This window comes from Barbus barbus, assembly GCF_936440315.1.
Source record: "Barbus barbus genome assembly, chromosome: 38".
NCBI classification, from domain to species: Eukaryota; Metazoa; Chordata; class Actinopteri; order Cypriniformes; family Cyprinidae; genus Barbus; species Barbus barbus.
In genome coordinates, this window is record NC_136716.1 from 15,416,980 (window position 1) to 15,538,875 (window position 121,896).

At 37.4% G+C, this 121,896-nt stretch overlaps 3 protein-coding genes across 4 annotated transcripts; 2 read left to right on the forward strand and 1 right to left on the reverse strand.

Moving 5' to 3' along the window:
- Positions 1 to 2,089: 2,089 nt before the first annotated feature.
- LOC306857893 (homeobox protein SIX2-like) lies at positions 2,090 to 3,666 on the reverse strand. Its single transcript, XM_079398161.1, has 2 exons — positions 3,097 to 3,666; positions 2,090 to 2,652 (listed from the first exon to the last, which is right to left on the reverse strand). Exons 1-2 carry the CDS (start codon positions 3,654 to 3,656, stop codon positions 2,340 to 2,342), a joined length of 873 nt encoding a protein of 290 aa, XP_079254287.1. The 5' UTR covers positions 3,657 to 3,666; the 3' UTR covers positions 2,090 to 2,339.
- A 16,817-nt stretch (positions 3,667 to 20,483) lies between these two features.
- LOC306857453 (protein kinase C epsilon type-like) lies at positions 20,484 to 90,484 on the forward strand. Its single transcript, XM_079397405.1, has 15 exons — positions 20,484 to 21,466; positions 32,976 to 33,039; positions 57,445 to 57,610; positions 58,089 to 58,123; positions 58,285 to 58,373; positions 59,322 to 59,451; positions 59,534 to 59,676; positions 59,980 to 60,079; positions 60,565 to 60,770; positions 65,224 to 65,397; positions 74,884 to 75,038; positions 85,988 to 86,126; positions 86,211 to 86,399; positions 87,486 to 87,632; positions 90,138 to 90,484. The coding sequence occupies exons 1-15, from the start codon at positions 21,119 to 21,121 to the stop codon at positions 90,282 to 90,284; spliced, it is 2,232 nt and encodes a 743-aa protein (XP_079253531.1). The 5' UTR covers positions 20,484 to 21,118; the 3' UTR covers positions 90,285 to 90,484.
- Positions 90,485 to 93,392: 2,908 nt separating this feature from the next.
- Positions 93,393 to 119,100, forward strand: LOC306857881 (endothelial PAS domain-containing protein 1-like). 2 transcript variants are annotated; one of them, XM_079398143.1, is made up of 16 exons: positions 93,393 to 93,658; positions 98,851 to 99,041; positions 104,524 to 104,675; positions 104,800 to 104,884; positions 106,206 to 106,324; positions 106,414 to 106,616; positions 109,095 to 109,201; positions 112,145 to 112,292; positions 112,378 to 112,595; positions 113,418 to 113,632; positions 114,541 to 114,651; positions 115,004 to 115,416; positions 116,409 to 116,535; positions 116,628 to 116,742; positions 116,825 to 116,980; positions 117,731 to 119,100. In XM_079398143.1, the coding sequence occupies exons 1-16, from the start codon at positions 93,633 to 93,635 to the stop codon at positions 117,880 to 117,882; spliced, it is 2,538 nt and encodes an 845-aa protein (XP_079254269.1). In that variant the 5' UTR covers positions 93,393 to 93,632; the 3' UTR covers positions 117,883 to 119,100. The 2 variants fall into 2 exon arrangements, with proteins under 2 accessions (XP_079254269.1, XP_079254270.1); XM_079398144.1 differs by having other exon boundaries at positions 116,631 to 116,742; positions 117,731 to 119,058.
- Positions 119,101 to 121,896: the final 2,796 nt, after the last annotated feature.

Below are 121,896 nucleotides of genomic sequence, written 5' to 3' on the forward strand. Positions count from 1 at the left end.
CATTATATTACTTGACTATGTCAAGTTGATGTCCATATGGCAGAAATGTATAGTAAAATCATACACTTAGTTAATGACATGTAATCAAACAGACGGTGAACACTATTAACAGCATTGATTATATGTTGCGATCAAACTTTGGCCAAAATTTGGTAGTTTTGTATGTTGCTTCAGGGTTCCCATACGGAACTTAATAGTCAGTGTTGGGGGTAACGCATTACAAGTAACGCGAGTTACGTAATAACATTACTTTTTTCAAGTAACTAGTAAAGTAACGCATTACTTTTTAATTCACAAGAAAATATATTTTTCAAAAAAGTAACACCAGTAACTTTTTTTCCCATTTAATGACTGACAGTGCGCTGTGTGAACATGCTGTTACTGTAGTTCTAGGCTAAACGTGAATGTGCATTAATTCATCTCACTCACAAAAAACAGATTTAGTATTCATCAAAATGAATTAAAACAGTGAAATGCAAACTCAGAATATGATGCAAACCTGCAATAATTAAATATGTTAAACAACACAAATGTGTCTAATCCCATTTTATTAACCAATGTCTTTGCTGCTGACCTTTGATGATCCAGTTCAATCATACTAATAAGCAAAAATGACTTTAGATAAACTAACAATTGTGCTTCATTGTTTTTAATTGCTGAAGAGTGTTGAACCTTCTTCTCCTGTGTTCTACTTTACAGACGTGAATTTACTTTTCCTTCAGCCTGAGGTTTATTCATTACACTTTTTGGTGTGAAAGGGCTTTTACATTTGCTATGATTAGAACTTCTTGTATTAAAAACAATCAAGCCCTGCTCATATTTAAAAAGTAACGCAACGCATTACTTTCCATAAAAAGTAGCTAAGTAACGTAATTAGTTACTTTTTTATGGAGTAACGCAATATTGTAATGCATTACTTTTAAAAGTAACTTTCCCCAACACTGTTAATAGGTAGCCAGTGCAGAGATTGTAAAATTGGGGTAATATGATAATATGTTCTTGACCTGCTAAGGATCCTAGTAGCTGCATTACCTGTAGCTTGTTTATTGCAGATGCAGGACAACCAGTGCATTACAATAGTCCACTCTGGAGGTCATGAATGCATGAACTAGCTTTTCTGCATCAGAAACAGGAAGCATGTTCCGTAGCTTGCCAATGTGTCTAAGATGGAGGAATGCTGTTTTTGTAACATGGGAAATATGATTTTCAAAAGACAATTTGCTGTCTAATTTAACACCCAGATTTTTGACTGTAGAACAGTAGGCTACATCCGTCTAGATGCAAATTGTAATCTAAGAGATTTGGTGTACTGTTTTTAGTCCAATAAGTACTATCTCTGGAAATAGTTAAAATGATCTCAGTAGTGATTTTCAGCTTTATCAAGGAAAGCGAGTAGGTTTAGGCCACTGCTTATAATTACATACTGATACCAGTAGGAGGCAGTATAAGGTCATAATTTCGCTTAAAAAAAGGAACAAAATACAAGTTAAAAACGAAAGTTGCCAAATGTTATGCAAAAAAATGAAATTCTGTTTTATATTATATAGAGAATTACTATTCTTTTTATAGCTCTTTTCGTTTTAAGTAAAATCAAAGTTGTGCTAAAATTACAACTTGCAACGATAGCCTAGCCTACTTATTACCGAGGAAAAAATTATGAAGAGCTTATAAAATTATGAAAAATGACAAATTGTTGAAACAATTTGTGCAAATTCTTTTTATATATTGTTATAAATAAAGAAGAAACGATTTTTGGAGTGCTATGTTTTGGCATACTGCACTTTACCAGATAATAGATTTATAAAACATGGACATTCATACTTTTTAATTAAAGAAGAAATAAAATAAAGGGTTTATGTATCCAAACATGGCAAAGCGCCATGCGTTATGAAAGAAAATCCATATAATTGAAGGGCCTGGTAATTACTTTTTTTTTACATGCTACCATTTTTCTGATATAATTCTATTGGCATTTTTTGCAATAATAATTCAGCAGAAGAGATTCTGTCGATTCTGAGATTCGCTTTCGATGAAGCTATTAAAATTGCATACGCAGTGACCTGTAAATGTTCAAGGAGACACACATTTTGACGTTATTAAATATATATTTTATTAGTTCATTTTATAGCTAGACATATCAAAAATGATCCCTTGATTACACTGAATTGCTACAGAAATTTTATGGAAACAGTTTTCACGTAGGCCCGTCATCTGGTAGTTCTTGGAATTTTAGGTTGGTAGGTCTAATGTCCTCTAAGCTTGAGTAATAAAATGTTTGGTAGCCTATGATAACGAAGCTAGTAACTGGGGGGAAAGTCAAAGATGATGTGTTTTATTTCTTATGATCCAAGTTCCAGTAGGCTGGCCGTCATGGGGTTGAGAAGGCCGTCGTGCATGGAGAAGTGGTGGTGGCTCTGAGCGTCTGAGGCGCTGACGGGGATGATGGAGGCGCTGGGGCCGGGCGGAGGCGCGAAGCTGTGCAGGGGTGGCAGACCTGAGCTGGAGGGCATAAGGATGGTTGGGCTCATGGAGCTGTGATCCGGGGTCGCCGCGGGAGATTTGTCGTCCTCTGAACTTTCGCAGAGAGATTTGTTTTCGTTCACGTGAGAGGTCAGTGGGTTGTGGCCGTTTGGATTCGCACCATCGTTTTCCCTGTTGGAGCAGATCATTCACATTCATTAGCGGGCCAGCAAAAACAACAACCACCGCTTATGATGGACTTAAAAACACCTGACTAAATGAGGCAAATAAAATATGATACTTTTATTTTTCTCCATTAGGAGGACATTTTAGGCCTTTTTTAAGTTTCAAGCAAAAGCTATAGGCCTATTTATATAAATGTTTATATATATATATGTATATATATATATATATATATATATATATATATATATATATATATATATATAATATATATATTCTTCAACTTTATTTTATACAGTTACAACAATCATACGTTAATCATATCTTAGGTAAATCCCTTCTTAAGCCCCTATTTATTTATTTAGAATTTCTTTAGATGCTACAGTCATTTTAGTGAACATTCCTCCGCTGTTCGTTTGTTTAGCGTCTTGAGAGTAATGCTGTTCTTCCTACCTTTCCTTTGCTTCTGCTGCACGGTCCCTCTGCCTCCTGTTCTTGAACCAGTTGCTGACCTGCGTCGTGGTGAGGCCCGTGGCCTCGGCCAGTTCTCTCTTCTCTCTCGGAGAAGGGTACGGGTTGTGAGTGTACCACTCTTTAAGCACACACCGGCTCTTCTCCTTAAAACAGTAGCTGGTCTCCTCTCCATCCCAGATGGTGCGAGGCAGCGGAAACTTTCTGCGCACGCGGTATTTTCCCACTGCGCCCAGAGGACGACCGCGTAATTTCTCCGCTTCGATATAGTGAGCTTTCAGCCAGAGCTGCTGTAGTTTAGGGTGGTTGTGCGGAGAAAACTGGTGGCTCTCTAATATTTTGTAGAGCTCCCTGAAGTTGCCCCGGTGGAAAGCTACCACGGCTTTCGCTTTCAATACGCTCTCGTTTTTTTGGAGGTGCTCACAAGCAGGTAAGGACCACAGAAAGCGCCCAAGACGTTCGATACTCCCACCTTGCTGAAGGACCTCGCAGACGCAGGCAACCTGCTCTTGGGTAAATCCAAAAGTTGGTGGCATAGACATAGTTCAAGGCAATCGAATACCTGGTGTCCCGCACGTATCTTAACGTTGTTTTTTAAAGCAATATCAACTCAAGCAACGAGGCTCCAACAACTGAAGAATTTCAGCTCTTGATGTACATTTTCCATGAAAAGATGGTTTAAAATCAGTCCACAGCGAAAAACCAAAAGCAAACCTAACAGTTTGTGTCAGTGTCTTGCATTGCTCAATCACTTAGTTGCAGTATCATGACGCGCTAATCATTTAATTTTTACGCGTTCTCGTTGCGCGCAATAGATTCTTTCCTAGACTGTCCTTAGCTATCAACCCGCCCTCTGGTTATCATATCTCTTACAGAGTGCCTAGTGTGTAAGGACGGCTGGCGCATCCTCCTGGGGAGTCATACAGGCAAGTGTGGAGAGAAGCTGTGTCGCAGAAACTGACCCTGCCTCTTGGAGATAGAGTGGCACTTGGATGTCATGCACCTCGGGGGAAGGAGTGCGCGCAACACACTCCAAAAACAGACACTGCTGTATTATAATCTCAAATAAAGGGGGAAACCAATAGCTACACGGTGAAATGTTTTTGTTATTATTAACAAAAAAGTTTTGTGGGGGAAGCTACTGCCTGAAAATATTCTTTTACACTACTGTAGTTTCATTTCCATGTTTTGTTTGCATATAGGCGACACGTGAGTTTAGCCTACGTCCTTTTTTAGACTAATTCAAAATCATTGTGCAAGATGCAAATCTAAATAAAGTTAAATATGAGAAACAAAGTAAATGTGGAGAAATAAATGAAATATCGCTTCAAATGAATCGTTTTATTAGAGATGGATGGCGGGCACCAGAGGTTTGCTGGATTTATGTTTGTGACGAGAAGTCTCTGGTGTCGTGTATCTGACGAGTTATTTTGGAATGTAACGTGACTCCAGCGTACTTTTTCATATGGACATTGTAATTCTAGCATTTGGTTCCAGAGGGACACAGATATTTAGTAAATTCGTTTTATGGTGAGCTAATATATACAGTATACGCCAGCTCTCACCGAGTCATGAAAATATTTTGATGTTAGTTTGCATATGAAAGCAAAACATATTAGGCCCTTTTAGACCGGATATGCTGCACACTGATTTTAATATATTTTATTACATTACCAAATATGGTAGTTATAAAAAGATGACCGTAATATAAAGCGCAATTAACATTCTTAAAAATATGTATAGGTTGCTTATTGTTTTTTGTTATTTAGGTAACAAAAATTACTTATTTAGGTTTTACTTATTTAGGTTCAGCAAAGAATTGAAGAATAAAATAAATTTTAAGTTGTATAGAAGTTTTTGACGTTACATTATAGATTCTTCAGATTAGTGTTAGAATAAAGGGTTCCTTGTAGAACCTAAAAAATGGTACCCTTTATTCAAAGAGTAACCATACATCATCTCACATATGTATTTATGCATTGTGTTATTGTCATATTCAGACATCTTAGCACAAATATGCTCAAGTTAATATATATTAAAAACAGAAATATTATGATGCACAATATTCAGAAACAGTGGTCACGTATTTCCCCCAAGAACCTTTACATTTGCATGGCATGTTTCACGTTTGCATTGTGGGATATTGTGCTACATATTTTACTTGTCTTTTTGTAAAAAAGTCCACACCCATCTCAATAGCCTACCGACACACATGCTCATTCTCACACATGCGCATGCAGACGTAAAGAGTTGAGTTTTCAGTAAAAGGACCTGATTGATTATACATGGCTGGGATCATTTTCCAGTGAAGGGGAGGAGGTGTCTGAGCAGCCGTTAGCCAGTCTGAGACCTCCTGAGGGCAGCCGCAGCAGCAGAGATGGCCGATGGTGGATGTTCAGAGAGTAGCTTCAGCTCGCAGAAGGACAGAGGGAGTCAGTTTGAGTCCATTTTGAAAACCATTCTTTATTCAGGGGAGCTGCTCCACGCTAGCTTTGCTGTGTCATTCTAAACTATGCGTCAGAGACAGTGAGCCGAGCTTAGCTGCTGTCTGGGGCTCCAGCCTCTGACCTTGATGATGGAGAAGTGAGGAGATGATGGAGAGAATGTTTGCCTGCTCTTAAAGGACTAGCTTACTCTTTGATTAATTAATTATTGTGCAATGATTGCTGGTTTCTCCTAAATGATAGTTCACCCAAAAATGAAACTTGGGTCTCACCATCACATCGTTCCATACCTGTATGATTTCTGCAGAACACAAAAAAAAGATATTCTGAAGAATGTGTAGAACAAAGAAGTAATGTTTTTGTCCACACAATGAAAGTAAATGGGGTCCAAAACAATATTGGATGCCATTGACTTTCACTTCATGGACAAAATTAGATTTTTCTAAATCTTTTTGTGTGTGTGTGTGTTTGATCTTTTTTTGTGTGTTCTTTTTTATGTTTATGAAGGTGAGTAAATAATGACAAATGCTTCCATTTTTGGTGGACTACACCTTTAAAAGTTAATCATATTACTTAAAGCAATAGTTCAGCCTAAAATGAAAATTATGTAATTATTATTAGTAATTATTTAGCAACTGGGGAGGGAAATGGAACAGAGTGCATAGGGCCCAGAGTCTAAGAGTTGATGGCCCCCCACACTGAATGGGATTTTGAGGGGGCCCCATAGCAAATTCTGTGCAATGGACCCAGAATCCCTAGCAACATTTTGAAAGAAGTTGGTAACCAAAACAGTTTGGTTGACTTTGAATGTATGGAAAAAAGAGTTAAGACATTTCTTTTATGTTCCATAGAAATAAGTCATTCATGTTTAGAATGCCATGAAGATGAGTAAATTATGACAAATTTTTCATTATGGGTGGACTAAGTAATATGGAATCATAAAACCCAAAAATGATAATTCTGTCATAATTTATCTTCATGCCATTCCAAACCTATATGACTTTTTTTCTTCTTCTGCAGAATACAAAAGAAGATATTTTGAAGTATGTTGGTAAGCCAACCATTTGGTTATCATTGACTTCCACTGTATGAACAAAAACAACAATTTCGAATTGTTATATTTTATGCTCCACAGAAGAAAGGAAGCCATACAGGTTTGGAATGACATGAGGGTAAGTAATGATACCAGTTTTTAATTTATGGTTAAACTATTTTAATTTTTACTTTTCCATATGTTTACAGTTAAAACAACTGGCATTCACTGATACATTCACAATTTTTATTAACTTTTAAATACACTTTTCTTCTTTGAATAAACTCTTGTGAGAGTTACAGCACGCTAAAAGCATTTTACACCCTGTGATCTGGCATCCTAGGAAATGCACATCACCACCTGCACGGACAGAGAAAGAACAGGCAATCCAAGCAGCTCTCTGCACACACCTGCACCTGTCTAATGTTTCATGGGCCATGAGCGAGAAAGAGGTCTGCTAATCTGCCCACACGGCTGGGCAGCATTGCTTCTTCCTGGAGGCCCATTGCTGACTATGCAGTGGCCTAAGCCTTTTTCTTTATTGAAATCAAGGCAGTTGTGTAGGGGTCCATGAGCAGAGACACCCAACACCCGGCAATCACACTGTCCTCCACTCACAGCGCACACTCTAAATGATTAATGAAGCTGGCTCACCTTCCCTCTGAGGAGGGACGCGAAACCCGATAGCGCCGGGAGAGACTGCGCTTAGCCGCGCCTGTGTGTGTGTGTGTGTGTGTTTGCATGAGCACAAGCACTAGGAGAAGACGTGTAGGGCTACAAGTTTCATCAGTGTCGTCTGGTCGTTGACGCAGAGAGAGTTCACAGTAGTGTGTCGGTAACATTTTTGTAGAAGATGACGACTGGCTAGAATTTGACTCCTTTCACATGATAGTTCATACCGATGTTCCACCACGTGCATCATTTCAAGCTTTAACACAGTTAATCAGAGTATTGCGCCATTATCTAAGATGCTAAATCATGTCAGTGCTTGTTCTCTTTCTCTCTCTCTCACTCTCCTTCGCTTGTTCCCTTGTGTGTTGGCCCCCTGGGTGATCAAGTTTCAGCCCTCTGTCCTCCTGGCAGGCAGAGGGATTAAATGTTCATGCATAGGGAAGTGACACCACCAGTGTCTGGGCAGGAACATGCTTCTCAGACTGTAATCAAAGCACTATCTTTCATTCTCTCTCCCACGTCTCGCTCTCATTTACTCACATTAATGTTTTCTTGCTTATTTTCATATGCTCGTTTGGGATGACTTTCTACACTGTTTAAGATTTTTTGAGATTTTTATCCAATAAATATCATGAAAATTTGTTTCGGTCAAGTGATATAATCTCTGGTGTAAGTATATTTGCTAATCCGTACCAATTACAATAATGTCGTTATGGTGTGTAATGTGTTGAAACACCTGTGACATAAATCTAACTGTGTCACAGATCTTATTTACAGCTGATCCTTCGCATTCCCAAGTGTTTTATTGGGAATGCTGTCTTATAGCAGATGAGCGGCCCGGTCAGGAAGTGGCTGCCCTAATGTTTCATATACATTTGAGGAATGCATCCATATGTGCGGTGTAGAGTACTGTACATGGCACTGTCCTGTACAAGCCTTGCTGTAAAATGTTCTGTAAATGGGCTGCTGATGTAACACTCCATTTGATCCTTTAATGTATTAAAAATACATACAGTTGAATACAGTCTTGAATAGATTTCTTCTATGAGGAGCATTTTCATTCTGATTCAAAGTTCCTTTTTATTATGTGGGGGTCAAAAATTTAACAACAACAAAAATGTTTGGGTGATAAAACTGTCCTGAAATTATAATGAAGGAAAAGCCTCATAAAAATAAATTATTGAAAGAAAACCTTATTAAGAATTTGGCATAATATTTTTTAATTTTGAGACATAAGTCACAAGAACCAGAAATTGCAATAGTCTTTTCTTCCCTATTGTGACATATCAGAGTAAAGTGGCTTCTTGAGTGAGTTAAAAAAGTAGGATAGGACTTGATTTTCTCCATTGGGAATTGATTGGATTGTTGGATTGCTATAATGTGCTATGTGTTATAATTGTTTCATATAAGTGGCATGTTGCTAGAAGTGAGGAATTGAAACTTGTATTGGACAACATTGCTACAAGCCTTCACGCCAATGTACATGTCATCAGAGAAGATGAATATACAGTATCTCACAGAAGTGAGTACACCCCTCACATTTTTGTAAATATTTTATTATACCTTTTCATGTGACAACACTGAAGAAATGACACTTTGCTACAATGTAAAGTAGTGAGTGTACAGCTTGTATAACAGTGTAAATTTGCTGTCCCCTCAAAATAACACACAGCCATTAATGTCTAAACCGCTGGCCACAAAAGTGAGTACACCCCTAAGTGAAAATGTCCAAATTGGGCCGAAAGCGTCAATATTTTGTGTGGCCACCACTGTTTTCCAGCACTGCCTTAACCCTCTTGGGCATGGACTTCAGATAGAGGATGCCCCACAGATGCTCAATAGGGTTTAGGTCTGGAGACATGCTTGGCCAGTCCATCACCTTTACCCTCAGCTTCTTTAGCAAGGCAGTGGTTATCTTGGTGGTGTGTATGGGGTCGTTATCATGTTAGAATACTGCCCTGCAGCCCAGTCTATGCTTCAGTATGTCACAGTACATGTTGGCATTCATGGTTCCCTCAATGAACTGTAGCTCCCCAGTGCCGGCAGCACTCATGCAGCCCCAGACCATGACACTCCCACCACCATGCTTGACTGTAGGCAAGACACAATTGTCTTTGTACTCCTCACCTGGTTGCCGCCACAAACGCTTGACACCATCTGAACCAAATAAGTTTATCTTGGTCTCATCAGACCACAGGACATGTTCCAGTAATCCATGTCCTTAGTCTGCTTGTCTTCAGCAAACTGTTTGCGGGCTTTCTTGTGCATCATCTTTAGAAGAGGCTTCCTTCTGGAATGACAGCCATGCAGACCAATTTGATGCAGTGTCCACCCACCCGTTCAACCTCTGCAGCAATGCTGGCAGCACTCATACGTCTATTTCCCAAACACAACCTCTGGATATGACGCTGAGCACGTGTACTCAACTTCTTTGGTCGACCATAGCGAGGCCTGTTCTAAGTGGAACCTGTCCTGTTAAACCGTGTTAAACACGGTCTTGGCCACCGTGCTGCAGCTCAGTTTCAGGGTCTTGGCAATCTTCTTATAGCCTACGCCATTTTTATGTAGCAACAATTCTTTTTTTCAGATCCTCAGAGTTCTTTACCATGAGGTGCCATGTTGAACTTCCAGTGACCAGTATGAGAGAGTGAGAGCGATAACCACATTTAACACACCTGCTCCCCATTCACACCTGAGACCTTGTAACACTAACGAGTCACATGACACCGGGGAGAGAAAATGGCTAATTGGGCCCAAATTGGACATTTTCACTTAGGGGTGTACTCACTTTTGTGGCCAGCGGTTTAGACATTAATGGCTGTGTGTTGAGTTATTTTGAGGGGACAGCAAATTTACACTGTTATACAAGCTGTACACTCACTACTTTACATTGTAGCAAAGTGTCATTTCTTCAGTGTTGTCACATGAAAAGATATAATAAAATATTTACAAAAATGCAAGGGGTGTACTCACTTCTGTGAGATACTGTATATAATAATAATGCAATTTGACATTGAGGAATGTTGTTTTTAAAGTATTCCACAATCTTTTTACGCACTCTTCACAGATTGGAGAGCCTCTGCCCATCTTTACTTCTGAGAGACTCTGCCTCTCTAAGAGATCCCTTTTATAGCTAATCATGTTACAGATTAAAATAATTTAAAATAAGTACTGCAATATTCTGTAATGAAAATCTAACAAAATATCTTAACAAAAACTTCACTGCTTATTAATATGACTTTTAAATGACAAATGAAATGGGTACGACCAACAAAGTCATGTTAAAAATGATATTTACTGTATACAAGAAGAAACGAAACAAATTATAACATTTTTTAAAAATGAAATTAAGTCATTTATTAAAATATTTAATGATAGGGTACAACGGGGCTAAAGGCGCCCCGGGGTTAAGGGACCTTTTGATATTATTTTCATCTAAACCACTAGATGGCACAAAAACATGGCTTAGCACTCTCCAAAACATCCGCTTTTCAAGATGCACATGTATATTTATCTTTGACGCGATCGCGCGCAGCAGCACAGTTTATTATGTGATTACTTGATCTAATATTTTATGTTTTTTTTTAAATGTTGTAGATTTAAGTAGCAAATGAGAATCGCTAAAATTAATGCATAGATATTTTGAGACAAAGGTCTTCTTCATGATTTTAAGTTTTATTTGATATAATTAAAGCAATAGTTTTTAAATAACGAAAGAATATGTAAAAGTACGGTATTTGGGGTAAAAAGCGCTGTTGGGGCTAAAGGCGCACAGTAATTAACATGATAATTAATAGATCGCTGACTTTTCCATTTGTTGACATGACATGGTTAGATTCAGATGGTAAATATCATATATTATGTTGGCAGTCCATATTAGAAATAATCACCATGTTTAGAATGAAACCATCATATTTAAAAACATGATATTAATCATATCATATAATAAAATATAATTTATTGTTACTACTGTAAATATATAATCAATTATAATTTGGTCTCCTTCAACACTTTCAGAATCTTTACTTATTAAAATGATTTTGTTTCTGTATTTTAAAATATATTTTTATATATTAACATTTTAATGACAGTATACTTATTGAACAAAAAAAATATTTTTTCAAAATAAGCAGACAATAGTACAAACTTTGCTAAAGTGATTGTTTTGAACAAGTATTAACTTAGACATTATTTTAAAAAACATTATTTTAGCTGAAGTATTTGTATCAATACCATGTGCCTTTTACCCCATGCTGGTGGGCCTTTTCCCCCGTGTGTGGGGTAAAAGACCCCTCTTGCCACCTCATACATTTATAAGATTTTTAAACAAAATAAACAACTTGAATGATTTATTTTCACACAAAATCTGTTGCTCCATTAATGTTCAATACGACGTATATATTTTTTCTGCAATTATACATTTTAGGCACAGTGAATAGCACATTTCTTCTTAAAGGTGGGCCTTTAGCCCCGTTGTACCCTACTTCTAGGGTCATAACATTAAACCTTTCATGAAGGTGGAATAAAAGATTTTTAAAACAATATGAAAAAACAATGAACACAAAGAGTATACTTTTCTATAACTTGACAAGATATTTTAATTTTCTTTATCTGGAACACAAATACTAATTATTAGCTTATTTGCCTGAATAATTAATTTTCCATACCATAAATGGTATTGTACCGTTGTACATTCCACCATAATTCCATCAAATTATGCAAGTAATAGATCTTTTGCATACAGTGATTACGGGAAACATATTTCGTAACCACAAATACAAAGTTAGTTTATGAACAGTTTAATATTTCAAAAGAGCAGTCAGTGCCCAAAATCAACAAATTATTACCATACGCTCTGTCTTTCAATACAGCTGTCAAGAAAACATACACACTAACTAGAATACAATGGAATGGAACGAGTGCTTGAAGTCAATCTTAGTTTTGTACTCTTTGGACCATTAAGGACTAGTTAAGTTCACAGATAACCTGTTTAAAGTGGCCACAGCCTCCCTCTGTGATACTTGTTGTTGTTTGTGACTGTACTCTCAAAGAGCTTCTGCTTGTTCTGGTGTTATAAAGAGTGTTCTGTAAATATTTTGTAACCGTCTACCGTGCCAGTGAAACCATACACTCTCTACAATGTGGAAAACATTCTGACTACATACTCGTCTTCTGCTTGCCAGAGACTGAAAGCAGATCTTGGGACTCAGGAACAGGAATCAGTTCAGTTGACTGGGTCATCTGACCTGTTCTAAGACAGCTGTCCTGCTCTCAAGCCCCGTTCCCCGTGCTAAACGGGGGTCAACACATTTAACCACGAAGTTATGGAAGCAATTTGAGGAATAAGCAGAGAGAGGCTTTTGGGGAAGCCTGTACATGACTCTTTTCGTGCTATCTGACCTTTCCATCATGAAACTCTAACTGCTAATTCAAATACCAGCAGCATTCGTAAAACCGCACAAATCGGCTTCATCAAACTCATGAAGGGTTATAAATCAACAGCGGGGGCCTGTTTTTGGAGTCTGTCAGTGTAAAGAGCTTTGTGTGTAAGATTAGGTCTGCATGCGATGCATGTCAGTGTGCATGTATGTTTGAAGTTTCTGAGTCTGAACAAGGTTGTTAGGCCTGTGCTGATAGGTCTAAATGTGTGCTAATGACAAAGTGTTAATGGAGGGTTGGGTTGATATTGACACTCTAAACCTGTGCTATTCCCAGTGGACCAACGGCAGGATTTGACATTGTGTTTGGGGCGGTGCGTGTGTGTATGTGAGTCTGTATACGTTTGCTGGTTTGTAAGTGTGTGTGTGTTCATTGTCAATGGCGCTGAGTTTCCTCAAGGCCCTCGAGGCTAAGCAGAATGCGGTTGTCACTATTTTATTTGAGTAAATAGGCTTCAAAAAACCCGACTTTTACGCATTTAAGAATAGAAATAGGTCACTATAGGTCACTGGATAGATGGATGGTTGTAAATTACTGTAAAGCTTTAAAGGCATAGTTCACCCAAAAATGAAAAGTTTGTCATCATTTACTTACCCTCAAGCTGTATGATTTTCTTATATTTTAAAGAATGCTGACAGTAGCCATTGATTTCCATAGTATGGAAAAAAAAAAACAGAAAGAAATTCATAAAGGTTTGGAACAGTTTGAGGGTAAGATGATGAAAGAATTTTAATTTGTGAGTAAACTATCCCTTTTGAATCCATCCTTTGATTTACAATGTATGTATGCTATTTTCATATATATATATATATATATATATATATATTGTGGTGGGAGGAGCAAACGACAGACACAGTGGGCGTGGCGTCAGGCCTCGGAGAGGTTTTTATTAAACAAAAATATCAAAATAAGTGTCCAAGGGGAAAAAGTGTCCAAAATAAACGGGGAATCTGGTGTCCTCGTCTAGCTGCGGGGGGATCGTGAAGGAGGGGCAGTGTTCGAGAAGGAAGGGTCCAGGAAAGGGGCGGAGTCCGGTGGCCGCACGCGCTCCCGTCTGGAGGTCCGGGGCGCGGGGGACGGCGGCTTCTGTAGCGGCTTCGTCTACCTCCTAATCCATTTTCCTCATTAAAGCTGTTAAATACACAGTCTCAGTCTTTTTGTCAGATTTGGAAATACTTTTTGCTTCAAATCATAGTTTGTAATGTTGTGAATCACCTTGCTTTATAACTTTATAACTTTTAAACAAGGACTTACTAAAAAATACTCTATAGGAAGAATGAATTGGAGAAATACTCCCAGGAACATCTCTACTAGCATGAGAATATAAAAGGGGATTGGCATCAACTGCTCATTCATACAGTAGCATGTAAGCCGTTGTGTCCCACTCAGCCTTCCCTTTTCATACAACTGTAACATCTGTCCATGTAAACTTTAAAGCAAAAGCGAGACTTCCATTAGGCCTATGTTTTTTTTCAATTAATTTTAGCACAATTATAAAAATAAGTAATTATGAATTTTAAATGCACTCTATGGATCCTTTTACCTCTCATTTTCCTTCTTTTTTTTTTTTGCCTAACAGGGGATTTTTAATGCAAATACATTTGCATGGCTGGACTCATGGTTCATAGTTGTGTTAGTTTGCGACAAAAGTTCTGCAGCTTTACTTAGTGGCCTAATTACACGCAAGCATTGCTGAGACAAGGTATTCATAATATAAATATAATATAGCCAATAATATAACCATATTCACATTATATTAAATTACTCACTAATTGTATACATACATACATACATACGGTATGTATATATATATATATACAGTATCTCACAGAAGTGAGTATACCCCTCACATTTTTGTAAATATTTTATTATATCTTTTTATGTGACAACAAAATTTGCTGTCCCCTCAAAAAAAAATAACTCAACACACAGCCATTAATGTCTAAACCGCTGACTACAAAAGTGAGTACACCCCTAAGTGAAAATGTCCAAATTGGGCCCAATTAGCCATTTTCTCTCCCCGGTGCCATGTGACTCGTTAGTGTTACCAAGGTCTCAGGTGTAAATGGGGAGCAGGTGTGTTAAATTTGGTGTTATCGCTCTCACTCTCTCATACTGGTCACTGGAAGTTCAACATGGCACCTCATAGCAAAGAACTCTCTGAGGATCTGAAAAAAACAATCGTTGCTCTACATAAAGATGGCGTAGGCTATAAGAAGATAGCTGCAGCACGGTGGCCAAGACCATACAGCGGTTTAACAGGACAGGTCCCACTCAGAACAGCCCTCGCCATGGTCGACCAAAGAAGTTGAGTGCACGTGCTCAGTGTCATATCCAGAGGTTGTGTTTGGGAAATAGATGTATGAGTGGTGCCAACATTGCTGCAGAGGTTGAAGGGGTGGGGGGTCAGCTTGTCAGTGCTCAGATCATATGTCGCACACTGCATCAAATTGGTCTGCATGGCTGTCGTCCCAGAAGGAAGCCTCTTCTAAAGATAATACACAAGAAAGCCTGCAAACAGTTTGCTGAAGACAAGCAGACTAAGAACATGGATTACTGGAACCATGTCCTGTGGTCTGATGAGACCAAGATAAACTTATTTGATTCAGATGGTGTCAATCGTGTGTGGCGGCAACCAGGTGAGGAGTACAAAGACAAGTGTGTCTTGCCTACAGTCAAGCATGGTGGTGGGAGTGTCATGGTCTGGGGCTGCATGAATGCTGCCGGCACTGGGGAGCTACAGTTCATTGACGGAACCATGAATGCCAACATGTACTGTGACATACTGAAGCAGAGACAGGGCTTCAGTGGCAACCTGTGAAGCTCTGGTGAACTCCATACCCAAGAGGGTTAAGGCAGTGCTGGAAAATAATGGTGGCCACACAAAATATTGACACTTTGGGCCCAATTTGGGCATTTTCACTTAGGGGTGTACTCACATTTGTGGCCAGCGGTTTAGACATTAATGGCTGTGTGTTGAGTTATTTTGAGGGGACAGCAAATGTACACTGTTATACAAGCTGTACACTCACTACTTTACATTGTAGCAAAGTGTCATTTCTTCAGTGTTGTCACATGAAAAGATATAATAAAATATTTACAAAAATGTGAGGGGTGTATTCACTTCTGTGAGATACTGTATGTATGTATGTCTATATATATATATATATACACACACACACACACAGACACACATACATGCATACAGTATATACAGAATATTCATATATGCATTCTAGTGTATGTATATACCATACTAGATAGAAGAGATGACTTGAACAGTATATGCAAAACTAGTCAAGAGATTTGTTATCAATATCACTCATAATACCACAGCTGAAACGTTCATTTAAATCCCAGGATTTTGTATAGTGGTACACACGCCCAAAGCAATATACACCCAACACATAAAGAAGGTATTTTTGGCTTAGTTGGTTGAACTGAAATGAGTCCTCAGTAATTCACTGGAAGAGTTTGGGGTGTATAGGTTTACAGTGTATGCCGCAGGCACATCCTCTCACTAATGTTACAATGCAATGTTATACCACCATTGTTCAGATCCAGAAAATGACACTTCCCTTAAGGGCATGCACATCAACATACATGCTCCACACGACCCCACACCCCTCTTAAACCAACTTGATTTGGCTAAAACATAATCCATCAACAGGCAAAAGTTGCTAAGGTACAACAGATCTCTAGCGTGTGCACTGAGAAACACTGTGGTGTCAAACAGTAAGCAAAACAATGCAATAACTGACTTGCAGTTAATATGTATATCTTGGAGTATTTTAATTTAAATGTTCACATTGTTTCTATAGTGACAATTTTATATTTTAAATATTATTTTATTGTTTCTGCAAAGTACTTGTAATTTAATATTTTTAATCTGGCTTTTTGTTTATATATGGAGATTCAGAAACAGTTTATATGCTGTTTGTGGTGCAATCTGATAATAACCATCTAACTAAACAGGTGAGCACCTGCTTTACATGGTTTACATCCAACAAGATAAGTACATGCTAAAATTGATTTTGGTTTGCATTCAATTGCTTGGACTCATGGAGTAACCCAAGTACGTAATCTTTTTCTTGGCCTTGGATTCCCCTGACCTTTCCACAGTGGACACCTGTGTGATAGCAGGTTTGCTCACCAGAGAAGAGGAGAAAGGAGTGTGCTGTGAAAGGACCACACACTCCTGTGCAGCTGAATCTAAGAGCGAGACCACCTTTCCCTCACAATGGTTGGAATTAACCAAATCAATACACCTTTGTGCTCCTTAAGCAGAGAGGAACTAATGCCAACCGAGGTCTCAGACTTTATTTGAGAGCTTTAAAGAGCAAGATCTTGTACCTTGTAATAAGTCTGTGGCTGGAATTATAAGAACCTGTTGTTTGCCAATCAACTTTCAGAGCTAATGCTCCTAAACATGATCGGTGTAATATAACATGTCAGACTGAAATGTTAATCAAGCTTTCAAAGACAATTATTCCTTTTGATCAAACTAATTCCTTGTGTTTTCGTTTACATTATGACAATCAATACTCATCGCGATCCCACAGCAACACAGGATAAAATTAGCAAAATTTTTGCTTGAATACAAAGTAGTGAGTATGTTACAAACCCAAAACAGAACAACAGAGGAAATCAGCAGTGAAGTTCCATATTGTGCACTAACATGCGCTAATCTGTGTGACAGTATGGGTATGATTATGGCAGAATATAATTAAAGCAAGGTTCTCTCTCTTCTGGAACATTTGAGTATTAGAAAACTTGCAGAATGCTTCTTTGTTATCTGAACGAAGAAACGGAGACTTCAGCTTCATCCTGCTTTTGTACTGGAACAGAACTCTCTTTTTTAATTAATTAATTATTATTATTATTTTAAATATTCAATGGTTCAATAATTAGACTGATTTTATATTCTGTTTTCATGAAGTTGTATTGATGCATAATTCAGAAACATTAGAATTGTTTAAAAAATGTAATCATATCTATAGCTTTGTCAGTCTTTTGATTCACTGGACATCTAAAAATTGAGACATAAAATACCACAAATACCTCAAATGAAGCAATCAAAAGTGCTGTTCAAAAGCATAAAAAAAAAACTGTTGTAACATGCAGATCTAACGCTGTGCTGCTTGATTTTTTTTTTTAAGGAAATGATTGCATGTTCCAATGTTCATGGCAGTCATAAACAAACACAAAAGAGTATTATCCATTTCTCTGTGCATTTGGGTCCAATGATGAATAAGAGCTCAATTGGCATTTCTAATCTTCCTTCTGGAGTCTGAACCCAGTCAGCCTAAATAAAGACAACCCTACCCCCTGCATTGGCTGGAATGGTAATGCAGCCCTGTAGGGTAAAGCAGATGTGTCCAAACTCGGCCCTGGAGGGTTGGTGTCCTAGAGTTTAGCTCCAACCAACACACCTGAACTAGCTAATTAAGGTCTAATTACTAGAAACCTCCAGGCGGGTGTGTTGAGGCAAGTTGGAGCTAAACTCTGCAGGACACTTGCTCTCCAGAACCGAGTTTGGACACCCCTGGGGCAGAGTGTGCAACCCAATGGAGTTTGGCTAGTATGACATGACTGTCTTACACATGAAGAAACTGTCTTAGTGGGCAGATTTTCTGTGAAAAACGGATTAACATGTAAAGCAAGCAACCACAGTTTGTTTATACGTGCCATATAGACTACCAAAATAAAAGAGTGGCACGGAAAACAATTATTCAAATAGACGAGGCATTGTCCACAAAGAGTTGTACAGTAACGCTGAAAAGTAGGGTAAAAGTGCACAGTATACGCTTTATGTGCAGAATTGAAATGTTTTTCTCTATTGACAGTCATTCAAAAACAGCCTGATATGCTGACTAAATTTTTGGCAAGCAAAAGCATAAAACGAAAAACTACTGAAGGGATCAGTTGAGGTGTTGATAAGATCATATGACCATGCATGTATGTACTTAAAATCCTGAAACAGATAGTTATACTCTGGAAGGAGTGGGTAAATGCTGACAATCCTTCTAAAATTCGGGCTGCGAAAATTTACGTCACGCACACTGAATAAAAGGTACAAAGCTGTTACTGGAACAGTAGGCTACCTTTTCCAAAATATTAATATTTACAATTAAGGTATGTACATATTATATAATAATACCTTTACTGTAGGCTGTGCACCCTTTATGGGCAAGGAACAAAGGTGTACCTTGTGAAAGGGTGCAGCTTTTGTACCTTTTTTTCGGTGCACGTGAAGTAAATTTTCTCAGCCCGTGTACGCGTAAAAATACGCCTATAATTTGGCTTTTAGATTTTTAACTTGGTTAACTGTAACCTGAACCTACAGTGCCATCTACTGGAATAATGTTCTCATTGCATGCATGATGACTAAGTCAAATATTGTCCCATCTCTTTGCTATAACTCAACATTCCTTTAATTCCTTTTATAATGCTTTAGTTTCATGCTATCTGTCAACTTGAACATCCTGTTGCACTTTCTCTTTGCTTGCATGAATAATTCCTGTAATGCTACCTGTGTAGCACCGTTTTTCGCCACTAGAGTTCAGTAAATTCAGTAGAACACTTTCCATTTTCAAACATCTCTTGTAGCCTATATCAATACATTCTGGCCACATGAGTAACTGTATTTTCAAATAAGTGATGCTTTGTGATACAATTCCTCCCTATAATTTTATTGTGCAGGATAGATATGCAACCGAAATATTTTGATTAGGAACAAGTCCCAGATGTAGTTATTATCTAAATCAAGAAGCGTGTGACAATTTGCAAATCCAAGTGACTGATTTACATGGTTCTTAATCTTCCTATTGTCATATGAAATTGCACACACGTGATCCACAGGTCAAATGTGATTCACCCCTTTATTTATTAAAGACTATTAAACGATTACTATTGTGGGAAGTCGTGGCCTAATGGTTAGAGAGTCGGACGTGTAATCCGAAGGTTGCGGGTTCGAGTCTCCGGCCGGCAGGAATTGTAGGTGGGGGGAGTGAATGTCCAGCGCTCTCTCCACCCTCAATACCATGACTGAGGTGCCCTTGAGCAAGGCACCGAACCCCCAACTGCTCCCCGGGCGCTGCAGCATAAAATGGCTGCCCACTGCTCCAGGTGTATGTTCGCGGTGTGTGTGTTCACTGCTGTGTGTGTGCACGTTGGATGGGTTAAATGCAGAGCACGAAATTCCGAGTATGGGTCATACTTGGCTGAATGTCACTTCACTATTATATTTAAATATTGATTAAATAAAATGACTCATTAACATTTATTTTTACACAATTGGCAAAAGATCCTTTCCTGTAACCTCAGCCGCTTTTGAAATGTTATATCTCATATTTTACAATAACTCTAGTAGCCTAATAATCTGCTTGCAGCAATTGAAAAACTCCCATGTTGCACTTACATTTTAGTTCATTTAACAAATGAAACTCTATTGTGACTGAAAGAGTATGAAAATATTTTGTAGCATGTCCAAAATTAGAATTATTAACCCTTCCTTGTACAGACACCTTGTAGACATTATTTGGTCCATTAATGAACCCAATAGACTCTTGTAATCCGGCCCTCGGGTGCCTCCCTCTGTTTCCCCACGCTGCTGCTCCTCTGTCTGCACACACATGCTCCCCCATCCGGTGCAGAGTGGACGCGGCGCGGTTTAAATCATCTGGCTTGTTTTGCGCATTTCCTGAACTGGCTCTCGAGCGCAGGGAGTGAGAGAGCGAGAGAGAGAGGGAGTGAGTGAGTGGGTGGTAGAGAAAGAGAGAGAGAGAGGGAGGACGAACAGGGAGGAAGGCTGCATCGTAAAGGACTAACATGAGCGTGTAGCTCAAATGCTTTCGCCTTCTCAAATCAACAAAGAAGCGAAGCAGTTGAATATCTCGGCGAGTGGATGGCAATAGTCTCCGAGCGGTTCGTCAGCAAACTGGGAGAAGGAGGAATCCCAAACGCCTCTCCCAATCAACGCCTATTGGAAAACGAATAGTACAAGACAAGCCCCGCTGAAGACCATCACATTTGGGATATTTTACTTAGTGTTATTGCCGATATTTAGCCTATTGGACTCGCACCTCTTCTCAGCGCTATTCCAGACGTAAGGAATTCGCTTGTTTACGCATGCTTCACATAACGAGGAAAAACGGATCTTAAACAAAAACAGGAGCCTCTGGTTTTGCATATCGCGTTTTTTTGCATCCTATTTGATTTTTCCGCTCAAATGAGAGAATCGGGTTCATCCGACGAGTGGTTTGGGGGATTAAATCATTACAGCATCCATCTATAAGTGCATGTACACTGATGACGTGATGACATCCACGGTTATAGCGACCCCCTGAATCAAAACCTGCTTTTGAAACCGTCTGTTCTTGCAAAGAAGCCAGCTGCATCTCACTTGAGCATCATCATGGTGGTTTTTAATGGAGTGTTGAAGATCAAGGTTTGCGAAGCTTTGGATCTGAAACCTACCGCATGGTCGCTCCGGCATGCTGTGGGACCAAAGACCCAGACATTCCTCTTGGACACGTATATCGCCCTCAACGTGGACGATTCCCGTGTGGGCCAAACTTCTACCAAGCAGAAGACGAATAGTCCAAGTTGGAACGATGAGTTCGTAACAGAGGTTTATGATGGGAAGAAAATCGAACTGTCTGTCTTTCACGACGCGCCGATTGGCTATGATGACTTTGTGGCCAACTGCACTATACAGTTTGAAGACCTGCTGCAGAATGGCAGTAGGCACTTTGAAGATTGGGTATGTTCATTTCACAGTTTATTGGCATTGTGTAATCACTGTAATCTGGCCCCTGGAGGCCCTTCAACAGTGGGAGCCTTACTATTTTCTCACATCCAAGGTTATGGAGCACTTCTACAGAGACAGAATTGAGAAACACTGGTGTATTCTACTGCAGTGGTTCTCAGTCCTGGTCCTGAAGTAGCCCAGCACTAGGGATGCCTGCCTTTATCTCTCTTGATTTATATAATCTGCTCATATAGCTGCTGCAAGATCTAAAGTTGGTGTGGAGACACCCAAAATGTAGTCTTGCAAAATTGAAAACCACTGATCTGTTGTCTAGGCCATTTTTTACACGGGGGTTGGTCAGTTTCGGCTTCTCCCCAGCAAAGCCTCTTGTTTCCCAGCCTTCCTCATGGGTTCTCACACTCTGGGGGTTTTCCCATTTCTCAACAAAACATGTTCTGCTGCTGTTGAATCCAGACCTACATTTACCATTTCCGTCAAGTCAAGCTATTTTGCAAATTGCCTTCGTGAGATGTAGTGCACTGCTCCCATGACAGAGAAGGAAATAATCAATGCTTAATTGTGCAAGCTGTAAAATGAGTTTGACAAATAGTTTGCTAGATGTCTTAAGTTACAACCTGTCATACATCTAGCCATCTTTTTCTAATCATTATAGTGTAGAGCAGCACAGCTATATGAAACTGAGTGTTTCACCTTACCATTCACCTTATTTTGGATTTTGTCCACGCAATAGAAATAGGCCCTTTTACTGCAAAAAGGACAAGTGATGCTCAATTCGCTGGCTTCCATTAGAGTTTTAATAGTGCTGGCCCTTTTGTTCTCTTTTGAGAATGTTGCTTATTGTATCTTTTTAAATGAAAAGAAACTATAGATTGTAATATTGTTAGCAATTGCATGCTATTGTGTGCTTTATAGGGCATGTAACACACATACAAACTTGTGATTATTCTTACAATAGTCTAAAAATGGACTGTTTTGACCCTGCTGTGTTATGTGTTTCAATGTCATGGAATTAGCATTCTAATCATGCCTGGAATTATGAGTTGGTCTGTTATATAATCTTCACCCAGCTGAGGGAGTGCAGTTGGGAGTGCTTTGTATGTTTGGTCGTTAGACACCCAGGGAAAGGTCAGCATATATCGATTATGTCGCTGCATTGGTCAATCTTCACCTTCTGTCACTGGCAACTCGCGCTGTAAATGTGTCAGGCGAGAGAGTGAGAAGGAAATCAATTTAATCTCTGCATTCCCTCATAACGGCTTTGATGACCTGCCTAATCATAACACAGCCTAAACCCTTTGTCTCTCTGCCAGCTCTTTTATTCCACCTGTTTGCGAAAGCATTTGCCAAGTTGAAATTTGTTAAATCATCCCAGGTGTATGCTAAACTTATTTTACTGCTAAAGCAAATATTTACTAATATTGCTAACTTTATCATTCAAATGCACAAGTGCTTGTACGGCTCAACAAAAACTGCAGTTTCTGCCATGTTAATCATGGCCAGTGCATTTGACTTAATTGGAGCTGAACGTTTTGTCAGACTTCACAGACACGCTTGATAACAATGATTCGGACATGGAAGCTCTGGTATGTCTAATTTCCCAGAGAGGCACAGAAGTACAATCTTCATCTGTCATGTCTCGTTACACAAATTAATAAAAGCAAGAGTTTGCTTTTCAGAGTTGATGACCGTAGATGAGGGCGAAGGTGTCTGGTAATGAGGGTTGTGTGCATTGAGAATGAGAATGTTTAAAACTCCAAATCAATTCCTGAATTTGAATTGAGATAGAAAATAGGATACAGAATTTGAATTGGAGTATAAAGTAAAAAGCAAAGAAGTTCCTGTAGTTGTTTTTAAACCAGCTCTTGGTAATAGTTTTTGAAATGTAAAAAATAAAATAGCTTGAATGACAATAAATAGATAATACAGTTATATACTATATTTCATCATACATAATAAATTAACTTCTGTGGACCAGGGTGTAAGAAAACCTTTCTTTGAATTGTAATTCAGTAAATTCCTCTTCCTGTAATTCCAGTTTGACTTCCTGTAGGATAAGATCAATTCAGTTCTAATTCCAACTTTTGAATTAAAGGGATGCCAATTATTTAATTCTGAATTTTGCACAAACCAGCTTGTAATGTGATATTTCATTTGTTGGAGTATTATTGTTTCTATTAGAATACATGGTGCAATCAGAAAAGACAACTGCTATAATGAGCCTTAGGATGTCAAAATTTTAGTAAAACATTTTTAGTGTCACCTCAAATAAATGAAAAGAGGTACAGTGTACCTTAAAAAGAAACCAAATTAGACTAATTTTGAGGAAGACAGTTGTTTCTTGGCATGTCATTTGAGCACCAAAAGCCGGAGCCAGACGTCTCCCGAGAAACCCACGCCCTTCACGGAGTGGATACACATCCAATGAGCTTCATGCGTACATTCACTCCCACTGTTACCCACACAGGTGGAGCTTTTTTCTGCTTGGAACAAGGAGAGCATGCTTACTAATTTATAAAGCCTCCTCTACTTCAACAAACACAAACAGAACCGTAGAGAAACAGTAGCAGCAGTGTTACAAAACTGTTGAGTGGAAAAAGTAACCAAACAGGACCTCAGACCCTAAAGAAGACGCTGTTGTGTCATGTTTGTGGCTTTACCACTTCTCTGTTGGGTTTCTGGCCTGTAATTGTTCCCCAACCGCATGTTGTGGTCCAATGCAACAAAGTTTTCAGAAATTGCACCACTTTTGGGCCCTCACATCTTCTCCTTATGCTAACCAATGGTTAGGTTTGAATGTCATTTTAGTTGTCTGTGTAGCGTTTAGCGGAAGAGGTAATTGGAGCCTGGTCTTTTGGCTGGTTCTCAGACACTACTGAGACACAGCCACCCGTCTTTGTTGTGTGAGGCAGGAAGAGACTGAATAATTGACAAGCCTTCCGTCAGGCTCTTTTTGGAATGTCTGGCCCGGCACAGATCATCCACGACACCCTTATTGCTCAAGTTATCAACAATCACATTATCACCAGCGAAAGTGGTCCTTATATATAGGGATCTCTCTGCCTTCAATTAACAGCCTTTTACTGAGGGGGTCATCTGTAAAGAGTCAGAGAAAGAGGGGGCCACAATGGCAGGGAGAACTTCTGCTGATCTTGTGGCCACTCGCTCTTGTCTTTTTCGTGTTCATTCATTCTCCTTCCTCGTATTGTCCTCCTCCTGCTGTTCCTCTGCTGTTCCTCTGCTTCCTTCACCTTCTCTCTACTGAGTTTCCTTCTCTTCCATTTTGTTGTACGAGCTCTCCTTGTTAAATTCACAGATATTTATGGTCCTGACATTACATCCAGTCCATTATAAACCAGCTCCAAATGCTTAAAACACATTTCACTAGGAGTGTTGCTTTAGCTGCAGGTAATGAGCTTTAAAGGCCTGCGCTTTCCTTAATGTCTTTCCACTGCATTACAGCTTACATTACAGTTATCGATTGCACTCAGTATTTTACAGGTTTATGCCCAGCAGCTCTCTTTTCCATGGTCTCCTCTTAAACGTTGGTGTTAGCTATACAGTACTTCCTGGTTACTGGACACTGACATCATCTGCCCTCACTTTTCCCTGACCATTTGCGCAAATAGGTCAGGCTGCGGCTGAAACACCAGCTCCTCCCCCTCTTTGGCATACCGTTGCCACAGGAACCCATATCACCCTCTTACCAAGCCAAAGCACATCAGAGCTGGGTGTTGATTGAGTTCCTTCACCCATCAGGGATTTCTTAGGAATCCCATATCTGTGCTTCTAGACGTAGGTGGCGACATGTCGACTTGTACAGACAGAAACCTTCTCATGCCTTTGGGCTGGTGTTTTTGTCGCGCATCAATTCACAGTGTTTTTCATCATTTCTCAAATCTCGGAATTTGAGAGGGAAGGGTGAATTGTGGGTAAGCAGGATCAGTTCATCCAGCAGCACTAATTAATTTCATGAAATGACTCAATGAGAGACTGGTGAAATTTGTATTTAATTGTGTCTGTCCTCATTTGTTCATCTTGTGTAGTTTGGTTTGTGTATGTGCTTTACAGATTTGTGTATGTGACCACCGGTTGTCTAGCTTTCAGTGCTGCGTCGAGCTCTTGTCTGGGGCACATTGAGCATGCTTACAGTGAAAGGGAGCAATACAGGTGACATATGAGATACTCTGGCAAATATGCCTGATCTGCACCGCTATCTACATGACCCAGTTACACACACACACTTGTACTCTCACCTACACAGCATAATACACTACATATGTGAATATTTGTGCTGATGGGTTTAAACTGACTTGTTGTTGTAGATTAAAGGGCATGTTCATCTAGTATGAAAATAAGTGATGGAAAATGTGAATGTGATTGATTTCATATTTGAAAAATTTGAAGCCTGGGTTCCAATGCTGGCATAGATTGTGTGTTTTGACATTTTGGTCATCATCATTTAAGGTCCTTTAATGCAGTTCAAAAGTCAACAGTATTAATTTATTTCTTTGAAAGAAATTAATACTTTTATTCAGCAAGGATGCATAAAATTGACCAAAAGGTACTGCAAATACATTTAATATTGTTAAAAGATTGTTATTTCAAATAAATGCTTTTAAACCTTATATGCATTGAAGGACATGGTTAAATTTTAAAAATATATTAAAATAGAAAAGTAATATTTCATAATATTACTGTTTTACTGTACTTTTGATCAAATAAATTCATCCTTGCTGAGCATAAGAAACGTCTTTCAAATAATATTAAAAAAAAAATCATACTGACCCCAAACTTAAATATTCTTTAATATTTATTTAAAAATGTTTTTCTAATAAATTTTAGGCATTTTAACAGCAAATTATGCTTGTTAATGTTATAAATGAAACTCACTTTTTAGTATCTCTGGGTTGACTTAGAGTCTGGAAAGTGTGTAAAGCTCCATCTAGTGAAGGTAGGGAAGGCCAGCAAGGGTTGGGGGTTTGAATGCGAGCAGATTCATGTATTCTTCTCCTAAATAAATGCTTATTTGGCCCAGAGTGGGGCCAGAATTTCCCATCATCACCATCATCATATCTGCAGTCATCTTCTCCGCAGGAGCCGGCAACAGACTCGAATCCTCTCAGCACCCTTTTCACACTCTGTGTGTTCACACTCACACACACACACACCATTGCACCGCAACTACCTTACGTGTGTGTGTGTGTGCACTCATTTTATGCCGAGATTAATTCAAAGTAATTCACACCTCATGATGTTTGAGACACAAAGACTTGTAGTCTGTTCCTGTGCCCACAGTTACATGAGCGTTTTATCTCCAGATGACTGTTTTAGTTTTGTCTGGTCTCTTTTTTGCGCTATTTACTAAATTAAAGCCGCGAAGCCCTCTAAGGACCTAGTGTTTATTCAAACTGAATTCCAATCAGACCTTCAAAGGCTCCCATTATTAGTCTATATCATGAATTATGCACAGTTGGTGTCTTATTAGTAATTCATGGAGCTCTGAAGGTTTCACTCAGAGCCGGTGCGATTGCGGAGCTGAATGTGCTCGTATGGCCACGTTTGCGTGTGATTTTGAGTGTGAATGGGAGCCGTGCGTGCCGCCCCGCCCCGCCACCATGCTGAGGCTCTGCTGTTGACAGATGGACGTAGGAGGACCATTGCTGAGCTCAAACTGTCTTCGAGAGAGAGTAAGAAACCGATGAGGAGAGTATAAAGGAGGAGAGGGTGAAATTCAGGAGGAGGAGGGAAGAGAAAGTGTTCCTCAATGTTTAATCATAGCTTTAGATTCATTTAGAAATCAGTGTCACATGTGTTTAAAACTTCCTGGACCAACTTTTGATTTCCCAAGTGCAGGGACTGTCTTCATTTGCAGTATTTCTTTCTCTTCACGCATCCCTACAGAGAAGTCTCAGTTCCCTATCCTCTAGTCAAATAAACAGTCCTAAAAGGACTAACGGCTTAATGTAATGAACTACATGAATACAGCTTCACTCCTTTCATTTGTCATTATTAAAGAAACGGGCCGCCTTTTTCGTACAGTCTGGGATTGACGCATCACTTTTTATATTTAGTCCTGAGACACGGATCCATAAATCGCAACCACCTCCATGTATAACGTTAGTGCTGAATGTACAAGGTGGAAATCTAGCATGAGCTGTCTTCCCAGAGCAGCATATAACAAATTCAACTTCATGTCATATTAAAGGGATAGTTTACCAAGAAATGAAAATTCTGTCATCGTTTACTCACCCTCATATAATTCCAAACCTGTATGACTGTTTTCTGTGAAACACAACAGAATAAACAGTTTATTTTCCCATATAAAATTTAATGACTTTCCAGTGACTTACATTTGAAAATGAGGGTTAGTAAAGGCCTGTTTACACTGAAGGATAGTATCTACAATGATAATGCTAACTGTAAAGTTTTAATAATCATTCTTCTAATACTATGAGAATAGGTCCACACCACAACTGTAACGATAATGGCACAAAAGAATGATATTGTTGGAATCGTGTTCAGAATTATTTTTTCCAGCTGATGAATGTTCAAAACATTGACAGCCAATAGGAATCCATCATGCATTAAAGAGCTCAAGAATTTAAAGCCACAGATGACATAATGGCAACATGCACTTATAATAAACAGAACGTTATGGTGCATTGGTAAGGATGCTAATGTAGTTATCATTACAGTTATCGTTATAGTTGTTGCTTTTGGCATGAAAGGAATAGTTCACCCAAAAATGAAAATTTTGTCATCATTTACTCACCCTCATGTCGTTCCAAACCTTTACGAGTTTCTTTCTTATGTTGAACACACTATGGAAGTCAATGACGACCAAAAACTGTTTGGTTCTTCAAAATTATTCAAAATATCTTCTTTTGTGTTCAGCATAAGCATAACAACAAGTTTTGAACGACATTTTCTCATTTTTGAATGAACTATTTCTTTAAATGATTTACAAAATTTGTACACTTTTTTTTTTTTTTTTTCTGAATCCTGTTGTTTCAAAAACCTCTTGTTTTTAGACCATTGAGCAGCACTAAGCATTTTTCCATGGAGACACGTGTTCGGGAGAGCGTGAGCGGCATGTGTTTTCTGTGGCTTGCGGGTATCTGTTTGCACAGCAGTGATTAGAACAGAGAGAGGGCGAGCAAGAGACTTGGGGCCAATGGCGGGTGCACGTTCAGGCACTGGAGGACAGTAACCAGAGCAAGAGTTTGTTTTTCTCGTGTTGTACTCGATAGCCTTACCGCATACACACCACAGTGGCATATGCGCATGCGTGAAACTGGTCCTGAGGTGATTTTTAGTGGATGTGTGAAGTCAGTTCTCCTCAAGTTCTCACAGAGTTACCACAGGTGTAGTTCATCACATTAACTATTCAACATGTTCCACTTACGTCCCAGATAAGTTGTAGAAACTGTCCAAATACTTTTGTTGTAACTTTGAACAGTATATTTGTAGTTTTGGAACTTCCAACTCTAAAAACATCTTGTTGTGCATGGGAAAGTATGCTTGTGCTTTCTGATACTCTCTGATGATTCTCCTAAAATTCCTAAATTGAGAATTGTTAACATTCAGTAAGAGAACTGATCTATATCTAGAACTTGAGAAATGTTTGAGTTCATATTTAAGTCTATTGAAGACTTGGGAAAATCTGAGCACATTTTGTGAGATACTGAGATCTGAAACTCTAGAGGTGACACATGCAAGATTAAAGATTACATTTACATTTATGCATTTAGCAGACGCTTTTATCCAAAGCGACTTACATTGCATTCAAGTTACAGTTTTTACATTTGATCAGCTCTTGCTTTCCCTGGGAATCGAACCCATGATCTTGGCGTTGCTAGCGCCATGCTCTGCTATTTGAGCTACAGGAAAGCATAAGGGAAAGATTAAGGGAAAAACTATGAGGCAGAAGTTTCTGTTTGTTCTCCATGTCATGTCATTTCTGACTTGGAGAAACAATAGAGATATTAAAGAGATCTCATATGTGATATGTCTTTTCTAAGCGGAGGGACAGTGAGGCAGTGAGCATCATGAGCTGTGGGTGTGGAAGAGGTTGAGCTGCAGGGTGTTGCATAAGAGGAGCTGATTATGTCCCACGGCTTATCTCTAGGTTTTATCCTCCCTTTCTCCCCTTTCTTTCTCTGTTTTTCTCTTTTGCTCTCCCGTTATGTCCTCATGATATCCGTATGATGCCTTTAATTTGACCTCAGTAGTATACACTGTTATAATTGATTTTGTGCATGGAGTGCTACAGTGACCGCTCAGGATTTTCAGGAGCTTGGTATTTTCCCATTTAATTCTTTAAAAGTATTCAATTAATAATTTTAGGCCGTGAACCAAACCAAGCAGGTCTAAAATCCTTACTTTGACTTGAGCAAAAGTTTGAGACTTTTGAAATATAAGGCAATGAACCTACACATGAAGCATTGCAAATGATGTACTCAAAAAAAAAAAAAAAAAAAGTACAAAATTATATAAATATCTTAATTTTATTGCAAAATATTAATGTTTATGCAAATATATAAGCAGTTATATAAGTAGATATACAAATATATGTATATTGCATTATTAAGAATATATAGTATAGTGTATTAATGTAAATACTATATATTATAATATGTAGTAATTATTAATTCTGAGTATATTTATGATTAGTATTACTAATTTAAAATACAATTTAATTCAAATTTTATAAATTGTGTTTAATATATATTTGTGTGTGTTTACACCTTTCTTTAAATATTTTGAATAAAAATATTTTTTTTATTTTTAAATTAATATTGCCGTGTTCTTATAATACATTTATATTATTATGTAATTATGAATTATTATTATTCAATACTTATTATATTTTAAATTTAAATAAAAATTTTAGAATTTATAAGTTAGTATAAGCAAAGTCGTGTGAATCTTTATTCTGTGGAGGTATGAGGAAGAGAGAAACGGCACAGAAAAAGTTAAATGCAGGAAGAAATGTGATCTGACGCTCTGCAGAAGTGTTGCTGTACTTTATTCAAAAGGGACAGATCAGCATTGATTGACAGGCTGCTGTACATCTGTCTGTAGTCTATATATGCTCATGGTGCTCTCTGGTGTATAAATCTTAGACCTCAAATCTGGGATTTATTTAATTTATATGTACAAATAAACATTTTTAAAGATTTTTTTTCAGAAGTAAAACAAAGAAATTATTTAAAATGAAAATAATTTTTAATAATATTTTTTTAAGGTTCTGCTCTATTTCAAACTTTTATTTGTACTTATGCTGATAATTTACAGTGATAGAATTGTATTTTATTCTATTTATTTTCATTAATGATCAGAGGTCTCAGACCCCACTGTATTTTTACAATTCAGGCTGCCATAAAATTGCATTTCTAGACTTATTTGCCCCAGTTTTACTGAGATACTTAGACATAATAGCAGCATCATTTGAGCCATATCTGATGGCTCAATAGAAATATATAAGACTAGTATCATGCCACAAGCTCTCTTTCTTTTAATAATGGAGGGCCAAAATTCACATGAATTACTCTCTTGCTGTATTTGTATGAGCATGTGAATAAAGATGACAAAATCTAAAGCATTATTGCCATTTTAGGATTCAGCTGATGCTCATTATACACCCCTTTATTTCTGCAGATACAGCAACAAAATCATTTTCTTGTCTTGTTCTCCTGTAAATATTATATTTATATTAAATTTTTAATAATCTAATTTTTTATCTTTTGTCTCATCACAATGGCAAATAGTTTTTTTTTTCTGACTTTATTCATAAACTTCAATCAATTTTATTATCCTAATCATTTAAATATGTCATCTTACACAAGTTTGCATCAAGTAGTTCTTAAAATCTTTCGTTTTTTTTGTTGGTATTTTTTAGAAAAAGAAAAATATAGTTAGTTAAATGTAGTTAATTAATATAACTTAGTAATTAAATATGTAATGCCACTGTAACAAGGACACCTTAAAATAAAGTGTAACCAAACTCATTTTAAAGAAAATTATTTTTACATTGTAGTGTGTGTGTGTGTGTGTGTGTGTGTGCGCTGGTGCGTGTGCTAATGACTATAACTAGACTGCCGTCTGCAGGCTTTCCTTGAGCCCGTATTGTGACAGCAGCTTTGAAAAAGAGCTGTCGAGTCGGTGACCGCCGGACAGGCTCACAAACTCACATACACGAGCAGCAACATAGTCTTGCCAACATTGTTTAGCAAAGCATGATACTGGTTTCCTGGAGAGTGTCATCAGGAAGACTAGAGCACACCGCTCCATCCTTGCACGTTCACACACACACACACACACGCACTCGCAGTGGCCTTTCCTTCCTCTGCTAAATTTAGTGGCCGTTGCACCTCTGAGACAAACACACTCAAGGAGGCGGCTGTTGAATGGAATCTCATGACATCACAGGAAGAGAGGGGGTGGGGGAGGGGCTTCAAGGCTGGATAACAGACATGTCATCACCCTGTTAGCATTTCAGATGACATCATCAGCAGCTCTGCAGTCACAACTTTCATCTCAAAGCCACTTCTGGTTATAATTTCATCAAATGACCGCAGGACTGATATGTTCCATGCGGTTTTGAGAGTGTGACAGGCTCGATTTACAAAAGTGCAGCAAAACTTGATGATTTCATCAGGAGTGGAAGGAATAAATCAGTTTTTTCCCCTTCCAGCTGAGAGAGCAGGTTAAACTCAGGGCAAAGCGACAGAAACGCAACTCCCACAGCACAAACTGTGACTGAAATCCAGGCAAACAAAGTAGTTTCTACTGCAGAGCGCATCAGATGAGCTTGTGCTGTTCCTCGTGTCCTAATTCCTGTATTCAGGAAGAGGCTAAGACCGGGAGTGCTGATCTGGCACCGGGTCCGCCGCGTCCCTGATGATCTAGATCGCTGTGAAGAGAAAAATAAAACAGGCCTCCTATTTTGAGATGCTCTATGAATGCAGCTCGATATCTCTCTCTTCGACACCTCCATCCACCTCCACATATGCACCGCGGGGCCTGTGTTCTCGCTCTCTCTCTCTGCATAATAAGATTAAGCAGTGGTTTCCTGACATTGTGGATCTGATGGCGAGTGGGCGTTGAATCTCGGCTAGGCGTCGGGCCTGCGTGGGGTCTACGTGGGTCGCTCGGGGATGTGCTGCACTGGCAGGAAATTGTTTAAAAAGAGATTATAAAACCCAAGCAGTTCCCCTGCCAACTCTCTGCCACCCTCCATCCTTAGAGGCAACAAAAAGAGGCAGAGAGCAGGAAGTTAGTTAGGGGCCTTCCTGTAGAGGGAGATTCACAGAGGGAATCTATTACTGGGATCATGAACTTTGACAACGGTTGATATAAGTGAAGGTGATATTGAATGTGATGTTTACGGAGCGCCTTCACAAAGTCAGTGAATAATGTGCTGGATGATTTTGTCTCTTTTTTTTGTGCTGTGATGCTCTGCTCTGATTGGTTTCTTCTCTCTGTTTCCTCTCTGCAGATCGACTTGGAGCCCGAGGGCAAAGTGTACGTCATCATTGATCTGACGGGATCCCCCAGTGAAGGTGAGACTCTTGAGTCCACTGCAAATTAACACAAGAAACAAACTGTTACGAAGACAGCAAAGACAGTTATAGGGTGTGACGTCAGCTGTTATATATTTTATACATTCAAAATCTTTGGGTTAGTAAGATATTTTTTTTTAAGGGAAATAATTCTTTTTTTATTCAGCAATGACGCATTGAATTGATCAAAAACGGGGGGGAAAAGATATTTATAATGTCACAAAAGAATTATTTCAAATTAAACTTTCTATTCATCAAAACTCATAAAAATATATTGCATTTTACACAAAAATGCAAAGTAGCTTATATGTTTTCAAATGGATGATAATAAAACATTTTTCTTGAAAATTATATAACTTCTTGAGCTGCTGAAAATTACATTTTAAAATATATTAAAATAGAAAACATTTTAAATTGCATTAATTTTCACAATATTACTGTTTTTACTGTATCAAATAAATGCAGCCTTATGAGCATAAGAGACTCAAAAAAGTAACTCTTTAGTATAGGGACTAAAGATAATTCTCACTATTATTTAGTAGCTTATTAGCATGCCTATTATTAAAATATTGTCTGTTTATTAGTACTTATAAAGTACATATTCTGCATGACCATCATGCATTAAAGATATCCCTAATCCTACCCAATACCTAAACTGAAGAACTACCTTACTAACTATGAACCAAAATGTTATTTTTACTATCTATAAATACTAACTATAAACCAAATGTTATTTTTCATTTGTCATTTTAATCAGTCTAAATCTCTGAAGAATTATGAATAGAAAAACTGTCAGTAAATAAATAAATTTAACACTGGTTTTGTGCAATCACTGACAACTGAATAGTAATGATCAGAGGACTGGTTTGTCTGTCCTGATGGTGGGCGTTTGATAGATTCATGAAATCCTCTTGGTTTTGTGATGCATCATTAGTGCATTAGAAAGGCCTGCGCCAAGATACTTGTGAGTGAGAGGAAGTGTGTGTGTGGAAAGCAGCAGCGTCCATTAGGGAAATCCCACTCTTTAACGCTTCTGTGTGTGTGTGCGGGGGCTGAAGCTGTTCTTTCCTGGGTGTGTGTCGAGCATATGTTCTGAGAGCCTACTCACAGAACTGAGGCTGGTGCTGGGAGATACCTGTCTTCAGTTGAGATAAACTAATGATGCAGACTCAAAGCAGCAATGCTGGAATTTGATTTGTTTGATTCCCCACTCAGGTTATAACTGACTGGATGCATTAGCGGAGATGATCATGACAGATAATCATCATTGAATAACAATTCAATCAAAATTCAGACAACCGTCTCTCTGTTTTAAAGGGACAGGTCTCCCAAAAATGAAAATTCTGTTATCATTTACTCATGCCATCCCAAAACCATATGTCTTTTTATTTTATTGAGCAATTGCAGCTATCGAATTCCATCAGTGCATGTGGCAAGGTTTGTCATCAGTGACATCAAAAGCGAATGAGATGCTTACATTTAGTTAGAATTTTGTCGCTTTAAGAAAAGTCATATTCAGAATGCCTCTGGGCTTCTATTTCTCGTCAGAAATAAAATTGTATCGATTTTTATGCTTCTTATAGCTGCAAGATGAATGTACATTCCTGCAGCTAGCATATTGAATACTGCATTGCCTGTATCAGAAACTTTTAATGTTAAAAATCAGGCTTACAGTCACCATATGGAACATTTTCCCATTTATACACTTTTAAAAATAAAGGCTCTTTATCTGTGGTTCATCTATGGTTCCATGAAGAACCTTTAACACCATGGACTCTTTAGAGTGGAAAAAGGTTCTTCAGATTATTAAAAGATTGTTCAGACTGATTATCAACTGTTCATTGAATGGTTCTTTGGGGAATCCACAATAGTTCTTTTATGGAATTGCTGCAAAACACCTCTTTTGAAACATTTTTTTAAGAGTGTATCTGTATATGTAAGAGTGGACTGTTCTGCTTATGCATTCTTTTTTAAACACAAAGTTATTGTATGGTTTCAAAAAACTTTGAACAAAACAAATGAATCATGGACTATTGTTTTGATGCTTTTTGTCATATTTGGAGCTTTACTTTTATGAAGAAAAGTATTAACAAAAAGTAAATCCTGCCAATTTGGATTGACCTAAGGGTGAGTAAATGATGACCCAACATTATTTTTAGGTTTTACTAACCCTGTTAAAGCATGTCTCCATTTCATTTTACATATTGGTGTTTTGACACACTAGGCTAATTCATCAATGAACTGTGATAATAGGCCTGAAAATGTGCACGTTAACACAAATGTAAGGGGCAACAAACAACTACACTGGGCCCACACAAAGGCACAGCCACAGCAGACAATAAAACACACACATACAAGCTCTGTCTAAATAATAGTTGTGTTGTCTGGATGTTGCGTTAATCACAGGCCTCTTTTCAGAGGTGTCAGTAAACTGAGGATGAGCTTGGCTGGAGATTACTTAATTCTAGCGTCTCCGTGCAAACAGTCAGTTAGTGCTAATGTGCGACTTTGCTCTGGGCATAAATGAGAGCTCAGCATCCCTCCAGTTTATATCCAGTGGCCTAAGCAAAGCCTTGTTGTGCATGATTGTATGTACACACAACTATTGATCTCTGGTTGATCTTTCATATTGATCCAAAGCAGTCTGCTTGTTCTGACCTGCCTGGGTTGGGTGATTTGACACGGGCGTGAGAATCCCAACAACAAAAAAACAGATCAGCTCAGTGCAGTATATTAGTAGAGACTGATAAATTATCAATAGATGTGCACATTCTCAAGAACTCCCAGCAAGCACACTTTTAGGTCATGACTAGGGTTGGGAACTGAGAACTGGTTCTGTTTTTTAAAAAAAATATACACCAGAAGCAAATGATTTTTATGATGTTTGCTTTTGAAAATGGTTCTCGCACTGCATATTAAAATACTGTGCTACTATTCATCATAGAACGTACAGCATGACCAATTACGTTTAATTCCCTGACTGAATGACTCTTGGACAGCATGACCAGTGAAATACGATCATCAAGCTAATGACTCTTATACGCCAGTTTTTATACGAGCCACTTATAAACAAACAGCTCGACCGGTGAAGTTTTACTCTACAGCAAATGACTCTTGTGAACTGATACATTTAGTGAAGCAAAAACAAACGACCAGTAAAATCCAATCACCAAGCAAATGACTCTTGTGAGCAGGTTCTTTTAGTATCAAAAATAAACCACCAGTAAAGTTTGATTCTCAAGTGTATTTTTGATTATTTTTACTGAATCACAAATATTATGAATCAGTTAATTTCTCAACCAGTCACATAGTTTTTATGTCTGACTCCATGATCCAGGAATTGTTGCTATTATGTTGTTGAGGTGCTTGAGACCTAAATCAGTGTATTTTGATGTGTAGTTAAAGATGCACTTTAAGAGTAACACTTCATTTAGAAGGATCATTAATGTAACAGAACATTAAGGTACAGGAATAGTTAAGAGAAATCAGATTAAAAACCCCTTTTATACCAAGAATGGTAACTATATTAGCGTCCAAACCAACGTACAATAACCTTCTGTTTATTATCAGCATGCACTGCGGTTACATCGACTGCCACTTTAAATGCTTGAGCTCTTTAAAGCAGGATTGATTGGCTAATTCTCAAATCATTGGCTGTCAATGTTTTATCAATCCTCAGCTGGAATTTTTTTTTTTTTAAATGATTCCGACAATAACGTTTCTCTGTGCTGGTATAGTTGTGGTGTGGATAGTTCATGTAATTAGTTGGGATGCACCAAAATAAAAATTCTTGTCTGAAGCCAAAGCCAAACAAAATGAAACACTGGGCCGAAGGCCGAATATAGAACATAGTTTTTTTTCCTCCATGTATTTAGCCTTTTTTTCACCATTGCATACGTTAAATAGCCAAAATGTGCTGTTTACTGTTTTGTCTTGCTTTTTAAAGAAACAATTACAAAACAACAATTTAAAAATATTTACTTAACACTGAACATTTTTTTAAATTTCAGCAGACATTATACAAATAAAGCACAATTTACTAATAAGTTAGTAAAATTTTGGGCCATTTTCGAGACCCCCTTCTTGAATCAGGCATGTATTTTGTACTGTACAAATAAATGCAGCCTTGCTGAGCAGAAGAGACTTCTTTTAAGACATTAGAGATCCCAATTTGAACACTATGTGTGAATGTTATAATAAATGTATTAATAGAGCTGTTGTAATTATTATTATCATTATTATCGTCTGTTTTATTTTATTTTACAGACCAACAGTAAAATTACAATTATAACATTTATGAATGTTGGAGTTGCTTTTTCCCAGCTTTTATTTTGGTAGAAACCCACAGGAAGACCTCGGTGCTTTTTGTTGACAACAGCAGATATATAAATGATTTTCATTACAATTTTGGGAAGATGTTTGTCGCAGGCATCGCATTGCCACCTTCCTTGTAAAAATTCATAAAAATGTTACGGAGCATTTGACGAGTAACACTGTTTCAGCACAGTTTTTCCTCGCGCTTTGGACTTTGAACCCAGGCTAACTAGCAGATAGCTCCTCGAGCTCATGCAGCACTGTTCGAATGCATGCATTCATGCGTGTATTAGAAAACACAACGTTCTGCAGTTTATTTAAATGTTTAAGGCCATTTCGCAATTTCAATCATCATAACCAGCAACAACCACCCTTCCTCTTCTCATCGAAGACATACGATACTAAACAGTCTGTGTCGCTGTCAGTGCTTTTGCATCTTTCTCTGACAGTTTTAGATGCTTCCACACTGCCGACATGTTTGCTGCATTAGTGCGCGCCTCTAATCGATGGCGTCACATCATTATTCGGTACAATTTATTTGGCCTTTTCGTTTATTTGGCTGGAAAGAGCTTTTTTTGCTATTTTCTCCTGAATAATTTTGGTTGCCAAATATTCAGTGCATCCCTAGTAATTAGTATGAATGGGCCTTAACACAAATTGTTACATTTCTAATAATTCCCATCCCGAGTCATGACCTTTGATCTTTGCCGCAATGATAAAATCACCAATAGCAGGTGAGCAGTTTTTGGTACCTAGAGGTGGGAGAGTGTTGTCATGTTTCCACAAACAGATCCAATCAATGAGTCTTACACACACAGGGAAGAGACTCCTCTTAGATATGAAGGGCAGTTGAGTTATTTTCAGTGGCACCTCAAGCTACGCAGACCAGAATAGCTCAGGCACTGCGGTGTCCTTGCTTTCTGTAAAATTACCCACGTTCCTACCTTCCTAACCCAACGTCCCACTTGGCTGTTTTGTGAGTTAAGCCCAATTCAGAGCGCAAATGTTCATTGCTGTTTAAAGACTGATGATATCAGATGCTTTTGAACCGAGCTGCGCTGGTCACAGATGTTTCATTCGGATAAATGAAATATATTTCTGTCTGTTCCACTGCCTGAGTGTGTTTATATACACATAAATATTGAGATATTGAAAAGAAAATGGGAGCAATAAAGAATCCTGGCTCCCACCTGCTTTGAGTAAGTTTGTCCCTTTTGCCGTTATCAGCTCACCGTTCTGATGAGAGGTGACAGACGCTGTGCTTCTATCTTTACCCTTCTCTATTTATAGTGATCCTCTCATCAGCCAAATGTATTCCTCCTTCCTCAGGCTTCTGACTCATCCCACTATTCAATATATTTAAACATATTAAAGGATAACCAACACGGGTTGAAAAAAAGGAATAAGCAGAAAGTGTGTGTGTGTGTGCCTACAGAGTGAAAATGTTGTTTGTCAGTTGCAGCATGTCAGTTGTCCAGGACTTACTGTCTCAAAATAGCAGGTGGGACTGAGCCATGGATTAACAGACAGACACACATACACACTCAAAACACTGGCGGCATGTGATGGTTTAGATACTGTGTATATACATATATATATATATATATATATATATATATACAGTATCTCACAGAAGTGAGTACACCCCTATCATTTTTGTAAATATTTTGTTATATGTTTTCATGTGACAACACTGAAGAAATTACACTTTGCTACAATGTAAAGTAGTGAGTGTACAGCTTGTATAACAGTGTAAATTTGCTGTCCCCTCAAAATAACTCAACAAACAGCCATTAATGTCTACACCGCTGGCCACAAAAGTGAGTACACCCCTAAGTGAAAATGTCCAAATTGGGCCCAAAGTGTCAATATTTTGTGTGGCCACCATTATTTTCCAGCACTGCCTTAACCCTCTTGGGCATGGACTTCACCAGAGCTTCACAGGTTGCCACTGGAGTCCTCTTTCATTCCTCCATGATGACATCACGGAGCTGGTGGATGTTAGAGACCTTGCGCTTCTCCACCTTCCGTTTGAGGATGCCCCACAGATGCTCAATAGGGTTTAGGTCTGGAGACATGCTTGGCCAGTCCATCACCTTTACCCTCAGCTTCTTTAGCAAGGCAGTGGTCATCTTGGAGGTGTGTTTGGGGTCGTTATCATGTTGGAATACTGCCCTGCGGCCCAGTCTCCGAAGGGAGGGGATCATGCTCTGCTTCAGTATGTCACAGTACATGTTGGCATTCATGGTTCCCTCAATGAAATGTAGCTCCCCAGTACCGGCAGCACTCATGCAGCCCCAGACCATGACACTCCCACCACCATGTTTGACTGTAGGCAAGACACACTTGCCTTTGTACTCCTCACCTAGTTGCCGCCATACACGCTTGACACCATCTGAACCAAATAAGTTTATCTTGGTCTCATCAGACCACAGGACATGGTTCCAGTAATCCATGTCCTTAGTCTGCTTGTCTTCAGCAAACTGTTAATGGGCTTACTTGTGCATCATCTTTAGAAGAGGCTTCCTTCTGGGACGACAGCCATGCAGACCAATTTGATGCAGTGCGCCGCGTGTGGTCTGAGCACTGACAGGCTGACCCCCCACCCCTTCAACCTCTGCATCAATGCCGGCAGCATTCATACGTCTATTTCCCAAACACAACCTCTGGATATGACGCTGAACACGTGCACTCAACTTCTTTGGTCGACCATGGCAAGGCCTGTTCTGAGTGGAACCTGTCCTGTTAAACCGCTGTATGGTCTTGGCCACCGTGCTGCAGCTCAGTTTCAGGGTCTTGGCAATCTTCTTATAGCCTATGCCAACTTTATGTAGAGCAACAATTCTTTTTTTCAGATCCTCAGAGAGTTCTTTGCCACGAGGTGCCATGTTGAACTTCCAGTGACCAGTATGAGAGAGTGAGAGCGATAACACCAAATTTAACACACCTGCTCACCATTCACACCTGAGACCTTGTAACACTAACGAGTCACGTGACACCAGGGAGAGAAAATGGCTAGTTGGGCCCAATGTGGAAATTTTCACTTAGGGGTGTACTCACTTTTGTGGCCAGCGGCTTAGACATGAATGGCTGTGTGTTGAGTTATTTTGAGGGGACAGCAAATATACACGGTTATACAAGCTGTACACTCACTACTTTACATTGTAGCACAGTGTCAGTTCTTCAGTGTTGTCACATGAAAAGATATAATAAAATATTTACAAAAATGTGAGGGGTGTACTCACTTCTGTGAGATACTATGTATACACTGAACAAAATTATAAACGCCACACTTTTGTTTTTGCCCCCATTTTTCATGAGCTGAACTCAGAGATGTAATACTTTTTCTATGTACACGCAAGGCCTATTTCTCTCAAATATTGTTCACAAATCTGTCTAAATCTGTGTTAGTTAGCACTTCTCCTTAGCACTTCTCCTTTGCCGAGATAATCCATCCACCTCACAGGTGTGTCATATCAAGATGCTGATTAGACAGCATGATTACTGCACAGGTGTGCCTTAGGCTGGCCACAATAAAAGGCCACTCTAAAATGTGCAATTTTATCACACAGCACAATGCCACAGATGTCGCAAGTTTTGAGGGAGTGTGCAATTGGCATGCTGACTGCAGGAATGTCCACCAGAGCTGTTGCCCATGAATTGAATGTTCATTTCTCTACCATAAGCCATCTCCAAAGGCGTTTCAGAGAATTTGGCAGTACATCCAACTGGCCTCACAACTGCAGACCACGTGTAACCACACCAGCCCAGGACCTCCACATCCAGCATCTTCACCTCCAAGATCGTCTGAGACCAGCCCACCCGGACAGCTGCTGCAACAATCGGTTTGCATAACCAAAGGAATTTCTGCACAAACTGTCAGAAACCATCTCAGGGAAGCTTATCTGCATGCTCGTCGTCCTCATCGGGTTCTCGACCTGACTGCAGTTCGCCATCGTAACCGACTTGAGTGGCAAATGCTCACATTCAATGGCGTCTGGCACTTTGGAGAGGTGTTCTCTTCATGGATGAATCCCCGTTTTCACTGTACAGGGCAGATGGCAGACAGCGTGTATGGCATCGTGGGTGAGCGGTTTGCTGATGTCAACGTTGTGGATCAAGTGGCCTATGGTGGTGGTGGGGTTATGGTATGGGCAGGCGTATGTTATGGACAACGAACATAGGTGCATTTTATTGATGGCATTTTGAATGCACAGAGATACCGTGACGAGATCCTCAGGCCCATTGTTTTGCCATTCATCCAGGACCATCACCTCATGTTGCAGCATGATAATGCACGGCCCCATGTTGCAAGGATCTGTACACAATTCCTGGAAGCTGAAAACATCCCAGTTTTCGCATGGCCAGCATACTCACCGGACATGAGCATGTTTGGGATGCTCTGGATCGGTGTATACGACAGTGTGTTCCAGTTCCTGCCAATATCCAGCAACTTCGTACAGCCATTGAAGAGGAGTGGACCAACATTCCACAGGCCACAATCAACAACCTGATCAACTCTATGCGAAGGAGATGTGTTGCACTGCGTGAGGCAAATGGTGGTCACACCAGATACTGACTGGTTTTCGGACCCCCCGAAACCAGCAGGAACCCCCCCCCCCAATATAGTAAAACTGCACATTTTAGAGTGGCCTTTTATTGTGGCCAGCCTAAGGCACACCTGTGCAATAATCATGCTGTCTAATCAGCATCTTGATATGCCACACCTGTGAGGTGGATGGATTATCTCGGCAAAGGAGAAGTGCTCACTAACACAGATTTAGACAGATTTGTGAACAATATTTGAGAGAAATAGGCCTTTTGTGTACATAGAAAGTATTAGATCTTTGCGTTCAGCTCGTGTTGTTTATAATTTTGTTCAGTGTGTGTATGTATGTATGTGTGTGTGTATATATATATATATATATATATATATATATATATATATATATATATATATATATATATATATATATATATATATATATATATATATACACACATACATACATACAGTGGTGGAAATGGCCAAATTTCACTGAGGGACCTCCGGCTAACAATGGTAATTATATATTACCTTTTGGATGTATTTAATCAATAAAATCATTTATAATCTATGATAATATTTTTTAACAACTTATGTCATATTTTTTCTAAACCTTCTTGTACATTAGGACAGGCATCTGCAATTCTACCCAAATTAAAGATACGTTGTGTTTGAATTTGTACATCTTATAATTTGATTATTATTAATGACCTCTTGTGTTTAAAAAAAACAAAAAAAAAAACATTGATGGTTGACCAAATGAACGAATGATTTCATAAAATATTAGAATGATTGTCTCTCATTAGCCTGATTAGCTAAGCCCTCAAAACACGTCTTGTTTAGCGGTACAGTATTGCATGATTTGTAGATTATATTTAATAGTTTACACTTTGCAAAAACTTTTTCAATTAGTTTTAAAAGGTAACATGACATTCTTAAGGACTCTACACTTATGTTTCTTTTCTTTCTTTTCAGGAACACTAGTGCTTATACTTTTAGGTCCAAAAAAAAAAAGAAGTAAATTAGGAACACCTTCTGATCAATGACAGAAATTAACCTTATTATTATAAGGTAATTTTTGACTCCTTAAAGTATTTTTTTTTACCTTTGTAATGCCATTTTTAACTTTATTAAATGTATGTCATATGTTGTGCCAAAAATAGATTTATTAACTTTTTGTTAAAAAAAAATATTAAACAATAAATTAATTTAAAATAATAAGATACAGCATCAACAATTAATCTTTGCACGGAACAGAAGAGCACAAATGTGGAATATTTACAAACTTTTTAACAAGACTCAGAGGTGGCATTAATACATTTAATAAAAACAATGTTATGAGATTAATGTTTTAAATATAAAGTTTTGAATATAGAAACTTTAAACAATTAAAATGTATACTTTAAAAATGAAACCGCCAGTAGGTGACAGCAAGTCACTGTCTGTCACTGAATCATTCATCTAATTGATTCGTTCAAACGGCTGATTCATTAATGAATGAAACAAGTGACTCTTTATGAATGGGTCACTGAAAAACAAAGATTCATTTATAATCGAAACAGCGCTGTGTTTGCTTGGAGATACGCAGCGCCTCAGCTTTGACTTTATTTCATCATCAAAATAGTTCTGAACAGATCAGACAAGTGTTCCTAAAATGTAAGTTGCTTTATATTAACTTTTGAATAAAATCAATAATGTATATATCTGTTGTACAAATTCAATTTCACATTTGCAAACTCTTTATAATCAAGTTCATCGCAATCTCACAAACTTCTAACACTTTGTTTGTTACAATGAATGACAAACTGCAGTCTGCTTTCACGATCTGTGCTGTGAGGAGCAGCATGCGCAGCAATAGAGAAGCATTTCCATTGGCTGCAGTCTGCTCTTGATGGCCAATCAAAGACGACATTGCCTAGCAAACCATAGACACAAATATTCCGCTACATTTTGTTTAGTCTGCATTGCGCTACGGTTTACATGCAGAACTGGGTTCGCTTTTGTAGTCTTTTGAATGGATAAAATATAGAAATCACTTTAATTTTCAAATAAATCTAACCAGTTGGAAATTAATATCATTATGAAATAAAATTTTTCTCAAGTACACATTGGACACAATTACTGGCACCCCTAGAAATTCTTATGAGTAAAATATCTCTGAAGTATATTCCCATTCATATTCACAATTTTGAGCACTCCAGGGTGATTATGAACATGAAATTATCCAGCCATGGCTTCCTGCTTCACAGAAATATAAATAGGAGGGAAAACAATGCCCAAATTCCCTTAATCATCCATCACAATGAGAAAAAACAAAGAATATATTTCTGATGTGCAGCAAAAGATAATTGAGCTTCACAAATTAGTGAAGAGGCTTTAAGAAAAGAGCTAGAGCAGTGAAAATTCCCATTTCCACCATCAGGGCAATAATTAAGAATTTCCAATCAACATAAAATGTTACAAAACTGCCTGGAAGAGGACGTGTGTCTATATCGTCCTAATGCACGGTGAGAAGGAGAGTTTGAGTGGCTAAAGACTCTCCAAGGACCACTCCGCTGGAGAATTGCAGAAAATAGTTATGCCATAATCAACGGCACCCTTTTATTCAATACTTTTTGAAACCTCCATTTGCCAGTTTAACAGCTGTAGATATGTATACATACATACATACATGCATACATACGTGTGTGTGTATACATACATGCGTGCGTGTGTGTATATATATATATATATATATATATATATATATATATGTATGTATATGTGTGTATATATGTATTTTGTAACTGGTAGTGAGCTGATACTCTGTGTAAAATCCAGCGACAGTCATTAACAAAAAGCCACATTTGTGTGGCGGTGTCCAATCAGAGTATGTGAGCAGAGTGGAGCGTCAACAATTTCCCCTCCACGCTCCGAGCATTTAATAATCACTCCGCTCCCGCTCCACTCTGCACTCGCTGATATCAGAAACACCGCTCCGCGTCTAAACTATTTCACTATGTTTGAAATATCACAGTTTTATGGAAGCCCGTTTCCGCCACTGAATAATAAAAAAAAAAGTCATTGCGACTTTTTTTTTCTCGCAATTCAGACTTTTTTCCCACAGAATTGTGAGATATAAACTCGCAATTGCGAGTTATAAAGTCAGAATTGCAAGTTAAAGGGGGGTTTGAGGGGAAAAGTTTGAGGGGGGGGGGGAAGACTTCTCAGAATTGCGAGTTTATATCACGAAATTCTGAGAAAAAAAAGTCAGCTGTCAGCTGAAAATATTCAGAAGGAACATATAAATTCCTTGAGAAATATAACTTACCGCTCATGTCCACTGCAGTCGTCATAGCCTTCACATTTTTTCTGATTTAAGTGATCTTTTTCTATCTAGTTAGCTAAATATGTTTAACGTGAATTCTTGCTAAATAAGCAGGTATATTACGGGTCGTTGGCATGAATTGTACTTGTGATGGAGCGCTCTTGGAGCGAATGAAAAGCACGACGCTCCGACTTTTAAAAAATCCGTTCCTCGCTCAAAATTCAAAATCACACCACTCCGCTCACATACTCTGATTGTGAGTGACTGTTGCTGTCATGCCAGATCTATTTCAGAACCAGCCGCTATCAAAATAGTCTGGCTACGGGTGTGGGCCAGATATTATTGCTGGCGGGCCACTTTTGGCCCACGGGCCGCCTGTTGCCGACCACTGCTCTACATAAAGATGGCGTAGGCTATAAGAAGATTGCCAAGACCCTGAAACTGAGCTGCAGCACGGTGGCAAAAACCATACAGCGGTTTAACAGGACAGGTTACACTTAGAACAGGCCTCGCCAAGTTGAGTGCACGTGTTCAGCGTCATATCCAGAGGTTGTGTTTGGGAAATAGACATATTAGTGCTACCAGCATTGCTGCAGAGGTTGAAGGGGTGGGGTGTCAGCTTGTCAGTGCTCAGATCATACGCCGTACACTGCATCAAATTGGTCTGCATGGCTGTCATCCCAGAAGGAAGCCTCTTCTAAAGATGATGCACAAGAAAGCCCGCAAACAGTTTGCTGAAGACAAGCAGACTAAGGACATGGATTACTGGAACCATGTCCTGTGGTCTGATGAGACCAAGATAAACTTATTTGGTTCAGATAGTGTCAAGCGTGTGTGGCGGCAACCAGGTGAGGAGTACAAAGACAAGTGTGTCTTGCCTACAGTCAAGCATGGTGGTGGGAGTGTGATGGTCTGGGGCTGCATGAGTGCTGCCGGCACTGGGGAGCTACAGTTCATTGAGGGAACCATGAATGCCAACATGTACTGTGACATACTGAAGCAGAGACTGAGCCGCAGTGCAGTATTCCAACATGATAACGACCCCAAACACACCTCCACTGCCTTGCTAAAGAAGCTGAGGTTAAAGGTGATGGACTGCCCAAGCATGTCTCCAGACCTAAACCTTATCGAGCATCTGTGGGGCATCCTCAAACAGAAGGTGGAAGAGCGCAAGATCTCTAACATCCACCAGATCTGTGATGTCGTCATGGAGGAGTGGAAGGAGGACTCCAGTGGCAACCTGTGAAGCTCTGGTGAACTCCATGCCCAAGAGGGTTAAGGCAGTGCTGGAAAATAATGGTGGTCACACAAAATATTGACGCTTTCGGCCCAATTTGGACATTTTCACTTAGGGGTGTACTCACTTTTGTGGCCAGCAGTTTAGACATTAATGACTGTGTGTTGAGTTATTTTGAGGGGACAGCAAATGTACACTGTTATACAAGCTGTACACTCACTACTTTACATTGTAGCAAAGTGTCATTTCTTCAGTGTTGTCACTAGGGCTGCAACTAACGATTATTTTGATAATCGATTAGTTGGCCGATTATTCTTTCGATTAATCGATTAATCGGATTAAAAAAATATTGACCAAAAAAAACACTATTCCACATTCTGCCCAATGTCCTTCAAACAAACGTGACAACTGAATGCTATGAAAACATACAGTGCTTAATTTATTAGACCACTTATCATAATAAAGAGAAAACATATTTTAGAAATTTGTAAAAAATTTGTTTAAATTTAAAAATGTTATTGTCATTTATTGGACATAATAATAAAAAATGTCCTCATAACAGCTTGCATTCTTGCTGGTATTGTTTATGTACTTTTTGACTGCAATTGGGTATCGCGAAAACAAAATACTCAAATAGAAAATACAAAAAAAAATAAGTCCTCTGGTTTTCTTTCATAGATAACAGCAATAATGATATTATAGCATTAAAAATAGCCTACTACTGTTACTAAAGAGCTTACACATATTGGAGTACTAACCAGTACAGAAAGCCGAAAAATTATTTTGGTTATCACCAATACTGTTACTTTAGAGCAGCAGTGGCACAAACCTTACATAAACATTGTTAAAAAACTTACATAAATTTGTTAAACATTGTAAAAATTGAATATAGTTTAAACCTCTATTAAAAATTAAAATAATAAAGATAATAATAATAAAGACGAATAAAAACACAAACTCAGTGTTAACCAACAGGTAAGAGTAATGTTCTGCAGGAACTACTTTGATCACAGTCACCTCATCATTTCTTTATCCTGTTAAAGGCCGTTATGGAGCGTCTCATGTTTATATTCAGACAAACAATTACACGCTGTTATCCCTTTAAAGTTCCTACTCTCATAAAATATTCGCACTGCATGTTGACTTTTAAACCTTAAATTAACTTTCAACATAAGTTAATTCAGCACAATGGATATGTTTGCGCTGAAAAGCCTATTAATTGTCTCCCTCTCTACTGTGTTCTGTCCGTTTGACGCGCGTGCGCGCGCCCGCCGCGCCGGCGCTCATTCGGTATTTTAAACTTAACACAGACTGTCAGGACGGACCTTTATGCAAAAATGGAAATGCTCGCGTGAATTTGTGGCATTTATAGATAAGGATATGAGCGTAAACTGAACGTTTTTGCGCTGAGGACGCACACGCATCTGTCAAAGCGCCTGACAGGGCAAGCCATTACTCTTATGCATTAACTTAAAGCTTAAAATAAAGAATTATCATGTTTTGGGCAGCTTGGATCACGTGCTTCTCCGGCAGAATCTCATTCTGTTTCCTCCACTATTTTTAGATTATTCAGTGCCGTAATTTGACTAACCAGCTGAAGTTGGACGTGCACTGTGGGCAGACCCGATTAATCGATAATGAGAATCGTTGTCGATGATTTTCATAATCGATAATAATCGATTTTATCGATTAGTTGTTGCAGCCCTAGTTGTCACATGAAAAGATATAATAAGATATTTACAAAAATGTGAGGGATGTACTCACTTCTGTATATATATATATATGTATATATATGTGTGTGTGTGTGTGTGTATATATGTGTATATTTAAGTGTATGTATGTATGTATGTATGTACACACAAAATACTGTTCAAAAGTTGAACTCATTAAGTTTTTTTTTTTAAAGAAATTAGTCAGCAGATCTGCATAAATGAATCAACAGTTCTGGTGTTGCAAAAGATTTCTATTTCAAATAAATGCTGTTTTTTTTAACCTTTTATTTAGCAAATAGTCCTGTAAAAAGTTTCACAGTTTCCACAAAAATGTACAATTAAATTGATAATAATAAGAAAATGTCTTGAGCACCAAACCGGCATAAACCAGGATCGTCATGACACTGAGGGCTGCTGAAATGTCAGCTTTCCGGAATAAATTACATGATAACATATATTAAAAGAGAAAATAGTAAACTGTGATAACATTTCACAATATTACTGTTTTTACTGTATTTTATAGTCAAATAAATGCATCTTTCATGAGTGTAAGAGATTAAAAAAAAAATAACATTAAAAATTGTATTCAGATCTGCTTGTGTTAGTGAGTGATTGATGGCAGTGGTATAGGAGAAATTACCCAAATAAGTATCCAGTACTGATGAGTATATCCAATATTAACTGATACCAATAAAAAAAGTCTTCAATAACCGTTATGCTGCCATATATTCTGTATTATATTCATATATTATTATGCTATATATTCCAACTCTATCTAGTCTGAGGTATTTAAGAAACCTCAAGGCTGGAAATGCTTTAAAACACATCAGGAATACACATCCTGAACACACAAATTACAGTAAAACACAGTCACAGCAAAGACCAAATATTGCTACAGCTGTCCCAAACAAACCCCTTTAACCCCATTTCTGTCCCTCTTCTTTCTGATTGGCCATCCCCATACGCTTCCTGTTCATCCTACACTTAAACTTTCTCCCAGGGTTCATGTTTTCACTGCTCAGCGAGTGTCAGCCTTTTGCTGCTTATCATGCAAATGTATGCAGGGCTGCTAGGAGAGGTGGTATTGGCTATTTTTAGATTTTATATTTTTTCTCTCTCTCTCTTTTCCTTAATGAGTTTCTGTATTTGAAGCCACAGTGCGCTAAATGCTCTCTGTCTATTCCATTTCCTCCAGATTTTCTCTTTCTCTTATCAGCTTCCCTACTCCTCCCTCTTTCCTAAAATCCAAATCTGTATGTTGAGCAGGGAATCTTCTGCGGTCGTTGTGTGTTTGTTCAGCGGGGCGGCCCAGGCACTGAGATGGTTTAGATTGCAGGGGTTGCCATGGAAACGATCCTGTGTGCTCACACTTATAGATGGATAGAGTGGGTGAGAGGTCTGAGAGCAGGAGAGAAAGAAAGAGAAATGGAGAAAAGGGTGAAAGAGGGGACAAGGTCAAAATCTGAACAATGGCGTTGCTGTCGTAAAGAGTATTCAGATTAGTTAGCGATAGCCTCGTGCAGATCTTTAGCATTTAAATCTGGCTCGGTTTGCGTGACATTATGAAAACACACCGATTCTTAAGTCTATGCATTTTTGTGAAGTATTATGTTATCATACAGATTAGTATAATATCTGTACTCTCAATATTGGTGTTGGAGCTCTTAAAGATTTATTTTACCTTTTTAGATTGATCTTAACTTATTTCCCTTCATGCGATTAAGGACCCTCAAAGAAATAATCTGCACTCGTTTTGTAATTTAGAAAGCAAGAGAGAGAGAGTCATGTGACAGATGGCTAGTTAGATAACATCTCAGATCACTACGCTACTGTGGCTCCATAATACGACTGTGATATCACCTGCCAAGCTTGGCAGAGACATGAGTGCTTGAAAACATTCTTGTGACTTAACTACATGACTGAAGGAATCTTTCTTTGAAAATAACTGTCCAAAAGGTTGGGGTTGGTAAGATTTTCTTACAATTGAATTAATGAATATTTTACAAAAATATTTTACAAGTTATTACAATTTAAAATCTTTTTTCTTTTTTAATATACTTTAAAATGTAATTTATTCCTGTGAAGGCAAATCTGAATTTTCAGCAGTCATTACTCCAGTCTTCAGAAAATCATTCCAATATGCTGATTTGGGATTCAAGATTTTTATTTATTTATTATCAGTATCAATATTTAAAACAGTTGTGCTGCTTTTTTGTGGAATATATATTATTAATATATTTAATTATATATTAATATATTTTTAAATATAGTTCTTTGTTTAGTAGAAAGTTTAAAAGGACATTTTTTATGTGAAATATAAATGTTTATAACATTATATATGTCTGTACTTCCACTTCAGATCAATTTAATGCATCTTTACTGAATAAAAGTATTAATCCCCCCCCCCCAAAAAAGGGCTGACCTAAAACTTTTGATCTGTAGTATGTACTGTACCGCTTATTTAATTTGAGAATGTGCTGTTTGTGTGTGTTGCAGTTATTTGTCATGAGAATTACACATGACTTAAGTTCTAAGCATTTCCATGTGTACAGTTGGGCAAAAAAGTATTTAGTCAGCCACCAATTGTGCAAGTTCTCCTACTTAAAAAGATGAGAGAGGCCTGTAATTTTCATCATAGGTAAACTTAAACTATGACAGACAGAATGGGGGGAAAGAATCCAGGAAATCAAATTGTAGGATTTTTAATGAATTAATTGGTAAATTCCGCGGTAAAATAAGTATTTGGTCACCTACAAACAAGCAAGATTTCTGGATCTCACAGACCTGTAACTTCTTCTTTAAGAGGCTCATCTGTCCTCCACTCGTTACCTGTATTAATGGCACCTGTTTGAACTCGTTATCAGTATAAAAGACACCTGTCCACAACCTCCACCAAACTCCACTATGGCCAAGACCAAAGAGCTGTCGAAGGACACCAGAAACAAAATTGTAGACCTGCACCAGGCTGGGAAGACTGAATCTGCAATAGGCAAGCAGCTTGGTGTGAAGAAATCAACTGTGGGAGCAATTATTAGAAAATGGAAGACATAAAAGACCACTGATAATCTCCCTCGATCTGGGGACCGAGATCCCCAGAAAATCCCATAGAAAATCTTTGGAGGGAGTCTGTGTTGCCCAGCGACAGCCCCAAAACATCACTGCTCTAGAGGAGATCTGCATGGAGGAATGGGCCAAAATACCAGCAACAGTGTGTGAAAACCTTGTGAAGACTTACAGAAAACGTTTGACCTCTGTCATTGCCTACAAAGGGTATATAACAAAGTATTGAGATTAACTTTTGTTATTGACCAAATACTTATTTTCCACCATAATTTGCCAATTAATTCATTAAAAATCAGACAATGTGATTTCCTGGATTCTTTCCCCCCATTCTGTCTCTCATAGTTGAAGTGTACCTATGATGAAAATTACAGGCCTCTCTCATCTTTTTAAGTGGGAGAACTTGCACAATTGGTGGCTGACTAAATACTTTTTTGCCCAACTGAACTATACAGAAATAATTGAAAATACACTTAACCTGTTTATGAACACAATTTCTTTTTACTATATATATAGTTTATGTAGCGACATAAAGTACTGGAGCAAACTGCTCACATTTTATGGAAGGTTACATGCACAAGCACAAACAGTGCTTTCTATTCACTTAATCTGAGTCCAGATGATTTCATAACAAATTATAGCTTTTGCAATTTGTGCCGATTAATTACGTATATACGTAAATGTGTTTAATGTAAATTAGACTTCACAACGATTCATTTGTAATAACTCTGAATGGCCAAGATCTCACTGAATTTTCACTCAGAAATTGATATTTGCAAATGAAAAGGAACACATTGAATTAAGCAAGAAATTTTGAAGTACAAATTAAATATTATATTCTTGTTAAAAAAATACTCCAGTAATCAGTTTTATTATACATTTTATTTATTTATTTATTTATTATTATTATTATTATTTTACAGTGTTTGATTTAAGGCAGTTTTTAAGTGTATGTTACCTAATAGCCTAAATAGTCTCTAACAGTCCTGTTGAAAAGACCAGCATACATTGCATTTTGGATGCTGGTATTAACCTGCAAATTTATCAGATTGTACCAGCATGTACCTGCAGGGAGCTATCAATCTGCACTAATTCTCTAAATCTCTGAACTCTTTAAAATTTACCTGATATGATGAAGTTGAAGGTTGTGTGGCTCATCTGTCACTCACTGATCAATCTGAAGTTATGAAACTGACTGTCATTGAGTTATAAGCAGATTTGCAATCTCTCTCTCTCGATCCCTCTTTTTTTCTGATTGATGCCATTTTAATTGGTCCCATGCTGTGCTCTGGCTGGATTGGAGAGTGCTTGTGGGTGGCGTGTCTGGGGCTGAAGTGGCATTGGCGTGGGTGGAGGCTGCCCCGAGCTCCTCTTGGCTGTCTGACCGTGGGCGAACACAGCCGTTCGGCTCAAACTCTCATCAGCTCAGCCTTCTATAAGCCTATCAGGAGAACAGTGGACGAAATATACACTAACAAAAAGAGCAACCGTGAGGGGCGCGTATAGAAGGGAGTGACCGTGGTTTGGTGAAGCGCACATGCAGTCGTCCCTGATCACCATGGACACAGTCACTAGGGAACGTGTTCATGCATTCTCACCTGCTGCATGTCATCAGACTTGAATGAGAAAGATAAAGATTGTAAAGGTGTGACTGTGTACTGTACTCCTGTCACACCGATTTATTTTTCTTTCTTTCCTTCTTTCCTTCTTTCTTGACCATATTTTTCTTAAACGTATACATGCATGTGTGTATTTATACATACAAAATAAAAATACACAGTACGTGCACATATATTATGGAAACAAAAACTTTTATTTTGGAAGCAATTAATCACGATTAATCGTTTGACAGCACTAATTTTAATTTATATTTTCAGTTTTAATTTTAATCCTAGTAAATTTTTGTAATTGTGCTTTCATCATTTTTCATCATTTATCATATTAGTTTTTATTACTTCAACTGTTTTTTATTTCTGCTTCATATTTAGTAATTTTAGTCATTCCACTTAAAGGGATAGTTCACCCAAAAATGAAAATTCTGTCATTTAATAACTCAACCTCATGTCGTTCCAAACCCTTTAGACCTTCGTTTCATTTTTAATGAAATCTGAGAGATTTCTTACCCCCCATAGACAGCAACGCAAATCCCATGTTCCGAAAGGTAGTAAGAACATCATTAAAATAGTCCAATAGAGACATCAGTGATTCAACTCTAATGTAAATATTGATACTGTAATGAAGATACGAGAATACTTTTTGTGCGCAAAGAAAACAAAAATAATTTATTCAACAAATTCTTCTCTTCTGTGTCGCCCCAAAATGTCCGATAGAACCTTAGAATTCTATTAATATTTGTAAGCAATAAATAGCATGTCAGTATTGTATTAGCTACCTGCACCTTATCTTTAGATATCAGTCTCGACCATTGAAACCATCCTTATCTGCCAACCATTGTACAGATAACAATGTGTGTGTTTGTGCCTGGTTCAATACAAACCGAAATACAAACTAGATCCAGGAATCTCCATACAGAGCTTAGTCAGAGTGGACAGCATATTTACTTTGACACAAGCAACAATGAGGCTTCAATGTGTCATACTGCCTTAAAGCTCTGTTATGTCAATATTTTTCCCATTTTCCATACTGGAAATTCCTGAAAATAACATGTATGTTCCACAAAGACACATAGGCAGAAACATTGTACTGAAGAAATAGAGTTTGAGTTAGCATATTGCTAAGCTAACAGCATGATGCTTTAATAAGGGGAAAGGGAAGTGGTGTGTGGCCAAGTATGGTGACCCATACTCGGAATGTGTGCTCTGCATTTAACCCATCCAAGTGTACACACAGTAGTGAACATACACCTGGACAGTGGGCAGCCATTCCTGCGGTGCCCGGGGAGCAGTTGGGGGTTCGGTGCCTTGCTCAAGGGTCTCACCTCAGTCGTGGTATTGAGGGTGGAGAGAGTGTTGGTTATTCACTCCATTAGGCCACGACTGCCTAATAAGTAAAGGGAAACTGTAATAAAGAATAAATAGTTCATGGTAAGTACGTAACTAGGTTTGCGTTCATATATGATGATGCCTTACCTCACTTTACTGCCTTCATGTTGGGCCTATGATGCCTTAAAATGCTGTCTAGTTTGTCAGCACACTAGATTTTGAAACAAAGCTATTGATTTCATTCCTGCCTCATGTTCATGTCAAATTGGAGACTACTCTGACTAGATCTATAAAGTGAATACAGACAGTATGAACTCCACTGGTATGATGCCTTCCCTGTCAGTGTATTTAATGCGTGGTACTCTAAGGTGAACTGTGTTGTGCTGGGAGGTATAGGTGTGTTCTGGTTAAGCCCTGCTTTTTGAGCAGATGGATAATGTATTATGTAAGCACATCTATCCCACTAATGGCCCTTTTAGCTGCCATGCTGTTCTCCTGAGCAGCTGCCCGCTCCAGAAGACAGGACGCTCTGATATCAGACAACACACACACATACAACTTACCCCATGAACACCCTGACATGAGACAGAATGCAGATATACACACACACGCTCACCGAACGTCCCCCAGGAACCTCGCAATGGTAATTGCACCGAGCCTAGTCACTCTATGGGGGCTGCGTGCCGCCCTACGGGGATTCTTAGCTGTAATCACACCTCTGCAGCAGCTCCCCTTACAGACAGCATTAAAATAATGCAGCCCACACATACGCTGCTGTACTGAAAGACAAGAAGTGTGGGAGGAGTTGGATGGCGAGTTTATTGGAACAAAACAAGAGGGAGAAAGTTGTTAGACTCTCTACTCTCCTCCAAGGAAACATCTCTCTCTCATTAACGGACATTATGGGCAATGCCACAACACATAGTGATGTGAATGCAATTTCACAGTTGTTTGTGTGATGAAGGAACGCTGTCCCCCCTAAAGGCATCACTTGACTGCTGGAATGCATGGAGCCATGGCGGTGGGTCACATGGTTGGTCAGGTGGTCCTCGGCCGCCAGTTTTTCTCATGATCAACGCACACATACATAATTACTGCAGCCCTTAAAGGGGAAAGTGAGGGGAAGAGTTGCTTGAGAATCAATGATGTGTTTGTTCACTTTCTCTGCTGCCTGGGTTGATGTTAGATCATGAGGCTTCTTGAGGACCGACCAGATGTTTGGAGTTTGGTGACTGACCAAAGTTCTACTGTACCAGAGTGTGTGGATGTGTGTTCACTTTAGAAAGTGTTTATATTGGCTTTTATTTTTAGTTAATACTGTAAAAAAGGAGAAGAGTATAAAGAATGGATGTTTTCAAACAGGTTTCCTCAAACATGCCACCTGTCTGCTATTGGTTGGATTAACAGGTAGCCTCGCCCCAAACTCACATCACTGGTTAAACCAATGTTACTATATCAAGCTGGGGCACGTTCAAGCCACTTTTTACAGTCTATGGTTCAAGCTCAGACGTTTTGCTATGGTTTCCAGGTTGAACGACATGTTTCCTGGAAACGGTGTGCAACGGGGTTTGAGATATGTTTTTCTTGTTTGGTGGGTGTGCCAAAAATGTCAGCCCAATCAGCAGCAACATGTATATAAACCACGCGGTTTTAAAGAGACAGCCCGCACAATGGGTCCAAGTGAAGTCATTTACAAATGTGTCCGCTGCAGCTCTGTATATGCAACAATTGAAGATATTAGAAGACATGTTTGGCGTAAGAGTTTTATAGTAACATAGCATATCAACATGACGATGATGAATTTGTAAGTAAATGTAATTAACATCAAAATACATTCACAAGAGCAAGTATATTGTTTGCACGTTTATTTACATTAAAGGAAGAATAACTGAAATAATATGAGCAGAAGTATAGATCTCGAGCTTCTTTAAGTCGGTCTAAATATCATGCAGTAATTGCAATGTCTTTTTTCCTTGGGAAGGTGTGCTAGACACTGATTAATGTAACATAAAATACTATACATATTTATATATTTTGCTGTTGTATTGTGTAGTAACACTTTCATAAACTTTTCTATGTTCCTCTGATTATATAATGGTAAATATTACAATATCATGGCACAACAACAGTGATTAGTAATAAGGATAAGCCTATACTCACAATAAAAATAGGTCATATAGATCATAACACAGTCTCGGAGGTAAGAAGTGGATTATCCTTCACTTGAAATGTTTGTCTTTTCATCCTGAAATGTGAGGCAAATGTTGGATCATAATAATTAGAAACCATAGTTTCCTCAAATCCCTTTACTCGATTGAGATGTTCTCTTTTATTCTGGACGGCAAGGACAGTGACTGTAACATCGAGCATATTTTGCAGTATTAAACATGTATTTATACCGATTTCATCAGGCTCAGAAAATTCTTCAATAGGAACACAAAGAATGGCCTTCTCAGCTGCCGTAGTTGCAACACTTGCGCCATCAGAACAGGGTGTTCAAGGCACCACCGTTTCCGTTTAATAAACGTTTTGCACCGTTAATGAAAGCATTATAATTGAATTGTAACTAAAAATCAATTAATGCAAAATGTACACTACTGGTCAGTGTGATTAAAAAAAACAAATGATGTAGCCTATTTCAAGGCTGCATTTATTTGATCAAAAATATAATATAAAGAGCAATATTGTGAAATATTATTGTAGTTTTAAATAACTGATTTCTTTTTGAATTTTTAACATTGAATTTATTCCTGTGATGCCTTTTTCAGTAAATCATTACTCCAGTCTTCAGTGTCACATAATCCTTAAAAAATCGTTCTAATACTCTGATTTGGTGTTCAAGTAGCATTTTATTATGATCAGTGTTTAAAACAGTTGTGCTGCTTAATATTTTTGCTGAAAACTGATGCACTATGATTTTTTTACTGCATATTTTTCAGGGTTCTTTGATTTAAAGAAAGTTCAAAAGAACATTACTTGTTAATTGCATTAATTTTGAACATTTTAATGTTTTTGCTGAAAAATCTTTTTTTTCTTCCGAACTTTTGAATGGTAGTGTAGACATTTTTTTTCCTTTAACCCTATAGGGGACATACAAACTGACTAATATTCTGATAAAAAAAAAAAATACAAAGAAATAAATAGGCTACATATGTGGACACACATAATACACACATACATACATGCATTACATACATTCATAAATAAGCTGTTTTATTTAAAATATATACACATTCAACATATTATCATTCAGCTGTCTTATTTTTCAATGTCATTTTACTCTGCAGCTGCATCATCCAATGATAATGAGGAGAGAGTGTTCCGTGAGCGGATGCGTCCACGCAAACGTCAAGGAGCGGTCCGGAGGCGCGTCCATCAGGTCAACGGTCACAAGTTCATGGCCACCTACCTGAGACAGCCCACCTACTGCTCCCACTGCAGAGATTTCATCTGGTAGGACCCTCAGCGGCCCTCACCTGTCGCCCTTTATCTCATTCACAACAGCTACGTCTATACAGAACTCCCTTTATTATAAGATCCCTTTCAGACATATAAAAGCTTTTGTTTATGTCATTTTCCAAGTCGATGCATGATGACACCTGATGCTAATCACAGGCACTCCTCTTGGTTCCAACAAAAGAGTTTTTGTAATGAATATTAATATTGAAAGCAAATTAGATCAATTGTTCTTTGTGCTTATGTGGAGGGCCTTAAGGGATGCATTAAGATTAGACACAGATGTTTATTTTTATCTCTGCAAACAGTTCCTCCCGGTAGAGTAATAACTGATAGGTCTAACTATTTGCATACCTGGTGAATAGTGCATCTGTGTGGCTCCACACAATGCTGCTTGTTGCCGCTGATACAATCAGCTATAGATGTAGTATTTATTTCACTCATTTATTACATTTATTTCACTCTGGTTCTGCAGGGGTGTATTGGGGAAACAGGGGTATCAGTGTCAGGGTGAGTAAGACTCTTCGCTTATGTACAATAACAATACAATCAATTATAATCTTTCCTCATTTGATAATCCAATCTTTATCTTTTTATAAATCTGTGTTTTTTTTTGTTTTTTTTTAATACCATGCAATGTTAACTTTTTGCCTATTCCCCAAATCTCTCAGTGTGTACCTGTGTGGTCCATAAGAGATGCCATGAGCTCATTATAACAAAATGTGCTGGCTTGAAGAAACAGGAAGACACTCCTGAAGAGGTCAGTTCTACATTCTTGCTCTCTCAAGCTATGTTTGAGTTTGCATACTTGTATTAGTTTCTAAAGTATGTATGCTACACATTATGACCTAATACATTTGCCAATATGTTTATAATTATCACAACAGAAAATAACGCGAGGAATACTGTTTCCCAGAATACAATGCACTTATCTTGACCTTCTTTTTACAGTGTGACAAATGATATCAGCAGCATTCTTCAACATTCTTCTTTCTTTCTTGTCGTTTTTACTTAAAAAAAAATGTAAAATGTAGTTGTTGTATTTCTGAGATAGTAGCGTGACATCACACAATATAACATATAATGAGATAATGTGACAACGTTTTATAAATGTACTGTATGAAGATCATGAGGACTTTTTTAAAATGTTGAATATTGATGTGTAATGTGTAATGAGACAGTATTTTTTTATTTAATTTGTTTTAGAAATTGTAGGTAGTGTACTGTACAGTGTATACTGTGTTGTGTTTAAATATGCTAGTATTCTAACAATAGCCCATGCAGTGCTATTTTAATATTATTTTGATGTTAATTAAAAGTATTATTATTGTATTGTTTTTTATTTATTTTTTTCTTTTATAATTATATTTACCTTTTCTTTTTTAAATTCCAGTTTTAGTCATTGTAGTACTTTGGCTTATTTTATTTCTGTTATTTGCCAAGGCAACATTTTTAAAATTTATCTTGAATTTTTCAGTTTTGGTTTTTCCCATCTAATATTTATTTTCAGCTTTATTTAAATGAACTAATAAACAAATATTTTAATTAACCAATAATAAATCCAGATTTTTCATAGTTTTAGTTGTAGTTTTAGTTAACAACACTGAGCCTCGTGTGCCGAAAACTACTAAAACCTCTGCAGTATTTCCTCATCAGAGATCAGTTGAATTGTGGGTATTGTGGTATGAATGATTTTTTGTTTTTACAGGTTGGCTCCCAGCGCTTCAGTGTAAACATTCCACACATGTTCAGCATTCATAATTACAAAGTCCCCACCTTCTGCGACCACTGCGGCTCCTTACTTTGGGGACTAATGCGGCAAGGCCTGCAGTGCAAAGGTAAGTGTTGTGAAGAATTATGTTGTTCAAGAATCTGATGTTATTGCCATTTATTCATCTCTGTCTTCTCGCCTGTTTCCAGCCTGTAAAATGAATGTCCATCGGCGCTGTGAAAGTAATGTAGCTCCTAGCTGTGGTGTCGATGCCAGAAAAATTGCTAAAGTGCTCTCTGATCTCGGGGTGACGCCAGATAAGATCTCCAACAGTACCCAGCGCAGGAAAAAGGTGAGCGGTCTAAATATCTGAGGAATGTGGGGAGGCCAGATTGGACCATGGGTTGATGCAATAATCTACAGCACACAAGAAAATGAGTTACGAAATACTGTTGCTCATATCACATGAGAAAAGCACATTATAATGGGGCACGTTATAAGCAGGGGGGAAAAAACTGAAAGTATGACCACTTTAAATAATGATGCAGTGAAATGAGGCCAGTGACAATTGTGACAATGATGTAAAGGATTAGGTGAGAAAGGCATTAAAATATTAAAAACATTAGAAATGATATTAAAAATGTTCTCTCTTTAGTTGACTCCAGGGCAGGACCCTCAGCAACCCACAACAGAAGCCCCCACATCAGAGGAATCTGACCGATGCAAATCAGCTCCAACTTCACCTTGCGACCCGGGTACAAAATTACACACACACTCACACTCTCTGCAATCTTAGTCTTTCATTACTACATATTCATAATATAGTTGCACACTTAATGGGATAGTTAATCCAAAAAGGAATATTCTATCATTTATTGTTCTAAACCTGTACGTTTTTTCTGACGTGGAACACAAAAGGAGAAATTTTGAAGAATGTGCTGGATGCTCTTTCAACTCCAATTTCAATTATATTCCTGTTACAATGAATGGAGACTGGAGCTTCCAAGATTGCAAAGTGACTTAAAAGCGCAATAAAAAATAACTCTTTTGTGTGAGAAACACCATGGAACATCTTTATAATTTTATCCAATATCATTATTTTATTTTATTTCTCATTTTATGTTTTATGGAAGAAAGAAAGAACTCATACAGGTTTAGAGTGTGAGCAAATAATGGCAGAATTATCAGTTTTGAAAGAATTATTCGTTTAAGTCTAATGTTTATGTTTGTCCATTTGTAGCGGAGCTTGCAGAACTGGAGAGTATTCGCAAGGCCCTTTCATTCGGCCAGGAGCACAAGTCTTCCTCCTCTTCCACAAGCAGCGGTGTTCAGAGCACAGCAACCGAGGGCCGGGAGAATGGAGATGTGAAGACTGTCCAGACGAAGAGGATGAGTCTCACCGACTTCTCATTTATCAAAGTGCTGGGCAAAGGCAGCTTTGGCAAAGTGAGTGTTTTGCACAGATCAGTACTTTTCAGATTTGGTATATGAATCAACTTCTTCACCTTGCATCTTCACCTTGCAACATCTTCAGCTATGCTGATGATACCCAGATTTACCTAGCCTTATCTCCAAATGACTACAGCCCCATTGACTCCCTCTGCCAATGCATTGATGAAATTAACATTTGGATGTGCCAGAACTTCCTTCAGTTAAACAAGGAGAAAACTGAAGTCATTGCATTTGGAAACAAAGATGAAGTTCTCAAGGTGAATGCATACCTTGACTCTAGGGGTCAAACAACTAAAAATCAAGTCAAAAATCTTGGGGTGATTCTAGAGACAGACCTTAGTTTCAGTAGTCATGTCAAAGCAGTAACTAAATCAGCATACTATCATCTCAAAAACATTGCAAGAATTAGATGTTTTGTTTCCAGTCAAGACTTGGAGAAACTTGTTCATTCCTTTATCACCAGCAGGGTGGATTACTGTAATGGTCTCCTCACCGGCCTTCCCAAGAAGACCATTAGACAGCTGCGGCTCATCCAGAATGCTGCTGCCAGGATTCTGACTAGAACCAGAAAATCTGAGCTTATCACACCAGTCCTCAGGTCCTTACACTGGCTTCCAGTTACATTTAGGATTGATTTTAAAGTACTTTTACTTCTTTATAAGTCACTCAATGGCCCAGGACCTAAATATATTGCTGATATGCTCACTGAATATAAACCAAACAGACCACTCAGATCATTAGGATCGAGTCAGTTAGAAATACCAAGGGTTCACACAAAACAAGGGGAATCTGCTTTTAGCTATTATGCGGCCCGCAGTTGGAACCAGCTTCCAGAAGAGATCAGATGTGCTAAAACATTAGCCACATTTAAATCAAGACTCAAAACTCATCTGTTTAACAGTGCATTTGTTGAATGAGCGCTGTGCTATATGTCCGAACTGACTGCAATTAATTTTATATATAATCATTTTCTTTAAATTTATTTTAAATCAATTTCTATATAATTTTAAAATTCCTTGTTTTTATTATTCTTATTTCCATGTTTTTATTGATTTTTAATGTCTATTTCACTTTCTTTTATGTAAAGCACTTTGAATTACACGTTGACTTCTACAAAATGGCGCCGCTGATGGCAGCTATTGTGCGTTGCTCCTCCGTGTTTGTATTGTTTTTGTTTGTTTTTCCTGTTTTTTGTTTTTCAAATAAGATCAGCTTTACCAGGGATGATCTGCTGAACATTCGGCAGAACACACCACAAAATCTTCTACCGGTTTTTGATTTTTCGGACGTTTTGCTGGACATTGTAGTTGGCGGAGCCATAGCTCTGGTCAAACGCTACAGGAGGCGCAGACGTGGAAAGCGAGCCGGCGCGCTCGTGAAACTTCGTCAGCGCGGATTTAGAACGGCGTTACCTAGCATCCATCTGGCGAATCTCCGCTCTCTACCCAACAAAACGGACGAACTCCTTCTACTCTCCCGGACAAACAAGGACTTTTCTAACTCTGCTGCTCTATGTTTCACGGAAACCTGGTTGAATGGCGACATACCGGACAGCGCGATCCATCTGCCTAATTACCAGCTGATAAGAGCAGATCGGGACACAGAATCAACGGGGAAATCGCGCGGCGGCGGGACATGCTTTTACATCAATGAGAGGTGGTGTACAGATGTAACTTTGTTAAAGAAGATGTGCTGTTCAGATCTAGAAACGCTCTTCATTAACTGCAAGCCGTTCTATTCGCCGCGGGAGTTCTGTTCGTTCATTCTCGTGAGTGTTTACATTCCACCGCAAGCGCACGTGAGCACAGCTCTACAGAAACTCGCTGATCTGATCACAGAGAGTGAACAACAACACCCGGACTCTGTTTTAATCATTCTCGGGGACTTTAATAAAGCAAATCTCTCCCGTGAACTGCCAAAATACAGACAGCATGTTACATGTCCCACCAGAGACAGTAATATATTGGATCACTGTTACACAACAATAAAGGACGCATATCACTCGGTTCCACGAGCAGCTTTAGGACTCTCTGATCACTGTTTGGTTCATCTTATTCCATCCTACAGGCAGAAACTTAAGTCTGCGAAGCCTGTATTAAGATCTGTTAAAAGATGGACTAACGAAACAGAGCGGGATTTACAAGCCTGTTTCGACCTGACTGATTGGACTGTTTTTGAAGCTGCGGCAAATGACCTGGACGAGCTCACAGAGACTGTAACATCTTATATCAGTTTCTGTGAGGACATGTGCATTCCTACCAGGACTCATCTATTCTACAACAATGACAAACCATGGTTCACTGCCAAACTCAGACAGCTCCGTCAGGCCAAAGAAGATGCTCACAGAAAGGGGGATAAAGTCTTGTACAAACAGGCCAAATACACACTGGAAAAGGAGATCAGAGTGGCAAAGAGGAATTATTCTGACAAGCTCAGGAACAAATTCTCTTCCAGCGATCCGGCTTCAGTGTGGCTAGGATTAAAGGACATCACCAGCTACAAAACACCACCCCCCAGCACTCTGGAGAATCAACACCTGGCAGACGACTTAAACGAGTTCTTTTGTCGTTTTGAACGATCACCCCACACCCGCCCAGAACACCTCTTCACACAACCATTCACACCTCCAGCAACCCCTCTCTCCCCCACACCTACAATTCAAATCAGCGAAGACGATGTGTGCCAGGTCTTCAGGAAAAACAAAAGAAGGAAAGCACCTGGTCCAGATGGTGTGTCACCAGCCTGCCTAAAAATCTGTGCTGAGCAGCTGGCCCCCATCTTCACACAGATCTTCAATAGATCACTGGAGCTGTGTGAAGTCCCCTCATGCTTCAAACGCTCCACCATCATCCCCGTCCCAAAGAAACACAAAATTACTGGACTTAATGACTACAGACCTGTGGCACTAACGTCTGTAGCCATGAAATCATTCGAAAGACTGGTGCTGGCTCATCTGAAGGACATCACTGGACCCTTACTGGACCCCCTGCAGTTTGCCTACAGAGCAAACAGGTCTGTGGATGATGCAGTCAACATGGGACTACACTTCACCCTGCAGCATCTGGACAGACCAGGGACTTATGTGAGGATCCTGTTTGTGGACTTCAGCTCTGCTTTTAACACCATTATCCCGGAAACCCTTCAAAATAAACTAACTCAGCTCTCCGTCCCCACCTCCGTCTGCCAGTGGATCAACAGCTTCCTGACAGACAGACAGCAGTTAGTAAAGCTTGGCAAATTCACATCCAGCACTCGAACCATCAGCACTGGAGCTCCTCAGGGCTGCGTACTCTCCCCACTGCTCTTCTCCCTCTACACCAACGACTGCACATCTAAAGACCCCTCTGTCAAGCTCCTGAAGTTCGCAGACGACACCACACTGATCGGCCTCATCCAGGACGGTGACGAGTCTGCTTACAGACAGGAGGTTAAGGAGCTGGCTGTCTGGTGCAGTCTCAACAACCTGGAGCTTAACACACTCAAAACGGTGGAGATGATCGTGGACTTCAGGAGAAACCCCCCTGCTCTCCCCCCTCTCACCATCATGAACAGCACCGTGACTGCAGTGGAGTCATTCAGATTCCTGGGCACCACCATCTCTCAGGACCTGAAGTGGGATATTCACATTGACTCCATTGTCAGGAAGGCCCAGCAGAGGTTGTACTTTCTTCGCCAGCTGAGGAAGTTCAACCTGCCACAGGACTTACTGAAACAGTTCTACTCTGCCATCATTGAATCCATCCTCTGCACCTCAATAACTGTCTGGTTCAGCTCAGCTACCAAATCTGACCTCAGAAGACTACGGAGGGTAGTCCGGACTGCTGAGCGAATCATTGGTACAACCCTCCCCACTCTCCAAGAACTGTACTTATCCAGAGTGAGCAAAAAGGCTGGTAAAATCACTCTGGACCCCTCACATCCAGCACACAACCTCTTTGAACTTTTACCATCTGGTCGACGCTACAGAGCTCTGAGCACCAGAACGACCAGACACAGGAACAGTTTCTTCCCTCAGTCAATACATCTCATGAACACTCAATAAATAAACGTAAAACACACAACTAATACATTATCCATTCACCACACTCACTGATTTTATTTTCTCATTTCTAATTTGCACATACTTGACCTGTACATACATAGTCGCCTATATTATATATTATATATTATATATTGTGTATTTCTTTTTTTTTTTTTGCTGCTTGTACATTGGTCATTGGCTATTTCCTGTTATTTTGTTTCATTACCTGTGTCCTGTCCTGTTACTGTCCTTCTGTTGCACTGTGGAGCTTCTGTCACTACAACAAATTCCTTGTATGTGTAAACATACTTGGCCAATAAAGCTCATTCTGATTCTGATTCTGATTCTGATTGAATTACCACTGTGTATGAAATGTGCTATATAAATAAACTTGCCTTGCCTTGCCTTGCCCTTTCCATGCTGTAGGTGATGCTGGCAGAGCTGAAAGGCACAGATGAAGTTTACGCTGTGAAAGTTTTGAAGAAAGACGTCATCCTTCAAGATGATGATGTGGACTGCACTTTGACAGAGAAACGCATTCTAGCCCTGGCTAGAAAACATCCCTATCTAACCCAGCTATTCTGCTGCTTCCAGACAAAGGTAAAACAGTCACTAAACCAAGACCCAATTTCTCGCTTATCCAGGCTCAAGATTAAACACTTTAGATCTACTGTCTTTTTCATGTCACCTTCATGTCGTTCCAAATGCAGTATTACTTTCTTTCTACCCATGAAAAAAGTGAGATTTTAGACATATTGTCCACACTTCTGATGGCCATACCATAAAAGTGGATGAATTTATACTGTTAAGTTCCAAAATAGAACTTCATGCATTGACTCATTGTAGATCAATGCAATAATTCATAGTCCACACAACTTGAATAACTCATTCCAAGTCTTCTGAAGCCATACAATAACTGTATGTGAGTAAACAAACCAAAAATTAATTTGAACTATTATTAAAAAAATATTGCTAAGTCTACAATAAATTTTAGTTAATGCATTTGGTATCATGAGCTAACAATAAATGGATTTATTGGACAATGTTACTGTTAATTTCTACAGACCCTACCATTCAAAAGGTAAGGCTCTATAATATGTTTAAAATGTTTTTGAAAGAAATCTCTCACTAAGACTGCATTTATTTTATCACAAATACAATAAAAACAAAAATATTTCAAAATATGTTTAGAATTTTAAATAATTGTTTAAATATACTACAAATGGTTAATTTTCAGGAGCCAATAATCCAGTCTTCAGTGTCCTTCAGAAATCATTGTGATGTGCTGAGTTGGTGCTTATTTTATATTTCTTAATTATCTTAAATATTTATTATTATTATCAATGTTGAAAACAGTTTTTCTGCTTAATATTATGTTTAAACCATGATACATTTTTGTCAGGATTCTTTGATAACAAGAAAGTTCAAAAGAACAACGTTTACTTAAAATAGAAATATTTTGTAACGATGTAAATGTTTGTTAACTTAATATATCCTTGCTAAATAAAAGAAGAAAAAAGACTGAACCTGATCCCAAAAATTTTGAACTGTAGTGTATGCTAATGAAGTTTTAACATTTGAGTTCATGGCACCTAATGCATTAAATAATGTAAAAAAAATTGAAACAATCATGTATATCATGTAAAAATCTCAATGTTTTCTCATAATCCAGCAGATGGCAGAGCCACACATTATGACTTTATCAGGATTTCGCTGCTAATAACAGACGTTGTCCAGGAGGTGGTAGTGTGGCCTCTTTCTGATGGCTAATTAGTTCATGTGTCGCAGTGGTTTTAGGTGACAGTCTGTTGAGTTGTTTGAAACTGTATAAAAATAGAGAGAGGTCAGTTGAGGTTATGAAACCTTTAGCAGTTTAAAGTGGTTTGGGATCCTAAAAAGTGCCTGTTTTTATTTTCTAAGTAAAAAAAAAAAATGACACCAGCGTGTGAATTAAAAATCGCTGAAATATGACCAGTAAGTTAACTTCTTTGAATTTCGTTTAATCACCAGGTATGCCCAAACTTCTGCACACACACAACTGCATTTACGGATAGGGAAGGCAAGTTAAAGTGGTACTAGTTCTGTCAATGAATTGAGCTCATTAAAGACCCTGACATCCTTTTCACCCACGCTTTTATCACTCTCATCTTCTGTCTCTTTTCCCCATCCTTCTCTATTTTGCACTTTCACTTCTTTCTGTCTCTTGTTCAGCTTCCCCTCCCATGCCCCAGTTACACTCACATTGATATCTAGTGTCCTCATTTCTCTTTTTACCGCCCCCGTCTCTATCTCCCCTCTCATTCTCATTTACCCACATCTGAGAACACACACACACACACACAAAAGAGTACAATCCAAGAGATGCTAAACGAAGGGTTGCAGGCAGTAGTAGTGCGGGAAAGGGGCAGAAAGAAGAAGGAAGACGTGATTTAGGGGGAAAGAGGAGTTGTGTACTCTTTTTGAACTGCTGCCTCTGGTTTTAATCAGCTTTGGGATCGCAGCCATATTCTTATCAACTGTAATTACGCTGCAGAAATGTAAATAACATTACACAACTGTTTCTGATGAGGCCTGTTGGGACCGCGGGCAGACATGCTCCTGCAGACAGAAAATAGCCAAAAGAAGGGGCCATATAGAAGGACCATGAGGAGAATTATGGAACATGTGAAGTCTGAATGATTGCCTGGGAAAAAGAGAGAGGCAGAAAGAAGGAGGCGCAGAGGGTTAGCTCATGCTAGAGCAATTCACTGGGACTTTAAAACTACAGATAAACAACAGTTAAAGTACTCGTTCATCCAAAAATTAAAGCTCTGTCATCATCTACTCGCCCTTATGTCACTTATGTTATGATAGCACTTTATTTGATATATTATTATTATTATTATATTACTAATAATATATTATATTATATAAAAATTTTACCTAACTTTCAATGAAAGAAAATAGCCTAGTGGTTATTAACAAAAATTTTAAAAATTACTATTAAATTGAAATGTTTTATATATTAATGAATAATTTATTATATGAAAACCGTATCTCAAATTTCAATAACAAATAAAATAAAAATGAAATAAAGAATTCTAGCCTATTGGTCATTAATAAATTATATAATAACTCATATTATCATAATGTGTTATTAAAAACAAATAAATATATATGATTTATATAATTATATTATTATTAATAAATAATACATATTATTGTATTATATTATATACAAAAATAAATATCTAATAAAAAATAATTAATTTTAACATATGGATTATTAACAAAAATGAATGATGACTTATTAAAAACTTAAGTTTCAATAATAAAACATTTATTTATCATTCTAGCCTATTGCTTGATAAAACATTGAGTAATGACTATTATTATATTATATTAAAAACTAAAAATAAGTTAAATACATATATTATATTAGCTATGTTATTATTTAAAAATTACTATTTGGCTGGCTTAAAATTAACCAAAAATAGGTTGTTAACTAAAAGTCAGACACATCATTACCAATACCAAGGCATCAGCAATAATAAAAATGTATTTAATTATCATTTATTCAACTTATTAATAAATGTTCATTTATTTAACATATTAATAAATGTTACTTTCCAACCTATTTTGGGTTCATTTTAAGAAAGAAATAAAGTATTTTTTAAGCAATAGTTGAGTTAAATAAAACTACCCAGAAGTTTGGGTTAAACATTTAATTTTGACCCAACCACTGGGTCACAACCACTGTCCATGTTTCACCCAATGCTTATCTTTTTTTTTTTTTTTGAAAGTGTAGGGGGACTGGGAAATGGCATGATATAGCTGAAAATGGTGTGTCTGTGAAGTCAAGTCAACCTTTATTTTTATAGTGCTTTACAGAGATAAACTGGAGTAGCAGATTCATTTATGGGAACTCAACTATGGAAACAGTTCAGATTCTGCTTTAAAGCAGCCCTACAAGACAATCATGTCAACCAGTGTGCGTATTCTAATATTGTTAGGTTAATTTTTATAAATCATTTTGCATAACTTCCCAAACTCAGAGGGAATGTACAACTACAGGTGAGTAAGAAGAATTATTTGTGTGGTTAGAGAAATGGCTCTGTCCTGACTTGTGGTTTGTCACAGTTATAGACAGTGTGCTAGTGTGACAAGAGTGTGTTCTTCACTCCCAGCTGAGGACAGACACAGATGAGGTCATTATCACAGCTCACTGCTCACATTTCTAGCACTGTAGCAACCCAGAAGCCCTTACGTGCTTCCCTTCACTACTGTGAAGCGATCTACACTCACGTGAGTTCAGTGAACCTGTGCCCTGATGTTTTACTTTTCAATGCATTTGCAAATAATGACTGAGATGAACGAAGGCCCAAGATCTAGACTGCATCACATTCATTATCTTTGAGACCTCTTGCATTCATTCTTTCTTTCTTAAATATCGAATTTGTCTTTATTAGAGTGAAATGAGAAGACATGCGCTTTCAGATCACTCTCTTGTTTTGTGTTATTCTCTTATATTTGAAGTTTTTGCCCTCTGCCTTTGTACAATTTATGTGGAGCACTCACTCGTCTTCTATCCAAAGGAAGAAAAAGTTGAATTGAGCCTCAATTTCTTTCTTCCACCCCCCTCGCTCCGTGTCTTGCTTGTCTCTCGTTCTCTTTCTCTCTCTTTTTCCAGAGTAGATTGATGAGTTGAATTCACTCTCAAAACTCTGAACAATGTTGCAGTGCAGCCAAACCTAAGCTCAAATTTCTTCTAAGCACGACAACATCTCTCCTTCTTTCATCATCCATCTTTTGCTCTTTCAATCCAATATGTTTTATCTGTATTGCTCTCCATTCTCACTTGTTTTTACATCAGTCTTTTAGACTGCTGGCTCTGAATAATATACTTGTGTGTGTGTGTGTGTGTGTGTGTGTGCGTGTGTGTGTGTGTGTGTGTGTGTGTGTGTGTGCGTGCGTGCATGTTTATGTGGTTTATGAGGACACAAATTTGTATAATGACATGGGTATGACAGAGTTATTACAATATGAAGGTGGTTTATGAGGACACTGCCTATGTCCCCGTAATTCAAAAGGCTTAAAAAACATACTAAATTGTGTTTTTTTGAAAATCTAAAAATGCACAAAGTCTCCTGTGAGGACTTTTAAGAGGAAGTTTAGGTGTAGGGTTGGTGTAGGGCAATAGCACACACAGTTTGTTCAGTATAAAAACCATTACGCCTATGGAGAGTCCCCATAAACCACAAAAACCAACGTGTGTCAAGTCAAGTCACCTTTATTTATATAGTGCTTTTTACAATGCAAATTGTGTCAAAGCACTGTACAATATCAAAAAAGGAAAATAATGTGTCAATAAGTTTAAATAGTATGTGTGTGTGTTGTGTGTGTAAAACGTGCACCTTATTCAAAGTCTATAAAATGTTTTAGACATAGAAAGCTGCAGGACACTCCCTTGTTTTGAAGGTCTAGATTTCCCTATAGTTGTCTTGGCTTACCTCTGAGAGTAAAGTACCAGCAAACGTTTCTCTGAATGGGCAGGATAAAGATGATTCAGAAATAGTTAATTTTTCATTAGCTTTTTCTATTTGATTGATTTAAGTTATTAAGCTTTTACTCTAAAGCTCTTATTAATTTGGAGTAAAATATAGCTTATTGTGTGTTTAGTCTTTTAATAATTTAGTAAGGTAATTAAAATCAATTTTCTATTTTAATATGTTTTAAAATGTAATTTATTCCTGTAATGGCAAAGCTGAATTTTTAGCAGGTATTACTCAATAAGAAATAATTTAGAAATCATTCTAATATGCTGCCCTCAAGAAACATTTCATAATATTGAAACGTATTAATATAGGTGAAAATATGTACAGTTTATTTATTTAGTTTATTTTTTCAGGATTCTTTAAATACAACAGCGTTTAACAGTGCCATGTTAAAAATTACAAAAAAACTAAGAGTATTACTAGATTAAAGTCGTAATATTTGAGAAAAAAGTCAAAATTATGAGAAAAAAAGTATTCGCAATTCGAGAATAAAGTCAAAATATTTTGAGAATAGTCAAAATTAGCAGAATTAAATCATAGCAATTACGAGATTAAAGTTATAATATTTTGAGTGTATAGCTACACTGTAAAAAAAAACAAAAACTTAATTTTAAGGCAACCAGTTTCAGCAGATTTTTTATTTTTCTCAACTTGTTGTTTTAAGTTTATACAACAAAAAGTTGAGAATCTCCTACAAAAATAAATTGAGAGGACTCAAAAATCTGCTGAAGCTGATTGCCTTTAAAATTAAGTTGGCTCAACTTCTTTTCTTTTTTCTTTTTTATAGTGTATATTGCATATGCAAATGCCAAGCCTTTATTTATATAGCGCTTTTAACAATACAACTTGTCAAAGCAACTGCACAATGTCAAAATAGGAAAATAGTGTGTCAATAATGTAAAATGACAAGATTAAAAACTCAACTTTCAGTTAAAGGCATTTCATTATTGAATTCAGTGATGTCATCGTCCAGCTCAGTTCAGTTTAAATAGTGTCGACGATATCACTGGAAATGAAGTGTCCTCAACTAAGCAAGCCAGAGGCGACAGCGGCAAGGAACCAAAACTCCATCGGTGACAGAATGGAGAAAAAAAAAACCTTGGGAGAAACCAGGCTCAGTCGGGGGCCCAGTTCTCCTCTGGCCAAACGAGCCAGTGGTTTGTTCCAACTGCATCAAAGTCAGATTGGCCCGGATTGGGAGTACCAGGGGAAATTCCAAAGTCTCAGCTTTCAAGTTCTGTCAGTTTTATAATGAAATACAAACAATATGTCTTACAATAATGTGTTTTTCACACTCTTTAATGTGGCGTGATAGATCGCTGTATTCGCCTCAGTTTAAGCGGCATGTGAATCAATCATCTTTCAGATTACAATATTCGTTTCATTAAATTAGGCTATACTGCTTTTTTCATGCCTTCTGATGTTCCTTCAAGTTTATATCGTGCTATAACTTGAAATAAAGAGGAAAAACACATTTATGATTTGTATTTTGTGATTAAAAAACTGATAGAATTTTAAAGCCGAGCTGTTATATTAAAAGCAGCGATTACTGTCATATCAAAATATTTCGACTTTATTCTCAAAATATTACAACTTTAATCTTGAATTATTTTGACTTTATTCTCGTATTGCTGATTTTATTCTCGTAATTTTGACTTTTCTCCAAATATTACAACTTTAATCTCGTAATTTTTTACTCTTTAACACTGCAATAAAACAGCGTCTTAAATAAGAACAGTATTTATTTGAAATAGAGTTTTTTGTAAAATATTAAAGGTCTTTATAGTCACAATTTAATGCATGCTTGCTGAATAAAATGGTAGTGTCGTAATGCTTTAGCATACTTATTTATATAAGCACTATTTCCAGAGTAAGCACAGTAAGTAGTACTGCAGTATGTAGAGTACAGCTTTAATTCCACACGGATTTGGTGAAGTTGAGTTGTGTATGTCTACATATATAGGCTTCCGCTAATGCAGATTACAGGTCTTATCATGCTTGTGTGCTGTATATCTGTTTTGTGTTTTCAGCACCGGTTTGTCAGAGGCATCCTGCACCTGCAGTCTTTAGAAAATAAGCCATTGAAAATGTCTTTCATAACATGTTATATAAGGATGGATGAGACTAAACAGACGTTTCCTTACACCTCCCATCTGTTATAGCATGACAGAAAACACACACACACATACACTATAATTCCAGATGTAATGATACAATGTACTTTTCTGAATTCATGACACAGATATCAAAAAGTCGTCTTGTAAGCTAACAAAAGCAGAGGTAGTTTTGATTAACCCAAATGGGGCAGTGCTGTGTCCGCTATCTTCCAATCAGAGCTGCTGTCTTGTGGTCCAACCCAAACGGAAGAAACTATTTGTTCATTTCTAATTAGGGGCAGGAAATGTTTGTTCATATTGGATTGGGTGGGCCTCCTTCAGATTTCTTGGCACATTTACACAAACTATTTAAGCATCCTGTTTAAATTCCTCCTCTCTGAATAAAGAACAAAGTTCTTAGAAGTGGGCTTTTGTACACTTACATAAGAGAACTTTGTTCATAAGAAGTCATGGCTTAAAACACTTTTTGTCAGTTAAGGAGTATGCCAGTGTGATATTTCTTGCAGCTCTTCATTATGCATGCTGCATTAAAGAACAACAACCGCTTCACAATTAAGATTTATTTAATATACTATTCATGTGATTATTTCTCTGCATAATGCTTAAGTACCGTAATATTGGCACAAAATAAAATGATCCTTTCATGTAAAAGTACTTAGGGTTTTGTTCAAATTCTAATAAACTTAAGCTTGTGGCATGCTGTGATATGTGCTTTTACATTTAAAAGACTTATAAAAGGTTAATGAGATCTCATTAACAAACAAAGAATAATGGATTTTGTTCAGATCTTGGAAAAGACACTTGGAGATGGACACTTTGAACTTAAGCTAACAAGAAACCACCTAGAAACCCTCAACAACGCATTAGCAACCACATACCAACATCCTGCCAATCACTCACTACAAACTAGCATCATGCTGTTGACTTTTGCTCTTCCAAATATTACTTCTGTCCAGTGTGGTTAAGGAAACATTAAATATAGTGACCTGGAATTAGATGATATATGATTTGTTATAATGTATATCACCTTAAATATATCACCTCATCCAAGAGTTTTTTTCTTCATTGGAACAGATTTTGAGAAATTTAGCATTGCATCACTTACTCACCATTGGATCCTCTGCAGTGAATGGGTGCCGTCAGAATGAGAGTCCAAAGTAATCCACACGACTCCAGTCCATCAATTAATGCCTTGTGAAATGACAAGCTGCACGTTTGTAAGAAACATATCCATCATTCCAAATACATCCGAGGCATTTTAACTGTAACCCGTTGCCCGTGGCCAAAATTCCAGTGTCCATAGAGTCCATAATTCATAATCCATAATAAGAGTCCGCTTCTTTCAGTGAAAAGATTCATCCACTCTCACATCAAAATCCACCAAGATAGTGGTTTAGAATGGGTTTTGGACTGTTTTAGCTTGTTTGTTTTTGCTTATCTGTGTTTTATTTTTTCCTGATTCTCCTGAAGATGACTTTTTCTCTGAAGAAAGCAATAATATGGATAGAGGGCTCATATTTTAGCAAGTTAAAACCGTCCTAATGAAGAATTTGTTTACAAACATGTAGCTTTTCGCAAGACATTAATTGATGGAATCGTGTAAATTATTTGTTGTTTCTATCAGCTGTTTGAACTTTCATTCTGACTGCACCCATTGACTGCAGAGGATCCACTGGTGACCAAGTAATGCAAAATTCTGGAGCGTGAGTAAAATTTCAGTAAATTAAAAAAAAATAATAATTTAAAAAAAGTTCTTTAAAAAAAGACTTAAGATAGTTGTGTTGAATGTGTATTCATTTTTTTTTCTTTATAATCCCTTGACCTTTGCTGTGTGCTTAGCAGTACACAAGCTTTCTTGTGTGTGGGAGGATGTGTGTGACCAAACTGGAACCTTTTGGACCCATGAATCAGCGGTACGTCTGGTGTAAAAAATCACCACGGTCAAACATGGAGGTGGACCGGTCTTGATATGGGGTTCTTTGCTGCTGCAGGAAGTGGAAATCTTGACTTCATGAAGGACTTAATGAATTCATTCATACTTCCTGATCATAAATTATGTGGATAAAGAGAACAATGTGTATGATAAGTTGTTTATACAGTTTTTATATTGATATGCACTAATTCATAGAATAGGAACACAAACAACCCAAACTTTCCTTTCTTATTTCCTTATTAGTTACAAGAAATGTTTCCTATAGTGTGAGTCAGAAAGTGTTATCAGAAAGGTAATGAAGTAAGCATATTTGTTTGCTTTGTTGATTGTGCATTAGCATGTGCAGTGCTTAACTTTTATCAGGACAAATGTAATGTGAAACTTTCAAGAGTATTGACAGTGAAACTATTGATGATTTAAATTACTCTATTGATGGGTGTAGGGTCCGTTCTTTGAAAATCAACTCTCTTTTTGTCTTCTTTTATTCTTTCTCTCTCTCTAGGATCGGTTGTTCTTTGTTATGGAGTATGTGAACGGAGGAGACCTGATGTTTCAGATCCAGCGCTCACGAAAGTTTGATGAAGCTCGTTCCCGTTTCTACGCAGCTGAGGTCACATCTGCGCTTATGTTCCTGCATCAACATGGCGTCATCTACAGGTATACGCACCCACAGTAAAAATCAACAGACAATGCTGTCACGGTGCATAAAGCAATGATGAACGAGGAACACGAGACGAGGATGTAAACTCAAATAACTGTCTTTAATGACTCCAAACAAGGCAGGGCAAGACAAGACAAGGTAGACACAGACAGGAACGTAACGAGTAACGAGTAGACCAGACGAAATCAAACTGAACAGACAGGACTATAAATACACAGGATAATCAAAGATAATTAATCAAACACAGCTGGACAAGAATTAACTAATAATCGCACTTAACAAGGACAGGAAACAAACCAAATAAGGACACAAGAGGGAAACACATGACACACGACACCGGACTGACATAAACATTTATTAACATGTATTATTATTGTAGTTATTACATATAGCTTTCTATACATTTTAAACTAGGATATGAACACCTATTTTATTTAAAAATAAATAAATCGAAATGCACACTTCACCTTAAAAGTCAACATAAAACCACAATTGACAATTTTACTTTCTTCATGCAAAAATAAACATTTATTAATAATAAATTCTAATTATTATTACCTACATATAGCTGTCTCTGCATATTAAGATTTTATAAGAACACCTATTTTAAAGAAACAAAGAATAAATGCACACTTCAGCCTGAAAGTCAATTTGCAATCACAATTGACTGTTTTTACGTTCTTATTGCACATTTATGTTCATGTTGGTATTGTCCACAATATTGACAAAATTAAGTTTGATTTGATGTTTCATTTTTGGTGACACTAACCGTGTAGAAATTGTGCACTTCATCTATAAATACAAGCACTAGTCATGCCATGAGACTGCAGTGTCACTTCAGCTCCCACAGATGATGCCAATTCTACCCAGGCATCATGCTAACTGGCACTCAAAGACTTTAAATGCTTGTTTTTGTTCCAGCTCTGAGGCAGATGCTAATCCTGTTTGACCTGTGAGAGTTAGCAAAAGATCACGCCATTGTCAGTGTAGCATTAAGTATTAGCTTACCTCTCTCAGTGAAGTAAAGTTTTTGTTCAGGCCAGAGCAGGTTTCCTGCTCCCCAGGCACATCTGAAGATACAGTGTACACTGCGTGCTGACTGCAGCTCTGTGCTCCTGATACAGTTCAGACAGAGCTTTTATGAACAGAAGCTGATAACAGAAACAACTGTGAAGCATTTCAAAGAACTAATCATTTGACACGCATGCACACTACGTTCATAAAGCAGTAAAATACAGTTTAATTGATCAGTATGGTGTGTTCATGCTCGCTTCGTTATGAAAACGAATCAAATGCACAGAACAATTTGAGTCACACCTGTAGATTAAAACGGATGTCAAACACATTCATTCCTTCCCACGTACGAACTTGTATCTCACTGTCTTTCCGTCTGTTTGTCACACAATCAGATTTACAAGCAAAAAGATATGCTGAAAGCTGAATACAGAGGCTGCAATGCGTCACAAGCCTTGAGAAAAGCACAAAAGCACTATTCCTTATCCAAAGCTTGGGTAGATACTGTAGTGCATTCCTAGTGAGACCTGCAAAGAAACAAGAGGTCAGACATCACACGACCCCCATTTGAGACAACCATCATTATCTTCCCTGTTATCATGTCAAAAGTGCTTGCCATTTCAATGTCTTGATGCTTATATTGATTCGTTCTAGTCCAAAAAAGGGTTTTTGAGTTCATTAACGCAAGTGAGCTGTCAATGCCCAGCTCTTTCTGCAGGGTTCGAATTTTGTTAATTGTAGTCATTTGAAGATAGATCTGATTAATGGTTGCAGGAGCGCCAATGTTAAATTCCTCACTGAATTATATTAATAGCTCATTGCATGATTTAAAGATATGACGATCAAATGTTTCTTTATTTGTGGTTTGTAAATGTATAGATGGTTTTGCATGATAGATCTGGCCTCAGGGAAGAGTTGAGGAATGCAAGTTGAGGTAGGCTGTATTAGTGGATTACAGCACCTTTCTGAAGAATGAGAAGCCTCTTTAGCCTCCAGCAATACCAAACCCTCTCCACCTTTTCTCCTTCTTTCGTGAGGAGTACAAATTAGGGAGGAAATCCTAAAAAATATACTGTACGCTTCTAATATGTACAAGTACACTTCTAGTATATCAGATTTCTGTGTGCAACGTGAAATAGATTACTCAAAGTGTGTCAAGATCCTGTTATACTAATTATTTTCTATTCAAAAGTCCCATTCAAATGTTAGGAGTCGATACAATTTTTTGGCAGTAAAGAAATTGAAAAAATGTATCAAGGTTTTCACAAAAATATTAGGCAGCGTATTAATATTAAGTTATTTTCAACATTTATAATAAAATGAATGTTTTATATCAGCATATTAGAATGATTTCTGAAGGAAATGCCATCACAGGAATAAATTACATTTTAAAATATATTATATTTATTATCACTGTAATTAACACAATTATTATTGTTTAATTAGCTCATAGTAAAGGAATTGTTAAATTGTAATAAGGAGTGAAAAGTTCTCACTTTTGATTCAGTCACGGAAAATGGGTAATTGTCATTAATTAAGTGCTTTAAACCAGCCTTTATTGAACATTTAATTGCATTCATATTTACTGTCCCTTTAAATGTTTATAAATACATTAAGGACACACACACACACATATTGGCATAAGTGGTTTACAGGAACTCTTCATAGGCGTAATGGTTTTAATACTGTACAAACTGTATATTCAATCCTCTAAACCTAACTCTCTCTAGTTTTCTGTGTGTGTGTGTGTGTATAACACTATTTGTATAGAGTTTATAAACTATGAATGAACTATAAACTGATAGTTTGCTATATTTTATTAGTGCATACTAAGTGTTACATTTTCTCCTTTAAGAAAGTGGGGAGAAAGGCAGTGAGAAAATAAAAGAAAGAAAAAAGAGAAAGCCAAAGTAAAGAAGTGGTAAATTGTATCTCTTTGGTCTGTTGTGCAGGTCAATGCTTGTCCTGTGTACAGACTTGCTGTCTGATTAGACCTGTTAACCATCTTGTTTCTCAGCTTTAGCTCACTTTACTTTCTCTCTCTGTTCTTGTATGTTTAGCTGAGATTTTTTGACTGGGGCTGATCAGTGGCAAAGCCTCATGTTAAAGTGATGAGGGACTCCATGGAAAAATCACTCTGTACACAAAGGGAACACAGGAAGGCATTTCAATAGGGCCTAATTATGTGTGTACATGCACATATTTGTATGTGCGGGAGACCATGCATTATGGCATGTGTACGTGTGTGTGCAGTTGTCCACTGGAGCTCAGAGGAAGTGTGGAAGACAAATCCAAAAGTGGTCAGAGAGTGACCTAGAAATATATTAATATCTCAACCTGTACTGTCCAGCGGACAGCTCCTGGCTTTAGATTGCAGGAAGCTGGGCCGCAGTCCGCTATTTCTATTGGCTATTGTCATGTTAAATGCATATCACTAAAATCCTTCCAACTTTCATGGGTGCTGTCAAAAATAGTACAGTTACATAAAGCTGGGCTGTCCCGCCCTCATGTCGGAACAGTGCCTCACAAAAAGATTTGTGCTTGAATGATACCAGCAAAGAAATGTTGACATTTTTTTGCCAATCAACCATCAAAGGCCAGGCCTGTTTGGCTCTCTGTTGCTATCTTTTGTTCACACACAAAACACACGCATGAACATTTTTTTATGGGTTTGTGAGAATTTTTAAAGTCTCTTAAAAGGCTATGTTTATTTGATCTAAAAAAAAAAAAGTAAAAACAGTAATATTGTGAAATATTATTACAATTTAAAAATTGCTGTCTTCTACTTTAACAAATTTTAAAATGTAATTTATTCCTGTGATGGAAAAAATGGATTATCAGCAGCATTACTCCAGTGTTGCAGGATCATTCAGAAATCATTATAATCTGCTGATTTGTTGCACAAGAAACATTTCTTTTGATTGTCAGTCTTGAAAACAGTTGTGCTGCCTAGTATTTTATTTTCAGGATTCTGTGATGAATAGTCCTAAAAAAAAAACAAATAGAAACTTTATTACATTATAACATTATAAATGCATCCTTGCTAAATTAACAGCTTTTAATAAGCTACTGATGTGATTGGAGTCTTCATCTCATGTAAGTGTACATCATTTTCTTTAAGGGTATAACTTGTTTAATGAGGGAAAAATATGACTGTACACTTTTAAGTGGCTTGAGAAATGATCTTGAGCTTCCTTACAAATGCATGTAGTCTTTAATCACTTGAATAGCATCATACAAATACAACAGCTCATGTTGCATTATGATAGACAGGTTTTACAAGAGAAATGTGAATCCTTATCTCAGAAGTGTGTAAACAGATGCACACCTGATGATCCACACCCTGGCTTCTGTATCCCTCAGTATGACAAATACACATGTAAACTCACAGGGTCATCAAGAGGTCATCGTGGCTGACATGCTATGGCACCCAGCATTCTCTCTTCTAACCTTTCCTGCTCCACCTACCACATTAAAGGGGTCATCGGATGCAAAATTCACTTTACAAGTTGTTTGAACATAAATGTGTGTTGGAAGTGTGTGTACAATTTCCCAAATTTTTTTTATGCCTATTTTAAAATTCCCTTTCTCAAATCAGGCTGTTCTGAGATTCCTGTCAGAATGACGTAGTTCTGCGCAGACCATTCCCACGATCAAGTCCGTCTTACCTTAGACCTGCCCTGAGTGTGCTGAGTGACCTGTAAACAATCCAACCGCCATTGTGTCGACTCTGGTGCAGGGAAAAACAAGAATGTCTCCGATTAAACGATTGAGGCATTTTATTGTTGGATTTAATAATGAATAAAGCAGTCGTCATTTACTCCTGACATCTGAGCCGCTGAAGACACAGAGGATTAATGTTACTTTCGTTTTTGAAAGGAATGCAATGATCCCCGATCTGCCTAAATGCGTCTTTGTTCATTCGAATCATTCGTGATCCAGCTTCATCCACAGAAGAAGTGAGTATAAGGGTTTTTTAAATGAATCTTTGCAAATCACCTTTCCTAATAACATGCTAGTTTGCCAGTTTCACGGCTAAAGTAAACAGTACTACTCATTAGCATTTAAAGCAACATGGACTAAAATGGCTTGATTAAAAACAGAGCTGATTTTGATATGGTAAAAAAGGTGTTTTTTACACTACCATTGAGAGATTTTAACCAAGGTATGTTATAGACTTTTCATTAAGACCCTAAAGAATCATATCAACTTGTGGAAAATGGGCATCCGATGACCCCTTTAAAAGATGATACATGTTAGATAGAGCATGACAGAAAATTATTGGCAGCACACTTCCCTTCAGCCTCAGTCACTCACCTAAATAATCCATGCTGCATCTGAAGAAGGTGTCGGTACATCAGTGAGGCTTTGATAAGAATGGCTCTACACATTCTTACACGAGCCAGAGGGGATTCTATTCTCAGGTGAAAAGTACACTGATATAAGACTCTTCTACGGCTCATTAACTGCAATTCGAGGAAGGCACAGATCACAGAAAGACCAGCCATACTCCGATACGATACTACTTCAGATAAATTGCAGCGTCCCCTATCAGTGCAATCCTCCCAGATACTCTTGCTAAAATGGCAGGGTGTAAAAATACTTAGAAATATACACTAGATTTGGGTCAGTAAGAAATGTTATTGTTTTGAAGGATGTGTTTTATACGCACCAAGGCTGGATTTATTTGACCAAACATACTGTAAAAATAGTAATATTGTGAAATATTATTACAATTTAAAAAAAAAAAAAAGTCTAATAAATTTTAATTGTCATTTATTAAAAATTTTGTTGTAAATCTTTAGGCATATCTGAATTTTCAGTAGTCATTACTCAGTTTTCAGTGTCAAGTGATCATTCTAATATACTGATTTGATATTCAAGAAACATTTCTTATAATTATCAGTGCTGAATTTTTGGTGGAAACAGTAGGGATGTAACGATTCACTCAACTCACGATTCGATTCACGATTTATTCATTTATTACAAAATGATTTAAGACAAATTAAATAATTATAAATTAAATGTGTCTTTTTATTATTGCTTGGACAAAATGCTGCACGTTTCTTTGTGAAATTGAAATATAACACTATAGTAATATACTAATATAGCACTTGCATATTATTGCTCTTTTGTTGGTTTTGATTGCTTCTATTCTCCTCATTTGTAAGTCGCTTTGGATAAAAGCTTCTGCTAAATAACAAAATGTAAATATAATGTAAATGTACTAAATTAAACTAAATAAAAATTTTAAAACAATCTCCAAATCAAATAACACAAATAAAAGAAATCTCTTCATATAAACAAAATAAGGCTTTGTCTGTGCTCTTTCCATTTAAAATAAGAGGCAACCACTGCATTTTAATCATGATCCAAACAAAGATGCTGCATGCACGCAACATCAGCAGTTTTTAATCTAAATTAGATTTGTATAATTTCAAAATTTGAAGCAAAAACAGAATGGTCTGGCATCAGTTTTGTGAAACTACTGTATACATAAAAAATATCTGCATGAAATGAAACGGAAGACTGTCGTACGCCATCCAGGTGGATGACGTAGGACGTAGGCGTTGTGTGCGCACCTTTGAGATATGCAAGAGCAAAGGAAACAAAGTTTCCTTACTTTAGCAAAGGAAAACCAGTCTCCTCTTGGCTTATATTGAAATCCTCTGACATTTTTCTTTACAAATCCTCGTTTTGTGTTTCTGTTTTTGTTCTCTCTCCGCGTTCGTCACTAATCACGCAACGCCGACGTCCTACGTCATCTGCCTGCACGCTTCAGGGTAGGACAGTCATCGGAAGTGAGAAAAAAGTGTTTATTATGTTTGAAATATGAATATTTATTTTACAAAAACGCATGGATTCGCTGCAGGAGGCCTTTATTCACGCCGGAGCCGCCTGAGGAATGTTTTATTATGGATGCGCGCGCTTTATTTAATGTCTTATGAACTGTTGACAAAAAGCACCTGCTTACCCCATTGTAAGGCTTGGAGGGGCCAGGACAATTTTTTATATAACTTTGATTGGATTCGTCTGAAAGAAGAAAGTCACATACACCTAGGATGCTTTGAGGGTGAGTAAAACGCAAATTTTCATTTTTGGGTGAACTAACCCTTTAAAGACTTTATGTATAATGCATTATTATATAAGTTGTAATACAGTATATCTTGTCGTAAATAATTATAACCGAATTTAAAATGCATAGTGTATAAGTGTTGTAATCTATTAACTGTGGATACAATTACGCATGAGATTGTTCAGTGCATTATAAGGTGCAATACAAGGCATAATTAATGCATTAAAAGTACTTTTATAATGCATTATACATAAAGGCTTTAAGTAAAGTGGTACCGAAAATCCTACTGACAAACTTTTGGTTGGTAGAGTATACTTAGTGTCAAAATTGTACTGAATGAAGTTTCAAACTTAAGCTTTGGGAGGAGCCTAATCATTCAGTCCTGTCAATCATTGCTATGAGAGCATATAAGCAGCAGTCACTGGGCTGTCCTAGCATCCTCCTTCACATTGTACAGTCATGGGGGTTCTAACCGTATATACAGCATATCTATGGTTCTAACTACACTGAACAAAATTATAAACGCAACACTTTTGTTTTTGCCCCCATTTCATTAGCTGAACTCAAAGATCTAAGACTTTTTCTATGTACACAAAAGGCCTATTTCTCTCAAATATTGTTCACAAATCTGACTAAATCTGTGTTAGTGAGCACTTCTCCTTTGCCAAGATAATCCATCCACCTCACAGGTGTGGCATATCAAGATGCTGATTAGACAGCATGATCAGGTTGTCCACTCCTCTTCAATGGCTGTGCGAAGTTGCTGGATATTGGCAGGAACTGGAACACTCTGTAGTATACGCCGATCCAGAGCATCCCAAACATGCTCAATGGGTAACATGTCCATTGAGTATGCTGGCCATGCAAGAACTGGGATGTTTTCAGCTTCCAGGAATTGTGTACTGATCCTTGCAACATGGGGCTGTGCATTATCATGCTGCAACATGAGGTGATGGACGTGGATGAATGGCACAACAATGGGCCTCAGGATCTAGTCACGGTATCTCTGTGCATTCAAAATGCCACCAATAAAATGCACCTGTGTTCGTTGTCCATAACATACGCCTGCCCATACCATAACCCCACCGCCACCATGGGCCACTCGATCCACAACGTTGGCATCAGGAAACCGCTCACCCACAGGACGCCATACACGCTGTCTGCCATCTGCCCTGTACAGTGAAAACCGGGATTCATCCGTGAAGAGAACACCTCTCCAAAGTGCCAGATGCCATCGAATGTGAGCATTTGCCCACTCATGTCGGTTACGATGACAAACTGCAGTCAGGTCGAGACCCCGATGAGGACGACGAGCATGCATATGAGCTTCCCTGAGACGGTTTCTGACAGTTTGTGCAGAAATTCTTTGGTTATGCAAACCGATTGTTGCAGCAGCTCTCCGGGTGGCTGGTCTCAGACGATCTTGGAGGTGAAGATGCTGGATGTGGAGGTCCTGGGCTGGTGTGGTTACACATGGTCTGCGGTTGTGAGGCCGGTTGGATGTACTGGCAAATTCTCTGAAACGCCTTTGGCTTATGGTAGAGAAATGAACATTCAATTCACGGGCAACAGCTCTGGTGGACATTCCTGCAGTCATCATGCCAATTGCACGCTCCCTCAAAACTTGCGACATCTGTGGCATTGTGCTGTGTGATAAAACTGCACATTTTAGAGTGGCCTTTTATTGTGGCCAGCCTAAGGCACACCTGTGCAATAATCATGCTGTCTAATCAGCATCTTGATATGCCACACCTGTGAGGTGGATGGATTATCTCGGCAAAGGAGAAGTGCTCACTAACACAGATTTAGACAGATTTGTGAACAATATTTGAGAGAAATAGGCCTTTTGTGTACATAGAAAAAGTCTTAGATCTTTGAGTTCAGCTCATGAAAAATGGGGGCAAAAACAAAAGTGTTGCGTTTATAATTTTGTTTAGTGTATGAGTTCGAGAGTCCTTCGAGGACATCAAGCCAAGTTTAGCAGGTCTAAATGGGCAGGTGAACTTGTGAATTCTCAAATCACAGTGTCATGCCAAAAACATTATTTTCACTCAGTCACCTGAGTGAAAATGAAAATGTTTCATTGTGCATTCCAATTAATCTCAATCAAACTGCAGTTGGGTTATTTTGATTAAGTAAAAATAAAAAATAAAAAACAGCTCACTAACACAATAAATAACAAAAACATAACATCATAAAAAACAGATTTTTTAAATTGTTTCAAAACGGAGTTATCTGTTTTTGCAAATAAACTCTTCATATATTAATATAAACTTGAACTTGTTTGATTTCAGCTAATAACAACAACAATACAGTAGTAATAATACTAATAATAATATGAATATGATAAGAGTCCACAAATTCCATTTTGCTTTCATTTAGTACAATTTAATAATTACATTAATTTAATATAATTCACATAACAGGTGTCTATATCTAGTCCACAAGACAAAATAATAGTTACATTTACACATGTCAGGGGGGCACAACATTACAATTATGTTTAGGGCACCCAATTGGCCAGCAGTGCCTCTGGTATTGTCATAAGTCACCCTAAACTCTACAATCATGCTCATGGAGGTTTTTTCATACCTTTGAAGACTGTGGTCATCGTCCAAAATAAACCAGGGCTCAGGGAAAAAAAAATGTCACGGTAAGTGACCACAGTGTATTTAAAGGATTAGTTAACTTCCAGAATAAAAATTTTCAGATAACTTACTCACCCCCATGTCATCCAAGATGTTTGTCTTTCTTTGTTCAGTTGAAAAGAAATAAGTTTTTGAGGAAAACATTCCAAGATTTTTCTCCATATAGTGGACTTCAATGGTGGCCAACGAGTTGAAGGTCCAAATTGCAGTTTCAATGCAGCTTCAAAGGGCTCTACATGATCCCAGGGGAGGAATAAGGGTCTTATCTAGCATAATTTTCTAAAAAATAAATAAATAAATAATAGTAAAATATACCACAAATCTCTGCGATGCGCGCCCACGAATTGACGCATTATGTAATCGCGTTGGAAAGGTCACACGTGGTTAGTTCTTCATCTGTGTACTTCGGTTCAGAAAGGTAGAGTAGGGCAAAAAACTCCTTTGCATTTTCTCCTCCATCTTCAAAATTGTCTTAAATCGTTGTTTTACCTTTTTTTGTAAAGGGTGTTTGACTTTATTTGCATGTTCGCTTTGTAAACACTGGGTCTAGTGCAAGAAGAGCATTTGTGATTAAAAAGTATACAAATGTTTATTTTTCCTTTTAGAAAATGTCGGTACGTTTTACTATCTATCTATCTATCTATCTATCTATCTATCTATCTATCTATCTATCTATCTATCCTTAATTAAGTTTTAAAAGTAGTGAATTTTTAATTGTAGAAGTCAAATGACCACATTATAGTAATGTGCTTTCCTTTATATGATTCTGACTTTATTGCAGGTTGTGAAATGTTAAGCTGTCCATTACATGACTGACGGCTTCATGTGGGCTCAGAATGTTGATGTGCTTGTTGTGAAGTGAAAGGTTTTAACAGCTTACCTGAGGCTGCTGTAGTTTTTACCTACACAAATGTTCAGCCCCCAGCACTTCAAACACCAAGCCTTGCATGCAGCCATCTCAGGAATGGAACAGGGAGCAGCTTGAGTTATGAATGAGGCAGAGTGCCATATGTTATTGTTGTAAAGGTCTGAAGAACGGCCCATGCCCTCAAGGTCCTGTAGATCAGTTGTCAGCTTACTGTCTGACAGGCGTGCCGACCCCTTAATAAAACTATTTTAAACAGCCTGGACAATTTCTTAAAAGACATTAAGCAAGTCACAAAAAAATATGGACTAATTGTTTTTTTTTTTTTTCCTGTCACTGCAGAGATCTGAAGCTGGATAACATTCTGTTGGACGCTGAAGGCCACTGTAAACTGGCCGACTTTGGCATGTGCAAAGAGGGCATTCTGAACGGGGTCACGACCACCACATTCTGCGGGACCCCTGACTACATTGCACCAGAAGTACGTCTAGTAAATCATAATGAACATAACCTACAGCTGACTTGTTTGACGTAATTTTGAACCATATTCATCTCTCTCATTCAGATCCTGCAGGAGTTGGAGTATGGCCCGTCGGTGGATTGGTGGGCTCTGGGCGTTCTCATGTATGAAATGATGGCCGGTCAGCCTCCGTTTGAAGCTGACAACGAGGATGACCTTTTTGAGTCCATCCTCCACGATGACGTGCTTTATCCCGTGTGGCTCAGTAAAGAAGCCGTCAGCATTCTGAAAGCTGTAAGAGGCACAGTTCTTGAAATCTTTTCGTTTGTTTGTGTGTGTGGTTTGAGGGTGGGCCCATTTATCATTTCTTTTTCCACTTCTGTTCGGAAATCTTTTCTCTTCCTACAGTGATATATTGAGCTCTACTGTATGGTCATACACCTGGCTGCACTTTCCTTCTGGCCTCTCCAACCTTCCTCTGTTCATTTTCCTCCCTTTTGTTCTTCATTCATCCCCCTGTTCTGGTATATTTACCTCCGACTTAAAAATACACTAATTTTGTGGCATATTTTATACACATACACATACATTTCCATTTTTCTAATATTTGTGCTCTAAAAATCATGAATTGCCTGAAATGTTGTTGTAAGCGGTTGTATCAGTTTTGCAAATTTCCACCTGAATGAATTAAACCATCTATTGATTCAATCCTCATATCCTCTCTCCAAAATCCCGCTCTCCAAAGACATGTCAGCAAACCTGAACATAATGATTGACAGGCAAAGAATGTTTCTGATTGGCTTGTTTTTTGAGTAAACATTTCATGAGAATTTTCTTCTGTATTTTTGCTATAATTACAACAAAACACCTTGTTTTTAATCTTTTTTTTATAGTTAGAATTATTTTTTCTTTTTAATTACTTTAATTTAGTTTATTACGACTCCATTATAATTATAAAATCTATGCATTGTCTTTTTAATGTAATGTTCATATTGTTACATTTTTTTAAATGTTAATGTATTTGTGTATATAAAAATGTACAATAACCTTTATTAATAAATGCTGTAAAAGTATTCTTATTGGTAAATTATGATACCTAAGGCATTACCTAAAATTATTAGATAGTGAACCTTATTGTTAAGCATTACAGTTCTATGATTGGCTAAAAAGAGTTGGGCCACTCCCCTGACTTTTTTTTTTTTTGTTTGTTTTTCTGTTTCTGTTAGAATGACAAGTGTGATTTCTCAAGACATAATTTTCAGTGATATCTTCCTTGTATTTTTTGTCATATTACACAAAAATGCTTAAAGCCCCTTAAACTGTACATATTTACCTCTTCTTTATGAATTATGTCATGTAAAATGTATTCCCTTTCCTCAGTTCATGACAAAGAGCCCCAGTAAGCGTCTGGGCTGTGTGGTGACCCAGGGACTAGAGGAAGCCATCAAAGTCCACCCTTTCTTTAAAGAGATCGACTGGTTCTTGCTGGAGCAGAAGAAGATCAAGCCTCCTTTTAAACCTCGCATTGTAAGCATACATGATTCACATACATTGAATTAACCCATTTCTGTTGCTCAAACAGTAGAGCATAGCACTAGCAGCACCAAGGTTATGGGTTCGATTCCCAAACGCAAACTGGTATAAATGTAGTGTAAATACATGGAATGCAATGTAAGTGGCTTTGGGTAAAATCATCTGCCAACTGCATAAATGTAAAATGTAAATGATGAAATGCGTCACAATTCATAGACATTTTTTCTGCAAAACGCTCCGACACAGCACATGCACTTTATCTCTCGTGTTCCTCTGTCTTTAGCATCTGTGGTCTAGACTGAAAGTCGGATGCCACAACGACACTTCTCTACTTCTGCTTTCCCATGGCGGGGGGAAGGGCTGAGAGTGTTGTGTGTATGCGCGCGTGTGTATATGTACACAAGTGGGTGCTTTAGATGGAAAGGTCACAGAAAGGTACAGAAAAAAACGCGACCGCTACTTGCTCTCTTGCCCTCTGAGTAACTTTTAGCTGGCGTTTCGTCGCCACACTTTCTACAGTATCTACATATACATACGCACCTGTGGCTTTTAACTGAAAGTTTGCACTGCTTCTTAGAACAGCACTGGGGACAAAATCTGAATCTTAAGCAATACAGACATTTGTTTGTTTTATTAGTTTTATCATATTTTTTAAAGGGTTAGTTTTGATGAAAATAAGTGAAAATTCTGTCAACATTTACTCACCATCAAGTCATTCCAAACCTATAGGACTTTTATCCTTTTCATATTTAATTTTAACAAATGATATTTTTTATGAAACCTGAGAGATTGCTGTCCTTCCATTGAAAGTCTATTACACCAAAACTTGACGCTTCAAAAGTTCATAAAGCGTAATCCATATGAATCAAGCAGTTTAATCCAAGTCTTCTGAAGAAATATTATTGCTTTATATCCTGAACACATTTAATGTTTTTATTCACATCAAATTTGATAAACGAGAGCTTGAGCGTACTTGTGCAAGATCCAATGAGTTTACTCTCACGTGGCAAGCAAATACGATCAATGTTGGGGAATAACTACTGTAGTTACATGTAATGGAATTACGTAATTTAATTACAAAATATATGTAATTGTAATCAGTTACAGTTACTGAGAAAAAAATGTGTAATTAAATTAGTTACTTATGAAAATGTTTACAATTATAAAGTTACATTTTACATTTGAATTTTTCACACATTTTATTATTTTATTTGGATCCACAAGACAAGCAACAAAAATGGAATTCAAATACCTTGGGAAGTCATTTTGCAAGATGACCGTTACACATGGTTAACATACATTCACAAGTCCTTATATTTATAACATTTAACACTCAAGGATAGACAAAACATCTTCGTTTCCCTATTTGCATACTCCCTATAATGGCTGAAACTGAACACGCATACACATGTGAGGTTTCTGTGAATTGCGGGGACTTTCCATAGACTTCTGTTACTTTTATACTGACAAAATTATATTTTCTATCCCCTAACCCAACCCCAACCCTAAGCCTACCCTAGTAGAAAAATAAATATACTTAAATGTATTTGAAATTTATTTCATGCTAAGTATACTACAAATACATTTTCATATTTATGTACTTAATAAAATGCTCTGCAATTGTACTTTTAGTATACTAAACTGGTATACTTAAAGTCTGCTAAATTGGAACAACTAATTTTGAACTTAATGCACTTTGCGGAAATAGTATATTAAATAGTATATTTGATTGTGCTAAACTATTGCAAGTACTCTTCAGGTACACTTGAAATATTTTGCATTTAAAGACCGATATTATTCAAAGATCCTACAATTCTCATCAAGAGTGACATTAAAACACATTTTAGGCTTAATATTAAGAAACGTGCATTGTGCACAAGTAGCACGCCAAATAAAGTTTAATTGTAATTAAACCGCAGGCCGGTCCCCACAATGTCAAAAATGTCAGGTTTTACTATCCTTGTGGGGACATAAACAAGAACCCACACAAACACACACACATCCACTTACAGATTAAATTTTGCTCTGAAATATGAAATAGTTACACTACTTATTACATTTTAAATTGGGTAATTTGTAATCTGTGACCTATTACATTTCCAAAGTAACCTTCTTAACGCTGAGTACGATTCATGTTCTGCATGAACCAATTAGGTTTTTTTCTCACGAGTCAAAAAAGTATGATTGCGCTTCTGCAAGAACCAGTGAGGTCTGTTCTCACATGTCTAGCAAGTACAGTTGAGCTTCCTCAAGAACCAATGAGGTTTGTTTGATCTCTTTATAAATGTTTGAAGTGTCAATGTTTTGGGTTAATAGACTTTCTCAGGGGCCTGAGAAATCTCTCAGGTTTCATTAGTGTCCTCATTTGTGTTTGACGATGAACAAAAGTCTGGCGCGACATGATGACAGAATTTTCATTTTTGAGTGAACTACCCTTTTAAAGTTGTACCTCAGAAAACCTTCATAAACCCATGTATCTCTGTGTCTGTTTTGCTATAGAAAACCAAGCGCGATGTGAATAATTTCGACCAGGACTTCACTCGCGAGGACCCCGTGCTGACGCCAGTAGACGATGCCATCATCAAACAAATCAACCAGGATGAATTCAAGGGCTTCTCCTACTTTGGAGAGGAGGCTTTGTCTTAAAGCCTAACTTGGTGTCTGTCAGTTCAAATATATGTTAAACACACCCACAAACACTCAAAAACCCACATCGCATTGCAATACATGAACACACACTTCACAAATGTTCTGAAGAAGGGGCTCAGACCGGACCAGAGCAGAATGGCCAGTCCCTGTGGTAAAATTTTCCCTTTACTGCTGTTTTTGTTCTTTTATCCTTCTCTAAATCTCCAAAAAGAGGGAAAAAAAAACTGTACTGCATATGGATCTCATCACAGGCCTCAACAAGTTTGACAACCAATCAGAAAACGAATGTTCTTCAGAGCCCAAGGAAGGAAGGGTCGGAACACACTACCTTAAACCAAAATTGACGATACCAATGATTGTACTACAATTTCGGACACCGGTCGGGTCTTCTTAATCCCTCGATGGAGAGGTCTTGCCCTTGAGGAGGAATTTACAACTGCATACGTGACAATTGACAAATCTTGTGCTGTGCAGTCAAATGCCTTTTTGTGCATTCAGGTGACATTTTGGGAGCAATTTTATAAAATATACAAAGACATTTGTAGTATATATATATATATATATATATATATATATATATAATATATATATATATTTATTATGAAGGTCCATTTGGAATGATGACCTGCTGTATATGGGTTGTGTTACGAATTGTCAGCCTGAGTAGGTGTGTGCATGACATGTATGTGTCCGTGTACATGTGTTTGCATGAATGAGAGCGAGAGGCCCTTGCCCCCCTGAAGCTCTACTGTTGTTTTCATGTTGTTTTGCAATGGCTTTTCATTTGCGCTCGACTGTGCAAAGACTACTGTGTGTGTGTGTGTGTGTGTGTGTGTGTGTGTATGCCGTGTCCCGCCACTATGCATACAAAGGTATAGTTGTGGGCAGACAGACCAGTACCCATAGCTGTCCAGTCGATTTGTACAGAACGTAACATGTACATAGTATTTGCTCCAAAAAGCCTGTGAAAGCTTCTTAGAGTAGGCAATTGTTTGCATGGTCTTGCAAATTGTGTCGTTATTGAGTAGCATCAGTTTATGGGAAGAAAACCATGTTTTTGATATCTATGTGCAATACCCTGAACACATTTTCCCTAGTTATTTTCTTTATTTTCAAATTGTTCTGTTTCAGTTTCTCTCGTGTGCTGATTTTCTCGTGTTGCATTGGTTAGAGCTTCACCAAAGGCTTTCTCGCTCTCTCTCTCTCATACTTCTCTCTGCCGTTCTCATGTACATAGTGTACTGAGGTACATAAGCTGTGGAATGTAGTGGAAAAATGTGTGAGCTCTTAATTTATTCAATATACATGTAGCTATGCTTCCCTTTTTGTGTCAATAAGTCATTCGTCTTTTTATGTTACTTTATTTCAGACAATTGTTACACACCTCTATATATCTTTCAGACTATTCAGTCTTGTTTTAAATTTTGTGAACCCCCTGTAGTTGAATTATTTACTTGTGCAATGTGAAAGACACTAAAGGAGAGGTGAACGAAAACGAAAAAGGGTACATTTCAGGCGTACTAATTAAAACCTTCTGGAATGTGATGGCTTTTCCTTTAGCAATTCAATGGTGATTTGAATAAGATGTGTTTTATTGTTCTTTTAAAAGTGGTTGCGGACCTTTTATTTCTGTCTTAAGTTCCTTTTTGTTTTGACTTGTTTCGTTGCTTTTTTAAAACGTGTCTGTGGGTTGATCACGGTAGCTAGGTCAACGTTGCCAATTGTCTTTGAAGCCTTTTCTCTCACAGGCACTTTCCTGTCTGTCACCTCACGGTTTCATGCCAAATGTCTTGTTAAGCTTTATTTTCTCCCATTGTTTCCTTTTTACTTGTGAAGGAATGAACTTGATATATAGGACGCATTCATGGTCTGTCTTCAGTCAAAACAGAGTAAATAAACTAAGAATTACCTCTTAAATTAAGTGCAAAGATTTATCTGGCTGAATATTGAATATTTGCGCATACAGTATTAAAATACATAAATGTTTCATATGTATGATAGTGCTGTATTATATACATCTGGTATTGGACTTTAGTTTCTGTATGGTGAAGCTTCATGTGCACAGAGGTATTTCTTTTCTGGATACACTAGCGTTATCTCGTAAGCATTTTACTATGTGCCAAATGTACTGTCATCTAAAGGATGTGAATGTTTTGTTTAACCTATTAAACCCCAAGATGTATAAAAAATTATGTGTTTTGGTGATATGTCGCAAGAGTACGCACACACACACACACCCATACAGAGGAAACAGAACATCAAATTGCAAAAGTAAAATAGAGGCTAGAGGTTTGGCTATACTTGTCTACATTTCCAAAAAAAAAAACATTCTCAGAAATACAGTGTAACATAAAAAAACTGACTTGTAAGGACATTTAAAATGTTTTTGGATTATTTGAATGGCTCACAAAATCATCTAAATAATAAATTGCCTTAAATATGCTGATACCAACAGGTTTCTCTGAAGGTTTTGGGGTCAGCAAACATCCTCCCCTCACCGAAAACAATTGCGTCAATGAGAAGTTCTTGCTAACATGGTGAAACCAACATGCATGTGTGTGCATTATTGCAAATTGAGTTTGATGTAAGCTGTACTTCAACAGTCATTCAAAGAAAAGGCCTCAATGATAATGGAAATGTTTGAGGTACACATGTATACTTCTCAAAAAATGTGCCTTTTTCTAAGCATTCTGATTCTGATTTCCATCAACTCCATGGTTTCTGAAGTCATAACAGGGGATCGATTACATGTTTGTTTGAATGGTATACTGGTAGAAGCCTCTTATTAAATGGGAATGGGTCCAAGATGGGGTTGAACTAAAGTTAAATCTGTTCCAATTAAGCCCTACTCCTGGAAAAGACGATTTACTGTTATTTTTCCATTTTTGTTTGTTTGTCCACGTTCAGAGATGAAAATTCAGCCCTGAACACTTCACGTGATGTTTGTTTTATATGAGACACTGAAACTGAACTTTTTCACAGGCCAAATGCGCACAGAACTGCTGCACTCGTGTGAAGAGGAAGCGCCAGGCGAGAGGTGAAGACTGAGCACCAATCAGTGCACAGAGCTGATACACGCGCAGCGGCGGCGCTCACGAGCTCTTTACCAGCGTCCGGTCAGTCAGCGTCACTCCGGAGAGGTAGTGCGATCCTCGGCAGTGTTCTGAGACTGCACTAACTGCTCCGGTCATTACTGGAAATGTCATGAGAATGGACATTACGGAGGAGAAATAACTAAATAAAGGCATTTGTGAGAAAATACACGTTTAAACTTTTTTTTCCCCCGGAAAAGTTAAGTGAATTCATTATACGCAAGACAAGGTTGTCTTCAGTCATAGGCGCATCATGACAGCCGAGAGAGAGAAAAAAAGGTAAGGCGCAGGAAAAAAATTACTGCGTGGATTATCAGTTATGTATTTTCTTGAGTTGTTTACCTTAATTTGATATTCTAAAGTGAGATTTGATGTATTGCGCAATGACAAGGGCACCAGAGCGGAGTAAACTGCGGTGTTAACTGCTGTTTTAACCTGAGCCACATTATCGCATTAAAGGTTTCCTAAACTTACTGGTGTTGTTTTTGAACTCATACGGTTTATATAATAACTTTTTCACCATAATCTCACCCCGCAATTTGAGTTTTTTAAGACTTTGATATTGGAGAGGTGTGCGGGGACCCTATTTTTGGCTCGCTCTTGTTAGGACTCAAATGACTTGAAACGTTATAGTTCAGTTGCTATAAGAAATAACACATTTACTGCATGTCATTATGAAACGAATGGATTAAAATAATTATTCTGTTCAATATGCATTCATGATATATATATAGGCTAATAAGGCAAAACAAAAAGCAGCAAATCTTTATTTAAAGAATTGGACCCTCAGAGACTGTCAGATGCTTATTGGAGTCTGATAATAAATAACTACCTGTTGACAAATATCAGTGTAAAATATTTTACCTAAAAGCTTTGTTTTCATCAATTTAACGTTACAGTCTTTTTTATTTGGTTCTTGAGATTTTAGAGCTCAATTTTCTTGTTCAGTAATTACTTTCGAAGTGAACTTGTGTGCAGTGAACTAATATTTTTTTAACAGTTGTTTCAAATATTCCGATTTATTATGGCTATTGTGATATTTTCTCTAACCTGAGTAAAAATAATTACATTTATAAGCCATTATCATCTTTTTTCTTTCGCAATAAAAAATTAAGTATCAGGGTTTTTTTGAACTGATACTTTACTATTACTAATACCTCAAATTTCCCCCCCAAACACTTTAGGACTCAAATAATAGAATTAATCCGTTTTCTTGAAAACATTGCATTATTCTGAAATTTTACAATGTCTATCATCATGTAAATAACATGTAAAAGATTAATCTTTTACATGATTTACCTTTTACATGCCATGCTGCCATGTTACTCTTACTCTTAAGAGATTTTACACAAAGTCTCTTGACTTTAGATATTCTTGTAAGAAATCGTGCCAACTTACCTTGGCCACTCAAATGTCTTTATTCCCTAGGGTACAACCCAATTTAATCAATATATCAGTTTGCATAATATATCAGTATTCATAAATGTGCATTTGTTTTTGGAAACGTAATGTGCCATTATGTTTCCCTACTCTGGTTACTTCCATCACTTTATTCGATTCTTATCTCTCATCTGGTTTGTTTAACTTGCTCTACAAGTGTTTCATTAACATGGTGATGTCTTTTGTAATTAGCGCCAGTCAGTAATGTAATCATTTAACTGTGCTGTTTTAATGACATCTATCAAAGCTTGCTGCAGAAGGAATGTGATATATGCAGTACAACGCTGGGTTTAGTTATCATATTCTGTTCAACACCGAATCTTTCACTGGATTATTACTTGGGAAACTAAAGGTTGGCCATTTATTTGAGGTTAGAGAAAATAGGATTATCTGTAGTGAATGGGCGCTCTGTACAGTCTGGCTCTTGGCTCTCAGTGAACCCTGGCCTAATCTGGTTGAGAGGGGAGATGCAGAGAGATAGAGGGAGGAATGGGTTCACATCGGCCTGTTAATCACATGATCTCTTCCCTTTGACAGCTTTTGCTTTGGTTGTGCATGATGATGCCTGAGGCAGTAGGTGATAGGTACAGCAGTCACGCCATTGTGTTTGCTATAGGTCTTTATTTACTCTTTAGGAATCGTGACAGCTCTGTTTCACGCAAATCTCCCTTGAGATCTCTCGCTGAAATACAGACTATTCTCTTGTTGAGAGCCTGACACTTTTAGCGTGAAGAACACTACAGGTGGGAGTGGCTACATAGCTGTCAGTCTTGTTATTTTGTTCCAGTAATGCCACGAAAGATGAAAAGGTCACAAAAGAGAGGACAAAGAGGCAAAAACGGCCAGCAGGCCTCCGTCTTCAGGCTACCTTGACCTGTAGCGCATTTCTAATTCAGAAGTTGTTTAGCCAGCTAATGTCGAAAGCATTTGTAGAGTAGCTGGGGGCTGTAGAGCAGCTGGACTGTGTGGGAACAGAACTCAGTAGCCTAGTAGAGGGCAGAGGACACAACTCCCCTTCATTTGAAGGATTGAATCCAGCCAGAATGCGGTCAAAGTGTTTGTAAAAACTACATCTCTGAGAGATAAACCTGATGCTCAGCTCACATCCAAAGGGTGTTTGGGCAGTGTAGATCTTGTGTCACTGAAAAAATAGGCTATAGGAGCTCATGCATTGGGTGATGGCTACTGATTCCAGCTGGCTGTGAGAGAAGAGTTTTCTTTTTGGTTCATAACAAAACCACTGGAATGATTAAATGTGTATTTTTTTTTGTTATTCTAAATCAAGTCTAACAAGTTATGTACAATATGCATAATGCTGATGGCCTTATTAAGCATTTTAACCCTGATTATGAAACAGGTAGATTACACTGATATGCCAGTAGGTGGCGACAAGTGGTCAACCTTTGTCACTGAATCATTCACTCAAGTGATTCGTTCACAAGTAGCTTTTAACAACTTATTGAAAAACGTTGAATTGTTTGCTTAACTGATTTGTTTAAAATACCAATCTGTGTAGTACTCAAAATGCTGTGTTTTGTTCAAAGATGTGCAACATTTGATTCTGTTTTGATTTGAAAGGACTATTTTTGTTGATGTTACAAAAATAGTTTATAAAATCTCTCTGGAATTTAAGTTACTCAGTATTAACGTATTGTTTATTGAACCTGCTCTTTCTTGTGTGATACAGCTTACTTATTTGTTTCTACATTTGTTCATTATGTTGTTTGTTGGGTTCATGGTTTTCCATGCATGTCAGACTTTCAGAATGAGGGAAAAATGTGCAGTGTTTAAATGCAGCGAAATGCGCCATTATGCAAATTTTGCAGTCAGCAGCATTATTTTTAATGCATTAGTTTGTGCATATCAAATTTTGTCTGTTATTTCTCATGCTAAAGGAAAATTAAAATGCCCTACTTTTAAAATGTCCTTGACATATGATTGACACTTTGCATGTATTTGAGAATTGGATCATTTCCAAGAAATGATAAGACATTAGAGCATTTGTAAAAGGGCAGGTGCCGTTAGAGATTTGAGATTGTAACTCCAGGTTACATAAAATCATTTCATTAGCATTAGTGTTTTATTGCATAATATATGAAATACTCTATAACGGTAAATAGATTGTATAATTGATTGCATAAGCACTTAAACTCTTGAAGGACATTATTCTGTTGTCATGGAAGACAATCACTCTTTACTGAACACGTGAACTCTAGATGAGTCTGCATTATCTTTTCGCATTTATTAAACCATTTTGTCCGAATTTTTAGAGCTGCACTTGATCTTTTCTCATTTAAAACCCAAATGTGATTTTGTTTATGGTTAGAGACAGAAAGCATTAACAGTTTGAATGGAATGTTGCCATTCCTCATTTAGCCCCAAGCAGATGCAGACAGAAAATTCATGCTTTAGTCCCATTTAGACCTCTAAGTAAAAACGATCAGCCATTTCCTGTGAGAAGAATCCATAGTTACTATTACAATGACAATTTTTTTTTTTTTGTGAAATGGGGGTAGTTTAATACACTATGTTGTGGTTGCCAAATATGCAGCTGTATAATAGAGGGCCGATTATGGCATTCTTGCACCCCCGCACCACGCTGTTAACATTTTACAAACACTCCCAGAGCCGGGCTGACCTGAGCCGGGGAATAGGGGACCCACACTGGGATGCTGCTACTGAAATTACAACGCTAGATCCTGGTCTCAGCATCGACCTCCCACAGACACTGAAACTTAGCGCTGCACGCAGGCCACGTGTGTTGGCATCCATGTTAGTGTATTAAAATATATGACGCCTTAGAAAGCACTTGTGGTGTTTTTCTGACAAACAGCGTTGTGTGGCTTGGTTTGTTGTGAGGGTGGCACAGTGAACTGTGGCACGCCACAAACAGAGGCCATAGAGAGTTCACTTCTCTCTGCCACACACTCTTTCACACACTGGCAAGCCACAAACCGCAGAAATCTTCTATCTGGCAAGATAAACATTTTGTCTGGATAGATAAATGACCACATATTTTTTGATGTGCTTTCTTGAGAATTTCTCATTTTTTTTTTTTTTTTTTTTTTTTTGGGTGAACTATTTCTTTAAGCTGTACAGTTATCAATAAAATGCTATATGGACACATTTTTTTAAGTATATGCTGCAATACATTTCGTAAACACTTTATTGCATAATATTACTGTCCCTGGATTGTCAGATTATACATGAACTAACATACTCAAGATAGACGTCTGCATGAGCCCGGCCCTGTGACCTGACCTGATCTGGCACAAATTGATTGATTGATTTAATTTACCAGTGTCAAATTTATGACCGAGCTGGTTTTGATCCTGCAGTGACTCATTTTCGTTTTCCCTTTGCGAGTGAGTAAACCTAGATTAAAACCTTGATGCACAGATTCTCACAGGTGTGGTTTTGCAATGCTTTTGCTTTGACTCAGCGAAGTTTGTGCTTGTGCACAAAAAGTATGCTTAACATAAAACAAAATATTTCGAAAATATTTTATTTTAATTACAAATGGACCCCAAATTTACATTTTTTTTTTTGGTCTCAAAGTAATTTTAGTAAAAAAAAAAAAATGCATTGAGGCACTATCACTTGTTCCTTTCCTCTGCATAATTTTGTGAGTCATTTCATTTCAGTTGGAATCTGCGCCGTCTGCAGTTACACATGAGGGTGGAAAAATGTTCACATTGGGTTTCACAAGTTTGGTGAAATTTGACTCACCCAATTTGCCACGTTGACCATTAGAAAGCTGCTTGGATTGGAAGTGTATGCCTTTGTGTGCAGTGCCTTGTTTTTAATTAATAGACAATTGACTTTATTTCCTGCAATATTTGAATATGCCAGCCAAAAGACAACAAGCTATCTTAAACCGAAGTTTATTGTTTTATTGTACTTTTTTCTGCATTAAAATGTATTAACGTACAAGTACTGTATGTGAGTATATACAAAACATTGGCTGCACATCTAAGCTGAAGCTCAGCCTATAGATCGTGTTGTTTTCATCAACCTCCTCTGTTTTTTAGGCATCCTTCAGAAAGGCGCAAGGAAAAGTCCCGTGATGCAGCGCGCTGCAGGCGCAGTAAAGAGACAGAAGTGTTCTATGAGCTGGCCCATCAGCTGCCGTTACCCCACAGCATCAGCTCCCACCTGGACAAAGCCTCCATCATGAGACTAGCTATCAGCTTCCTGCGCACACGCAAACTCTTCAACTCAGGTATGAAGCTAAAAAAAAATGTATGTTCTGTAATTAGGAGTCAAACTCCATTGTATCTGTTGGTGAGTTGCACCATCGCATCCCATAATACATTTTTTTTTTTACTTTTTGAGTACACTAATTAGGCTTGTTAAGTTTCTATCTGACTGTATTTTCTGCCATTTGAAACTTAATCACAAGATTGCCCTCAAGTTGAGGTAGATCATGTTGGTCATAAATTGCCATTTTGAATAGATTGGCTTTTTTTTTTTTTTTTTTTTTTGTGAAAACCATGATATATTTTTCATAATTCTTTGACGAATTAGATTTTTTTGTAACATTTTAAATGCCTGTACTGTCACTTTTGACCAATTTATTGCTAAATAAAATAATTTCTTTCAAAATAAAAATCATACTGACCTCAAACTTTTAATCGGTATCAAAAAGATGGTTTATAAATAAAATAATGTTGTTTGATACTAAAAACGCAAAATTCAGGTTACCCTTACCAAAAAGTAGTATACTTCAAGTTTATTTTATTAAGTATACTTAAGTAAAGTTCAAGTATATTTTTAAATATAGTAAGTATACAAATATCAGTGTACTAGTAGTATACTTGTAAGTGTACTATTTCAATATATATAAGTGTACACTTTTAAGTAAAACAGTGGTAAACTTTGAGTACACAACTAGTTTACATCAAAGTTTTTAGCTTGTACTGCAACTAGGGATGCTCCGATCGATCGGCCGGAGATCGGTATCGGCCGATAATCACACTTTATGATCTCACGAACCGATCGCAATTTGATGACGTGGAGACATATGCTGCAGTCATCGCCGGTGTGGAAATGCTATGACGTTTCGAGAAACAATGAAAAATTCGCTCTATGTTGTGTTTATTACCCGACCCGTATAACCGTGATCAAACTACTCCGTTTTGTTCTTTCAGTAGTTTTAATGTTTCTATTTCTTTTTTCCTCTTCAGTTTTATATTGGACAGTATTAAACCTTATGAGTTACATCAGACTTCTCCTTATTGGTGTTTAAATATATATAAATGTTCTTAGCCTACAGATTAATGATGCTAAATATAGATCAGAAACGTCTTGTTACATCTGGTTTGAGTCGTAGGTTATAGATAGATAAATAGATAGTAAGAAAAATAACTATATTTACAGCATACTAGAGTATATAGCGCTGAAAGATATTTACCATAAACGACCCTGAGCGCTTGTTATGTGATCCGCTCCGTTGTTGACGTGCTGCTCACTTAAAATGGTGCTGCTGATACGGCTCGCGGTTCGGATGGATGCTGGGGTGCGGATGAGGTCCGCCTTTTGAAAATCAGTTATATAAGTATGTAAGGATAAAAGACTCGATTTGCTTTTAAAATATTCACAAGTCCTTTTCCTCGAGTCGAGTAAAGTCTGGAGTCATTTCAAGTCAAGTCAAGTCTGAAGGCTATAAAAATGTGACTCGAGTCCGAGCCACACATTTTGTTTGGATTTATTTTTGCCTTATATTAAGTATAATGATACACGTTATGCATAAACACCATTTTAAAGGAATATTAAAATGTTCAATGTATAAGGAATAATTTTTGTGATTATTTATATCAATAGGTAGCTGAATGTGTCCGCACACTGCAAAAAAACTGACCAAAAAAGGTCTACCAAAAATCCAATTATTTATTTTTCATATGCAAAAGTGAAAAAGTGACAAAAGTGCAAAATGTATTAAAAACAGACCAGAGAGCAAATGTTTCAGCCCATGCTTTCTTCAGTGCTCATGAGGCAAAAAAGTAACACCACACTTATATAGACACAATTGCTAATTGTTGACAGCTGATCTTAATCAATGAGGGATAATTGTCATGCCAACAATTTCCCTTCACAAGAAACATGCAAGATCCATCTCTTCATTTAATCCTGTTGGGGTTAATGATTTCAACTCAAAAATCCAAAAAGCCTCTCTTTATAGCAATTTTCTATCATGGTTACCACCTCTTCTATGTAAAAGAACCCTCTCAATGCCCAGGAATTTGAAATCAGAAAAAGAATGTTTTGCAGACTCAAAATGACGAAAAACCGGAGAAGTATGATCCTGTCTCCTGATAGCGCTCATATGGTCAACAATTCTAGTGCGCAATGCACGTTTTGTTTTTCCAACATACAGTAAAGGGCAAGAACACAAAATTATGTATATCACGTGTTGTTTTGCATGTGATCAGTTGTTTAATTTTATAACTTTTACCCGTTTGTGGATGTGTAAATGAATTGCATTTTAAATAATGTGGCCAGGAAACACAATCTTTACACGGAAAATTTCCATGGGCATCAGAGAGGGTCCCAGGAGCGGGGATGTGGGTTTCTGCACGCACCAATTTATCCCGTAAATTTGGAGGCCTGGAGTGAACAAAGAGAGGTGGATCAGTGAAAATGATGTGATTTGTGATTATTTATATAACATTTATATAACATTATTACATATGTTATATAAAGCTTGAAGCATCAGAATCGGCATCGGTATCAGCCGTTCACCATGACAAGAAATCTGTACTCGGTATCGGCTGCAAAAGTCCTGATCGGAGCATCCCTAACTGCAACTATATTAAAGTGAACTTATAGGTATACTGATAGTTTACTAATTAAATACCTGTTGTAGCATTTTTAGTACACTTTGAAGTATAGTAAACTCAGTAAATTACTAGTTTAGTAGTTTTGTACTGCAAGTATACTCGTAAGTTTTCTTTAAGTGAACTTTACATCATACTGTAAGCATACTACTATGTCCCTAATTAGGTATTAATTTGTATATATTTTGTTGTATGAATATCTGAACATACAAAACATCAAAAGAAAGAATCTGCTTGTAAACAAAAACATTTTATTCTAGTTTCATGCATTCTTTTTTTTAAACACTTAAATGTAGGTAAGTTTCATAAATAAAAAATAAAAAATAAACAACATTTTGAACAAAAAGCTGAAAAAAGACTATGAATTGAATTCAGAATGATAATCAAAACGTAGACGGAGTCGATCAACACCCCAAAGCTTGACAGTCATTATTACCTCTTCATTGGTCAATATTTTATTCCATAATGTTACAACGTTTTGATGCTGTTTTAACACGTGGAATCATCTGTTGTTTTGTTTTTTTCTTCACTTGTGTGTGTGTTTTTTTTTTTTTTCGGAAATTCTGTACAGAAGATGTGTACTAGCACCCCCTACCATACTACCCCTAACAATGAAAACACGGATTCTCGGAGCACAAGTATAGCTAAAATATATTTAGACTTTTTCTAAGTATAAGTCAAGTATACTTAAATGTCATTTTAAGTATATTTCTGAGAAGTACATAAAAAGTAGACTAAAAGTATACTTTCCTATATTTTTTAGTTAAAAAGAAGTATACTAATAGTACACTTGAATATACTTCTTTTTCGTAAGGGTAGTCTGTAGTAATTATAATTAGCTTTATAGTGTCCTCATTTATACAGCTATGTAAACATGTTTATGTCAAGTCAAGTCAAGTCAATATTATTTGTATAGCGCTTTTAACAATGCAAATTGTGTCAAAGCAGCTTTACATCGGCTTGATATAAACCACCATAGTTCTGGTCCGCTTGATATAAAGCGGACCAGAACTATTTCCCTGCATTTATCACATGTGAATCCCTCGTCGCCGACAGAGAGAGATAAACTGTACATGTGGCAAACAGTGCAAGCAACAATAGCAGGAGAAGAAGCCATTATAAAATAAGAAATGCAGGAAGACAGACAAAGAACACTGCGCATAGTTTCCAGACTCCATTCCTGACGCACATACATGTGTACAGTATGTGTGCATGTCTCTGAAAGAGAGAGAGCATCAAACAATGAAAAGGGAAGAGATCTGCTGATGAAAATGTGTGTGGAAGTGGGTGGGGGAAGATCGATGGACGTGGAGAAACAGGGAAAGAGGGAGATGACAAGGTGTGGGGTAATTAGGGGCTGCTAGTGGTATTGTTTTCTGTGAATGATGATTTCTTCTCACACTCTTTTCTTAGCCACAATACTCTCTTTGATGGTGCCATGCAGGCCTGCCTGTGATATTCGGTGTGTTGTATGTGTTTCTGTGTTATGCTTTGACCTTTGAATGGCCCCGAGATTACAAAACCAGAAAACTGACATGTCATTCGGTGAGGTGTGTGGGAACTATAACTGCATAGTCATAGAATCATAATATTACTGATAGGTGTTAACAAGGTTATGATTCTCATCTGAACCAAATGTTTGAACTTTCCTCAGAGGAGACATTGTTTAAACATTGGGGCATCATATTATATCCTGAATTTCCAGCAAACATCCTTCTGAAGATATGAATCTTTGAACCCTCAACATTGTCCATAAATTATTGTTTCGGTCCCAATGTTGTCAATAAATTATTGTTTTGGTCCCAACATTGTCAATAAATTATTGTTTTTGATACATTTGCAAGTATTGGTAGTGTGCAGTATTTTCTTTTGTTTCTTTTTTTTTTTACTTTTTTGGTCTCTTTTTCCTACGCACATATCTATTACCTGCAGGTGTGTTGTTAATTGATTATTTTCAATGTTGAAAACAGTTCTGCTTAATATTTTGTGTAAACCATGAAACTTTTTTTTTCAAATAGAAATATTTTGTATTATAACTGTTTTTACTGTCACTTTTGATAAATTAAATGCATCCTTATTCTATAAAATTATTAATTTCTTTAAAAAAACAACATACAGTCCTTGATGTTTTGAACAGTAGTTGATGTCAGTTTTTATTTTTCCTAAGGACCTTTAGGAGAAACTTCTGAGCCAAAGTTGATAGTTGAAACATAACTTCCTGAGACATGAAAGAGCTGTCGCTGAGCAGGCTGTCAGAGAACCTTGTTAATGACCAGAAAAGGCCTAAATGATTCTAATAGAGATGGACAGAGAATGGCAGAAAATTGCGAGTTCTTATATTTGGCTGAGAGCCAGAGGAATAAGACATCACAGTGAAGTATTAATAGCACCGGGACGAATGCCATGGGCTTTGAGGTGGGAGCGCAGACATGGACCACCTGCTGACACCCAAACGCACAATGCGGATACACTGATGTCTGAGCTGGGTCAAAGCCTCATTGCTCGGGCCCTTATTGCCTGATCTGAATGTGCAGGGGAGGAGGTCCTTATCTGCAGGGAAGCAGACATGAACCTCACAGCATGGAGCCTTGCTTTAATTATTTACTCAAGTTGTTGATGCTTTTCATGGCATTGTGTACCCCAAACATCCTCTCTTTGCTGATCAGCTCAATAGCTTGTTTTTATTCCATGTTGGTATGTGAATTTCATTTGATAAATGAGTCTGTTTAACTGCATCTGAGTTGTTTACTTCAAGCTAAATGGTACAGGATATGAGTCTATGTCCCTTGAGTTTGTTTTGATGGTTTGCCAGTGTAAATTACATAAAAGTCACTACACTATGCTAAGTTGTCTTGTCTTTTGTCCCAGGTCGCACAGTCCAGCAAACCCGGTCACAGGATGACAGCCAGATGGACAGTCTATACCTGAAGTCTCTGGAAGGCTTTGTCGCTGTGGTAACATCAGATGGAGACATGATATTCCTTTCAGAAAACGTCAGTAAATTTATGGGCCTTACACAGGTGAGCCTCACCTCATTTCCTTTATTCTTCAGAATAATTACAGGGAGAAAACATAAAAGCCTTCTGTTACTTCATTTATAGTGGCTAAGCATTCAACTTTACTTCCCTTACAAACTGTTATCAGGTAGAAATGACAGGCCACAGCATCTTTGACTTCACGCACCCCTGCAATCATGAAGAAATCCGAGAGAATCTCAGTGTCAAATCAGGTGAGCGTCAGCTCAGAACAATATTTCCCAGAAGTATGTCGATACAGTTTTTTTACTTGGATATTTTGAATACACTGTTGCCTTTAAAATGCAAATGGAAGAATCTTCCAGTACTCTTTATCCCTGGATGTAATTTGCCATTGAAATGTCCTTATCTGAAAGCACTTATCACAGTCAGGATGTTACATTTTGTACATTCTTGTAGTGGTTCCTGTGAGGACAAGTCCCCCTTTTTTAACGCCCTTTCTGTAGAGACTTTTAGAGGTTTTTTCCCCCTTAATTTGTTAAGGCTGAACAATTTGAAGAAAAAAAAATTATTGATATATATATATATATATATATATATATATATATATATATATATATATATATATATATATATATATATATATACTTCTATATACTTATTTTTTGTAATATATGTAATCTTACATTTTGGAGCTCTTAATTAATTTAATTAAATAAAAAAATCATTTTAAATTGCAATCACAATTTTCATATACATATATATATATATATATATATATATATATATAAATATATTACTTTTGTAATAATGCTATTAATACTATTCACTGTTAAAAAATATAATAATCATACTTTTATTTTACAGAACTGTAAACCCTCAACATGCTTATGAACTTAACTATTCCAGTCTCATTAATGTGAGGAATGTTTTACTCAGTTTTATTATTTTTTTATTATTATTTTTGTTAAATTTAATTAATTACAGTTTCAATTCAAAAAGGAAATAACAAGACAATAAGATTCATAGCTTTAAAAAGCATCCAGGGCCTAATCAGGAATTCAAACAGCATTCATATTCATTGGAGGCAATTGCAGGACTTCAGCAAACTTTATTTGAATAGTTAAATTTTTTTGCACCAAACTTGGCCTAGTTTCTGTAAGTTACTATTTCTGTTGCTATCATGTAAGCACCTTGTACTTGCACACAGACACATACTCAGAATGAGATTTAGGGGGCTTTTCCCCACAGTGAATGTTTCTCCTCCTCTTGTTTTATATGTCTGATCACTGTCTGTATCTTTCACGAGCTGGTCACCTGACCCTTTTAGAGCTTTTGAGCGAGTGACGTAACTTTCTTTCAGTTGGAGATAATCCCTATGCAATAGTACAGAGAACTCAATATACTGTAGTTATGGTTTCAACAGACTGATTCAGTTGAACTTTGCACCTGTAGCATCCATGACCCATTACAGACCAAAGTCCTCAGAATGTGCCAGAAAAAAAGCTTTATTGCATGCACAATAGTCAATTATAGTAAATGCATGATTTTAAGCACGAGTTGTTTGATTGACAGGACCTTTGTATGGCAGAAGAGGGAGAGACATGAGCACGGGCAGAGATTTCTTTATGAGGATGAAATGTACGGTCACCAATAGAGGTCGCACTGTCAACCTCAAATCAGCCAGCTGGAAGGTAAGAACACATAAGCATATCATACATCTTCATGCAGCGCATATGTGCATGTGCTAAGTAAAATATGGTGTCGCCGCTCTGTCTGTCAGGTGCTGCATTGCACGGGGCAACTCCAAATGTGCAGCAGCCGCCCCCCTCAAGTTCTGTGTGGGTTTTCGGAGCCACCCCTCACATGCGTCACTATGCTGTGCGCGCCGATTCCACATCCCTCAAATGTCGACACACCTCTCGACAGCAAGACGTTCATGAGCAGACACAGTATGGACATGAAGTTTATCTACTGTGATGAGAGGCAAGAAATGGTTCACTAATTTAAATATATGTGCATATTCTATATGTGCTTGTGTGTGCATGAAAAGTGGGCCCAAAAAGTATTTAGACATAAAAGCTACAAAAAAATCTATTCGATATAAAATGTTTATGCAAAATATCAAACCCGAAGGCATCCGCAATCAAATGAGATGTAAATCATCCTTTCTTCTAAATTTTTGGAGTGTCTTTTTTATTTACTTCTAATCTTGAATTGTACATTTATTTATTTAGTAATTTAGAAACTAATAAACTTCTTTTTATGCTTATGCTGTCTTTAAAATAAAAGTTTTATTTTACTTAGTTTAGTATTTTGTTATATAATAGAAATATATTATAAACTTTAGACCCCGTGAAATTGCTTGATGGTCACATTTAGTTTTTTTTGTCTTGTGTTGATGTACCTCCTATTAAATTAAAGCTTTGTAAAGCTCTTTTTACTTTAATCTACAGCCATAAATCATTATTTGCTAGTTGCCAATCAGTTGCAGGTGGTTTGAGGGGGAGGGACATTCTCACTTTAGACTAGAGAGCATTTGATTGGACAAGAATCTGCGCTGTTCACAATGAGTCATCGATATTTACAGTCTGTTTTTCTGCAAGATTTTATGTGTACAGAATATCTGCTGAAATTCTATTTTATTTGTTTATATTTCATTTGAGGTCACTGTATCTTTTGTAAACAAACAGTGTTTACAATTGTTTTATTTTGTGCTTATGTAAGCGTAGGTAAGCAGCACTTGTAAGTTAATATGTGCATTTCAAAGGTCACTATTGGGAACTCTTATCATACTCCTGTTGTGCTACTGCCTGTATTGTTATCAGTGTGTGTGGTAAAGGAGAGTGATTATGAGCTTTTCTCTTTAGATTAGCTTCATTTCTTGAACGCACCTAAAGGGCACAATTGACATGTCTTATATAACAAGCCAGGGGAGTTGGTAAGTGGCCCCCGTAGCACCCTCTGCCGTGTGTACTCTAGTGCAAAAGCAGGTTACTGTGTCTACACTACTTCTGTTGCGGTCTTACTCGCCCCGCTACGAGTGGGAGTTGAACCGCCGTATCCGGCATGGGAGGCAGGCGCTCTAACAAGGAGGCTAAAGACCACAGCCTCTAGCATCAGTCACTAGAGCGCCTCTTGAGATCAGGGGAGTGAGGTTTTACCTGCACAGCACTTACGCGCTGGCCTCTGCTACACTCAACCTCCTAAACCTCACTCCCATCCGGGTCACGGCACCAATGTAACGGATCTAGTCCTCCTTCTTCTGTTTTCTGCGTTGTGATTTGGCAAACCAGTTTATTACAACTGTTATGTTTTATATAAAATGTGGTCGCGTGTTGCGATACTACTATTGGTTTGTGTAAATTGTGTTGATGTACTTTTCTAACGCAACACAGGAGTTGCAATGAGAAATGCACGCTGTGGATGCCTTATGTCTGCTGTGTAACACCACTAAATGGATGTGTTATTTCACCTTTCAGTAAATATGCCTACAAAAAATGCTGGGTCCTGGCCTATATTGGCGGATTGTTCATCAGAGTGTAACTGAGATCGTATAAACGGGTTTGCCAAATCACAATGCAGAAAACAGAAGAAGGAGGACCAGATCCGTTACACTTCCATTTAATAGGGCTCATTATTGACCGCACAGAGTTCATTAAAAGCCTATACTGCAACAGGAAATGAGAGGCTATTCCGAGGTAAAACTGAAGGTTCAAATAGAAGAAAAATAACAATTGCATGAGTTTGTATGGAATTCAACAGCACAAAAATGATTTGGTGAAGGTATTGAGCATTGCAACAAATTTCGCTGTGATTAATAGACGAGCCCACATCTGTCTTCAATCTTGCACTCGCTAAAGTGCTTCAAAAACAAACAAACAAAAAAAGACGTGGCCTTTGTCTTTTGAAGGCAGTGTGTTGATACATGAGAGCTGTTCTGTCTTTTAGAAAACCAACATTATAGATAATGATCAGACAGAACAAGTGAAGAGTTCAGATGCAAAAGCCTCTAAGAGCCATTTGAAATTTTCTTCTAAAATGAGCATTTTTCTCAGGCTCCTATGTTTATGTTCAGTTGTTTCACTTTAATGGCAATGAAAATAATCTATTCTTTGCCATTAAAGTGAAATTACTGATCCTACACACCAGAGCCTAATAAAAATGCTAATTTTAGAAGAAAATTTCAAATGGCTCTTAGAGGCTTTTGCATCTGATCTCTTCAAGTACAAATGTCTTGCTCAAGAGATTTATAGCTCCAATAAACAAGGGTCCGGCTTGTAATAATTTGTTCTCACTAAGCTAAGCAGAGAGTTTACATTGGCTCCCAGCAGCACAAGTTCAATTGTTTTCACCAGATGTACTCGACAGTCATGAATCTTGGTTAATGATGTGGTTTAATTCAGTCACACTTTGTTTTGAATGTCCCATTAGTTTTATTCTTGACCTGTCTTTGTGTTTCAGAGTAAGCAGCCTGATCGGGTATAGGCCAGAGGATCTTCTTGGCCATTCGGTGTATGAGTTCTGCCATGCTTTGGATTCTGAAAGCATGACGAAGAGCCACCAAAATCGTGAGTACCTGTTTACATCCAACAAATGCAAACCCAGGAGGTTACGAAAACACAATTTTTTTTTTAAACAGATTTAGAATTGGAAATGCCTGTCTGAACAAAGTTATAGGGTAGACACACGTTCAGTTTTCTTTGTTTGCTTTGTTCTCCATACTTCCATTTCATGCACTGGTGCAAACTCGCGTGAAACAACGCAGTAGCTCATTGTGTGAATATGTCAAGGTATCAGCCGTTTTGGCTAATTTACCTATCTTTAAATCAATCTTGACTCCATCCTGACATGACTCACGGTCTGGAATAGATCCATGCCTCTCATCTCTGTCCATGGATAAACTGCTTGAGTTCAAAACCTTGTCGACCTGAGGCGTTCCCATGGGTTTGATGACTGAGGGAAACAGATGTCCCGCTGGGATCCAGGAATTGTTGAGGGATATTTATAAACTCAATGGTTGTTGCATTGTATTATTTATTTACTTAACAGATGCCGTAGACTCTACATTTAATGTTTTCTGCTAATTTGCTTTTAAAATTGGCCTCCCAAGAACTAAAACCTACCGTATACAGTAGTTCTTACCTTTGAAACAGTTTTATGTATGGAAGCCCATTCCTGCCACATAAGAAAAAATCATAATATGACATAATTATGACAAATGTCAAAAACTAATTTCTGTAAAAGTTTTGTTTTGGTTATTTCTTTATTGAGTTTGCCATGCTGAATATGAATCACATTATTTTTTTGTGATTCAAAAAATTTTTTGACAACTTATACAAGCTAATCTGTTATTACGCATGCATAAAAATTGCATGGTGCATGCATAATACTGAGCTAATGGCAGTTCAGCATAACTAGTTACCAAAAGTGAGTTGTTCAAAACTTCAGAAGTGTATGCTGGATTTTTTGTCTTTTATGACTAGTTCCACAATGTTCTGTAATGTTCCAGAAAGCATTAGAATATTACAGAATATTATAGAATGTTACAGAAATTTTGAGAATGTTCCTATCCTTGCATATCTTTAAAAACATACACATTTTTTTACAAAAAATTAAATGTAAACCAATGATTCATAATTAATGATTACTGACCTAAATATTTACCAAAATATTGATGCTACATGAAAGTAAACAGTACAATAATGATTATCACCACAGAATTACAGAGACCTATACAAAAATGTAAGTGAATTTGTTTTGTTACATTGTTATGAGATAAAATGTACTAATTCATAATTATGAGATATAAAGCGACAATTATGAAATTCTAAGCCATAATTATGAGAAAAAGTTTGAATAATGATATACAGACATAATTTCATGTCATAAGCAGTCATTATTATGTAAAAAAAAAGAAGAAATTTTGACATTGCAAGTCAGAATTATCAAATAAAAAGACATTATGACATAAAGGTCAAAATGATGACTAACTCGTAATCATGACATAAAAAAATCATAATTTTTATTTTTCTCATAATTATGGCTGTATCTCTTAATTTTTTTAATTCCTTTTAATTATGACATTAAATTTCAACTTTTTTTTATCTTATAATTCTTATGTGACATAAATGAGCTTTCGTGGTTATGCAGTAAAATGTGTTTTACTAATTACTTATTTATTTACATGAATTATGTTTCCAGTGCATCTCAGGCATAAGCAATACATAACTTTTTTATTGTAAAGGTGCACTGAGAGTAGTTCCCTCAAATACAATAATGGACATTTTCCAGTTTCATCCTAAACCACAATATCATCCTACTGTATCCAAAGGCTCCTGTCCAATCTTATTTTGAATGTGATTTTGTTTGTACATTCAGAGAAAACTGATTTAATTGCTGTTGCCACATGTGGCACAGAGGCAGAGTAGATGGCCTGAATCCCATTATATGTCCTTTGACTTCATCTGTAACAACCCAAAAGCTCTCAGATTTGCTTGTTCGGGATGGCCCAGCTGATTAGCTTGTGCATTAGTGGCTAACAAGCCTTTGATGTGAGCAGCACCTCTGATCTGGTTCCTCTGATGTCTTTAATCCAGATCAGTGCTCTGGTCTTCTTCACTGGCCTCTTCCAGTGATAATTACCTGGAGTATTACATAATAGTAAGATCTTTTGATTTGAAAAATGAATAAACTTACATGATATGCAGTAATGGACTTTATTCATAGACAGTTTAAGCCATTTACATAGGTTGATTTACACATTTATCGCCATTTACATGTTACAGAGCATATCCTAAATAATGTCATACAAGGAAAGTTAAAGATGGCATGATCAAATCATTCATTTGCCATTTCTCAAAAAATGCTGTAAAACACAGATACGTTTAGTGTTTTATTTACATTTTTATTTAATTAAATGTAGTCTTGAGGAAAATATAATGTTTATAATGTTTAATGTAAAAATGAAATAATATACAATAGTGCTGTCAAATGATTAATCACGATTAATCGCATCCAAAATAAAGGTTTTTGTTTACATAATATATATGTGTGTACTTTGTATATTTATTATGTATAAATATATGCACATACAATATATATTTTGAAAATACGTACATGTATTTACATTTATATATTTATATTCATATAATTTATATTATATATAAATATATTTAATATATAAACATAACATTTTTCTGAAATATATACATGCATGTGTGTTTACTTATATATACATAATAAATATACACAGTACACACACATATATTATGTACACAAAAACCTTTATTTTGGATGTGATTAATCGTTTGACAGCACTAATATACAATAATTATTATTAATAACAACTAATCTTTAGATACCTGACCAATGGTCTTTTCAACATGATAAGCTATAAAGAAAAAATAAAGAAAATTTGTAAATGCTTTACATTTACATTTATACATTTGGCATAAATGTTTGTGTATCTGTTTGATTTTGTGTTACATTTAACAATCTATTTTCTTCTTCAGTTTGTAATAAGGGTCAAGTGGTGAGTGGCCAGTACAGAATGCTAGCCAAGCACGGGGGCTATGTTTGGATGGAGACCCAAGCGACCGTCATCTACAACAACCGCAACTCCCAACCACAGTGCATCATCTGCATCAACTACGTCCTGAGGTACTGTGTTAAATGACACACTCACAGATCCCTGTCACAGCTAATGCTTTTATGATATTCTTCTCATTCTGTTGTTATATTTCAGTTCTGTTGAGGAGCAGTCCATCATCTTCTCTCTGGATCAGACGGAGTCTTTGTTCAAGCCCTACCACATGTGTAACATGGGAGAACTGTTCAGCCAGGGTGGAGCTTCCTCCGTTTCTGAAGCTGAGGACATTCTTTTCACTAAGCTCAAGGAGGAGCCTGAGGAGTTAGCTCAGTTAGCTCCAATGCCAGGAGACGCCATCATTGCCCTGGACTTTGGTCAGAGCGCCATCCGGCACTACTTCAACCATTCCCCCCATAATAGCTTCACCCTCTTCACATCCTCAACCCCCGATTACAAATCTACTCCCATACTGCATGCATGAACTCTTGCTCCTTCCCTTGGCTCTCCTTACTCTACCTCACAATCACAACCAAACCCACACGTACACTGCCCAGGTCATAAGCTGCAATGTTGCAGCAGACATTGTTGTACTGTAGCTCAGTGGCACTGTAGCTTGGCTTTGCTGCAGGGTACGCAATATGTGACAACGTAAAAGCTGACTCTATCTGCTCCACAGCACATGGGCATCTTCTGGCTTAGCATTGGCTTTAGCATAAACCGTTTTGTATTATATAATTTTTTTTTAATAATAAAGGAAAATTTTATATTTCAACAACACCTGTGCTTTTGAAGGTTTACCAATGGCAGTCGGCAGTGTTTGTGTGTTTCTTCTCACAACAGGGCTATTATGGGTATACTAATTTCTCTTTTCATCAAAATGCATGTCTTCACACGTAAAACCACTGCATGGGATGAAAATCATCATCTTGTGATGCTTTCAACACTTCTATAATTTCCTTTTGGTGATGGCTGAGGTTGTTTTTAACATCTTATTTATTTATTCTCATGTAACTCTCACTTGAGCCAGATAATAGTGCGCATTAAACATTTGTACATTGTGTTGTTTAAAGTGTGTCTATCCACTGTTAGATGATCCACCTTGGCTCTTTATGTAGTAATTCTATGGGACTGCATCTCATTTCAGTTATTTTTATCCCACAAGTGTGTTGACTTGTTATTGTCATGTGCATTTGCAGATAGGTCAGATTTTGAAGAACCTACTTTCTTCTCCAAGTCTGCCAAGCTTCCTGTGGTGGCACCGTCGTGGGTTGTGGACACGCCACCTGATGGCAGTCCTGATAGAAAACTGCCCAACATGCCGTCCACCTTCACCAGACCTCAGGTGCCTCCTGCAGGCAAATGCACGCCCTGTTCCACACCCTGCTTGAGCGGCTGCAGCAGCTGTTCTACAGTACGTCCCATATCCATCTAGTTATGTTACGTGTCAAAAACAGTCATTTAGTTTTCATGGTCACTCATGGCCTCCCTGTTGAAAAAAAAACAGCATATGCTGGTTAGATATGTTTTAAAGCATGGCAGCTGTTTTGACCTGGTTCAAGCTGGTCCTTAGTTGGTCATGAACTGGTGGTCCTGAGCAGGAGATAGTTGCTTAGGACCAGTACATGATCAGCTTAAGCCAGCTCATAACCAGCTTATAACCATCTCAGGCCCAGCTTAAACCAGCTGCCATGCTTCAACACATTTTCAACAGGGGCTTTCTCTGAATATATCTTTAAGACTTATATATTCAAACAAATTAAATTTTTTGGTTTCCTCCTGGTATGGCCTCTTTAAATAGTGATGCAATTAAAGGTGGGGTAAGCGATTTTGAAGGGGTAAGTGATAGTTCTGTGAAACAAAGCAAAACCAATGTTACACCATGTTTGCACCAGACGCGAGCGGCTTTAACTGTTGTGGCGCGTCCGGTGTAGACATGATGTTACTCACCTATCGAGAAGAAACAAAGCAACCTCGGTGTCCGATCGCAGGCCTTCCGGAGCACTGGAGCTCTCCAGCACTGGAAAGCTGATCCGATATGTACACGGGTCCTACTTCTTGCCTTATCCTTCCGCAGACGTTTTCCTCTTTTGATTTTTATGCGCATCTCTGTTGCTCGGCTCGGCTAATGTCCGTCCTGTGCACTGAACGCTCTCTCCTCCACATCATGAGTAGACATGCCCCTTACTGCTGATTGGCTACAAGTTTGTTTTGGTACTCGGCCCTGACTGAGTTTTCTAAAGCGTTTTTGAAAAATTACATACCCCACCTTTAAGATTTATGTAACATTATGGTGTGTTGAAGTGCTGTATATGTCTGCAGCCTAGCAGTCCAGTAGATTACTGTGGCAGTGAAGAGTGTAATCTGAAGGTGAAGCTGACAGAGAAGCTGTTCGCCTCTGAATCTGTAGCAACAAATCCCACAGACTCCCGGGTGAGTGTGGTACAACACTTACAAGTAATTTAGTCTGTAATAGATCAAATGATATTCCAATTCTAACACAATTTTCCTTTTTTTGTTTCATTTGTAGTCTTTGTATTTTGATGAAAAGAATGATTTAGACACATTAGAATGATATCAGCAGAATCATACCAAACCCAAACTTTTAAATAGTAGTGTATAATGATTATTTTCAGCTCTTTCATCCCAATTCTGGGCATACAGACTAAATTCTAAATTTTTCTTCTTCTAAAAATAGTGCTAGTATATTTTTAGTGTCTTTCAATAGTTGTTTCTCATCAACTGCATGTTTTAAGTAATTATTTGGTTAACAAACTGTGTGTAGCTGGACCTCAGCAATCTGGATCTGGAGACTCTTGCTCCATACATCCCAATGGACGGTGAGGACTTCCAGTTGCACCCCATCTGCCTGGAGGAGCCAGTGTCTGACACAGGTCCAGGCCTGAGCACAGCCCTCCAGCATAGCTTCAGCAGTGTAGCTGACCTCTTCCAGCCCCTGGGTCCATTCCCTCCTGACAACAAGAGTAGCACTAACACATGTCCGGACACAGCTCATGTGCAGCCTTACCAAACCGCACCAAACGTCCCACTTTCCTCTAGGGAGGGGAGACAGATTCTTCAGTGGCCCCCTAACCCACCCCCACAGTATGAACGTACAAATTCTAGATGCATTGATGACCGAAGCACAGCAAATCCAGGACAAGCATGCAACTTCACCACTGCACTACAACAGCAAAGGTGAGTAGAGTTCATCATTACCATTAGCTAGTATGTTTTATATTACAATACATAAACTGGGCATCAGTGATTAACTAGATTAGGATTTACACAAGGAAATCGTCTTTGCAAGAAAGTGAATTGTGTAACATTTTGTGTAGGTGAAATGCTGTATTCACTTTTTACTATAACAATACCAGTAATGTTGTTTTCTGTCATCTGTGTTTGAGGACATCTTACAGTATAAACACAGCTATAAATTACAGAAAATATGCAAAAAACGTCTAGATCTATTACAAATTAACATGCAAATAGATGAAAAAAAAACACCAATTGTAAATTAGTGTGCAAATATGTTGTAGCTGCAACAAGGAGCCGAACAGAGAATTTCACACTTTTTGATGTCAAGGACAACCAAGTGAAAGCAGCTATATAATTTATGCATAAATCTCACTTAAATTGTGAGGAAAAATTATTTTTCTATTTTCATAGCACTAAAGCCAAAATAATTTCAAATATTATCTGGAAAATGTGTACATTCTGCTAAATTATGGACCTCAGTTTGAAAAAAAACAAAAAACATAGCAGAATGTTTTAAGGAATATCAATGCATTGCTGTCCTGTACATAAACTACATTTCTAAAAGTCTGGAGTTGGCAAGATATTTAATTTTTTTTTAAAGATTCTTATTTTCACCAAGGCTGCATTTATTTGATCAAAAATACTGTAAAAACTGAATTATTGTGAAATATTTTACAATGTAAAGTTACTATTTTACTATTTTAACTGGCTGTAAAATATATTTCTTCCTGTGATGGCATTAATTAATTTTCAGCAGTCATTTTTTCAGGACATTATAAATATCTGTCACTTTTGATCAATTTAATGCATTTTATACTGAATAAAACTATTTATTTCATTCAAAAGGAAAAAAAAAAAGTTATTTTGAACGGTAATGTACTATAACAAAGGTCATGTTCATTCATTGATTTAATTTTTCTTTGTATTTTCAGATTTTTTGAGAGCTTTGCCCCTGTACAGAAACGCATGAGTGTGGGTCAGATAGCTCTCGTCAACAACTTTAAACGGAAGAGGCCATCAGAGTTCAGTTCATCATGCTCTTTCACTGATATTCCAAAGGTAATCTTTCAGATCTCATCTGTAGACTAATGAAATGAGTAAAGTTCACATAGTGATACCAAAGACAGAATATTAAATTAATGTGTGTTCAGCAGGTGGTAGCTCCTCACAAGTTTGCAGATGGAATTCAAAAAAGGATGAAGACGATGAACGTCGACAGCAGTGCCTTCTCTGTCAGAAAGTCTCTCAGCACAAGTGTGCTAACAGGTACATCAACTCGCTCTTAAACATGTTGTTTTCTAGGTTTTCTATACTGAAATTTACACACTCCTTTGTTCCTTTTTGACAGATAAATTTCCATGTATGCAAAGTGGATTGGTGGCTCCTCATGGCTACAGTCAGTCTCTCAAAGGAAGCTCAGATAATCTCAAACAGCATTTCCCCGAGTCATTCAGCTCCCCCAGTAACAGACAATACCACATGATGCCTCCACACAAACACACAGGTCAGTCTCCAGCCTTTCTAATCTACTGATTTTAAACATTTCTTAAAATTTTCAGTTTTGAAAACATTGTGCCGCTTATTATTTTTGTGGAAACTGATACATTTCAAGATTCTTTGATGAATAGAAAGTTCAAAAAAAGTTTGTAACATTATTGAAGCCTTTTCTGTCAATTTTGGTCAATGTCCTTGTCAAATAAAGGTTCATTTCTGTCAGGACCACTATCGTCAATGATGATTGACAATTAGCATACAGTTTGGATTGGCGGTATGGTTCTGTTCTGGGCAAGAACTCCCTGCGCATCCATGCAGCCTGTCATGGATAGGAGCAAGGAGAGCAGCAATTATCCCCCCTAGGGAAACAGAACAGAACCAACATAAATGTATTGCAGATATCATTAATGTTCAGTAATTTAATATACACATTTTAGAAATAGTCTGATTCAAAAGAGAATAAGAAGGCCAAATTCTGACTGGATGAGAGGAGGAGTTGGGGATGGAGGAGGGTCATTAGCTATTGAGCAACGCGAAAGCTGCTGATAATACTGAAGGACCTTATATAGGAAGCTGAGATAGGTGCCGTATTCCTATAGATAGGTCAGCTGATGCAAGCTTGACTAACGTGACCTGCCAGAACTAACGCTACGCTTGATTTCTTTATACAAAAATGAAAAGAAATCTTACTGACCGTACACTTTTGAATGGTAGTGCATATTGCAAATCTTCTGAAGTGCGGTTATTTTATTTTTGACAGGCATGATAAGTCAACTGTTGGGCCCATCGTTTGACTCATACTGTCTGCCAGAGCTGACACGATATGACTGTGAGGTAAACGTGCCTCTACAGGGAAACCTGCATCTGCTTCAGGGCAGTGACCTCCTGAGAGCTTTGGACCAGACCACGTAGACCCAGAGCTTCTTCAGTGATCCATTCACCCATCTTTGCCTATTATGCTGTTGTCTTTTACGCATGTATCATCAGCCTTTATTTGGACGTATTTGTACATTTTCCTTTAAGACCTGTGTAATATTTTAGTATGTATTTGAAAAATCTGATTGTTACTTGTTTAAAATGTGTTCAGATGTACCACATTCTGTGCTATGTCAAACTCTAATATTGTCCCGTGCCTTCAGATGCTAAAGGTTCTTAACATTTATGGTCAGATTTACCAGATGTTTCACTGTTGCAACATTATATCTCAACTTACTAGAATATATACAATATACAATAATATATATGTAGTTTAAATGGTAGTTTTATTTGTAAGTTATTCATTCAGCTTGGAATACAACTACTGTGTTTGCATAAATCAACGACGGTTAACTGTTTTGCCAATCTATTGCCTTAAATATTTGCTTCGATACCAGCAACAAATGTGGCATAAAACTGTGTAGCTCAGAAACATGTTTCCCCATTTAGAACTTCCTCTATTCCTTTCACAATCATGACAAATGCTGTATTAAATGGATAGTTTCTGTCATCTAAAGCACTTTATTTTAAAAGATGCAAATGGAAGACCAAACTGAAAAGCCCTATAGTGTAGTGGTATGTCTTGGCCATCTTCTCAGGCCCATCTAACACTAACCATTCTCTTAAATAACTCCCATTTTCTTTCTTTGAAAACTGAACTCTAAATTTGCATTTTATTTTCTCATACAAACATATCTATTGTGTCTACATTAGAAGAGGTCTCTGAAGATCTCTGTAACACGTAAAAATGTTTGTATTTGGTGTTCAGAAGTGCCTTGGTACTCGTACAGTAGACAGAGATGAATCTGTAGCTTTCTCTTTTAGAGTACATATCTAATATATATATGGTAGTTTAAGGTTATTAGATTTTGTATAAAATTTTGTGATGTGTAGGACCTTCTTGTGATACTCTGGGGTTTCTGTGCGTTTCTTAACCAAATATATTTAGCTAATTTAATCGTATATATCTTTGAGAGTCTATGATTGTTTATTCTCAGGATAGTGGCTTAAAGTAATAAGCGTTTGTATTCCTGTCTTTCTTTGTAGCATTAAAAGATATGAAAGATTGCATTATGTCTAAAAGAAATTAAAACGTAAATGGTGCTACTTACAAATCATTCTCATCTTATTCTTCCCATTACACTTAACTTAATGCAAGTTTGTTTTTGTTTTTTAATTTTGCTTTATTGTTGAAATAATAGGCTGAATAATGGACCAGCAAGCCTTACATGAGTAGAATTATAATTAAATTAGTGTTTATTAAATTGTACCAAATTGGTGCAGGATGATCCTCTGAAATGCAATTCACACCAGAAAATTTACATTGCACCATATGGATATGATTAATTACACTGGCTTATGGGAGTTCAAGAATGTTCAGTAAGCCAGAAGGACCAGCAGGAGATACAGAAAATGAACTTGTTTTTAGTGACATAACAAATTAAACTACAGGAACATTCCGATCCTGGCCTCTGTATCCCACAAGGCCATGATACTGTTGGCAACAAATGTGTAGTGCCAAAACATACAAATGACCATAAAGGAATACATATTTAAACACTGAACATGCAAACACTTCCTATCAAATGCTTCTGGCAGACGAGGGATCCTCAGAGCATTGATCAAAATAAAATAAACAGGCTACATGAACATGTTAGGTTTTCATACATCAAGGTGGGAATTCAATGGGATAATCCGAGTAAAAGATACAAGTAAGATCTTATGAATGTCATGGGAATCCTTTTATTTATATGCTGCCTCAGAAATCAAAGAATTGCAAACACTTGTAGCAATGAAACAAAAAGTGAATTTTATGACTATTGACAATTGTTTTAGTTTTTTTTATACTTCCAGCTATGCTTCAATCACAAAAAACACTGTGTTCAGTTTTATCTGAGAAAAACTATGGAAAAGAATAGTAATATTATCATCATTTTTAGACCAAGATACAGTCTGATTGCAAGTACATTGGCACACTTTCAGAAAGGAAGTGTCTACAGTGTGATGAGGTAAAATGTGAGTTATTTTGTTTAATATTGCCCATACAATGTCAGCAATATGTATCCAGTAATTGTTCCAGTGTGACAATAGATGTTTCATAACCTAAATCATGTCACTGATGCAATCGGTCGCTAGATTGGGGTCAAACGTAAATGTTATGTAACTAGTTCATTGCGATTCCCAGAAATCTTTCTAGCTATTAATCTAAATAATCTGGGTAAACCAGGCAATTCCTTTAAATTTATATAAACTCCTTACTATATATAAACTCTTAAACACCATAATTTTCTCTGCAATTAAATTAAATCAGTTTAAAGCTTGAGCCATCACCATGAATATACAGTTTAAGGGTAAACATTATTTTTCTACTCCTTTTTATGTTTCCTCTAATATTTTTACATTTGTCTTACACTGTTATGGATTTCTTCTCTTACAACAACATCTGGACTCAGCTTATAGCTGAATTTATTTTTTTATATATCAGCCTATTATATGCATATTTGGATTATAAAGTAATAAATAAGATTGTATGGTTATTTATACGTCTCCAGATGTAACAATAAATAAATATATAGTTATATTTTTCATATGTGCAGCTTCATGCACACTTTCTACAGTATACATTTTGTGCTCTATAATAGTAAATGTTTAAAGTCAATTATTGAACAAGGCATACATTTATTTTGTAACTTTTTAAATTTCATGTGCTCATTTGTTAAAGTGCTGCCTGCTCACATGAAACTTGTATCTAAGTGCATATAACATTACAAAAATAACAGAAGTGAGACTGATAAACCACTATTTGCCAATCATGCTTATTTTTGCTATGCAAATAAGTAGCTTTTTCTCACGAAGGATGTGGATTGAAGCCAAGCAGCCTTATTCCCAATGGGATCACAGACATCTGGTCTCATTGGCAGATCTTAATTTTCCATGGAGAAAGGAAACACAAATAAGGAAGAGTCAATAGATCATTAGAGTCTAGTGATGCCGCAATCTAGAACTGTAGTCACTCAGAATTATATACCGCAAAATAAAAGTACAGTATCTACCAATGAAGCTTCATTTATAGTAATAATAGAATTAAGGATTATAATGCAATCAAGAGTAAACTGTGCACAACTGATCACAATAACCTTTGTGACATAAATAAATATTATAATTTTCATGTTTATTAGTTTCTCAAGTCAAGTTATCTTAATGTTTAACATTACTACACAATAATGAAATCAGCAGTGTTTATTTAACATTGCATAAGAGTGCTTACTTTATGTCTTCCTGCTGTCAGCGTTCTGTTTGTTGAGAGGACAATACTTGAGTTATGATTTATTAGTATTACTATCATCATAGCTTTGCGTTATGTAAAGACGGAGTGACACATTGACCTTTTGTACAGTAGATGATTTCCATAGAGGAAGAATCTAAATAAATCTGTTTCCAGGGTAAAGAGTGCACTATTCTGTGAGCTTGTATATTAAAACAATTTGTTTGGTGGATAGAGAGAAAAAGAAAAAAAAAATCTAATTTGAGCGCTTTTAAAAGCTTAAAGGAATAGTTTATCCACAAATGAACATTTCCTGAAAATATACTCATCCTAAGGCCATGCAAAATGTAGATGAGTTTGTTTCGTCATTGAAATAGATTTGGAGAAATTAAGCATCACTTGTAAATGAATCCTCTGCAGTGAATGGGTCTCGTCATGCATGCTTGATCTGTGCATATTTCTCTCCTGATTCAGATGAGACAACTTTATTAGTGAAGAAAGCAGTATGGATATTGGACTCACATTTGGAGTTAAACTAGATTTGTTTAGGATAAACATACAGGTTTAGATTACTTGCATTACTTGTGGAGTACTGTGATGTTTTTATCAGCTGTTTGGACTCTCATTCTGACAGCACCCAATCACTGCAGAGGATCCATTGGCGAGCAAGTGATGTAATATTCTAC

What these genes read in the sequence shown, in the direction of transcription:
- LOC306857881 (XM_079398143.1), top strand. Translation starts at nt 93,633, where the DNA reads ATGACAGCCGAGAGAGAGAAAAAAAG. An exon ending in GCTGCAGCAGCTGTTCTACA is followed by an intron (nt 113,633 to 114,540) that starts GTACGTCCCATA and finishes ATATGTCTGCAG; the next exon opens with CCTAGCAGTCCAGTAGATTA. An exon ending in CAAATCCCACAGACTCCCGG is followed by an intron (nt 114,652 to 115,003) that starts GTGAGTGTGGTA and finishes AACTGTGTGTAG; the next exon opens with CTGGACCTCAGCAATCTGGA.
- LOC306857453 (XM_079397405.1), top strand. Translation starts at nt 21,119, where the DNA reads ATGGTGGTTTTTAATGGAGTGTTGAAGATCAAGGTTTGCGAAGCTTTG. An exon ending in CACTGCAGAGATTTCATCTG is followed by an intron (nt 57,611 to 58,088) that starts GTAGGACCCTCA and finishes CTGGTTCTGCAG; the next exon opens with GGGTGTATTGGGGAAACAGG. An exon ending in CTCCTTTTAAACCTCGCATT is followed by an intron (nt 87,633 to 90,137) that starts GTAAGCATACAT and finishes GTTTTGCTATAG; the next exon opens with AAAACCAAGCGCGATGTGAA.
- LOC306857893 (XM_079398161.1), bottom strand. Translation starts at nt 3,656, where the DNA reads ATGTCTATGCCACCAACTTTTGGATTTACCCAAGAGCAGGTTGCCTGC. An exon ending in GCAGCAGAAGCAAAGGAAAG is followed by an intron (nt 2,653 to 3,096) that starts GTAGGAAGAACA and finishes CTGCTCCAACAG; the next exon opens with GGAAAACGATGGTGCGAATC.